Raw genomic sequence first — 144,179 nt, forward strand, 5'->3', positions numbered from 1 at the left:
CTGTAATGAGGAGGGGTGTTGTCTAATGACATCAACACCCTATATAAGGTGTGCTTAATTATTAGTCAACTTCCATTCGTTTGGCAAATTTGGTCAGAAGAGAGATTTGACGGGCTCTGAAAAGTCCAAAATTGTGAGATGTCTTGCAGAGGGATGCAGCAGTCTTGAAATTTCCAAACTTTTGAAGCGTGATCACCGAACAATCAAGCGTTTCATGGCAAATAGCCAACAGGGTCGCAAGAAGCGTGTTGGCCAAAAAAGGAGCAAAATAACTGCCCATGAATTGAGGAAAATCCAGCGTGAAGCTGCCAAGATGCCATTCGCCACCAGTTTTGCCATATATCAGAGCTGCAACGTTACTGGAGTATCAAAAAGCACAAGGTGTGCGATATTCAGGGACATGGCCAAGGTAAGGAAGGCTGAAAAACGACCACCTTTGAACAAGAAACATAAGATAAAATGTCAAGAATGGGCCAAGAAATATCTTAAGACTGATTTTTCAAAGGTTTTATGGACTGATGAAATGAGAGTGACTCTTGATGGGCCAGATGGATGGGCCAGAGGCTGGATCAATAAAGGGCAGAGAGTTCCACTCCGACTCAGACGCCAGCAAGGTGGAGGTGGGGTACTGGTATGGGCTGGTATCATCAAAGATGAACTTGTGGGACCTTTTCGGGTTGAGGATGGAGTGAAGCTCAACTCTCAGTCCTACTGCCAGTTTCTGGAAGACAACTTCTTCAAGCAGTGGTACAGGAAGAAGCCGGTATCGTTCAAGAAAAACATGATTTTCATGCAGGACAATGCTCCATCACATGCATCCAACTACTCCACAGCGTGGCTGGCCAGTAAAAGTCTAAAAGAAGAAAAAATAATGACATGGCCCCCTTGTTCACCTGATCTGAACCTCATAGAGAACCTGTGGTCCATCATAAACTGTGAGATCTACAGGGAGGAAAAACAGTACACCTCTCGGAACAGTGTCTGGGAGGCTGTGGTGGCTGCTGCACGCAATGTTGATCGAAAACAGATCAAGCAACTGACAGAATCTATGGATGTAAGGTTGTTGAGTGTCATCATAAAGAAAGGTGGCTTTACTAATCACTAATTTTTTTATTTTTTGTTTTTGCATGTCAGAAATGTTTATTTCAAAATTGTGTGCACTGATATTGGTTTACCTGGTGAAAATAAACAAGTGAGATGGGATTATATTTGGTTTTTCTTAAGTTGCCTAATAATTCTGCACAGTAATAGTTACCTGCACAAACAGATATCCTCCTAAGATAGCCAAATCTAAAAAAAAAACACTCCAACTTCCAAAAATATTAAGCTTGGATATTTATGAGTCTTTTGGGTTGATTGAGAACATAGTTGTTGATCAATAATAAAAATAATCCTCTAAAATACAACTTGCCTAATAATTCTGCACATAGTGTATGCTGGCAACAGGGCTCAACGGCAGCAGGTGGTGTTTACTTTGAAATGTCTGGGAAATGTGAGTCACACAGCTGAGGAGTTGTGGTCAGCTCTGGAGACCGAGTTTCATGAATGGTTGTCTTCACTGAACCTGCAGCCAGGGAAGGCCGTGTGTGACAATACTGCAAACCTGGGTGTGGCCCTTCGCCGTGGCAATGTCACACACGTGCCTTGTATGGCTCACGTGTTGAACCTGGTTGTCCAGCAATTTTTAGCCCACTATCCCGGACTAGATGGCCTTCTGCAGAGGGCACGGTCTCTGTGTGCTCACTTCCGCCGTTCGCATCCCGCAGCTCAACGACTTGCATCTCTACAGAAGTCTTTGGGCCTGCCAGTTCACCGGCTGAAATGTGATGTGCCGACACAATGGAATTCAACTCTGCACATGTTGCAACGACTGTGGCAGCACCAACGAGCCCTGGTGCAATATGTTATGACGTATAGCCTGGGCCAACGATATCCAGAGGTGGGGCAAATCACGCTGCAGGAGTGGTCTCAGATCAGGGACCTATGCACCCTTCTGCACAGTTTTGAAATGGCGACGAAGATGTTTAGTGCTGACGATGCCATTATCAGCATGACTATTCCGGTCATTTACATGCTGGAGCACACTTTAAACAGTATTCGGAGTCAGGTGGTGGGACAAGAGGAGGGGGAGGACGTACAGGAGGAGTCGTATGTGGAAGGGATAACATCTCCAAGGTCCAGACGGTCGGCAACACCAAGGCAGCAGGCATGGGAGGGTGTGGGAGAGGGATTAACGAGGGCGCATGGTAGCAGCCAAACTGTTGAGGAAGGTGCAGGAGCCGAGGAAGAAGTGGAGGACGAACTGGCGATGGGCATGGAAGACTCATCAGATGAGGGAGACCTTGATCACATTTCTGTTGTGCGAGGTTGGGGGGAGAGGGCAGAAGAAAGGAGCATGATTCTTACCTCACCACCAACACAACAAGGACTTGGTCCTCCTGGATGCGCAAGACACATGAGTGCCTTCTTGCTGCACTACCTGCAACATGACCCTCGGATTGTCAGAATTCAAAGTAATCCCGACTACTGGGTTGCCACACTGTTAGATCCCCGGTACAAAAGTAAATTTGCCGAAATAATTCCTGCCATAGAAAAGGATTCACGCATGCAGGAGTATCAGCAGAGGCTGTTACAGAATCTTACATCTGCTTTTCCACAAAACACCAGTGGTGCACGTAGTGAATCCCACAGTTCTAACTTGCCAACCGTGGGACTGTCGAGTCTTCATCGCTCAAACCGTAACAGTAACACCGTATCTGCTGGTACCAGCAATTTTGTGGAATCGTTTCACCAATTTTTTAGACCATCCTTTGCAAGGTCACAGGAGACAAGAAGTCTGACACATAGTCAACGCCTAGAGAGGATGGTACAGGAGTATCTCCAAGTGAACATCGAAGCCATGACTGTGTCACTGGACTCTTGCTCATTTTGGGCTTCCAATCTGGAAAAATGGTCTGAGCTCGCCACTCACGCCTTGGAGATCCTGTCGTGCCCCGCAGCCAGCGTTCTCTCTGAACGTGTGTTCAACGCTGCTGGTGGTGTGCTGACAGATAAGCTCACGCAGCTGTGCACTGAGAATGTAGACAGACTCACGTTCATAAAGATGAACAAATCATGGATCCGCAAGGACTTTTCTACCCCTGTGTCATCCTGGGGAGACTAAAAGCTTGAGGATTTTGGAAAATCACCTCACCAACCATTTTAAGCAACTCTGGGGCAATTGATGCCACTTAAGTGGAAAATCAGCTCAATTTGTTAGCGGACACCATGTCGCGTTTGGAGAGCCCCTGTGTGCCTAAACATTGGAGCTCCCCCACAAGTGACCCCATTTTGGAAACTAGACCCCCCAAGGCACCTATCTAGATGCCTAGAGAGGATGGTACAGGAGTATCTCCAGTGTACAGGAGTATCTCCAAGTGAAAAAGTATTTTTTTTCCACTTTTTCATTTTTACGAATCAATTATTGAAGCACCTGGGGGTTCCAAGTGCTCACTATGTATCTAGATAGGTGCCTTGGGGGGGTCTAGTTTCCAAAATGGGGTCACTTGTGGGGGAGCTCCAATGTTTAGGCACACAGGGGCTTTCCAAACGCAACATGGTGTCCGCTAACAATTTGAGCCGATTTTCCATTCAATTTGTTAGCGGACACCATGTCGCGTTTGGAGAGCCCCTGATGTGCCTAAACAGTGGAAACCCCCCACAAGTGACCCCATTTTGGAAACTAGACCCCTCAAGGATTTTATCAAGGGGTATAGTGAACATTTTGAACCCAGAGGTACGACACAGAATTTGATAACATTAGGTCATCATATTGAATAAGTTGTCATTAGTCTTGAGCACAAGTGCTCGCTACTTGAGTTTGCATCGGGTACTCAGGTATGCACCATGTACTGGTGTGCTCGAGTCCCTGCCCCGCATGTTTCACGGTTATTAGACACCCAAAAAAAACATGTGGGGATCACTCGTGCATGGCAGGCAATCCCCGCAAAGTTTTTTGGCTGCAAAGCATATGGGGCGGAGACTCGAGCATGTCACTCAAATACCCACGATACTCAATGCATACCAGAGCACCCGATGCAAACTCAAGTAGCGAGCTCTTGCGCTCAATACTAGTCGCCATATCGTCATCTTTTTTTCTTACTTTTGAAAAAAATCCCAACCCTAACCCCAACCCCTACCCCAGCCCTAGCCCTAACCCTAGCCCAACCCTAACCCTAGCACAAACCTATCCCGAGAGTTTATTTTTTACGCCGTTCCTCGTGCGGTATAAGTGATTAGACGACTTTATTCTTCGGGTCGGTGCGATTACAGCGATACCAGAATCATATCGGGTTTTTATGACTGACAGCTGTCACGCACTAAAAGACGCATTTTTTGTAAAATCTAGTTTTTGCATCGCCATATTTTGAGAGCTATAATTTTTCCAGATTTTGGCAGACAGAGTCATGTGATGGCTTGTTTTTTGCGGGATGAGTTGACGTTTTTATTGGTGCCATTTTCAGGCATGTGACGTTTTTTGATCGCTTTTTAGTCCGATTTTTGGGAGGCAGAATAAACAAAAACCAACAATTCAGGAATTGTTTTTTTTTTCTTTTATTCTGTTCCACGTGTGGTAAAATTGATAAGGCAGCTTTATTCTTTGGGTCAGTACTTTTACAGCGGTACCACATTTATATAGTTTTTCTATGTTTTGCACTTTTACATAATAAAAGCAATTTTATAGAAAAAATTATTTTTTAGCATCGCTTTATTCTGAGAGCTATAACTTTTTTACTTTTCAGCTGATGGAGCTGTATGGCAGTTTGTTTTTTGCGGGACGAGATGACGTTTACATCGGTACCATTTTTATTTATATTCGTCGTTTAGATCGTGTGTTATTCCATTTTTTGTTTGGCAGTATGGTGATAAAGCATTGTTTTTTGCTTTGTTTTTTTATTATCTTTTTTACCGTGTTCACTGAAGGGGTTAACTAGTGGGACAGTTCTATAGGTCAGGTTGTTCCGGACGCGGCGATACCAAATATATGTACTTTTATTGTTTTTTTTTTCATAATAATATTTATTGATGGGTACATTATATTTTTATTTTTGGTGGATTATTATTTTTATTTATTTTTTATATTTTTACAATTTTTTTTTTTTTTTTCACTTTCTGACCAGTTTTTTTACTTTTATACTTTGTCCCACTATGGGACTTTCACTTTTTTTTCTCTGATCGCCTGCATGGCACAGGAATGGAGCACCATCCCTGTGCCATGCAGGCTGTCAGCGCTGGAGAAGGAGAAGATAGTTTGGAAATGCACTGCGCATGTCCAAAAAATCTTCCTGCTGTCTGGTGACCCGGATGTTGTCATGACGACATCGGGTCGTTATGGCAACATCCTGGAAGCCGCAGCAGACACCGCTGGAGGCCGGAAGAGGAGGTGAGTATACGATCACCTCCCCTTAGCCACCGCAATGCTGCGATCGACTTCGATCGCAAAATTGCGGGGCTTAATGTGCCGGGAGCGGTGCGGGACCGCTCCCTGCACATAGTACCGGGTGTCAGCTGTGACAATCAGCTGACACCCGGCGGCGATCGCGCCTGCACAGTCTGTGTGCGCACGCGATCGCCATGACGTACTAATATGTCCCAGGCTCTTAAAGCCCAGGGCACAGACGCGTATTAGTACGTCATAGGTTGTAAAGGGGTTAAAGTGTACTCATTCAAATTACAGAGCCAATTTAAATTACAGAGCTTAGACCAGCCTCCACCGCGGGGGGTCTCGACCCACCAGCGGACAGGCACCAGTACTGGGAGAGGGGGGCTGGCCGTCAGGGTCCACAGCGGCTCTGGCACAAACCCGGCGACACGGAGGTCACACAGGCAGGAACCGCCTGGCCGTGTTGGCTTCACACTCCAGCGTAGTCCCTCTGCCCGCTCACGCCCGTAACCTCAAAGGGATGCGCAAGCGGCTTTTCTTCCCAGGGCTGTTCCCCGCCCAGCAAGAACGTGGGGGAGCTCAGGTCGGCCTTCCACCATGCTCTCTTACCTCCCTCGCCCTCTTTCCTTCTTCCATTCTCCATCTAACCCCTCGGCTCTGTGGTGTCCGCTCTCCCTCCAGCTCTCTCCTTCTCACAGGTGGACTACCGTGTGTATTCACACTGTGGCGAATCTTTTGGGCTCAGGCATAAAAAGTGGTTGAGGTAATGGATAATATTTGGGCCCCCTTAGAAACGTCCATGACGAGCCATTCGAGGAAGCCACTAAACGCCTCAAATAGTGAGCAGGATATGGAGCACCCCATGGGCAAACAGCGATCTATATAGTATGCTCCTTCCCAGAAGCAGCCCAATAGGCGGACACTATTTAGAGGCACAAGTAGTAAGTAACCAGAACGCCCCCTCAATGTCTGTTTTGGCCATTAGGGTGCCCCTTCCCAACTTCTTGACCCGCCTGATTGCCTTGTCAAAGGATGTACAGTATATACTACTGTACTAGGTTCCGCGTCGATGTTGTCATTTACTGACCTGCCCCTTGGATATGACAAATGGTGGAGTAGTCCGAATGTATTGGGTTCCGTTTTTGGCACGACTCCCAACGGGGATACCACTACGTCTTGTAAGGAAAGTGTTCTGAATGGAACCGCCATTCTACCTAAAGATATTTATTTTTTTTATTTTTTTGTCATGACGTCTGGGTGTTGGTAGGCTGATTTTAGATTTTTACTCCAGTCTTTCTTGATTTTAGAAGGGCATGACATGCCTATATCTGTGTCTCCTCCTCGTTTTACTCCTCCATCTCTTTTCTTTTCGCATGACTATATGTACTTGTCACTTTTCCATGTGTTAGTTGTGTCTTCTGAGCAGTTTGTCAGCTTTTGGACACCTTTGAAGGTGTTTTCTATGTGTTTTCTATGTGTTTTTGTTTGCCTGCCATTGGTTTTAACGGTGTTCGATGAACCGTTCTGCGAACATGTCGGTGTTCGATGAACCGAACCGAACCCGAACACTACGGGGGTTGCTCAACATTAACCGTGACTGTAGCGGACCTGCCGGGGCAGCACACTACACTGTCACGGGGTTCCAGAGAGCGGCAGCGTTCTGGGCATAGTTCACACACACTGGGCCGAAGCTCCTCTCTAGTTTATTAACTGCTTTTTGCCAGCAGTGCAGGAGTTAATCTGGGTTTTCCTGAGATTCTGGTCTCTCAGCTGATTTGGGTTAACTACTCTTTCCTTCTATATAGACTGGGCTCTGACTTCCTAGGGTGTCAGTGATCAGTTCTTCTGCCTGGCTTGGAGAGTGAAGGAGGAGCGTTGTGTATAGGAGCTTGGAGGTTTATTTAGCTATCCCGGTTGCTGTTTTGCTGCATGTTTACCTGCTTTCTCTCATTTTTGGTTTCCACTCCTTAATTCCCTTGTGTTTCCTCTGTGGCTGAGTGAGCATTTCGTGTGACTGCTATTTCTGTTTACCCTGTCTGTATTTCCCTGTCTTGTCACAGTTTCATTATTTTGTAGTTTTCCTCCCTGGAGGGAGAGGGGGTCACTGTCAGGCCTGCGCAGGAGATAAGGAGTAGTGTTGAGCCACCCCCGTAGTGTTCGAGTTCGGTTCGGTTCGTCGAACACCCGTGTGTTCGTCGAACTGTTCGTCGAACACCTTCGAACACCGTTAAAAACAATGGCAGGCAAACAAAAACACATAGAAACACATAGAAAACACCTTCAAAGGTGTCCAAAAGCTGACAAACTGCTCAGAAGACATAACTAACACATGGAAAAGTGACAAGTACATATAGTCATGCGAAAATAAAAGAGGTGGAGGAGTAAAAGGAGGGGGAGACACAGATATAGGCATGTCATGCCCTTCTAAAATCCAAAAAGTGAGAAGCCGACAAGGCCAGTCCGCTCCTGCCCGTGCCACCTCCGTGTCGCCGGGTTTGTGCCAGAGCCGCGGTGAACCCTGACGGCCAGCCCCCCTCTCCCAATACTGGTGCCTGTCCGCTGGTGGGTCGAGCGAGCCCCCCTGTGGTGGAGGCAGCTCTAAGCTTTTTAATTTAAATTGTCTCTCTAATTTGAATGAATACACTTTAAATCCATTTACAAGGATCTATTGGAGGGCAAGTCTCATGCCAGCAGCCGCGTAATTCCAGCTCCAGTAGCGTCCACTAAAGCTGCTGCAGTTAAACAGCTTTTATAAGGATCGAGCTCGGCTGTCCACCGCAAGGCATCCTACTGCCAGTCCCAGCCCCTATGCCTTGGGGTGCCTCCTGATGCTCTTCACTAAGTATCCCATGGTCCCGAATCATTTCCTTTGAAAAAATTAAGTGTCTAAACTACAGGTGGTGTAGCTTGCTTAACAGCCGGGATAATCCGCTGACTAGCAGACACTGCTACTAGGCACAAAGTATTTCCTGGGCTAGATGCAGTTAAAAATTTGTAATTAGATACTCTCGTTGGATGCTGAGAAAGCATTCCATAGAGTCTCCTGGCACGCCATATATGATTCTCTTAAAAAGCTTGGGGTAGGGGTCTAGGGGACCCTTTTATAGCCAAAATCACGGCCCTGTATCGCAATACGTCACCTAGGCTGAAGATAAATGGAACTGTAGCACCCTGAGGGCTCGGTTGCTACAGACGTATTGCACCTCACCCAGAGGTGTGATATCTCACTCTCAGATAAGGATGGAGTGTGGATCAGGACCCGACACCTGCATGCATTACACCACATTGCCGTGGGGCAGGGCGACCAATATGCCCCTGAGATGGGCACGACAGTCCCTGTCCCTGGCTGGAGTGGGGGGAGGGAACACTGAGGAAGGGGAACCCTGTAGTGCAGGAGCAGGGAGGAAGCAGTTCCTGGGTGCATTGAGAAGGGAGTATAAAAGGTGGGCACCATCTTAGTTCAGTGCAGAGAAGTCTGAGCAGAAGTGGCAGGGAGCAGGGGCTCTGCATGAGCTCTGCTCCGGAGGCGGGCCTAGTAACAGAGGCCCAGGCCTGGAAGAGGGAGAAGGAAGGAAGAGGAGCGGAGAAGGCTCCAGGAACGAGGAATGAAGGGATCCCAGGGGTGCGGACGGGCGAGTCGCCACCGCACGCCCGAATCCACCTGCGTGGAGGGGTCAGGCCAAAGGGGGAGACCGGTCCCCGAACTAGTGGAGGCAGGAAACGACCCTCAGCTAGAAACCGGAGGCTCTGACATTTTATGTGGCGCAGCCCCTCGCTACACCCGCTAGGAAGGCACCACATAGGGTCAGGGAAACTGCCGCCAAGTTTACCAAGAGGAGGCCCGAGTCAGCCGGACAGAAGTGTTGGTAAGAAAGGCCAGACAAAGGACACACAAAGGGGGTCCTGTGAAGTGCTCCAAAGTTATCTGGGAGTTGTCTGAGCCCCTCACCTGGTGAGCACAGTACGACGTGGGCAGCCGTTACCTGCAGACGTGGTCTGGATAATAAGAACTGTGAGTAAAGGCCCTGGACTGCATCACTGACTCCGTGTCGTTACTGCTGCTGCCCTGCACCATCACCCCCATCCTCCGCATACACTGCCCTGAGGCTATACTCCTCCCGTGGGGAGTTATGCTACGCTCTGCTGCACCCACAACACCAGCCTCAGCGGTCTGCCCTGGAGCGGCGGTTCACTCTGACCGCAATCCACGGGTGGCGTAGTCGGACATTTAAACATCAAAACCACATAAATAGTTCCGCCACTGGTTTGACCGCCCTGAGCCACGGAACCGGGTTGCCGCCACGGAGACTACAACCACCAGCATCCATCAAAAAGGGTCCGGCTCCGGGTGTCCCAAGGCCCAGGGGGCGCGTCAGAACATTTTCATCACCTTTCACAATCACCAATGGGACAAGGCAGGGATGTTCTCTGTCCCCTCTCTTATACATCCTAGTGACGGAGCACCTGCTCTCATCAATTCGCCATAACCCCAATATTAGGTGGATTGAGGTGGGAGGCACCGAGTACAAGTGCTCTCTATTTGCTGATGATGTCCTAGTATATATCACTCAATCACATATATCCATCCATGCTGTTATGGCTGAAATAGATCACTTTGTTACATGGTCAAATTTTAAAATCAATGCAGCGAAGTCTGAGGCCCTCGATGTCTCCCTCCCCAAATCCATATAGGATTCCATCCAGTCCAACTTTCCCTTTGCCTGTCCCTCACAGGGTATCAAATACTTAGGAATTCCTATTCATAGAGACCTCTCCCATCTATGTTATCTTAATTTTGGGCCCTTTATTGAACAACTCCATACAGACCACGGTTGGCAAGTTAGAACTGTAAGATTCACTACGTGAACCGCTGGTGTTTTGTGGAAAAGCACATGTACACTGCGTTCCAAATTATTATGCAAAAAGTGTTTAGGAGTGATAAGGGAAGAATTTGTTTGTTTGTCAGTTAAACTCATTGATGGTGATGTGTGTCAGGGCTCTTTATATCACTGTAAGCAATTGCAGACACCTGTGCTAATTAGTTTGGCAGGTGTGTCCAATGAAAGGCAAGACTACTTAAGAAGGCTCTCTCATATTATTAAGCAGCCTACATTTTCTGCCAAAATGGGAAAGAAAAAGGATGTGTCGGCTGCTGAGAAGCAACAAATTGTGGAGTGTTTAGGTCAAGGCATGACTACAATCAACATTGTGCGATGATCAGGATGAAGTGTCTTGGCAATCAAGAAGTATGTAGCTGATTCACAGTACACACGTGTGCGTGCTGATAAGGGCAAATTGAGGACTCTTTCCTACAGGCAATTACGTCAGGTTGAAAGAGCAGCGGCCAAAAAGCCTTGTCATAGCAGCAGACAAGTTTTTGAAGCTGCTTGTGCCTCCAACGTCCCCCGAACAACAAGATGCAGGGTCCTTCAGAGGTTTGCAGCTGTGCATACGCCATCCTGTCGACCTCCTCTATCCACTTCACACAAGCAGAAACGGCTCCAGTGGGCCAAACATTACATGAAGACTGATTTCAAAACAGTTTTGTTCACGGATGAGTGCCGTGCAGCGCTCGATGGTCCAGATGGATGGAGTGGAGGATGGCTGGTTGATGGACACCCCACGCAAACACGGCTACAGCGCCAACAAGGAGGAGGTGGAGTAATGTTTTGGGCTGGAATCATGGGGAGAGAGATTGTCGGCCCCTTTAGGATCCCTGAAGGCGCTAAAGATGAACTCCATAATGTATGTGGATTTTCTCAAACAGCACTTCCTGCCATGGTTCAAGAAGAAGAACCGTGTATTTCACAGCAAGATCATTTTTCTGCATGATAATGCACCATCTCATGCTGCACATAAAACATCTGCATCTCTGGCTGATATGGGCATAAAAGGGGACAAACTTATGGTGTGACCCCCATGCTCCCCTGACCTCTACCCCATTCAGAACCTTTGGAGCATCATTAAAAGGAGTGTCTATGATGGCGGGAGGCAGTTCACATCTAAGCAACAGCTCTGGGAGGGTATTCTGTCCTCATGCAAAACAATTGAAGCAGAAACCATCCAAAACCTGACAAATTCAATGGACGAGAGAGTTCAGAAGCTCCTTTCGAACAAGGGGTCCTATGTGAAAATGTAACATCACCTAGAATAAAGTTTTGAGTTGAAAACTGTTTGATTTCAGTTTCTAACAACCTGCTAATGCTTATAATTTCAAAAATGACCATTTTTTTGGTCTTTATTAAAATGAAAAGGTTGATCGAAAAGTTTGGGGGATCTAAGAGTGTGGCAACCCAGTAGTCATGATTACTTCGAATTCTGACAATATGAGGGTCATGCTGCAGGTAGTGCAGCAAGAAGGCACTTATGTGTCTTGCGCATCTCGGAGCCCCAAAATTATTTTCCGGGCTAGATGCAGCTAAAAATTATTTTTAATTTTAAATCTGGTGAAGCTTTAGTATAGATGGCCTAATAGGATCAGTGCTGCACACTGCTACAAAGCCCAAATTATTTTCCAGTCAAGATACAGATAAACATGATTAGTAATTTGAAAGCTTAAAACGGTTGGTAGGGTGATTTTAACCAATCATCAAGCTTTTACTCTCCCCAGGATGACACAGGGGTAGAAAAGTCGTTTCGGATCCATGATTTGTTCATCTTTATGAACGTGAGTCTGTCTACATTATCAGTGGAGAGCCGCGTGCGCTTATCTGTCAGCACACCACCAGCAGCGCTGAACACACGTTCAGACAGAACGCTGGCTGCGGGGCATGACAAGATCTCCAAGGCGTAAGTGGCTAGCTCCGGCCATTTATCCAGATTGGAAGCCCAAAAAGAGCAAGGGTCCAGTGACACAGTCGTGGCTTCAATGTTTACTTGGAGATACTCCTGTACCATCGTCTCTAGGCGTTGACTATGTGTCAGACTTCTTGTCTCCTGTGGCCTTGCAAAGGATGGGCTAAAAAAGTGGTGAAATGATTCCGCAAAATTGATGTTACCAGCAGATACTGTGGTTCTGTTACGGTTTGAGTGCTGAACACTTGACGGTCCCACGGTTGGCAAGTTGGAACTGTGAGATTCACTACGTGCACCACTGGTATTTTGTGGAAAAGCACATGTAAGATTCTGCAACAGTCTCTGCTGATACTCCTGCATGCGTGCATCCCTTTCTATGGCAGGAATAATTTCTGCAAATTTACTTTTGTACCGGGGATCTAACAGTGTGGCAACCCAGTAGTCAGGATTATTTCTAATTCTCACAATTCGAGGGTCATGTTGCAGGTAGTGCAGCAAGAAGGCACTCATGTGTGTTGCGCATCCAGGAGCACCAAGTCCCTGTTGTGTTGGTGGCGAGGTAACAATCATGCTTCCTTCCTCTGTCCTCTCCCCCCAACCTCGCACAACAGAAATGTGATCAAGGTCTCCCTCATCTGATGAGTCTTCCATCAGTTCGTCCTCCACTTCTTCCTGGGCTCCTGCACCTTCCTCACTAGTTTGGCTGCTACCATGCGCCCTGGTAAAACCATCTCCCCCACCCTCACATGCCTGCCGCCTTGGTGCTGCCGACCGTCTGGACCTTGCAGATGTTAGCCCTTCCGCATACAACTCCTCCTCCTCTACTTCCTCCACCTCCTCTTGTGCCACCACCTGACTCCGAATTCTGTTTAACATGTGCTCCAGCATGTAAATCACCGGAATAGTCATGCTGATAATGGCATCGTCAGCACTAAACATCTTCGTCGCCATTTCAAAACTGTGCAGAAGGGTGCATAGGTCCCTGATCTGAGACCACTCCTCCAGCGTGATTTGCCCCACCTCTGAATCTCGTTGGCCCAGGCTATACGTCAGAACGTATTGCACCAGGGCTTGTCGGTGCTGCCACAGTCGCTGCAACATGTGCAGAGTTGAATTCCACCGGGTAGGCACATCGCATTTTAGCCGGTGAAGTGGCAGGCCCAACGACTTCTGTAGAGATGTAAGTCGCTGAGCTGCGGGATGCGAACGGCGGAAGTGAGCACACAGCGACCGTGCCCTCTGCAGAAGGCCATCTAGTCTGGGATAGTGGGCTAAAAATTGCTGGACAACCAGGTTCAACACGTGAGCCATACAAGGCACGTGTGTGACATTGCCCCGGCGAAGGGCCGCACCCAGGTTTGCAGCATTGTCGCACACGGCCTTCCCTGGTTTCAGGTCCAGTGGAGACAACCATTCATGAAATTGGTTCTCCAGAGCTGACCACAACTCCTCAGCTGTGTGACTCACATTTCCCAGACATTTCAATGTAAAAACCGCCTGATGACGTTGAGCCCTACTGCCAGCATAGTAAGGAGGTGTGCAGGATCCCTTCTGCGCAGTTAGAAAGCTTGTGGCATGACCAGACAGGCTTTGGGTGCAGGTGGAAGACCGAGAGGAGGTTGAGGAGGCAGAAGCAGTGGAGGAACTTTGACATAAAGAGGATTGACGCACAACTCGTGGGGACGGCAAGACTTGGACAGCAGCCCCTTGTCCTGCTGTCACCATAGTTACCCAGTGCCCAGTCAGCGACATGTAACGCCCCTGTCCATGCCTACTCGTCCAAGTGTCTGTGGTGAAATGCACCCTGTCACACACAGAGTTTCTCAAAGAAGCCGTGATGTTGTGTGCGACATGCTGGTGGAGCGCAGGCACACCTTTCTTTGAGAAGTAGTGCCGACTGGGCATCTGGTACTGGGGCACTGCGACGGACATAAGGTCTCGAAAATCCTCTGTGTCCACCAGGCGGAAAGGCAGCATTTCTGTAGCCAAGAGCTTGCAGATGGTGAAATTCAACCTCTTAGCTTTCTCATGGCTAGGAGGAAATGGTCTTTTACTTGTCCACATCTGAGGGACCGAGGGCTGGCTATTGTGCTTAGACGGGGTTGATAAGGGTGTCCCCGGCAAACTGCCGGTCTGTGAGGAAGATGCAGGCGGACATGTTAGGTTGCCTTGATCCAAAGGTGGTGCTATCGATGTCGGACAGCGCTCAACACCAGCTGGTGTTCCCACCTCCAAAGAAAATGATGACCTGCCAATCACGCTGGCTGTTGCGGGTAAAGAGGTGGCAGGTCTGCGCCCCAAAACAGGTGTGACTGCTGTCCCCCCAGTCACAGAGGATGAAGAGGCCGCGGATGCACAAGATATGGCAGACGGTGGTTGGCCCGGCCGGCTAGGCCGCATTGTAGCACACTGAGCTTCCCACTGCAACTTATGCTTCATGTCCATGTGCCGGTTCATGCATGAAGTACTCAAACTATGTATTTTTTGGCCTCTACTTAGCTTTTGCTGACAAATGTTACAGATAACACGAGTTGGGTCATCTTTATCGATCTGAAAAAATGCCCAGGCTATGCAAGGTTTAGCACCCATGCGACCTGAAGAGCCACCACGACTTGTGGTGAGAGGCAGAGTTGTGTTTGAGGATGCAGTTGTTGACGTGCTTCCAGTACTACGTCTCTGTCCAGGAAGGCGCAACCTGACCTCGTCGTCACTAGCATCTTCCTCCACCTCCTCTGCTGACCTCATCTCTTGGCTGACTGTGGGTTGACAGTAAGTGGGATCTCCAACCTCATCATCATCACCCTGTGTGTTATCACACCCGTCGTCCTCAGAGCCAACCTGTTCCTGCCCTGACAAAAAACTAAAGTTGTCGCTCCAATCACGTATTTGAGTCTTATCATCGTCTTCCTCATTGTCTCCACCAACAGGAGTTACAGTTTGGGAATGAGGGTCTACATTATGGTCAGAACCTTCTGCGTCTGGTCCTGGATCCGACTCATAAAGATTCTGGGCATCAGTGCAGATCATTTCCTCGTCTGGATTCACAGAAGCGCTGGAGTCGACCTCTGATTCCCAGGCTATAGTATGAGTAAACAGCTCTGCAGACTCAACCATCTGTTCTACCTCATACTCAGACGGGCAGCTGGAGATTTGGGAGCTGTGAGGAAGCAAGTGCGATTTGGGTGACACCTTTGAGGACTGGAGTATTTGTGATGTTGAAGTTGATGTGGAGGAGAGCCCACTTAAAGGAGCACTTGATATCCGTTGAAGCACCTGCTGTTTTTGTGCCTCATCTGGAATTTGTAGCGATTGGCGTGGCCGTAAGAAAGGGATCTTATCACATTGTCCGCTAAAAGAAGTAGACATTTTAGTTTGGCTGGAAGATGGTCTTTCTTCTGCAGATGTTACTGTTGCTTTAACACCTACCCCACGGACACAACCTTTTTTCCCCTTCCCAACACGCCTATTCCCCTTTCCACCAGCAGCAGGCCTTTTTCCACTCATTTTGGTGGTTAACTAATTCACAACTCTGGAGTTGTTTGCACAAAAAAACAATGGATGGTAACCGAGCAGAGCTGAGTGGCCAAACTGTGGTATTAGGCCAAAACTATTGGCTGGGTTAGATGCAGAAAAAAATTATATTCAATTTGCAACCTGATGGAGGTCAGTATAGATGGACTAATACAACAAGTCCCAGACACAGCTAGAAGCCCAATATTTTTTCAGAGGTAGATGCAGAAAAAAATATATTCAGTTTGCAACCTGATGGAGGTCAGTATAGGTGGACTAATAGAACAAGTCCCACACACTGCTAGAAGGCCAAATATTTTTTCAGAGCTAGATGCAGAAAAAAATTATATTCAGTTTGCAACCTGATGGAGGTCAGTATAGATGGATTAATAGAACAAGACCCACACACAGCTAGAAGCCCAATATTTTTTCAGAGGTAGATGCAGAAAAAAATATATTCAGTTTGCAACCTGATGGAGGTCAGTATAGATGGATTAATAGAACAAGACCCACACACAGCTAGAAGCCCAATATTTTTTCAGAGGTAGATGCAGAAAAAAATATATTCAGTTTGCAACCTGATGGAGGTCAGTATAGATGGACTAATACAACAAGTCCCACACACAGCTAGAAGCCCAATATTTTTTCAGAGGTAGATGCAGAAAAAAATATATTCAGTTTGCAACCTGATGGAGGTCAGTATAGGTGGACTAATGGAACAAGTCCCACACACTGCTAGAAGGCCAAATATTTTTTCAGAGCTAGATGCAGAAAAAAATTATATTCAGTTTGCAACCTGATGGAGGTCAGTATAGATGGATTAATAGAACAAGACCCACACACAGCTAGAAGCCCAATATTTTTTCAGAGGTAGATGCAGAAAAAAATATATTCAGTTTGCAACCTGATGGAGGTCAGTATAGATGGACTAATACAACAAGTCCCACACACAGCTAGAAGCCCAATATTTTTTCAGAGGTAGATGCAGAAAAAAATATATTCAGTTTGCAACCTGATGGAGGTGAGTATAGATGGACTAATAGAACAAGTCCCACACACTGCTAGAAGGCCAAATATTTTTTCAGAGCTAGATGCAGAAAAAAATTATATTCAGTTTGCAACCTGATGGAGGTCAGTATAGATGGATTAATAGAACAAGACCCACACACAGCTAGAAGCCCAATATTTTTTCAGAGGTAGATGCAGAAAAAAATATATTCAGTTTGCAACCTGATGGAGGTCAGTATAGATGGACTAATAGAACAAGTCCCACACACTGCTAGAAGGCCAAATATTTTTTCAGAGCTAGATGCAGAAAAAAATTATATTCAGTTTGCAACCTGATGGAGGTCAGTATAGATGGATTAATAGAACAAGACCCACACACAGCTAGAAGCCCAATATTTTTTCAGAGGTAGATGCAGAAAAAAATATATTCAGTTTGCAACCTGATGGAGGTCAGTATAGATGGACTAATACAACAAGTCCCACACACAGCTAGAAGCCCAATATTTTTTCAGAGGTAGATGCAGAAAAAAATATATTCAGTTTGCAACCTGATGGAGGTCAGTATAGGTGGACTAATAGAACAAGTCCCACACACTGCTAGAAGGCCAAATATTTTTTCAGAGCTAGATGCAGAAAAAAATTATATTCAGTTTGCAACCTGATGGAGGTCAGTATAGATGGATTAATAGAACAAGACCCACACACAGCTAGAAGCCCAATATTTTTTCAGAGCTAGATGCAGAAAAAAATTATATTCAGTTTGCAACCTGATGGAGGTCAGTATAGATGGATTAATAGAACAAGACCCACACACAGCTAGAAGCCCAATATTTTTTCAGAGCTAGATGCAGAAAAAAATTATATTCAGTTTGCAACCTGATGGAGGTCAGTATAGATGGATTAATAGAACAAGACCCACACACAGCTAGAAGCCCAATATTTTTTCAGAGCTAGATGCAGAAAAAAATTAGATTCAGTTTGCAACCTGATGGAGGTCAGTATAGATGGACTAATAGAATGATGCTATGCCCAAAAGATTTTACTTCACTAGGTGCAGTAAAAAAATTGGTATTCTATACACAGGTGGTATATCTTGCAACACAGATAGGCTACTCCACTGACTAACACACTCTGCAATAGGCCAAAAAGGATTAGCTTTGCTAGATTCAGCCAAATGCTGTGAAAAAAACTTGCACAGCACTGGCACAGACCTGCCTGGCAAAAACTGATAGGAACTGATGTAACCTAGTCCTGAAAAGGACTCCAATTACAATTAGTCTTTACTCCCACAACCTATCTATTTAAGAGCACAGACCTGCCTGATAAAAGTCGTAGGAAATGCTGTAACCTAGTCCTTAAAAGGACTGCAATCACAACTATTCCCTACTCCCAAGCTATCTGTAGATTTGTGCGAAAATTGGCTTGAAATTAACAAGGTATAGCGCACACAGCAACAGCGGTGCCGTCTAACACGCAGCTGCAGCAGTGAGAAAATGGTGGCGACGGGGAAAATGGCTTGGTCTTATAGGGCAAGGACATGTGACATACACTGCCAATGACACATGCCCTTGCTTGTGTGAAAAAAAGCACTTCGCTCCGTGTGTGCGCTGCTGATAGGCTGACAGATTGCACCTCCCCACTGCAAATGCGGGAAAGAGAAAAAAAAATGGAGATCTTCATTGTTCCTGCAGAGATCCATCCCCTGCCCCTCCCCCCACCCCGCTGTACACTCAAACTGCGTATTAACATTAATTTTCATCATTACTGAGAAAAAATCCAGTTATGATTTTGGTGCACGAACAGTTATCGAACATAACCTCGAACAGCCAAATTTTTCTCAAATTGTTCGTGTTCGCCGAACGGCTCGAACACCGCCCAAAACAGCTCGAATTTGAGATTGGCGAACAGTTCGAGTAGAACAACGCTCATCTCTAATAAGGAGATGCTGGCAGCTCAGGCTTCCTCACCTTCGGTGGTACCCCTGAGATAAGGGACAGTCAGGGCCCCCCTAGTGTGGCAGGGACATGTGCTGGTCCCAACACTCAGCCATTTCCCGGTTTTGCCGTTAACGGTGTGACATACACCTTCTGTGATTGTCGGGACTTTGCATTATTTACCCTCCTCGTGCACCATCGCTTCAGTGGAGTTCACTATTATTTTGGAATTCTATAGAAATCAATGGACCTTTAATTTTACGCAAGGGCAAAGCGACATTGTTTAGGAACTTTGTGAGGATTTGCAATAAAAAAAAATCATAGCTGTCTCCATCACATGCTGTATTACTGCACTATTTTAAAGGAGTATATTCGACATACAGCAGCAGGGGCACTACAGAATATTTAAAGGCATTTCCAAGATTACTGGTGGTCTGTTAGTCAAATAGTAATAAGAATCACAGAAAAGTGGATTAAACCTGCTTGAAATCACAGAAAAAGGCCATACTGGTAGAGACTGGATGAAACAAGTTCAGCATGCAGATAAGACAATGGTGTATGGGGGAGGAGAAAAAAGCTGAGGAACAGACACTAGCACTAGTACTGTTCACGAGGGGGTGGCAATATGAGCTAAGCAGCTGAAGGAAATTCCACACAATTAACTCAAGGACCTTTCATGAAGGACCTTTCATTCAGCTGATCTGCAGCCTACATTCAGATCCCGATCAGGAACTGCAAGATGTGAGGAGGAAAGTCTACTCTGAAACCCGTTGCATGAATAGTTTAGTTTCATACTCACTGATTCCATCGTCCTGTCAGTGGCAGTGCCCAGGACTTACTGAATCCTCATTTTCTTTTTCAAAAGAATCCTCCTCTTGCCTTTACACAGTATTTCCATATAGTTACATGATAATATTCAGTAGACATGCAGTCATCACTAGAGGGAGCTGACTCACTGCATATGAATTTTTACAGATTTCTTTAAAAGAACACTAAACACAAAAAAAATACCCCAGCAATTCCTCCCTCAATCTTATCATCTTTGATCATATTCTCATATTTTAATTACATCTGAGAAATATATAAATAAGTCTGTTCCCATTTCTCATGAGCTCTGCCATGCCCCCATCCTCTTCATTGTTTTGTGTCTGGCTGTTAGACAACTGCTTGTTGTGCCCTGCAGGCAGTAAGATAATAGATTGCTAAGCCCTACCAAATTGCTAATGGACATAGAAGGGCAAAAGCAAAGATGGAACTGTTCAGCAGACCAAACCTTATGTGTAGGATTTCTGCAGGTTTCGAAGTCATGCAGAAAATGCTGCAGGCTACCAAACAATGCTGGCAACAATATTTTTTTAATATTAAATCCATCTGTAGTGAGTTCCTAAAATTTGTGACAGTAAGAATTTCATCATTTAAAGGGAATCTGCCACCAATTTTTTTGCTACTACATCTGAGAGTAGCATGCTATGGGGCGGAGACTTTATTTGAATGTAGAGTGAAACCAGCCCATCCTCACTATAGCCTCTACAGTTCTCGGCTTGGAGGAAGCCACTCCTGTCCGATATGGCACCAGAGACTTGATTCCAGCAGTATATCACTTACTGGGCTGCTTGCTATAGTTTTACTAAAATCACAGTTTTATCTGCTACAGATCTACTAGTTCTCAGAATTCTGACCTGTCACCAGGTTTTCCATATATAAACTAAAAGCATCCCCTTTAAGTCCACCTCTGTGTATAAGCCCCCCACTCCACCCTCAGATCCATGAAAATACCTTTATCACCTGCGGGGAGAGAGGAGGTGCCAAGTTCAGACCTGCAAGCAGGGGTCTTATACACAGAGGGCTTAAAGTGGTGGTTCAAAGTCCAAATTAATTTTCCTCCTAGATCCCTATCTATTTCATGCTATAACCTAAACTATTTTCTAATATAATTGAATTAAAATTGCCCTATCCTTTTCTAACAACACTATTTAACTGATTTTCTTTTTTTCCACTTACTTTTTGATGATGCTTCATTTAAGAAACACAGTGCATGCTGGAATACTCAAACGAAGTGTCATCAGTGATGCCCGTTCCAGGAGCTGAGCTAGTCCCTGCAACATGTGCACTGTGCTACGTGCACAATGACAGCGCACTTTCGGTTGCCAACTCAGATTAGCAGTAACGAGCAGGCAAAAGAACGCGTTGTCAGAATGCTCAGCGTTCAGAGATGAGCGCCACCCTTGCAAGTGGCGTCACTGGTCTCTGCACATCAGGTATTCTGACAACACGCTCTGTTGCCAATCCATTACAGCTGATCTGAGCGGGCAACAGAGAGCGCGCTGTCATTGCGTGCATCGCACAGTGCACTGGGATTCTCAAACAAATCGTCATCAAAAAAGTAGTTTAGATTATGGCATTATATAGATAGGGATTAAGTAGAACAGCTAATTTGGACTTCAAAGCACCCCTTTAAAGATGGTGCTATTAATTTATATGGGGAAAACCTAGTGGAATGTTTCCTATAAAAGATGAGCGCAACAACGTACCACTGTGTGTTGTGATAGTGTAAATACTGACATCACATTTATTTTCTTTGTGCGGCCCGTTCATCTGTTTCTCGTTGCATGGAATTTCTGAGGTCCAGTTTCACAATATTGGAAGAGAAGACGCTTGCAATGACACGGAGACTCGCTAGAGATCTTGGTTTGAACCTCATCATTGTGAACATGGACCGTTTGATAGCGATTCTCCACACATTGCTGCATTAAATTGTCAGCACTATATTGAAATCACACATAATGATGATAACAGCAGCAGATTAGTTCCAGTGTGGGGCACATGGTGAGCTGCACTTCATGCTTTGTTTTACAGGAAATCATTTAGGCAAATGAGCAACTGTTTTCTGCTTTCCATATGCTTAGAATTTACACAGACACAGCAGAAAGCTTCAGCATTACATCACTGACAGCCACATTAGAGTCACTAGAGTCGGGATCTGAGGAAATCCCTCATTTCCTTGAATTAGATTTTCTGGCAAAAAACTCACCATGTTTTAATGCACAGATAAATGGTAAACAAAACGTATCCAGCGTTGGACCCTTATATGAGCACATATGCAAAATAAAAAAATCACATAAAACCTCACAGCTAGGAATGCAATGAAAAGTAAAAGCATTCACAAAAGATGATGGATTGGTCACAGTCAGAATCATAGAATGTTAGAGTTGGAGGGGCTTCCGGGGTCATCGCGTCCAACCCCCTGCTCAATGCAGGATTCACTAAACCATCTCAGACAGATGTCTGTCCAGCCTCTGTTTGAAGACTTCCATTGAAGGAGAACTCACCACCTCTCGTGGCCGCCTGTTCCACTCATTGATCACCCTCACTGTCAAAAAGATTTTCTTAATATCTAATCTGTATCTTCTCCAATTCAGTTAAATCCCATTGCTTCTCGTGTTTCCATGTGCAAATGAGAATAAGGATAATCCCTCTACACTGTGACTTCAGATATTTGTACAGCTATTAAGTCTCCTCTTAACCTTCTTTTTTGCAAGCTAAACATTCCCAAATCCTGTAACCGTTCCTCATAGGACATACTTTGCAGTCCACTCACCATCATGGTAGCTCTTTTGTGAACTTGTGAGCTCCAACTTTTCAATGTCTTTTTTTTAAAATGTGGTGCCCAGAACTGGTCACAGTATTACAGATGAGGTCTGACCAAAGAGGAGTAGAGGGGGATTATTACTTAGTGTGATCTAGACTCTATGCTTCTCTTAATACATCCCAGAACTGTGTTTGGCTTTTCTGCTGCTGCATCACACTGTTGTGCAGTCTGTCATCTATTAGTATACCCACGTTTTTTTTTCACACGTGCTGTTGCATAGTTCTATTCCTTCCATTCTGTAGATGTAATTTTTGTTTTTCTTACCCAGTTGTAGAATCTTGCATTTCTCCCTGTTAAATAGAATTCTATTAGTCACTGCCCATTGTTCAGGCTTATCTAGATTCTTCTTAATCCTTTCTGTCTTCTCTAGTGTTAGGGCCCCGTCACACTTAGCGACGCTAAAGCGATCCCGACAACGATGCGACTTGTCAGGGATCGTTGCTGCGTCGCTATGTGGTCGCTGGTGAGATGTCAAACAGTCAGATCTTCCCAACGACGCAGCAACCCGTAGCGACCTGTATAACGATGCACGCATATATGTTTCTGTGTCTGAGTCGTCAACAAGGTCGTTGGTAAGGTGTCAAACAGACCGATGCATGCTATCCAGCGGGGCTTCAACGATCAAAAAAAGGTCCAGATCATTCCGACATGACCAGCGATGTCACAGCAGGGGCCTGGTCGCTGCTAAGTGTCAAACGTAGCGAAAACGCTACTGAGGTCGCTGTTGCGTCACAAAACTTGTGACTCAGCAGCGATCTCGCTAGCGATCTCGCTTAGTGTGACGGGGCCTTTAGCTATCCCTCCTATCTTTGCATCGTCTGCAAATTTGATTAGTTTACCTTCAGTTCCCTTATCTAGATAATTTCTAAAAATGTTGAATAACACTGGTGCCAGGACAGAGCTTTGTGGTACCCCACTTAAAACATTCTTCCAATTGGATGTGCAACCATTTATTACCACACTTGGAGTACGATCAATGAGCCAGTTATGAATCCACCTAACCGTAGCCTTGTCAATCCCATATTTGGTCATTTTTTCAATAAGGAATGGTATGAGATACTTTATCAAATGCTTTGCTGAAGTCGATATATAGTACAACCCCTGGCAAAAATTATGGAATCACCGGGCTCGGAGGATGTTCATTCAGTTGTTTAATGTTTTTGAAAAAAGGCAGATCAGACATGGCACAAAACTAAAGTCATTTCAAATGGCAACTTTAGGGCTTTAAGAAACACTAAAAGAAATCAAGATTAAAAATGTGGTACTCAGTAAGAGTAATTTTTTTCAGACCAAGCAGAGGGAAAAAAATATGGAATCACTCAATTCTGAGGAAAAAATTATGGAATCACCCTGTAAATTTTCACTTCCAAAACTAACACCTGCATCTAATTAGATCTGCTCGTTAGTCTGCATCTAAAAAGGAGTGATCACACCTTGGAGAGCTGTTGCACCAAGTGGACTGACATGAATCATGGCTCCAACACGAGAGATGTCAATTGAAACAAAGGAGAGGATTATCAAACTCTTAAAAGAAGGTAAATCATCATGCAATGTTGCAAAAGATGTTGGTTGTTCACAGTCAGCTGTGTCTAAAATCTGTACCAAATACAAACAACATGGGAAGGTTATTAAAGGCAAACAAACTGGTAGACCAAGGAAGACATCAAAGCGTCAAGACCGGAAACTTAAAGCAATATGTCTCCAAAACAGGAAATGCACAACAAAACAAATAAGGAAGAATGGGAGGAAACTGGAGTCAATGTCTGTGACCGAACTGTAAGAAACCGCCTAAAGTAAATGGGATTTACATACAGAAAAGCTAAACAAAAGCCATCATTAACACCTAAACAGAAAAAAACAAGGTTACAATGGGCTAAGAAAAAGCAATCGTGGACAGTGGATGACTGGATGAAAATCATATTCAGTGATGAATCGCGAATCTGCATTGGGCAAGATGATGATGCTGGAACTTTTGTTTGGTGACGTTCCAATGAGATTTATAAATATGACTGCATGAAGAGAACATAGAAATTTCCACAGTCATTGATGATATGGGGCTGCATGTCAGGTAAAGGCACTGGGGAGATGGCTGTCATTACATCTTCAATAAATGCCCAAGTTTACATTGATATTTTGGACAGTTTTCTTATCCCATCAATTGAAAGGATGTTTGGGGATGATGACATCATTTTTCAAGATGATAATGCATCCTGCCATAGAGCAAAAACTGTGAAAACATTCCTTGAAAGAAGACACATAAGGTCAATGTCATGGCCTGCAAATAGTCCGGATCTCAATCCAATTGAAAATCTTTGGTGGAAGTTGAAGAAAATGGTCCATGACAAGGGTCCTGTAACATCCCTGGCGGCGAGCTTGCATAGTGCACCACCTCCCACTATGCAAGACCGCAATCTTACCTGTCAGTCCAGCCTGCAAACCTTGCTCTAGTTCATGCTGTGTGCATGTCTCTTGTCTGATTGCTTAGGGCGGCGGCCCGGTTACTTCCTGATTCTTATAGCTGCTGTGGGCACACTCCTAATGTGTCCCCAGCCTATTGCTGTGAGTCACTGGATATTTAAACCCCCTCCACCCAGAAGGAGGTGCCTGAGCAACACTATCTATCAGTGTTCTCCTTGCCTCTGAGTTGCCAGGTCTTATCCTGTATCTTGTCTGTTTCTGCCACCCTGGGGGCTGCATACCCAGGCCTGTTATCTCTGTCTTCTAGTCTGTTTCCGCCACTCTGGGGGCTGTATACTCAGGCCTGTTATCTCTGACTTCTAGTCTGTTTCCGCCTCTCTGGGGGCTGTATACCCAGGCCTGTTATCTCTGACTTCTAGTCTGTTTCCGCCACTCTGGGGGCTGTATACCCAGGCTCGTTCTTGTATCTCATTGCAGTAGCAGTTCCTGTCTGAACTGTATCCTAGCCTGTTACCTGTTTGTCTCTATGTCCGTACCTTCCCTTTTCCTGCAGTATCAGAACCTGCACCTAACTCCAACTCGTTGTCTCTGTACTTCTGTTTGTGAGTTTTGTGTCCACTCGCTACTTCATAGTAAGTACCTTGTGTGTATCTGGTTCTGCTTGTCCCTTTTCCTTTCCTCCGTATCTACCTCCTGTGTTCTAGCCATCTTCCTGTGCTTTCCAGTCTGTTCCATGTGAACAGAGCCCTGTCCTCTCTGCCTGCACCTTCAGCCCTGTTCCGCTCTGCTTGCTCACTGCGGCAGTGGTTTCCCTCTACTCTGTCTTGCCCACCACTCCGGCGGTTCCTCTCTGCTCTGCCTTGTCCACTGCACCTGCGGTTTCGCTCCGCTCTGCTTGCTCACTGCGTCAGTGGTTTCCCTCTGCTCTGTCTTGCCCACCGCTCCGGAGGTTCCTCTCTGTTCTGCCTTGTCCACGGCACCTACGGTTTCGCTCCGCTCTGCTTGCTCACCGCGTCAGCGGTTTCCCTCTGCTCTGTCTTGCTCACCTCATCAGCGGTTTCCCTCTGCTCTGTCTTGCTCACCGCACTAGCGGTTTCTCTCGGCTCTGCCTTGTTTACCGCTCCATCGATTTCGCTCTGCTCCGCCTTGTCCACCGCACCAGCGGTTTCGCTCTGCTCTGCTTGCTCACCGCACCGGCGGTTCCTCTCTGCTCTGCCTTGTCCAAAGCTCCGGCGGTTCTGCTCTGCCTTGTCCTCCGCTCCGGCGGTTTCGCTTTACTCTGCTTGTCTACCGCATCCGCGGCTCTGTTCCTGTCTCCCAGGCTGTACTGGACCCTATCCAGCCTGCGCTCCAACCTGCTAGTACCTCCCTGTCTGCTCCCCAGCCGTGCTTGCCAGTATCTCCCTGTCTGCACTCCAGCCGTGCTTCCCTGTGCCCACCTGTCTGCATACCAGCCGTGCTTACCAGTACCCACCTGTCTGCATACCCGCGTGTGCTTACCAGTATCCAACTGTCTGCATACCAGCCGTGCCTGCCAATACCCACCTGTCTGTATGCCAGTCTAACCTGTCTGTTCCTGCATTCCCCGGTGTGGGCCAACAGCTGTGACCGGGGTCTGACCTGGAGTAGCACCTGGTCCCTCTGCTCGGTTCCTCCTTGGTCCACGGAGTCGACTGAGCCGCCGTGCGACCTTGGTCGGATCGGGTTGATAGTTACGCCCCTCCAGGCACTCCTCGGCTCATGGTACCGTGGGATCACTAATCACGCTCACGCCAGTCAGTCCAGGTGCGAGCGTAACGGCTCCAACCTGCAAAGCTGATCTGGCAACAGCAATCAGAGAAAGTTGGAGCCAGATTGATGAAGAGTACTGTTTGTCACTCATTAAGTCCATGCCTCAGAGACTGCAAGCTGTTATTAAAGCCAGAGGTGGTGCAACATAATACTAGTGATGTATTGGAGTGTTCTTTTGTGTGTGTTTTTTTTCATTATTCCATAATTTTTTTCCCTCTGCTTGGTCTGAAAAAAATTACCCTTACTGAGTACCACATTTTTATCTTGATTTCTAATAGTGTTTCTTAAAGCCCTAAAGTTGCCATTTTGAAAAGACTTTAGGGTTGTGCCATATCTGTGATCTGCTTTTTTTCAACAACATTAAACAACTGAAAGAACATCCTCTGAGCCCGGTGATTCCATAATTTTTGCCAGGAGTTGTATATCTACTGCATTTCCCTGATCCACCCAGTCAGTGATTCCATCATAGAAGGAAATTAGATTAGTCTGGCATGACTTATTTGCTACAAACCTATGCTGGCTCTGGTTAATTACTGTATTCTTATTCAAGTAATTACATAGATGCTGTATAATAATTTGTTCAAAGATCTTTCCTGGTATAAAAGTAATGCTCACTGGTCTGTAATTTCCTGGTTCCATCTTCTTTCCTTTTTTTGAAGATAGTGACATTTGCCATTCTCCATTCTTCTGGGACTTCTGTTCTTCAGGAATTTTTAAAGATTCGGGCTAGTGGTTCTGCAATTTCCTCTGCCATCTCTCTTTTTATTCCTTCGATAGCACAGTGAAGATCAGTTGATGTTACATTTGCTTTCTTGGAAAACACAGATGCAAAATAGGAATTTAAAAGTTCAGCCTTCTCAACATAATTTTTGACCAATTCACCATTATTATCCTATAAAAATCTTATAGCATCTTTGACTTTTCTGGTGCTCTTGACATACCCACCAAATACTTTTTTTATCGCTTTTGATCTTCCTTGCAAGTATCACTTCATTACTGGCTTTAGCTCTTATAACGCTTGCCCTCCATTCCCTGCAGAAAGCATTATATTCTTCTTTAGATATGCCTCCCTCTTTCCATTTGATATACATTTCCTTTTGCATATCGCATACCTGACCTCCATTCCTGAGGCGGAGAATGGCGAATCCTCGCAGCACAAAATGCGTGCACTAGGATTCACAAGTCTGCAGTCACATGGACTGAGGAAAGAGGACCTTTCACCAAAATTTTCATTCTGAACTGGACACAGTATCTAATAGCATCTGCATAGTGGAATAAAATGTTTGCTATTTTTTAATTTCACCTCTCCGTTGTGGAGATATTAGCAATGAAAGTATTTGGCACCTTGTGAGCTATCTTTTTTAAGTCCAAGTGGGTGTTATCAGACAGTTTTCATTTGAAGCATGTACTTCTCCCTATATGATGGTGATCTATCTTAAGCAGGCAGCAATTACAGGAAAGAACACGTCCACACCACAGCTTAGCGCAGGTTTCAATGTGTGTGAGATGTAATCACACTGTAACGGGTCCGGGAGGCGGAACCTCTGAGCTATTATACAAGGGGGCGGCCCTTGTAAGGGAGCGGGTGGCAGTCTCTGGGTGAACGGACAGGGAGTTACGGCAAGTGATCAGGGCAGTCTCTGGGTAAGGGGTAGGTACGACCTGTGATGGCAGAGCCTCCGGGTAGGCTAGCAGGCAGATGGTAGATGTGTGCTCCCAGGTGAGCAAGCGAGAGTCTCTGGAATAGCAGGTGGTCACGGCACGTGACGGCGGAACCTCCGGGCTGGCAGGCAGGTAGGTAACGGAGAAGCGCTCCCAGGTGAGCGGGCAAGAGTCTCTGGAATAGCTGGTGGTCACCGCACGTGACAACGGGACCTCCGGGCTGGCAAGTAGGCAGGTAACGGAGATGCGCTCCCAGGTGAGCGGGCAAGAGTCTCTGAGATAGCTGGTGGTCACAGCACGTGACAACGGAGCCTCCGGGCTGGCAAGCAGGCAGATAACGGAGAAGCGCTGTCACGGGTGTGTTGCCACGAAGATCGTCACGAGTACACAGCCTGACTTCTCGCAGCTGACTTGTTGGTGCTTTGTGTTTTCTCGGCAGTGTAGGAGTTAATTCTCTCTCTCTCTGGGCTAGCTGAGGTCCAGCCTCGCCCAGCTGCAATCAATGCTTCTTTAGTGAGACTCCTTTATATTCCTGCAGGTCTGTTTGGGAGGTGTCGGTGAAAGCTTTTCATTCAGACTTACAGAGCGGATCGTGGTGTTTGGAGTTGCTGAGATAAGTGTATTTGGAAGTGTTTTTTCCCTTTCCTCGCTTTATCATTTATCTCCTTTCCCGTTGGTGTTCCCTCTGTTGTAGTTGTGTAGAAGTTGTATGCAAGGTGGTTTTGGTTTTTCCCTTGTACTGTCTCGTTCGTCTAAATACTGTGTGTGGGCATATTATTTCTGGTTCCCTATTGTTGTGATCGGGGTCCTTCTCAGGACTAGATTACTTAGGTGCAGGGATCCTCAGGAGGTAGGGGTTACGCTGGCGGCCTGGACCTCTGTACTTTTAACAGTACCTCCAGGTTGAGGGGTTAGTCAGGGTCCCAGCTTAGGGTCAGCTTAGGCCCCCTACCTCCAGTATTCTGTGACAGTGTGACATTTTCACCGACCCACTTAGTTTTCTCCAGCTACCATGGATCCAGTAGCCGGTCTAGCTCGGCAGTTGCAGAGTTTGTCCATGGGGCTGGCGGACGTTAAGTCCAAGGTTTTGCATCCTCTGGAGCAAGCCGGACCAGAACCTAAAGTAGCTCTCCCTGACAAGTTCACTGGGGGGCGGGACAAGTTTTTTGTTTTCCGGGAGGCATGCAAATTGTACTTTCGGCTGCGGCCTCGGTCATCGGGCAGTGAAGAACAAAGGGTGGGAATTGTCATCTCGCTCCTACAAGGGGACCCTCAATCTTGGGCGTTCTCTCTTCCCCCAAGCTCCCCGGTTCTCCAGTCAGTGGATAGGTTTTTCGCTGCTCTGGGACTCGTATATGATGACCCAGATCGGATCTCCCTTGCTGAGTCTAAGTTACGTAGGATTCAGCAGGGAGATCGTCCGGCGGAGGAATTCTGTTCGGAGTTCCGTAGGTGGGCCACGGACACCCAGTGGAATGACCCGGCTCTTAGGAGCCAGTTTTGTCATGGTTTATCCGACAAATTACAGGATGTGTTGGCACAGTATGACTCTCCCGCGTCACTGGAAGCCGCTATGGCCCTTGCTATTCGTGTTGACAGACGGCTTCGGGAGAGGTGCGGGATAACTCTACCCCCTGTAATGTCTCCACCTCCTACAAGGTCCCCTCATATGGTGGTTCCCCTGGTCAGTCCGGAGGAGCCTATGCAATTAGGAGGGACATCATTTCGGGGAAGGGGACCGGTGGTGTGCCATAAGACAGGAAGGTGTTTCCTCTGCGGGAAAAAGGGACATTTTATTGGGGGGTGTCCATCCCGTCCCTTGCAGAGTAAAGAGTCGTCGAAAAAACTGTTGATCCCAGGTTGTGTGGTGGACGGCAATCTGGGAGTAGGTATTTCGTCCCTAGGTTCGTCTCAGTTTCTCGTACCGGCGGAGGTGGTGGTGGGTACGAGAACTGAGAGGATATCTGTTCTTCTGGATAGTGGGGCCGGGGCTAATCTGGTTGATGCTCGGTTTGCCCGGGTTCAAGGTATGCGATTGAGTGAGTTGGCTAAACCCATCCCCATATTCTCGATCGATGCCAGGCCTCTCGGTCAGGGAAGTTTTTTGCAAGCTGTGCATGGTGTAAAACTTCAAGTGGGGGCAATACATAAAGAACTGTTGTCTTGCTACGTGTTGGAGGGTCTTCCCACTCCTATAGTGTTGGGCCTTCCTTGGTTAGCTAAGCATAACCCGGTTATTAATTGGCAAACCAGAGAGATAAGCCAATGGAGTAAATTCTGTAATAAAAACTGCATGAACACGGTCATCGGTGCGGTTACTCCTTGGGTCTTACCTCCATTTCTGGCGGACTTTGAGGATGTATTCTCGGAGAATGGGTGTCAGGAACTACCTCCTCATCGCGAGTATGACTGTTCTGTAAAACTGCTCCCTGAGGCCAAGTTACCTAAAGCTAGGTTGTATAACCTTTCTGGTCCTGAGAGGCAGGCCATGAAGGATTATATTTCTGAAAGTCTGGCTAAGGGGCATATTAGACCTTCATCTTCACCGGTGGCCGCGGGGTTCTTCTTTGTTAAGAAGAAAGATGGAGGCCTACGCCCTTGCCTGGATTTCCGTGAACTTAATCGGATTACGGTCCGAGATCCGTATCCGCTCCCACTTATTCCCGATCTCTTTAATCAGATCGTGGGCGCCAAATGGTTCTCTAAGTTGGATCTCAGGGGGGCGTACAATCTGATTAGGATGAAGGAGGGGGATGAGTGGAAGACGGCGTTTAACACTCCGGAGGGGCATTATGAGAACCTTGTCATGCCATTCGGTCTGACTAATGCCCCGGCGGTGTTTCAACACTTTGTTAATGATATTTTTCGCCACCTGGTGGGACAGTTTGTTGTCATATATCTGGATGATATCTTAATTTACTCGCCGGATCTGGTGTCTCATCAGGAGCACGTTAGACAGGTGTTACAGATCTTGCGGGATAATAAACTGTATGCCAAGTGGGAAAAGTGTGTGTTCGCCGTACAGGAACTCCAGTTTTTAGGCTTCCTGGTTTCAGCGTCCGGTTTTCGTATGGACCCTGGGAAAGTGCGGGCAGTTCTTGAGTGGGATCGGCCGGAGAATCTTAAGGCACTACAACGTTTCCTGGGGTTTGCTAACTATTACCGGAAGTTCATTCGTAATTTCTCGTCCATGGTTAAGCCTCTCACAGACATGACTAAAAAGGGGACGGATTTTTCTAGGTGGTCTGACAAGGCTTGTCAAGCATTCTCCTCCTTGAAAAAATGTTTTGCCTCGGCACCCATACTCATTCAACCTGATGCGTCTCAGCCATTCTTTGTAGAGGTAGACGCTTCCGAGGTAGGGGTGGGAGCAGTATTGTCACAGGGTTCGTCCCCTGGTAAGTGGCATCCGTGCGCCTTTTTCTCTAAAAAGTTGTCGTCCGCTGAGAGGAATTACGATGTCGGCAATAGGGAACTCTTGGCCATTAAGTTAGCTTTTGAGGAGTGGCGCCATTTTTTGGAGGGGGCAGTTCATCCGGTCACCGTCATCACCGATCACAAGAACCTGCTATATCTGGAGTCCGCTAAACGTCTGAATCCCAGACAAGCTAGGTGGTCATTGTTTTTTACCAGGTTTAATTTCGTCGTTACATATCGTCCTGGGTCTAAAAATGTAAAGGCGGATGCCTTATCTCGCAGTTTCCCTGGGGCCGGGAATACGGACGACCCGATTCCTATTCTTCAGGAGGGGGTGGTGGTTTCGGCAGTATGCTCTGAGCTGGAGGAGGAGATATTGGAGGCTCAGGGGGACGCCCCTGTTGGACCTTCGGGGAGACTGTTCGTTCCAGATCAGTTGCGACAAAAGGTGATCGAGGCACACCATAACTCAGTTTTTGCAGGACACCCGGGGAGTAAAGCAACTGTGGATCTCCTCTCGCGTCGGTTTTGGTGGCCTAACTTACATAAAGAGGTGGTAACTTTTGTCGCGTCCTGTGGGGTTTGTGCGCGCTCTAAGACCTCACATACCCGTCCGTCTGGGGCCCTCTTACCTTTGAAGATCCCGGAGCGTCCTTGGACTCATCTGTCTATGGACTTTATTACGGACCTCCCTCCGTCTTCGGGTAAAACGGTCATACTCGTTGTAGTGGACAGGTTCAGCAAGATGGCACATTTTATCGCTCTTCCGGCTCTCCCTAATGCTAAAACTCTTGCGCAGGTGTTCATTGGGGAGATTGTGAGGCTTCACGGGGTACCCTCCGAGGTGGTGTCTGATCGGGGGTCTCAGTTTGTGTCCAAGTTCTGGAAGGCGTTTTGTGCTCGGCGGGGGATGCATTTGTCATTCTCGTCGGCTTTTCATCCTCAGACCAATGGTCAGACGGAACGTATGAACCAGAGCTTGGAGACATATCTTCGGTGTTTTGTGTCAGAGAACCAGGAGGACTGGGCTTCTTTCCTACCTCTGGCAGAGTTTGCTCTCAATAATAGGCGGAGCGAGTCCACTGGTAAGTCCCCGTTTTTTGGGGCATATGGTTTTCACCCCCAGTTTTGTACTTTCAGTAGGGGGGGCTCTTCGGGGGTTCCGGAGGAGGAACGATTTTCCTCATCTCTCGCTTCAGTATGGAGAGGGGTGCTGAAGAATCTGAATACTATGGGGAACCGATACAAACGTATGGCTGATAGGAGGAGAGTGTCTGGTCCGGACCTAAGTGTGAACGATCAGGTATGGTTGTCTACCAGGAATATTAAACTTAAGGTTCCCTCCTGGAAACTGGGTCCCAGGTTCATCGGGCCGTACAGAATCAGTTCTGTTATTAATCCGGTGGCATTCCGTCTTGACCTCCCCCCTACGTTTAAAATTCACAACGTGTTTCACAGATCATTGCTTAAGAGGTATGTGGCGCCGGTGGTACCGTCACCTTTACCTCCCCCTCCTGTGGTTGTCAATGGTAACTTGGAGTTCCAGGTATCGAGGGTCATTGATTCACGCTTTAATCGCCGGTCCCTTCAGTACTTGGTTCATTGGAAGGGGTATGGTCCTGAGGAGAGGATGTGGGTTCCTGCATCGGATATTAACGCAGACCGATTAGTTCGGGCCTTCCACTCGACTCACCCGGATAAACCTGGCCCTGAGGGTCCGGAGGCCCCTCGTAGAAGGGGGGGTACTGTCACGGGTGTGTTGCCACGAAGATCGTCACGAGTACACAGCCTGACTTCTCGCAGCTGACTTGTTGGTGCTTTGTGTTTTCTCGGCAGTGTAGGAGTTAATTCTCTCTCTCTCTGGGCTAGCTGAGGTCCAGCCTCGCCCAGCTGCAATCAATGCTTCTTTAGTGAGACTCCTTTATATTCCTGCAGGTCTGTTTGGGAGGTGTCGGTGAAAGCTTTTCATTCAGACTTACAGAGCGGATCGTGGTGTTTGGAGTTGCTGAGATAAGTGTATTTGGAAGTGTTTTTTCCCTTTCCTCGCTTTATCATTTATCTCCTTTCCCGTTGGTGTTCCCTCTGTTGTAGTTGTGTAGAAGTTGTATGCAAGGTGGTTTTGGTTTTTCCCTTGTACTGTCTCGTTCGTCTAAATACTGTGTGTGGGCATATTATTTCTGGTTCCCTATTGTTGTGATCGGGGTCCTTCTCAGGACTAGATTACTTAGGTGCAGGGATCCTCAGGAGGTAGGGGTTACGCTGGCGGCCTGGACCTCTGTACCTTTAACAGTACCTCCAGGTTGAGGGGTTAGTCAGGGTCCCAGCTTAGGGTCAGCTTAGGCCCCCTACCTCCAGTATTCTGTGACAGTGTGACAAGCGCTCCCAGGTGAGCGGGCAAGCTGGTCCATAGACAGACTGACCGGAGTAGTAAGGCAGACCGTCGGACCTCAGGCAAGCAGGCAGGTAGCTGATATGCGCTCCCAGGTGAGCGGGCAGGCTGGTCCTTTAGACAGACTGACAGGAGTAGTAAGGCAGACCGTCGGACCTCAGACTGGCAGACAGGTAACAAGTATTCAGGCAGGAATCAGGCAGGTAACTAGCAGGAAACTGGCAGGAAACTGGCAGGTAACTGGCAGGTAACTGGCAACGGGACCTGAGGGCTGAAGCACAGGTGAGACACAGGTGCAAACAACATTGCTCGGGCACCTCCATCTTGGAGGAGGTGCCTTATATATGATGAAGTCCTCCGGCCATTGGCCGGGGACTCCTTAGGACGGCGCGCGCGGTCCCTTTAAGAGGAGGGGAGCGCGCGCGCGCGCGCCCTAAGCACAGGGGCCGGGAAGGAGCGCGCGCTGAGAGCAGAGCGGGAGGAGGACGCCGGGAAGGAGCGCGCGCTGACAGCAGAGCAGGAGGAGGACGCCGGGACGGAGCGCGCGCTGACAGCAGAGCGGGGAGAGGACGCCGGGCACGGAGCAGAGCGGTGAGGGGAGCAGCGTCCCTGCCTAGCAGAGGGCAGGGACGCCAGCGCTACAGTACCCCCCCCTTTAGGCCCCCCCTTTTTTAGGCCAGACAGAAATTTAGCTAGGATGAGAGGGGCATGGATGTTCTCCCGGGGCTCCCACGTTCTCTCCTCAGGACCAAACCCCTTCCAATCTACCAGAAAAAAGGTCTTTCCTCTTACCCTTTTGGTGGCAAGAATGTTCTCTACCTCAAACTCGTCCTCAGCAGAAACCGGAGCAGGAGGTGTACCTGTAGACTTGGAAAAAGAGTTAAGCACTACAGGTTTGAGGAGAGACACATGGAAGGAGTTAGGGATCCGTAAGTTGGCCGGGAGTTTCAATTTATAGGCCACCGGGTTGATCTGACTGATGACCTCCAGTGGGCCGATGAACCGAGGCCCTAACTTATAGGAAGGGATCTTGAGCCGGACATATTTGGACGAGAGCCAGACTTTATCCCCAGGGCGGAATTGAGGAGGGTCCAGACGTTTTTTGTCAGCGTGTCTTTTCATACGCTCGGATGACAGAAGGAGTGCGGACCGGGTACTCTCCCATATGGAGGAAAATTTGTTAACAAGAGATTCCGCAGCCGGATTGTCCGCCGAGGTGGAGACGGGAAACGGGATCCGAGGATGCTGACCGTAGACTATAAAAAACGGGGATTTGGAGGAAGACTCGCTCTCGTGATTGTTGTACGAGAATTCGGCCCATGGCAGGAGATCCACCCAGTCAGAATGGTGGGCATTAACGAAGTGCCGAAGGTAACTGGTCAGGTTCTGATTGATCCGCTCCACTTGACCATTAGACTGTGGGTGGTAAGCGGAGGAGAAGTCCAGGGTGACGTCCAGCAATTTACAAGTGGCTCTCCAGAAACGGGAAGTGAACTGTACCCCACGATCCGACACGATGTGACGGGGCAGGCCATGAAGACGGAAGATGTGGTGGATAAAGTCTTTAGCCAGCTCGGGTGCAGACGGAAGACCTGGCAGTGGAATGAAGTGAGCCATCTTGGAGAAGCGGTCAGCGACCACCCAAATGACCGTACAACCGGCAGAGACGGGTAGATCAGTAATGAAGTCCATCGCTATATGCTGCCAGGGGGCAGCAGGTACTGGCAGAGGTAGGAGGCGGCCGGCCGGCAGGTGTCTCGGAACTTTGTTGCGGGCGCAGGACACACAGGCAGAAACAAAGTCTATTACATCCTTGTGCAGGTTAGGCCACCAGTAGTGCCGGGTAATAAGCTGGAGGGTCTTTTTCTGACCGGCGTGGCCAGCTAGTTTAGACGAATGACCCCAGTGTAGGATCTTCTCCCGATCAGGTACTGGTACGAACGTCTTACCAGGAGGAAGACGATTTAGACTCACGGGAGCCACCTGCATTACTCTGGCGGGATCGATGATATGTTTCGGATCCTCCTCGAGATCAGACACCAGAAAGGACCGAGACAAGGCGTCCGCCTTGACGTTTTTGTCAGCCGGGCGAAAATGAAGGACAAAATCAAAACGAGCAAAAAACAAGGACCACCGGGCTTGGCGCGGGTTAAGTCTCTGGGCATGCTGGAGGTAAGCCAAGTTCTTGTGGTCAGTGTAAATTATTACCGGGTGAAGAGCCCCCTCGAGCAGGTAACGCCACTCCTCCAATGCCAGTTTGATGGCCAATAACTCTCGGTCTCCTATGGAATAGTTGCGCTCAGAGGAGGAGAAGAGTTTAGAGAAGAAGCCACAAGTTACCATCCTCCCGGAAGATGATTTTTGAGTAAGTACCGCTCCGGCTCCAGAGGAGGAGGCGTCAACTTCCAGGAAGAACTGTTTGTTGCCATCTGGGCGATGCAGCACCGGGGCGGAAGAGAAGGCCTGTTTAAGGGAAAGAAAGGCCTCCTCTGCTTCGGGTGGCCACTCTTTGGGATTAGTACCTTTACGGGTGAGCGCAGAAATTGGGGCCGTCCGGGAAGAGAAGTGTGGTATGAAGAGGCGGTAGTAGTTGGCGAAGCCCAGGAATCGCTGAATGGCCTTCAACCCCTCCGGTCGGGGCCATTTCTCGATGGCAGACAGTTTCTCAGGATCCATTTGTAGGCCGGTCTGAGAGATAATGTAGCCCAGAAACGGAAGCGAGGTCTGCTCAAAGAGGCACTTCTCAAATTTAGCGTAGAGATGGTTCTGCCTTAGCCTGAGCAGGACCTGACGAACGTCCCTCCGGTGAGTCTGGAGATCCGGAGAGAAGACCAAGATGTCGTCCAGGTACACCACTACGCAGGAGTAGAGAAGGTCCCGGAAGATGTCATTGACCAACTCTTGAAAGACGGCAGGAGCGTTACAGAGACCAAAGGGCATTACCAGGTATTCATAGTGGCCGTCCCGGGTGTTGAATGCCGTCTTCCATTCATCCCCCTGACGAATACGAACCAGGTTGTACGCCCCACGAAGGTCCAGTTTGGTGAAGATCCTAGCCCCCCTCAGGCGATCAAATAATTCTGGAATGAGCGGAAGGGGGTACTTATTCTTCACCGTGATCAGGTTTAGGCCTCTATAGTCTATACAGGGACGGAGAGAGCCGTCCTTCTTTTTGACGAAAAAGAAGCCTGCTCCCGCCGGGGAGGTAGATTTCCGGATGAATCCTCTGGCCAGATTCTCCTCAATATATTCGGACATTGACCGGGTCTCAGCAGCGGATAAAGGATAGATACGCCCACGGGGAGGAGTAGTACCGGGTAGCAGATCGATGGGACAGTCGTATGGTCTATGTGGTGGTAATGTCTCTGCCTCCTTTTTATTAAAGACATCTGCATAAGACCAATAAGGAATCGGAAGTCCAGGTAGATTAGCTGGGGTAGGAGAGGGACGGACGGGATGGACGGGAACCAGGCAGGTTTTATGACAGTCTTGTCCCCAGCGAAGGACCTCTCCGGTTTGCCAGTCTAGCACGGGTGCATGTCTCTGGAGCCAGGGCAGACCTAGCAAGAGGGCGTGAGAGAGTCCAGGCAGAACATGAAAGGAGATACTTTCAGAATGCAGCATTCCCACCTGCAGGGTAATGGATTCGGTGATGAGTTGAATGGGGCGAGGTAAGAGGCCCCCATCCACGGCAGCGACAGACAAGGGTACAGCCAGAGGTTTGGTAGGGATGCGGTATTTCTCAACCAGGGACTGTGAAATAAGGTTCCCGGCTGCTCCAGAGTCAAGTTGGGCTAGTTCGAAATAACGGTTCTCCCCGTAGATGATCGAAACTGACAACAGCAGGGATGGAGAGGATTTATTCTTGTCTAGGTGGACCTCTCTGAGCGAACCTAGACACAGGCGTTTTCCGACCTCTCCGGGCAGGCACGGATCCGGTGCTCCTTACTGCCACAGTAGAAGCAGCTCCCCTCGGCACGGCGTGAGTCCTGACGGGTTTTGACCATCTTGGTCTGGTCGACCTGCATAGGCTCAGGAGAGTGTACCTGGGGAGAGATGGAGGGAATGACGGGTTTCTGGAAAGTAGGAGCTAAACGTGGAATCCTTCTCTCACGGGTGACCTCTTTGGCACGCTCCTGGAACCGTAGGTCAATCCGGGTGGCAAGGGTTATTAGATCATCGAGAGAGGTAGGAATGTCCCGACCAGCAAGTTCATCTTTAATACGACCGGACAGACCCTCCCAGAAGACAGATACCAGAGCGTCGTTATCCCAGGCCAGCTCCGAGGCAAGGGTGCGGAACCGTATGGCATATTGGCCCACGGTGAGACCCTCCTGACGGAGGCGTAGCAGAGAGGATGCGGATGAGGTCTTCCGTCCGGGTTCGTCGAAGACTTTCCGGAGAGCCGAGAGAAAAGCAGGCAAGTTGGACACCAGGGGGTCTCCTCTCTCCCATAGAGGATTTAGCCAGGCCAGGGCCTCCCCGGTGAGATGGGACATGATAAAGGCAATTTTGGCCCGGTCGGAATTAAACTGATGGGACAAAAGTTCAAAGTGCAGGGTGCACTGATTTATGAAGCCCCGAGCCTGGACGGGGTCGCCTCCGAAGCGAGGAGGTGCAGAAAGCCGGGGTCCGGGGTAGGATACCATAGTATTAGTGGGCAGCGGAGCTGCCGGATTGCAAGATATGGCACTGGCGGAGGTTGTTGGTGGATCAGACAGGGTGTTCAGGCGAGTATTAACATTCCGCAGATGACCCAGGATGGCCTCCTGTTGGGACTTCTGACGGGACAGTTCAAGACAGAGGTCCGAGAGCGAGGGAGCTTGGGTGCCACCGGGTTCCATGGCCCGAGCAAACTGTAACGGGTCCGGGAGGCGGAACCTCTGAGCTATTATACAAGGGGGCGGCCCTTGTAAGGGAGCGGGTGGCAGTCTCTGGGTGAACGGACAGGGAGTTACGGCAAGTGATCAGGGCAGTCTCTGGGTAAGGGGTAGGTACGACCTGTGATGGCAGAGCCTCTGGGTAGGCTAGCAGGCAGATGGTAGATGTGTGCTCCCAGGTGAGCAAGCGAGAGTCTCTGGAATAGCAGGTGGTCACGGCACGTGACGGCGGAACCTCCGGGCTGGCAGGCAGGTAGGTAACGGAGAAGCGCTCCCAGGTGAGCGGGCAAGAGTCTCTGGAATAGCTGGTGGTCACCGCACGTGACAACTGGACCTCCGGGCTGGCAAGTAGGCAGGTAACGGAGATGCGCTCCCAGGTGAGCGGGCAAGAGTCTCTGAGATAGCTGGTGGTCACAGCACGTGACAACGGAGCCTCCGGGCTGGCAAGCAGGCAGATAACGGAGAAGCGCTCCCAGGTGAGCGGGCAAGCTGGTCCATAGACAGACTGACCGGAGTAGTAAGGCAGACCGTCGGACCTCAGGCAAGCAGGCAGGTAGCTGATATGCGCTCCCAGGTGAGCGGGCAGGCTGGTCCTTTAGACAGACTGACAGGAGTAGTAAGGCAGACCGTCGGACCTCAGACTGGCAGACAGGTAACAAGTATTCAGGCAGGAATCAGGCAGGTAACTAGCAGGAAACTGGCAGGAAACTGGCAGGTAACTGGCAGGTAACTGGCAACGGGACCTGAGGGCTGAAGCACAGGTGAGACACAGGTGCAAACAACATTGCTCGGGCACCTCCATCTTGGAGGAGGTGCCTTATATATGATGAAGTCCTCCGGCCATTGGCCGGGGACTCCTTAGGACGGCGCGCGCGGTCCCTTTAAGAGGAGGGGAGCGCGCGCGCGCGCGCCCTAAGCACAGGGGCCGGGAAGGAGCGCGCGCTGAGAGCAGAGCGGGAGGAGGACGCCGGGAAGGAGCGCGCGCTGACAGCAGAGCAGGAGGAGGACGCCGGGACGGAGCGCGCGCTGACAGCAGAGCGGGGAGAGGACGCCGGGCACGGAGCAGAGCGGTGAGGGGAGCAGCGTCCCTGCCTAGCAGAGGGCAGGGACGCCAGCGCTACACACACTAATGTCTGCTGTGCTCAAGTAACTTATAATTGCCCTGCAGTGAGACCAAGGGTGACATTACATATCATACAGGAGCAATCTGTCCTGGGCTTCTCCTGTGTGAGATGTAATAAGACCCTGCTCTGATCTCACTGCAGAACAAGTACAAATTGCCTGAGCACAGCAGACATAAGTGTGATACTGACAGATCTCTAGACAGGCAGCATGGGAAGAGGGACAGTACAGCAGAGGTGACCATGCTATGAAAGGAGAGTTAATAAAGATATTTGTAATGTGACAGAGCTCAACTCAGATGTGCTGCGCCTCCCCCCACAGGGACTTTATCTGAAAGGTGTTAGTCATCTGTTACTAATCATGAAGGAGGTTAGACCAGGAGATCATCTCTGTCTGACATTACATCTCACACACTCCGAAACCTGCTCAATACTATGATGGGGTGCTTTTTTTCAGCGGTATTGCTGCCAGCTTATAATTGTTCAGCATCATCCAGGGAGAAGCAGTACAAGCCCTCAGTGAAAACTGTCTAACACCCATATGGCTTAAAAAAGTTGACTCATTAAGTGCCAAATACTTTGACTGCTACTAATATCTCCATACTGGAGAGGTGAAATAAAAAAAAAAAAAAAAAAGTTTTATTTTGCTCTGCAACCACTGTTACATTGTGTGTTCAGTTCAATATGAAAAACAATGAGAATCCTAGTAGACAGCAGCACTGACTTTGGTCTTGATAAAACACAGTGGACCTACACCAGCAGATAACATGGCTCCCCAAACCATCACTGATTGTGGAAACTTCACACTAGACCTCAAGCTGCTTGGATTGTGGCCTCTCCACTCTTCCTCCAGACTCTGGGACCTTGATTTCCAAATGAAAATTGGAACTCTGGGACCTTGTGGAGTGTCAATGACTGCCTTCTGGACATCTGTCAAGTTTCAATCTTGTGGAGGCTACTGAAACAGACTAAGGGACCTTTTTAAATGTGTAGGAAGCCTTTGCAGGTGTTTTTTGTTAATTATTCTAATTTACTGTGATAATGACTTTTGTGTTTTCATTGGTTGTAAGTCATAATCATCAACATTAACAGAAATAAACACTTGATATAGATCACTGTTTATAATGATTCTATATAATAAGAGTTTCACTTTTTGTATTGAAGAACTGAAATAAATTAACTTTTTGATGATATTCTAATTTAGTGAGATGCACCTGTATATTAAGTACTAAAGAAAAACACTTGTCTTGAAGGGATTGCATAATTTTGAATTTACAGTAGTAATTAAAGCGAATCTGTCAGCAGGATTGTGCTTAGTAAACCACATACACTGTCAGGTGGGCACCGTTACACTGAGTAAAATGATACATTTGTTGATGAAATCCGTCCAGTGGTTCTTTTATAATCTTTATTTTCTGTTCTACCATAATGATATGCTGGTGCTCTGGGTCGGGACTTTAGGGAGGGGCTGTAACTGGTGCTCTCATTATGTATGCCTATCTCTGGCCTCTGACAGGTCACTGTGCTTTCAGTGACCTGCCTACTATTTTAAATACTGCCAGTGTAATTTCTCCGCTAATGTGAAATTTACATATCCCAAAATGGCCACATGCGCAGTAGCATCTTTCGGCAACCGACAAATGCTACTGCGCAAGCGCGGGCGCCCATATTGCTGCAGGCAAATTTTTCCTCTAACAAAATGGCGCCCGAGCGTGCACAGTACCATCTCTCGGCAACCGAAAGATGCTACTGCGCATGTGTGGGCGGCGGCAGCCCTTTTGGGGATGTAAATTTCACATTGGCAGAGAAATTACAAAGGCAATATTTAAAATAGTAGGCAGTCACTGAAAGCACAGTGACCTGTCAGAGGCCAGAGATAGGCATACATAATGAGAGGACCAGTTACAACCCCTCCCTAAAGTCCCGACCCAAAGCACGAACATTTCATTATGGCAGAAATGAAAATAAAGATTATAAAAGAACCACAATCCTGCTGACAGGTGCGCTGTAAAAGTGGCACTTGGTGTTAACTTTGGAGAAGTCATTAGTTGCTTTAGTTGTGTGAGCTTTTTAAACTGTTCTTTTTCAGTTTATTGCAAACAACAGAAAGTGTACTAATAAATCTGATATGCAAAGGGGGGAGGGGTAGAATAATTTTGAGTGCAACTGTGTTTGCGTTATTTACAGGAATAAATGGACAGCACATAAATTGTCTCTGATTCAAGCTCTGTCCGACATTCATGGTCCTAACTTTAATGTCCGGGAGTCGCCTCACCCGAATTTAGCCTCCTAGGCATATATAAGGCTGTTGAGTTTGGGCCAGGAGACCCACTTCTAGTCCAGACATCAGAGTCTATACTCAATCAGATGTGATAAAAAACAGGCTCAGGCCATGTTCACATGTTCAGTCTTTGGTATTTTACATAAGTATTTGCAAGCCAAAACAAGGAGTGGAACAATCAGAGGAAAAGTATAAGGGCTCTTTCACACGTCCGTGTCTCCAGTACGCGTGGTGACAGTTTCCACACGTACCGGAAAAACTGATACACGCAGACCCATTAAAATCTATGGGTCTGTGCACGTCCGTGTGTTTTCACGGACAATGTGTCCGTGTGCTCCACCCACTGACGTTCATTTTTTTTACGGATCTACAGTCCGCAAAATGTACCACACGGATGACATCTGTGTGTCACGTTCCCGTGCCTCGGAATCAGTGATACAGTTATAGCGCTGTTCCCAAGCACCAGTGTTGAATGCTGTCCTCATCATGGCTCCCTGCCGGTGCTGTGATCAGAGTGGCTCATTCTCCCCGCCGTCATCGGTCGCATGGATACAGCAGGGGACATTTCCGCACAGGTGAGTATATGGATTTTATTTATTTTTATTTTTTTTACACAGGGACACTGCGGGAGCAGACTACTACCCTCATCATTGTCTTTGCTCGTGCTGATCGCAGCGCCGGCAGGAACCATGATGAGGGCAGTGTTCAGCACTAGCGCTTGGGAACAGCATTAACTGTAGCGCTGATTCCCAGGCGCCGGTACATGCAAACCTGATGTGGCACATGAATGCAACACGTAAAACACACACGGACATCTCCGGTACCGAAAACATACGGATGTGTGAAACTGGCCTAATAGAAACAAGTCACCACTTCTGTATTTTTCACCCACTCCTGGTTTTGGCTTACAGATACTGAGGTAAAAAACTGGCTAAATTTTAAATATGCATACAATTTAGTGATAACATTTGGTCATAGTACAAATTATGAACATTTTTCCGATAAATAGCGTGTATAAAACCTTTTTCTGTAAATTCATAGCTTTAAAAAAAAACGACACACCACACTGAACATGCTTATAAAATATTTTTAATAAAACTTTTTTTTATTAATAAAACTCTTACAAGATGCAGCAGAAATATGCAACAATCAAAAGACTTAGCAATTAAAAGTCTCCCTCTTCCAACATAGATTGTCTGTGGAGCTGGAATATGGATAAAGCCTCGCTGTATACTACACGCACATCTATGTATAGGTAGAGCCATACAGCATGGAGGACAGTGTTATTACAGCAATTAGACAGCAAGCATTTCTCCATCATGAAGGACTGTAGACTGAGGATTATATATAAAAGGAAGCCATCATCAGAAAATTATCTATGTATTAATTCAAGTTTTTGTGTTAAATGTATTTTTAAAATAAAATTAGTATTTTTTTTAATATCACAATCTGCATGACAAATTTAAAAATATCAATCTTGCAAGTTTTACACTACTGGGGCTTTTTTTTAGAGTCCCATCACCTGTGTCAGAAAATGGCACATATGGATTGCCACAATGGATGGATCACTGACCCATCGTTTGTACTTATTAGGGACTCAAAATGACTGTTCAAACCAAGTCCCGCTGCTCGGTGCTTCATGGTGGGGCCAATCATTCATATACACCTTCCCACCTGCTTGTTTCTATCACCACCCACCATCTTCTTTGATTGACAGCTCTGGCTTCACAGAGCCAGAGATAGAAGGGAAACCAACCAATTGAGTCCCTTTAAGTTCCTATGAAAAGGAGCGGGGTCAGCTGTGACATCTCTTATTGTGAAAGGTGGATCCTGTGTTTTCCAGCCATTTATAGAGGGCTTATCGGTCATCGTAAGGCCGGGTCCCACTAGCGTATGGCATGCAATGTAAGAGCATCGGATGCGATATGCTAATGACATTCGGCTCCTGCTCTGCTGCGAGTGGGAGCCGAATGTCAGTGCTCCGATCCGCTCGCACAGAGAGGATCGCAGAACAGCTGCGGAGGGGATGGAGAAATCAATTCTCCATCTCTTCTGTTGCTGGCATCGGCAGGTATCGCACTGCACTTGGGTGATATTTGAGTGAAGTGCGATGTTTCCACGCACCCATAGGCTTATATGGGTGCATGCGATCCGAATGCAGCATGCAATCGCAGCATGATACAATTTTCTTCCAGCCCGATAGCAATCCGATCAGAGCTGGAAAAAAAAAAAAAAAAGCCACTGAGCACAGAAACATAGGATTAAATTGGTTCGAATGCAATCCGCTTTTTTTATCGGATTGCATTCGTCCGATTTAATCGCAAGTGAGAGCGAGCCCTCTGTTGATCAGAAAATGCCTGTAAACTCTTCCTGGAAAGGAGAGGAGGTAAGAGTCTGAAAATGCTCTAGTGGCCAGTGTGAAAATTGCAAAACCACTTTATTTTGCTATAAATGTTGTAATATGAAAAAAAAAAAAAAAAATCACCCGAACATTGGCAATTTGAAAAAAAAAGGTAACTAAAACCTGATATTAACAATGGATCAATTTCTGGTGACAGCTTTGCATTAAAACAGGTCTCGCCGTTAGTTGATGCAGCACATGTTATCACGGAAATAGAAAAGTGGAGACCGGTGGTGGTGAAGAAGAAGACTGGTGCATAGTGACCATACCTGCATTGTGCACATTCAGATTAAATTATCCAGATAAGTGTGGGTATAAAGGCATAGCTACACCTTTGTGCCTAGCGACACTTCATCTAGAGTTTGCTGCCCACAGATCGCGCAGTATAAGGCTCTGATCACAGCTGCATTGTCAATTCCATTTTAGGACAGAAACCAAATTCATGTATAAACTAGTTACAAAACAGAAGTAAACTGAAGAAGGTCCCCACTGACCACAATGGGGTCCACCTGGCTACTGTTTTGTGAATGGAAGAAAAAAGTTCTCCATGCTGTGCGTCTTGTTCCATTTATATCACAAGACAAAACCGAAATATCCCATTATAGTTACAGGGGTCCTTCTGCATCAGTTTTGTATCAGATTCATTTTCCACATGAATTTTGTTTCTGCTCAAAGAGCGTTCGTTAAATAGTCATGTTATATGTTCAGAATCAAATACCCTACAGATATGTGTCACACAAAAAGCCCTCAATTTACTTTTACTAATTCAATACTCCGTTCTACAGTTTACGTGGTCCCTGAACAATGGATGACGTGGAATGTACAGGACTGCTGCAGTCACTGACCACTACTGCATCATAATAAGAGTCTATTCATACTGCATTTCTGACACATGCCTCAGATGGCACGGTATAGGCCTACAGTGGTAGCTGTCATCCATAAGGCTCCCACCAAGTTTACTGCGCAATATACTTATTTGCAAGGAGACTTTATAAAGGAATGGTGCAGAAGACTGCAATATTCTGTACAGCAGGAAACAAAGCATGCTACCATATACCAGCCCAACAGAAGCCATAAAGACACCTTTTGGTCTGTCAAGTTAATAGGGGCCCTATGGATACTTTCTTGCACAAGTAAAAAATGGACACCTGTGTGGCTGTACCCTAAAAATGCCATGTGCTCCTCCTTCACCAACCTACATTCATGAAGTCAAATGCAGAAATCTACATATAGTGTTAGAAAGAATAAGGCACATATGGGATCTTGCAGAAGGGAGCAAGAAGTGAAAAATCCAGTTTCTACAAGGAATGGGGACTCTGTTTTTACTACCAGGGCTCGGATCTGACTATACTTCACGTCATGAGCATAGACTAGTTGCTGTGCGTTGGAAAAACTTTGCATAAAATTCTTCAGATTGGGTGGACCTATCCTTACAGTGTGTTGCTCACACCTAAATGTTTGTGCTGTTATTTTTAGTTAGCAAAGATACCGTATGTTTCAGACTTAAAAGACGCACTATAAAATGCACCCCCCCGCACTTTCCTCCAAAATTTTGGAGGAAAAAAAGTGGTGTCTTATAGTCCAAAAAATACGGTATGTTATTCTCTGGAGTTTGTATTCAGGAAGTTGACTTACTATATATTGCAGAGATTTCCATATACAGTATTTTTCGGACTATAAGACGCACCGGACCAAAAGATGCACCCCAAATTTTTATGGTGGAAAATAGAAAAAAAATATTTATAGGATGGGGGTCCATCTTATAGTCTGAATAGTTATGGTGTCTTACCTGGGAAGCGGTGGAGCGAGGGTCACAGGAGGCTGGGTCCCTCAGGAAGCAAGACGCTGGTGCTCCAGCAGCGGAGGGAGGGTTGAGGCGGTGGTGGTGGAGCAGGATCGCAGGGCCCTTCATTCCCTCCCTCAGGAACCCGGTGGCGGCTGCAGAAGAGCTGAGATGCTGTGAAGCCTGTGCCTGGCTGGGGCCCTTCGCCAGGCCGGTTCCTGTGCTGACGCCGGGCTGGGACCTGTGGCTGATGCCGAAGTTTCTGGCTGGGGCTGATGCCGTTGCCGGGCTGTGAGCAGCGAAGCAGCGCGGCCTGCGCAGCTTTCCGGTGTGCACGGTCATCTTCCTAGAGCTGTGATCTACAGGAAAACGGCTGCTGGAGCTCCCAGTCTGTATGCGCCGGCTCGGGGGGTCGTTTTCCTGTAGATCACAGCCTCAGGAAGAGGGCGGCGCAGACTGGAAAATTGCGCAGACCGCCCGACGCCGCTCACAGCCCGACACCGGCCCCTGTATCGGCCCAGCACAGCTCCTGGCCCCAGCCGCTCTGCCTCACCTCTTCTTCTGCTGCCGCCGCTACCACCAATGCATTCCTGAAGGAGGGAGGGCCCTGCGATCCCGCTTCACCACCACCGCAAGTAACGTTCAGACCATAAGACGCACCCCCCATTTTCTTACCAAATTTGGGGGGGGGGGGAGAATGCATCTTATGGTCCGAAAAATACGGTATATCTATATATGATATGTGTAAGGGCTGTTGAAATTTCTAAAGCCAGGTAAGATTGGTCTGACTAAGGTATTAGTTAATTATAAGTAATGTGCAGATCTGAAGAATAAAGTTACTACAGACATGAATATTTTTGTTCACATGCTCCCATAAGTTTGCTATATTATATAAAGCAAAGAAGTGAGGATCATAAGGTAATATTCTACACTGAGAATCTCAGAAATGAAGATCAATATAGCTAGAATAAAAAACAAACAAAAAAAAAAAAAAACACACTAAGCAAAACAACTAGAATATGCATTACAATGCTTAACCAGCAGCGGAGTTAGTTAAAGGGAACCTGTCATGTCCTAGCTGCCCTCTACACTGCCCCCATAGCGTTGTTAGTGATGCAATGTGCATCACTAACAAGCTGTTTTCATGAAAATTGGTGCAGCTATAATGAATTTATAACGTTTAATATACTTAGATCCTACCTGCTTGTTCAGTCATAGGGTGTGATTCTCATATTCAGTCATGGGCGGTCGCAGCATTCAGTCACTGCTGGCACCGCCCATGTATTTCAATCCTGCTCCCGGCAAGCGCTATTATTGTGGGGCGCAGGCGCACTTGTATATGTCCGGCCACCTGCGCAGTGAGGCTGTGTGGTCACACAGCCTCACTGCGCATGCGTAGGAATAAAGCATCATAGTGCATGCGCAGTGCAGCTGCGAACTACACAGCTTCACTGCGCAAGCGCTATGATGCGCTATTTTCCCGGCGCATGCGCAATGAAGCTGGTAATAACACAGCCTCACTGCGCAAGCGGCCAGACATATACAAGTGCGCATGTGCCCCACAATAATACCGCTTGCTGGGAGCAGGATTCAAATACATGGGCGGAGCCAGCAGTGACTGAATGCCACGACCGCCCATGACTGAATATGAGAAACACACCCCTATGACTGAAAACGCAGGTAGGAGCTAAGTATATTAAACGTTATAAAATCATTATAGCTGCACCAATTTTCATGAAAACAGCTTGTTAGTGATGCACATTGCATCACTAAGAACGCTATGGGGGCAGTGTAGAGGGCAGCTAGGACGCTACAGGTTCCCTTTAACTTTGTGTTGCCGGGTTTTCCATTTTCTACAGCTCAAATCTGCAAGGTTGCAACCTAATGCCCTTCATATTAATGCAGGTGATTGAGCTAGATCTGAAGAAAAAAACAAAACAAAAAAACATCTGTGTAGATTCAGCAGTGATTAATATAAAAATTCTGTAAAGAAAAACAAAAAAAGGGACAGAAAAAAAATTTAAATCACAACAATATCAAAAATTATTCACCTGTAAGTACAAAATGGTACATTTAAACATGTTCTTTTTGGTATGAAAACAATGTTAAACTTTCTGGAGTTTCCTTTACAGGTGCATAGAATCCCAATGCAAAATAAAAAGATTAGACAAATTTAATTACATTTTATCAAAGTGAAACTTTAGAGTCCTTTTGGGTTTGAACTGCTTGATCCAAGTGATTATCGATTGCCTTCACAGATCATCCTAATGCTGGCAGCTGTGTAGGCAAAATTTAGTCCTTCTTGACACGACCCTTAAAATGATCCATGAAATGAAATGCCCCAAAGTAGTCCCCAAGTACAACTCCCAGTTTTGCAGATATGGTACTAAAAAGGCAAGAAAAGAAAGAAGGGGATTATTATAAAAAAAAAAATATTATATATTTTTTTTAATTATGCTCAGAATTTTCAGCATTATGTAAATGTATAACTCACTTTTTTAATGCAAATATGATGTAGAGACTTCGAGGCATCACCAAGTACACTTGCTCTTTTAGGATGGCATCAACAATCTTCTTGGTCGCATATTCTGGCTCTAATATTGGCATAAATCTAGGCCATCTTGAGGACAGAAAAAGAAAACTTCAATGAAAATGCTCCATGCATTAAGTTAATTTTTGCTACTTTATTCACTACAGGGAAATTCTGTAAAGATGATTTATTTAATGGATACAATAGTGCAGGTAAGAACTGGACAGGTTGCCCATGGCAAACAATCTGGTCACTGCTTTCATATTCAAACCTGCTGTAAAAATAGTAACCATCAGATTTTGGGTTTTCTATGAACGGTCAATACATGTTTGCAATGATCATCATTAACCCCTTTATGACACCTGCAGTAGATGCATAACTCTACTGAGAAGTACGTCATAAATGTGTAGCGTTAGGGACGCAGGAGCTCAGCCCATGCTATCTGATCGATAATCTACGAGAACTGAAGAGGATGTAGTCAACAGCAACTGAGACGTCCAAGTGCATGGCTCCCCATGTTGACCATCTTCGTACATCTATAGGAAGCTTGCCACCAACAGGCACTTAAAGGATTATTCCCAAAATCTCAATGTGGCCTTATCATGTACACCAATATCATTCATTGTTAAATCTGTTTTTCACATATCATTCCCCTAAGTATGCCCCATCAGTTGCCATTGGATCCATCATGCGGTCGTTCCGCTACTCCTCGTAGATCATGCGCAGTGACTGCAGTCTCTCAGCTGTTAGTCAGTGGAGGCACAGCAGACTATGCTGGGAGTGTATTCTATAGTTAGAATACACTATGCTCCTGTGCACTGAATGGTCCTAAACAGTACCCTTCTTGACAGATTTTACCTGCTACGTCAAAGTTACAGTGTGATTTTACATCACTGCTGTTACTGGTTTCCAGCAGAACTCCACTGTCCTGCTCTCTTCTTTGCCTGCATAAGGGAATTTGAAATGACTCGGTAGAGCCAAGCAAGGCTAAACTGTGTTTGATGCCTGCTACTGTCAGATAAATGATGCAAATCTGTAAATACTGTACTGTTGAAGATAAATCCTTTGCCATATGCATCAGAGGAGCATTTGCAGTTTCACATCACTGATCTGCCAGCAGAAGGCATCCAACACAGCTCGGCCTTAGCTGTGCCTAGTTATTTCAAGCTCCATGTTTGAGGCAGAACAGATAACGGGACAGCTGAGCTCTACTTGAAACCAGCAATGATGGAAAAACACCCACATGTAGCTATGATGATGTAGATTGAACATAAAATCCTTCAGGAAGACCATTCTTCTGTACACTGCATGATCCAGTACAATAGAGTATTGTAAACAGATTAGCTTGATGACTAGCCAAAATTTCTGTGGTGGAGGCTGCAGAGCAGAGTATAGCAGAGCTGTGCTGGAAGCCTGTGTGATTTTATTTTTGTCAGCCAGGTTCAAGCACAGTTTTGAGTCAACTTAGAGGTGGGTCTAATCAGGAGCAAACAAAAGAGGAATGGAAGGGTTTGAAGCACTAAGGAGAAGCAGTGTGCTGCTTAGAAATGCAGTGTAAGAATAGGACTAACCATTCAGCAATGTGAAACTGGATTCACAGTGGGGGCAGTTTGAGAAGGAAAAAAAGGGCACAAAAAGATACAAAAAAAGAATCTTTATGTTGGGCTTAGTCTTAGCAATAGGTATGCATTTACTGTACTTTGTGAAAAATAATGTAATTGTGGGAGTAAACCTTTAATACAGTGTGCTACAGAAAAGTATTTTTTTGTAGCTATGTTTTGGGATATCAGGCCATCACCATTCTCAGAACAACAGTCAGAAGTCCATGATCTGAATTGACTTGCGCCTTCTAATGTCAGGCTAAACATGTTTTAATTCGAGACTGTATTGGCCATAATAGGGTGGTGTGCATTCTGATAGGAAATTGGTGTGCTCTGCCATCATGAGGCAGATAATGAGATTTCATTAGCTTTACTAGCATTATTTGTCTGTCCTTCTTCATAAATCTGCTCTTTGTACCACTAATCCGCCTTGTCTTATTGATTAATCTCAAGCACTGCTTTGGGATTTTGAAGTTACTGACAATAGTTGCTTCCTTTCTGAATAAGACACTGAAAAAGTTATATATTAACATCAAATAATATACCAATACAAAGAGTACATACTTGGAAGTACATCCGTCAAACATGCCAGTGTTAATAAAATATGGGCATACAATTGTGGTCTTCACGCCAGTCTTTCCCAGAGCCAACATTTCTAGCCCAACAGATTCTGCAAAACCAACGGCTGCAAATTTACTAGCACAATAATCTGCAAGAGAACATATTTACATATAATTTAATACAAGGCAAACAGACATGAGGTGCGTGATCTAAAGTTAGAAGAAATGGACACAAGAGGACAAAAAAACAACAACAAACTTTGGCGCTGTACAAGTGTCTGTAGCTTGGAATCTTAGTCTGACCATATACCGCATATGGCAGTGATGCGAAAATGTGATGGAATGATGTGATGGAAAATAGCGTGCACAGTTGTGACCAGTTTTTTTTGCCTAGGTTGTTGAGAAATTTTCCTTTCTTACTCCATAGCTCACAACATGGATTATCATTAAGTACTATATATAATCAGTATACAGCAAGCTCCTAGGTTCCCTGTAAGGATGGATTGGGGGGTAACTTGGAGCTATGATTTACAAAGAAATGGAGGAACAACCACTACAAAAATATATCATTTAATCAACACTCGAGCCCAAAATACAAAATAGAAAGCTGTCTGAACAATCACAGAGTCCCCTATACACAGGAACGCTCAGCTTGAGAAAGTCAATGCCAGACTCCAATGGCTGTGGCTCATCTCCCAAAAAACAAAAGGATCAGCCATCTAAAATGGGGAGTTATGGATTATTCTCTCGCTCGACATCATACATAGCTGGGTAGGGTAGTAAAAGACCAGTTCAAACACTCACTCCTGGCCACAAATGTTCTGTTCCTGTGACAAACATTTATGTTAAGTTCACACGTAGCGTCTTTGCAGCGTTTTTCCGGCCGCGAAAACGCTTGGTAGTCGGTTTGCCATGCATAGCAATGCGAATTTGGATGTGCTGTGCACATGATGCGTTATTAACACGCCGAATTCGCATTGCGTTGCAAAACGCAGCAGGACCATTTCTAGACCGATCACGCCGCAAATTCGCGGCCATTGAGTTACATTGAAACGCAGCAAACCCGCAGGTAAATGTGGATTTGCTGCGTTTCAATTAAATTCAATGGCCGCGAATTTGAGGTGCAAACGTGCTGCGTGTGGTACCCGGGATGAAGAGGAGACTACAACTCCTCTCCTCCTCCTCCCTCTTTACTTTTTAAAAAAGTAAAAATATAAAAATAAACCTCTATACTCACCTGTCCGGCGGCCCCCGGCAGAAATCTTCTCCTCTCGGCGGTATACTACTGGGAGCGGGCTCTGCGGTGATGTCTGCGGTGATGTCAGTATCAGCTGATGGTCACCTGACCATCAGCTGATACTGACGGCACCGCTCAGCTGATCGTCAGCTCACTGGGGCTGATCAGCTGATCAACCTCAGTGACCTCCTGCAGCATGTATACTGATAGGGGGTGATTTTACACTCCTGTAAGTATACATTGCTGGTCTTCTACAGCAGTGACATCAGTGATGGCTGATGTCACGGCTGTAGAAGTGACACAAATAGTCGTGGGACACTCGGTGGTACGTTGATTGCGTTGTTGATGGTGGACAGGTGAGGAATATGGTTGTTTTTTATTTTACTTTTTTTTTTTTTTCAGGAGATTGACGGCTTTGCGGAGGCGTGTAATAAAAAAAAAAATTGTAGAACCGTGTGTTTTATTTCATTAAAATACTTTATTTTCGCCGTGTCTTTTATTGAAAAAGCGGCGACCATTTTACTACGCAGTTAGTAATGGGGGTGTCTTATAGACGCCCTCCATTACTAACCTGGGCTTCACGTCAGCCGCCAATACAAGGCTGACGTGAACCCCAACCCCATTACCCCACTTGCCACCGCTACAGGGCAGTGGGAAGACCGGAGGCTAATCTGGCGCATCTTATGGATGTGCCTTTTCTGGGACTGCTGTGGGCTGATATTAATAGCAAGGGAACATTGTTGGCTAATGGCCCCCTCCCTGGCTACTAATATCAGTCCCCAGCACTCGACTTTCCCTCTGCTGGTTATAAAAATTCCGTAGGAGCCCACGCCATTTCTTTTTAAATTTTCGGCTCTGTGCCCACGATCCGGACGTAGCAGCACTTTGGGCTTATATTTTTTGCTGCATCCAAAACATTGCATTCTATTGAACGCAGGTAAACCCACATGTGTTTACTGAACCATGCGAATTTACCGCATTCAATACATTCTAGTGGACAAATTTCTGTTGCGGAGACTAGAGACTCCACACGAGAATTTGACATGCTGCGGTCCTTAAAGACGCGCCGCATGTTATTTTCCACGGGTGATTCGCAGCCTCTGATGCACGCATAGTGGACATGGGATTTCTAGAGATCCCATCCACTATGCTGTAATATCTGGACGCTGCGGGATTGACGCTGTATAAACACGCAGCATCAGACCTGCAGCGGCTCCTGACTGTGGCCACGTACCCAAACTCACCCACAGCATGTAAATTTCTGTAGTGGACACGCCAGTCTTCGTTGCAGATTTTGACCGATTGAAGTGTCATTATATGCGGTAGATTCACATTTACAGACAACAAAAGTGCGGCATTAGAACACTGCGTTTTGGACACAGCAAAAATAAGCTGTGTCCAAAGTGCTGCTGAGTGCTGATTGGGGGGACATAGCGGCTAACGAACCAGCTGTGAGATGTTATTTCCTAGGATAAAACTAACAGCTCACAGCAGCCACATAAATTACGTGAATAGAAATGCTAATAAAGATTGGGTGAATGGGACTAGCTGACACCTAGCTCTTTTGTTTGGTTATGACAAGGTGTCAATCAGACCATTTCAGGACCACTTAATTAAAGTAAAGTAAAGAGTTAAATAAACACACAGACACAGAGCAAACACTTTATTTGAAATACAACAGACATATTCTTTCATCATTCAAATTAACCAATATACTCACCCCAGGTCTGATGGTAATCCAAGGTTTAAGCAATGTCCCACCAAATAACTTTATTTAGCTCCAAAAATCATTCATTGATGTACAAAAATGCTTCAAAAAACGCATGCGTTTTCCCAGCCAAGGAGAAGCAGAAACGCACAGAAACTTTCTGCTTCAAATACGTATTGTGCCCACATAGCCTAAGTCTTCATGTAAATGAGGCTTCAAGTGCAATCGGGGCCAGGCAAAATGCAATAGCCTGAAACTGTGCCAATCTCTGAGACTGCAAGTGCACATTTGTAAAAAAAAAAATCCTAGTAGCTTTTCTCAGCAATGGAGAATCCATTAGCGTCCAGAAATATATATTCAATTGAGCCTAATGTATTTAGTTAGACACGAAAACTCAAAACCCATGAGTCTCACTTAACTTCTTCATGACATACGAGTCAATCACATATTGGGTAATGGTGTATGTTCAGGTACTGAGCCCACTCCACACGGCAGCATGCTGGCTGTATTGTATAGCTGGCATTTACCTCCAATAGCAGCGGTTGAAGCCAACTCCGGTAGCTGCTGTTAATCCTTTAAATGCCACTGTCAACCTAAGGAGTGTAATAATGGAATTGTTCAGTTTCGGGTGGCCATGATTGTGGGGTACTAATAAGTTGTCACAGCAACCAGGTGCCTACTGAAGGCCCCCCTACGGCTACCATGTTGGTACTTTTGTGGGGGAAAAAAAAAAATCCCACACACAAAATACCATACATTCAAATGTACCAATACCAAATTGACTGTTACAACATAATAAAAAGATAAAATTAACCAGTAAATGCCATAAAACAAAAATCCATAAATTACAGACAAAATGAGAAAACAAATCCTGAAAATCACATTGTCTGATTTGGAAAGAATTTTTCAAATTTTGGTGGAAAATAAGTATTTGGTCAATTACAAACAAGCAAGATTTCTGGCTCTCACAGACATGGAACTTCTTCTTTAAGGCCGAGTGCCCACTATGCATTTTTCAAGCATTTTTTGCCGTGGAATTTCTGCAGCGAAAACGCTTAAAAACGCTTGGTAATACGTGCCCCATGGTCCCCAATGATAATTCATATGTGCTGCGTACATGCTGCGGAAATTTCCGCTGCGGATTATCATTGCGGACAAATACGCAGCATGTCCATTAATTTTGTTGACACGCAGCGTAATTGCCGCCATTGACTTGCATTGAATCGCTTAATATCCCCATCACTACATGTGCACATGCGGATATTAAGCGATTCAATGTGCAAATGGTACCCAGGTCTGGGGAAGAGGAGACTCTCCTCCAGACCCAGGAACCATGGTACCTGTAATAAAAAGAATTTAAAATAAAAAATAAAGATTATACTTACCTTCCGATGGCCCCAGACCTCCTCAGCGATGCGTCCGGTGTGTTGGGCGGCTCGCAATGGTCTAAAAGGACCTTCCATGACGTCATTTAGTCATGTGACAGGTCACGCGACCGTCATTTAGTCATGTGACTAAATGACATCGTGAAAGGTCCTTTCACACCACAGCGAGCAGTGCAAAAGACTGGACGCAGCGGAGAAAACACTGGGGGCCATCGGAAGCATGCCAGATGCATGGATTTATATAGTGTGACCACGTTGTCAAGCACTTTTCCAAGTGATGCTAAAATCGCTTGGAAAAGCGCTTCATAACCCGCATGCAGAAATGCATGCAAAAACGCTTGACAAACGCTTCTACCTGGCAGGAAAAATGTATGTAAAATCCGCATGCGTTTTTTCCTGCCAGGGAGATGCGGAAAAATGCATAGTGGGCACTTAGCCTTAGAGGCTCCTCTGTCCTCCACTCATTACCTGTAGTACTGGCACCTGTTTGAACTTGCTATCAGTATAAAAGACACCTGTCCGCAACCTCAAACAGTCACACTCCAAACTCCACTATGGTGAAGACCAAAGAGCTGTCGAAGGACACCAGAAACAAAAAATTGTAGCCCAGCACCAGGCTGGGAAGACTGAAACTGCAATAAGCAAGCAGCTTGGTGTGAAGAAATCAACTTTGGGAGCAATAATTAGAAAATGGAAGACATACAAGACCACTGATGTTGGGCTCCACACAAGATTTCACCCCGTGGGGTCAAAATGATCTCAAGAACGGTGAGCAAAAATCCCAGAACCACATGGGGGGACCTAATGAATGACCTGCAGAGAGCTGGGACCAATGCTACACAGGCTACCATCAGTAACACACTACGCCGCCAGGGACTCAGATCCTGCAGTGCCAGACGTGTCCCCCTGCTTAAGCCATTACATGTCCGGGCCCGTCTGAAGTTTGCTAGAGAGCATTTGGATGATCCAGAAGAGTATTGGGAGAATTTCATATGGTCAGATGAAACCAAAGTATAACTGTTTGGTAGAAACACAACTTAGCATATTTGGAGGAGAAAGAATGCCGAGTTGCATCCAAAGAACACCATACCTACTGTGAAGCATGGGGTTGGCAACATCATGCTTTGGGGCTGTTTCTCTGCCAAGGGACCAGGACGACTGATCCGTGTACAGGAAAGAATGAATGGGGCCATGTATCATGTGATTTTGAGTGCAAACCTCCTTCCATTAGCAAGGGCATTGAAGATGAAACATGGCTGGGTCTTTCAGCATGACAATGAGCCTAAGCACACCGCCAGGGCAACAAAGGAGTGGCTTCGTAAGAAGCATTTCAAGGTCCTGGAGTGGCCTAGCCAGTCTCCAGATCTAAACCCTATAGAAAGCCTTTGGAGGGAGTTGAAAGTCCGTGTTGCCCAGCGACAGCCCCAAAAATCACTGCTATAGAGGAAATCTGCATGAAGGAATGGGCCAACATACCAGCAACAGTGTGCACCAACCTTGTGAAGACTTACAGAAAACGTTTGACCTCTGTCATTGCCAACAAGAATATATAACAAAGTATTGAGATGAACTTTTGTAATTGACCAAATACTTATTTGCCACCAAAAATTTTAAAAAAATTCTTTCCAAATCAGACTGATTTTCAGGATTTGTTTTCTCATTTTGTCTCTCATAGTTGAGGTCTACCTATGATGTCAGTTACAGGTCTCTCTCATCTTTTTAAGTGGGAGAACTTGCACACTTGGTGGCTGACTAAATACTTTTTTGCCCCACTGAGGGGGGCTAGAATCTTCACCAAACTGGACCTCCGTGGGGCGTACAACCTGGTTCGTATCCGTCAGGGGGATGAATGGAAGACGGCATTCAACACCCGGGACGGCCACTATGAATATCTGGTAATGCCCTTTGGTCTCTGTAACGCTCCTGCCGTCTTTCAAGAGTTGGTCAATGACATCTTCCGGGACCTTCTCTACTCCTGCGTAGTGGTGTACCTGGACGACATCTTGGTCTTCTCTCCGGATCTCCAGACTCACCGGAGGGACGTTCGTCAGGTCCTGCTCAGGCTCAGGCAGAATCACCTCTTCGCTAAATACGAGAAGTGCCTCTTTGAGCAGACCTCGCTTCCGTTTTTGGGCTACATTATTTCTCAGACCGGCCTACGAATGGATCCAGAGAAACTGTCTGCCATCGAGAAATGGCCTCGACCGGAGGGGTTGAAGGCCATTCAGCGGTTCCTGGGCTTCGCCAACTACTACCGCCTCTTCATACCGCACTTCTCTTCCCGGACTGCCCCAATTTCCGCGCTCACCCGTAAGGGTACTAATCCCAAAGAGTGGCCGCCCGAAGCAGAGGAGGCCTTTCTTTCCTTAAAACAGGCCTTCTCTTCCGCCCCGGTGCTGCATCGCCCGGACGGCAACAAGCAGTTCTTCCTGGAAGTTGACGCCTCCTCCTCTGGAGCCGGAGCGGTACTTACTCAAAAATCATCTTCCGGGAGGATGGTAACTTGCGGCTTCTTCTCTAAACTCTTCTCCTCCTCAGAGCGCAATTATTCCATAGGAGACCGAGAGTTATTGGCCATCAAACTGGCATTGGAGGAGTGGCGTTACCTGCTCGAGGGGGCTCTTCACCCGGTAATAATTTACACTGACCACAAGAACTTGGCTTACCTCCAGCATGCCCAGAGACTTAACCCGCGCCAAGCCCGGTGGTCCTTGTTTTTTGCTCGCTTTGATTTTGTTCTTCATTTTCGCCCGGCTGACAAAAACGTCAAGGCAGACGCCTTGTCTCGATCCTTTCTGGTGTCTGATCTCGAGGAAGATCCGAAACACATCATCGATCCCGCCAGAGTAATGCAGGTGGCTCCCGTGAGTCTAAATCGTCTCCCTCCCGGAAAGACGTTCGTATCAGTACCTGATCGGGAGAAGATCCTTCACTGGGGTCACTCGTCTAAACTGGCTGGCCACGCCGGTCAGAAAAAGACCCTCCAGCTTATTACCCGGCACTACTGGTGGCCTACCCTGCACAAGGACGTAATAGACTTTGTTTCTGCCTGTGTGTCCTGCGCCCGCAACAAGGTTCCGAGACATCTGCCAGCCGGTCGCCTCCTTCCGCTTTCTGTACCTGCTGCCCCCTGGCAGCATATTGCAATGGACTTTATAACTGACCTCCCAGTCTCTGCCGGTTGTACGGTCATTTGGGTGGTCGCTGACCGCTTCTCCAAGATGGCTCATTTCGTTCCCCTGCCAGGCCTCCCGTCTGCACCCGAGCTAGCGAAAGACTTTATTCGTCACATCTTTCGTCTTCATGGCCTGCCCCTCCACATCGTGTCGGATCGTGGGGTACAGTTCACCTCACGCTTCTGGAGAGCCACTTGTAAACTGCTAGACGTCACCCTGGACTTCTCTTCCGCTTACCACCCACAGTCCAATGGTCAAGTGGAGCGGATCAATCAGAACCTGACCAGTTACCTCCGGCACTTCGTTAATGCCCATCATTCAGACTGGGTGGATCTCCTACCATGGGCAGAGTTCTCTTATAACAATCACGAGAGCGAATCCTCCTCCAAATCCCCGTTTTTTGTAGTCTTCGGTCAGCATCCTCGGATTCCTTTTCCTGTCTCCACCTCTGTGGACAACCCGGCTGCGGAATCTCTCGTTAGCAAATTTTCCTCCATTTGGGAGAGTACCCGATCCGCACTCCTTCAGTCGTCCGAACGGATGAAAAGACACGCTGACAAAAAACGCCTGGATCCTCCACAATTTCGTCCTGGAGATAAAGTCTGGCTCTCATCTAAATATGTCCGACTCAAGATACCTTCTTACAAGTTAGGGCCTCGGTTCATCGGTCCTCTGGAGGTCATCAGTCAGATCAACCCGGTGGCCTATAAATTGAAACTCCCGGCCAACTTACGGATCCCTAACTCCTTCCATGTATCTCTCCTCAAACCTGTGGTACTTAACTCTTTTTCCAAGTCTACAGGTACGCCTCCTGCTCCGGTTTCTGCTGAGGACGAGTTTGAGGTAGAGAACATTCTTGCCACCAAAATGGTAAGAGGAAAGACCTTTTTTCTAGTAGATTGGAAGGGGTTTGGTCCTGAGGAGAGAACGTGGGAGCCCCGGGAGAACATCCATGCCCCGCTCATCCTTGCTAAATTTCTGTCTGGCCTAAAAAAGGGGGGGCCTAAAGGGGGGGGGGTACTGTAGCGCCGGCGTCCCTGCCCTCTGCTAGGCAGGGACGCTGTTCCCCTCACCTCTCTGCTCCGTGCCCGGCGTCCTCCTCCCGCTCTGCTGGCAGCGCGCGCTCCTTCCCGGCCACTGTGCTTAGGGCGCGCGCGCTCTCCCTCCCTCTTAAAGGGGCCGCGCGCACCGTCCTAAGGAGTCCCCGGCCAATGGCCGGAGGACTTCACCATATATAAGGCACCTCCTCCAAAATGGAGGTGCCCGAGCAATGTTGTTGCACTGTTCACTACTCTGCTTCAGCCCTCAGGTCCCGTTGCCAGTTACCTGCCAAATACCTGCCAGATTCCTGCCAGCTTGCTGTCTTATTCCTGCCTGATATTCTGCTACCTGCCTGCTAGCCTGAGGTCCGACGGTGTGCCTTACTACTCCTGTCAGTCTGTCTAAGGACCAGCTTGCCCGCTCACCTGGGAGCGCACATCTGCTACCTGCCTGCTAGCCTACCTGGAGGCTCTGCCGTCACGTGCTGTGGCCACCTGCCTGTCCAGTGACTCCTGCCCGCTCACCTGGGAGCGCTCATCTGCTGCCTGTCTGCTAGCCTACCTGGAGGCTCTGCCGTCACGTGCTGTGACCACCCGCCTGTCCAGAGACTTCTGCCCGCTCACCTGGGAGCGCTCATCTGCCGCCTGTCTGTTGGTCTTCCTGGAGGCTCCGCCGTCACATGCTGTGACCACCCGTTTATCCAGAGACTCTCGCCTGCTCACCTGGGAGCTCACGTCTACCATCAGCCGCCACAGGTCGTACCAACCCTTTACCCAGAGACTGCCCCGGTCACTTGCCGTGACCATCTGCCCGTTCACCCAGAGACTGCCCCGGTCACTTGCCGTGACCATCTGCCCGTTCACCCAGAGACTGCCCCGGTCACTTGCCGTGACCATCTGCCCGTTCATCCAGAGACTGCCCCGGTCACTTGCCGTGACCTCCTGCCCGTTCTTCTAGAGACTGTCCCGGTCACCTGCTGTGACTGCCTGCCTGGTCGCCACCCGCTCCCTTACAAGGACCGCCCCCTTGTATAGTAGCTCAGAGGTTCCGCCTCCCAGACCCGTTACACCATATACCAATAAAAATGGTCGCCACGGACGTAGAAGGGGTTCAATAGCTAGTCTCTATATACACACACACACACACACACACACACACACACACACACACACACACACACACGTTATGGTTCTTAGAAGCGACGAAAATAAAAGCGCAAAAATGAAAGGTTTTTCTGCTGTCCACCTTCCTGACTGCAGCTTATTGAATCCTAAAAATGTGCAATACGCATGCGGCCAAGATTCTACTTTGTTTGCCTACTGGAGCGGTCGTTGAGCATATGAAGGCGGAAGAAAAGCAAATGGGAGGCCGAACTGCACTTGCTTTAATCTTTTTAAATGGTGTAGTTGAGATAAGTGGGGGTAAGGATAGAAAATATATATTTTTTCTGAAATACTTCTATATAGAGGAGCTCACTACTCTGGCTGAGGTGCCAGGTGTTGGCTATGACAATCTGCCGTTACCAGCTCTGTAAACAGTCAGACGTAAACTGTGTATGCAGCGGACAGCACAGCTCGGTCACACTGTTTAGTGGCCGTTCCTGGGTACTGCAGAGCAGCTCTTGTTCATCCAACTAATGATAATTAAATATAAGCTGATCTGTGCTACCCACTGAACAGTGACGGAGCTGTAGTGTTTTACTCCATATACTGTTTACATCCCGGCTTATAGCAGATGATCGCTGGGGGTGCCAGGTGTTGGAACCCCACCTTCTGATGTTAGAAAAGCACTCCCATGAAACTTATGCCTTAAACCTGTGTAAATGTTTATGTAATGAAGTGCAAATGTGTTAATATACGTTACTTACTGATCGCAGTCTTTTCCTGTTTACAGCACTGCTCTGCTCCTCTTCTCAGTCACGTGACCTATATTCTGACTATGTGTGAGCCGGATGTCACTTTTACAGTGTAAGCCTATGAAGTGTCAGAACGAAGCTCCATATGCTAAAATTGTAAAAGTGACTTCTGGGTCACACACAAACCCCATTGTAATCCAGCGAGTGAGAATTGCAGTTACTTGACCCAGAAAAGGATCGGAGCGAAGCTGGAAAAGGGGACGATTGCATCAGTAAGTATATTATTGCACTTATCACTATGTTACATACACATTTACACAGGTTTATGGTATGAAATTTTCATGGGAGTGCTTCTTTGATGACCTATTTTAAAGGATACGTCATCAGTATCATAGTAGTGGACAACCATGTTAAGCAAGTGACTAATCTATACATCTCTTTTGAATCTGATGAGGTTGGTGTACTTATATGAGAATAACTGTATACATCTAAAATTAAGAGGTGTATTCTGTGTCTCCAGCAAGAACAATAGAACAAGACTAAAATGTTCAGTTTAATGTTGGGCAGGGGAACTTTCAAAGGATTATGCAGATATGGATTTTCTAAATAATTATACGAGCCTCAGATATAAGGCTTCTGATAATGTATGCAGTTTGCATTGCCAAGTCTGATAACATTATTCGTTTAAGAGTCTAAGGGACAAGGACGAGTAAAACAACCAGTGACACAGGTTTTATAGGACAAGTCATCCTACACTTTGCTCTGCATTTGTGGCTTATGTACTTTAGCCTTGACATAACTTTGCATGATAAGATATTCGTTGCAATGATATCAAAGGTCACTTTTTTTTTTTTTTTTTTTTTTTACTAATCCCAGTCTGCAAGCAACACAATTTACTGATAAGGTCTTCCATGAAAATACAGAGATTCTCCTGAATCTCTAGGAAGGCAGATAAGAATTTTGATCCAGGCTACGACTGCACGAAGGAGCAGATGGGTAAGCCATACCTGTATTACATTATACAGTCCTAGGTTTTTGTAACCTACTAATAAAAACAGGCTTGTTGTTGATGAACACCCTAGTTAAAGCCGAGTGTAAACACTGAATTGAGGTGCAATGTGTATCTCCATTCAAAGTATAGTGACCACTGCCATGTGCTGCAGGACAGCTTCTATTCAAGACAATAGGAGCTGTTCTGCAGTAACTGGCAGCGGCCACTACGCATTGGAGATGCAAAGTATATAGGAGTGAATGAGCCGGCAGCAACATAGCTGGCTCCTTCAATAGAGGACACAGTCAACTGGGACACCTCCAGCCAACAAGAATGGTGGAGGTTATTGGTGCCATAAAAAAGTGAATAATAATAAAAATGATTAATATTTAATAAGTACCAATGATGAATCTACTGGTGGCGAGTGCTACCTTTTTCGATTGCTTGGAGCTGCGTAGTGCAGATCTGATCAATGTGCTTACATCCAGCCACTATGACTAATAAGCCCCAGGAGAGGTCATCACTATCTTGTGACCGGACAGCCCCTTGGAAGCATTTATAAAAGGTAATATGGAGTGGTTGTTGACAATTTATGGAAATACCAGCCTGGACAATTCTAAGGCCCAAGACTACGTCTAGAAAACAATAGGCCAAAATATTGAACAGTGGGGCAAGACACATCTCGTGAAGCAGTCATTGCTAAAAACTTTAAAAAAAAAAAACAAGAAAAAAAAACAAAAAACAAACATACAGTAGCAATGTAACCAAAAAATGTCTGGCTTCATAAACCACCCTAGTAGTCACATTAGAGCTCACCTTGTTAGTCACTGAGCAGGCACTTCACCCACTAGTCACAGAAGGCTTCAATTTCACCTCCCTATTAGTCACATTAGTCAGCCTTAAAGAGCAGCCAGACCAAAATCGGAACCCAGTGCACTGACTTGCCAGCTCTCCTGACCCCAGAGTAACAGCTTCATGTACTTCTATGCAGGTGTCATGCTCGAATCGGGAGAGCCACCAGCCAGTTCAAGAATTGCATTCCAATCTCCATCCGATTAATATGGCCATCTGACTGCGCCCTTAGTGATCATGGTATTGCCACCATTACAACTTCAGCAAGGAATCACAGTAGGACCTCCACCAGAAAATCCATTGCCTAGCAATGCATAGGGACCAGGTCTGTGATTATCAAAGTATATTTCAGGGGCTGTCCATACTTTAAAAGCTAGCTATCTATATGTACACACACACACACACACACACACACACACACACACACACTAAAGCCAGTCTTGTGGCATCAACATCTTGTGTGGGATAGTCATCGGTCAAGGGCATCACCGATCGACAGTAGTCTTCACATTCTGTCCGAACAGGAAGAAACATTTCTCCTCTTGTTTGAAAGAAAAGTGAAGGCTGCAGCAGATCAGTGGCAGCTGATCGGCTTCATGTGACCACTCCAACCATTTACCCTCTACTCCTTTTATTTTATGAAACTTATTGAGCCCAGAGTGATGTAACCCCCTTTAAAGATGAACAACCCCTTCAGACATTTCTCACCTGCTAGTCCATTGACTCCAATCAGTCCAGCAGAACTTGCAATGCTCACAAGATGGCCATGATTGGAGGCCATCATTGCAGGAAGGAAAGCTTTATAAGTCTAAAAGTAAAGAAACAGATATTTTTCCCACTAATATATAAAAAGATTATACCTGAAATCAAAAGCTTTTCAGACAAAAAAAAAATGCACATCTAGATATACCGTAAGTAGAGAAAGAAATTAGTAGACCAACTGAAGATCAAAGCATTAGATAATTATTAGTATCGGTAATAAAAAATAATATTATACCTATGGTGGTCTAGGCATTTGAGTGTCTATATTGTCAGAGGGAAAAAAAATCTCAACAATAAAAATATATGAATACAGTACAAGGAGCAGGATAAAAAGTAATGTCTGTGTAACACTTCTGACTAAGAAAATGTGTTCACTTGATCATTCCCAATGGCTGTTTCCATGGTACACAACATAAAATGTAATTTTGAAAATCCTGTAAATCTGAGCGGTTTTATTAAAAGAAATGAAAAACATAAAAGTCAGACAATGGCTCTTGAATACAAGATGTTATTGTGAAAAGGCAGAATAAGAACTTTTAAAAAAAACTTTGACCCCAAATCTGGTTTTCGTTGATGTGAGCTAGAAATGTGGCCTCAGTGGAGCATTTCTAACTCTGTATAGTCCAAAGGGAAAAAAAAAAAAAAAAAGAAGAAAAACCCAAATTGTTGGGTTTCTGAAATTTGTCACAAATATCCTACACATTAGAAAGATAAATACTTTAACACTGTGACCTTATTAACTGGGAAAAGGGGCAAACAACCTTTTCTGGTTTTGGGGCCACATTGTCTGACTGAACCAATGCGAGGAGCAGCAAGAGTATTAGCATCTGAGATATTTGTGGCATACTGAAAGTATATGTCAAATGTCAGATATAGTGCCACATCCAATTCCAGGTCTCCCACCGAAACAATGGGGTCCCCTTCCTCCCTGTCTGCTCTCAAAGGGGAAGACAATGGGGGTAAAGACACTTGCACATTGTCTTGTGTGACTTGTTAAAACTGCTAAGTGGTTCACTACACCCATAAAATACAATGATGATAACACCCCACATGCATGGCCAACTGGGAGTTCCAGAATCGCCACACCATTAGCACTCTCATCCCAGCCCCCGTACTACATGCCACTCATCTTCTCTCTGACATTAAAAATTCATCTTTAGGATCAGATGGCTGGGCAATATGTGGCCCTGGGAGCCACTAAATGTTCACCCCTAGCAAACGGTGAACAATGACCAAGTGAAAAGCTGTCCCGTCAAGTATGTTATGTGCCGATTTCTAACCTGCCTTTGTAGTAGCAATGCCCACGCCAGAAGGTGGAGCAAGTGACCCGGGCCACAATACAATAACACACTTATCCACAGCTTGTGTCTGGTCTGATTTCTAGTGGGCAGCACAGTTGCTCAGTAGTTAGCACTATTTCTTTGCAGCACTGGGGTCAAATCCCATCAAGAACAACATCTGCAAGGAGTTTGTATGTTCTCTCTACAGGGAAAATATTATTTCGTCTGATCACAGCAACAAAGATATGAAATTACTGGTATTAAAAGGTAACTTCAAATCTCAGAGACAGTAGAGTCTCGGAATATAAACTCATAATGACCTTTGACACCTTCAGAGCAGGAATGAATGTCACATGCATTTATGCCACTCTACATCAACTAAGGAATGTGCTCATCAGACCTGTGGGGTCATCACAACCCTGGACCAAGACACAGGACAATAAAACTTTCACACTCCTTATCTATGAACTGCTAAAATATTTATAGCCAGAACTGTTTCTCTCTCCCATAGTAATAGCTCTGCTTTCCGTCACCTGCCTCATCTATTGCATTATTTCTGTGTCCTACTGTGTATAAATATGTAACTCTTCAGATTTTGTGGTATATTATGCCTGATGAAGAGACCTGAGTAGTCTCGAAAGCTTGCAATTTGTTACCATCTTTTCAGTTAGCCATTAAATGGTATCAACCATTGAGGACTCTCAAATCTAAATATTTTTTTATGTTCTCTCTGTGTTTGAGCGGGTTTTCTCCAGTTTCCTCCCACACTCCAAAGACATACTGAGAGGAACTTTAGATTATGAGCCCCAATGGGGACAATATCTGTAAAACTCTGCGGAATATGATCGCACTATATAAGTAAGCATAATAAATAAATGGGCTTTATTGTGGTATTGTAGAGCTGAGCTGCCATGCCACAAACCACCTGAGGACATATGTACCACAAATCAATGGAATGGACTAGTCATGTTTCCTAAGTCAGGATAACACTTATAATTTTTATCTCTCTAGCGCCAACATATTCTGCAGCATTTTATTGCCTGTACAATTCCCTCTGTAATTTAAAGACATAACAGAGTAAACACACATAATTTAACGGATGCCAAGAGTGAGGGCCCTGCTCGCAAGCTTACAATCTATGAGGAAACAGGGGAGACATGAAAGGTAAATGTAAAAAGTGCTTGTATTGTATGGTCAAGTCATCAATATAATAAATTGGGTATTTACATAACGCTGCATGAACCGGTCACCAGCCAGTATATGTACAAGTACAGGTATAGAGGGCTATTAAGTGCATGGAGGGTGTAAACAAATGCTACGATGGACCAGATTTGGAAGAAAATTTTGTAAGGGCAGAACTGGAATAGTTACATAAGTGAGGTGAAGTGATAGGCCAGTCTAAAGGAATGCATTTTTAGGGCACTCTTAAAAATGTGGGTATTGGGAAATAGAAATGTCTGGGGTAGTGCATTCCAAAAAAGTGACGCAGCTCGTGAGAAGTCTTGGAGACAGGAGTGGGAGGTTTGGAATATTGAGGATGTTAGTCTTAGGTCATTAGCAGAACGGAGGGCACGGGTAGGGTGGTAGAAAGATGAGGAGGAGATGTAGGGTGGTGCTGAACAGTGGAGCGCTTTGTGGGTGAGTGTAATAAGTTTATATTGGACCCTGTAATGGATGGGCAACCAGTGCAATGACTGGCACAGGGTAGAGGCATGGGTGTAGCGGCTGGAAAGGAGTAAGATACTGGCCGCTTCATTCATAACAGATTGGAGAGGGGAGAGTTTAGTAAGAGGGAGACTGATCAGCAGAGAGTTGCAGTAGTCCAGACAAGAATGAATAAGAGCAACAGTAAGAGTTTTTGCAGAGTCAAAGGTAAGAAAAGGTCAAATTCTAGAAATGTATTTTATTTGAGGTGTAGGTGACATGAGCGAGCGAGTGATCGGATGTGGGGAGAGAAAGAAAGATCTGAGTCAAGTATAACCCCAAGACAGCGAGAATGTTGCTGTGGAGTAATGATGGAATCACATCCGGAAAATGGCAATATTGTGTTTAGGAAGGTTCGGAAAGGAAGGAAAAACAAGGAGTTCAGTTTTTGACAGATTCAGTTTTAGAATATGCTTACACTAGCATAGAACACAGCGGAGTGCTATGCGATATTTTATCAGATAGCACTCGGTCCAATGTTATACTATGGGGCAGTGCATATCTGCGATTGTCTTCTCATGCCAAATCTGCATGAGAAAACAATCGCAATATGCTGCAAGTGGCTCTGATAATCGGATTACAAGCATCCATACAAGCCTATGGGTAAGTGTGAAACATTGGACTGCTTTTGGATGTCATGCGAGTGCAGTCCGATGTAAGCTCAGAGACAATGGAGAACTTACCTTCAGCTTCTCCACACCTGCGAGAGAATCAGATCACTCGGATCAAACTCTGACAGAGTTTGAGAAGAGTCATTAGCATAGTGGCCTGATTCTCTAGCATGAGAGAATATATGCCAGTGAGAGAGTACCCTTAGATATTTTGGGCAATCACTGATATTTTGTAGTAATGCAGGAATGATGTCACGAGACAATGTGTATGATTGGGTGTCATCAGTATATACAGGTGCATCTCACTAAATTAGAATATCATCAAAAAGTGAATTTATTTCAGTTCGTCAATACAAAAAGTGAAACTCATATTATATAGTCATTACAAACAGAGTGATCTATTTCAAGTGTTTATTTCTGTTAATGTTGATGATTATGGCTTACAGTCAATGAAAACACAAAAGTCATTATCTCAGTAAATTAAAATAATTAACCAAAAACACCTGCAAAGGCTTCCTATGCATTTAAAAAGGTCCCTTAGTCTGTTTCAGTAGGCTCCACAATCATGGGGAAGACTGCTGAATTGACAGATGTCCAGAAGGCAGTCATCGACACTAAGTAAATGCAAAGTAAATTTTGCATTTCATTTGGAAATCAAGGTCCCAGAGTCTAGAGGAAGTGTGGAGAGGCCACAATCCAAGCTGCTTGAGGTCTAGTGTGAAGTCTCCACAATCAGTGATGGTTTGGGGAGCCATGTCATCTGCTGGTGTAGGCCCACTGTGTTTTATCAAGACCAAAGTCAGTGCAGCCGCCTACCAGGAAATTTTAGAGCACTTCATGCTTCCCACTGCTGATAAGCTTTTTGGAGATGGAAATTTCATTCTCCAGCAGGACTTGGCACCTGTCCACACGGCCAAAAGTACCAATACCTGGTTTACACACAACAGTATCACTGTGCTTGATTGGCCAGCAAACTCGCCTGACCTTAACTCCATAGAGAATCTATAGGGTATTGTCAAGAGGAAGATGAGAGACATCAGACCCAACAATGCAGACGAGCTGAAGGCTGCTATCAAAGCAACCTGGGCTTCCATAACACCTCAGCAGTGCCACAGGCTGATCGCCTCCATGCCACGCCGCATTGATGAGGTAATTGATGCAAAAGGAGCCCCGACCAAGTATTGAGTGCATTTACTGAACATACATTTCAGTAGGCCAACATTTCAGATTTTAAAAAAATTTTTCAAGCTGTTGTTATAAAGTATTCTAATTTACTGAGATAAAGACTTTTGTGTTTTCATTGGTTGTAAGCCATAATCATCAACATTAACAGAAATAAACACTTGAAATAGATCACTCTGTTTGTAATGACTCTAAAATATATGAGTTTCACTTTTTGTATTGAAGAACTGAAATAAATTAACTTTTTGATGATATTCTAATTTAGTGAGATGCACCTGTAGATGGTACTAATAACTGAATCTGCTGATGGTTATACAATAGGGGCAGTATATAGGTTAGAAGAGAAGAGGACATAGAACTAAAACCTTACAGTAAATGGTGGAGGAGTTAGCAAAAGATACAGTGAAGAAGCGGTCAGAGGTAGAAGGAGAACCAAGAGCGAGTAGTATCCTTGAAAATATGGGACTAAAAATACATACAAAACAAAAGTTGTAACTATGCCATATACGCATCTTTACATAACACGAACATGCTAAAACAAAAATTACCCAGAAATGTGCCATTGTGTTCACTTGCATTGTTTTCTCCACGAGGGCATCAGGAGAATCGATGAACTTCTTTCCAGTCACAATGCCTGCGTTATTAATTAAGATCGTGATATCTCCAACCTCTTTTTTCACCTGATGGATTGAGAAAAGAAACACTGATTATATCACACACACTACGTATACAGCAGTCAGTGAGAGTAAACTACGTATTACCTTTGAAGGCACAAGTGACATCCATGTAAGTTATCTATATATCTATATGCAGGTAGTGGAATGGTCTCTCTTCAGAAAGTCTTTAAAAAAGAAAAAGGGTTGACCATTACTTTTTTTTTTTTTTTTAGGCCCATAGGGAGAAAACAAAATCCTTTAAGGCTGCGTGCCCACGATGCGTTTTTTTGCTGCGGAATTTGCGCAGCGTAAACGCTTGCAAAACGCTTGGTAATCCGTCCCCCATGGTCCCCAATGTCAATCCGCATGTTTTATGCCCATGCTGCGGAATTTTTCGCAGCGTATTTTATGTGCGGAAAAATCCGCAGCATGTCCATTATTTATGTGTTTACGCATGTGGAATTGCCTACTCAATGCATTTGAAAAACGCATGGCAATTCCGAATGTCCAAAACCCTTCAAAAACGCACGAAAAACGCGTGTTAAATTCTGCAAGCGTTTTCCGGGCAAGGACATGCAGAAATGAAGTGGAAATTTTCCGCTTCATTTCTGCATCGTGGGCACATAGCCTAAGAAGAAGAAGGAAGAAGAAAGAAAAAGTCGACAACCTTGCTATATTCTTAAAGAATGAAGGGAAAGTAACAAATATGAAGTTCACTGCCCACTAATGAAGATGAAGGGAATATAATCCCACATAGGTGGAGTTAGGCCACCCATCCATTTATGCTACATTTTTGAAGCACATTGTGGTTTATAGACCGGAACAAGATGACCTAATGTGACCATATGGCAAACATCTTCAGAATTATTGCTAATCAAATGGGAACAAAACAGCAATATCTAGGAAAAAAAGATAAATATTTAGGATTGTAAGGCGTGTTAAGCATTAAGTGGCAGAATAATACAGATCGATCCTGGAGGTAAATTGGGACCATACAAGCTGGCAGGTTTATGCCATGGGGACTATATATGTGCGGTTTGATGAGCTTTTCCTTGACATGGGCAAAAAGAGTGATCAATTCTAAATATACTGTGTGTTAGACCGATTAGATTAGAATAACTGGCCAAATCCCCCCATAAATCACTCTGCACTGGCCAATTATCTGATTTTCCTATGTCATAGTTATATTAAGAGAGTCTGACTCAGATCTGTCTTTCTAGGAATCTGTACATTGTGCAATCAATAACATCACAGAGAAGAAACAGAGGAAAAAACACCAAGCCAAATGTGTCAGCTCGGCCAATTCTCTGCGCGTCTCTGGAGCTGCAGCCTGGATATATCGCTGCCAGGGATCTACATTGGGTTGGTCTAAAAATTACACTTTTAAAACAAAACCGCAGTTATGTAAGACACTTTTGGAAAATTCCAATTGAATCCAAGTCAAGGACAGTGTTAGCCAGCATACGTTGTTTTATTACATCCATGTAATTAATGCTAGGCCAAGTTCACATGTATTGCATAAGGTTATGTTCATGTTTTTGCAGCATTTTTTTTTCGGCAGCCAAAATCTGCTCTCTGAAGTAAAAATGTCTGTTTTTCAGCCTTACCTACACAGGTTTAATAAAGTTAATTTTATTCATCAAAAATACTGCGATAAACGTTGTGTTTTTGAACGCTTTGATTTCTATGGGTAAAAACGCTGAAAGAATAGATCATGCTGCAGATTACAAAAATGCTGCAGTCTTAAAATTCAGTCAGAAAAATTAAAAAAAAAAACAAACAAAAACCCAACAAGCATTCAAATGAGATTTCTAAAATCGCATTGGTTTTGCTGCTACTGTAAAAAGCAGCTTTTAATTTGCATGAAAAAAAATAAATAAATCCAAAACCACTAAAGCTTTTTTTTTTATTAATCCTTTAGAGCTTTCTGATGCCTGAAAAATAAGGGAGACCAAATAGTAAAATGAAAAAAAAACGTATGCCTCAATGATTACAAAAAACAAAAAACACAGATAGCAATGCACCGAGGTAGGGTGAGTACTGTCTCTCCATTCTCCATGTATTGGCTGCAGCGGTGCTGTCCACATTTGCTGATGTGGATGATATTAGTTGCTGCTCCCTGATTGACTGCACCCACGATCTGAGCTGTAGTTGTAACTTCACTGCTGCAGCCAATACATAGACACCTGAGCACTGGCAAAGAGCCAGCACTGGACCTGGGGAGGGTGAGAACTATCTGGATTTGTCATTTTACAAGTATGCAAATAATTTGAGCTCTAGTCTTTTTTGAAAGTGGAAAACCCCTGTACATTGTTGTATTTGGGTTTAGGGACAGTCAAGCCAAAGCTGCTGCTCCAAGATGCAAAATCCGTGAACTGCTGACGACAGCAGCCACATAACACAAGAAAGCAGTTAAAGGGGAAAGAGGAAAAAAAAACAACAAAAAAAACATTACTTTTTCAGGCACTTTTTGCAGCGTTTTAGAATTTTGAAAAGTGGCTACAAAAAGGTGATGAAGTCGAGAGGGGGTCCCCCCTTAGTGACCACCAATACAACTTTTTACTGACAAGAGAGAAGTGAATAGCATCCCCCTGACGGGTGAAAATGCAGCAGGTGTCAGCTGTACACTACAGCCGACACACTGCTGCATCAGCCAAGACTGTTGTTAGCACCGACCATGGCAGTTTAACCCCCTAGATGCTGCTGTCAATGATGACAACCGCCTCAGGATGGTAAACAGAGTATGGGGGCTCCCTCTTTAACCCCATCGCAACCCTGAGATCATGATTCGGTGGTCCTGATGGTTGCCATCATAACCCAAAGCCAAGTAAAGGCCAGTAGTGGCCTGTACAAATGTTAGCAACATTTTAGTGGTAAGAAAAACATTTTACATTACTGTCATTTTTTTTTTGCGTTAATTACTGAAAAGCACCAGAAAAGGTTAATAAACTACATGACAGCAGTTTTGAATATGTTGAGGGGTGTTGTTGTTTTTTTTTTTAAAGTTAATCACTTTTGGGTTTTTTCCAAGATATACAGTACAGACCAAAACTTTGGACACACCTTCTCATTTAAAGATTTTTCTGTATTTTCATGACTTTGAAAATTGTACATTCACACTGAAGGCATCAAAACTATGAATTAACACATGTGGAATTATATACTTAACAAAAAAGTGTGAAACAACGTCTTATATTCTAGGTTCTTCAAAGTAGCCAACTTTTGCTTTGATGACTGCTTTGCACACTCGTGGCATTGTCTTGATGAGCTTCAAGAGATAGTCACCGGAAATGGTCTTCCAACAATCTTGAAGGAGTTCCCAGAGATGCTTAGCACTTGTTGGCCCTTTTGCCTTCACTCTGCGGTCCAGCTCACCCCAAACCATCTCGATTGGGTTCAGGTCTGGTGACTGTGGAGGGCAGGTCATCTGGCGTAGCACCCCATCACTCTCCTTCTTGGTCAAATAGCCCTTACACAGCCTGGAGGTGTGTTTGGGGTCATTGTCCTGTTGAAAAATAAATGATGGTCCAACTAAACGCAAACCGGATGGAATAGCATGCCGCTGCAAGATGCTGTGGTAGCCATGCTGGTTCAGTATGCCTTCAATTTTGAATAAATCCCCAACAGTGTCACCAGCAAAGCACCCCCACACCATCACACCTCCTCCATGCTTCACGGTGGGAACCAGGCATGTAGAGTCCATCCGTTCACCTTTTCTGCGTCGCACAAAGACACGGTGGTTGGAACCAAAGATCTCAAATTTGAACTCATCAGACCAAAGCACAGATTTCCACTGGTCTAATGTCCATTCCTTGTGTTCTTTAGCCCAAACAAGTCTCTTCTGCTTGTTGCCTGTCCTTAGCAGTGGTTTCCTAGCAGCTATTTTACCAAGAAGGCCTGCTGCACAAAGTCTCCTCTTAACAGTTGTTGTAGAGATGTGTCTGCTGCTAGAACTCTGTGTGGCATTGACCTGGTCTCTAATCTGAGCTGCTGTTAACCTGCAATTTCTGAGGCTGGTGACTCGGATAAACTTATCCTCAGAAGCAGAGGTGACTCTTGGTGTTCCTTTCCTGGGGCGGTCCTCATGTGAGCCAGTTTCTTTGTAGCGCTTGATGGTTTTTGCAACTGCACTTGGGGACACTTTCAAAGTTTTCCCAATTTTTCGGACTCACTGACCTTCATTTCTTAAAGTAATGATGGCCACTCGTTTTTCTTTACTTAGCTGCTTTTTTCTTGCCATAATACAAATTCTAACAGTCTATTCAGTAGGACTATCAGCTGTGCATCCACCAGACTTCTGCACAACACAACTGATGGTCCCAACCCCATTTATAAGGCAAGAACTCCCACTTATTAAACCTGACAGGGCACACCTGTGAAGTGAAAACCATTTCCGGTGACTACCTCTTGAAGCTCATCAAGAGAATGCCAAGAGTGTGCAAAGCAGTCATCAAAGCAAAAGGTGGCTACTTTGAAGAACCTAGAATATAAGACATATTTTCAGTTGTTTCACACTTTTTTGTTAATTATATAATTCCACTTGTGTTAATTCATAGTTTTGATGCCTTCAGTGTGAATGTACAATTTTCGTAGTCATGAAAATACAGAAAAATCTTTAAATGAGAAGGTGTGTCCAAACTTTTGGTCTGTACTGTATGTTCCTCAAAGTCACTTCTAAATTGACTAGGTCCCAAAAAAAAAAAAAAAAAAGTTTTGTAAATTTCCAGAAGGAGGGGGAGAAATTGCTGCTAAATTTTTAAACCTTCCAACAAAATCAGAAGACATGATAATGTAAGTTAGATGTTATTAGCTATTTTGTGTGGTGTGTCGATCTGGATTAAAAAAGTATAAAACATTCAAGTTTAATAATTGCAATTTTTTTTTTTTTTTAATTTGTCAAATGTCTGATATTACGGTCTTATTTTGGGCATCTAATAACCCCTGACTTCCATGGAAGAATGCTGTCAGTGTGCCCTTGGACATATGTAGAAGTCACTGTGCAGTGATGATTTGACAGGGACAAGGTGGGGATTGAGCCGACCATTACTCCCCACTCCTTTAGTAATAAACAGTCCCACAGGATAAAACAGGGTTTCAGTTTTCATTTTTGATTTTTTTTTTTTTTTTCTAAACAATCAATTGCCAGGTATAAAATGGCAGAAAAATTACATATGTTTATGTGGGGAAATCACTCTTAAGGAAGAGTCAGATGGGCACACACCTTGGACGAGGATCGCAACACAGTGCATGGACTGGCCGGTGGCTCTCCTGACCCGAGCGTGACAGCTGCATAGAAATACATGCTGTCACACTTGGGTCGGAAAAGCTGAAGGCCAGTCCGTGCACTGCGTTGCGATCCTCAGAGTTATGCGGCCATGTGTGAAATTTCAGCCAGGGAAGGCACACTGATGAAAAAGCATAGACCCGACAAGTCAGAAACTAGAAGGCGGCCAGGGAAGTGCAACATCGAGCCCCGCTGCATCTGCTCCTTATTAGCATAAAACTTTGATTACAGAAGAACGAGAACATAGATTCCTTAAAAATAAATAAATATTTTAATCCGTTTCAAAAGCACCACTGCAAGCTATGTGTTTAGTTAAGAATCTAACATCCTGCAGAAAGGTCCTCGAACCTGAGAGAAATGAAATGATTCTTTCTTAGGTGTCATCCTAGTCGCTTCAGTTTTCCTCAATAAGGAGGCGTGCTTGTTCTCAAGCCAATAAAACCAAACCACCACACAAAACAAAACACACCTTGGAAGATCATCGGTCATTATTCAAGTTTGCTCACGATGCAACAGATCCCTCAGACATGGATGCAAAATAGAAGGAAACAAATCGCAAGCCTCCTGCTTTGCATCCGTGTCTCACGGATTCTCAGACTTGAATGGCCGAGGGTGGTCCACAAACTGAATCAGAACAGAACATGATGGGTCTCATGGAGCTCACTCTCCAATTTTAACAAATGTGTAAATACAGCCAATCTACTTTATGGGTCCAAATGCTGTCCAGAAAAAAAAAAAAAATTATAAAAATAATCAGGCAGCACTTGGACGTGTCACATGGATGTGTAAAGGTAGCTTTATTTGTAATCACTTATTATAATGCTACCTGTAATGATGAGATGACTGCTAACAAGTGATCGTCATTCATAATTGCATATCCTAAAAGGATGGCTATTTAGCCTTTAAAAGCTCCTGAATGTCCAATGTGCCCATTTATACAGCGGCACCTTCCCTGCTCTTGCATAGTGGCATAAAGAGGCTGGCACTGTCAATCAGGAGTCTAGAAATCCCAGAGACAATCCCTCCCCCATGTGATTGCCATTTTGTGCAACCATTAACCCTTCCTAGAAAAATATCTGATAAGAAACTTAAAACAGCTTGACAGAAGAGAATACGTGTTTTACATGCTTTTTGGACTAAAATCATGTTAAATTAGAAAAAAAAAAAAAAAAAAAACACAAAAAAAACCATACCTGATCTGCAACTCTGTAGACGTCTTCCCTCTTGCTGCAGTCACATGTATATGTATGCACCCGGACTGCGCCATTTTTCTTTGCTAATCTGCTTGTTTCCTTATTGCCCTCTTCATTGATATCCCACAACACCAGGGTAGCGCCAAGACGGGCAAACTGAAGTGCCATAAGACGGCCTATGCCACTTCCAGCTCCAGTAATAAGCACCAGTTCACCGGCAACATTCTTTCTTCTAGATGGGATGAACCATAAGATGATAGACTCAAAGAGCAAATAAATTGTAAGAAGCAAAACTTTCAGCGTCTCCAAGAAAAAGTTCATGATGGAAGAAGGTTTGTAGGAGTTTTATGAAGGGAAAATCTGCAGAAGAAAAGGGACAAAATTACCACAAAGGACAACACAAACATTAGCGCATTGCTTAGGACGGCTTCAACTATCCGTGAAACATGGACTGTGCATGGGTGACAATTCCCAGCCTGATGGCCGGCTCTCCAGACCGGTGTAGAGAATCATAAGTACATGAAGACGTGCGAAGCCGGACTGTCAGAAATACAGAAAATCCACCATGTTAGGCTTGGGTCTCATTTTTCAGGCAGGTTTGGGGTGTACTCTGTGGGTATTCCGCAAAGTATGCACTAACATATTTCATTGCATGGCATACAGTGGCATCTGATGGCCATTTACTCCCATTAAAAAATACAAATAAAAAAAACAAAAAAAAACACAATAAAATGGTATTTATGCCCCAATGTGGTACAGCAATATTTTCTATCCAGTTGTAAAATGTATGTCAATGTATACAGCCTTGGGGTATGCCAAAAAGGACACTCTTGGAATAAAGTGGTTTTATGGGGAGCAAATCGGAGTATAAATCGGGAAACACTGCTGGTGCATACCTCAACGCGCCTGAATAATGATGTGAACAGAGCCTTAGTACACAAGTAGTAGAGCTGCAGTAAAGGGTGAAATCTGCTATGAAAGTTTGCCATTTGTGCAAAAGAAAGGGCATTATTAGAATTATTTCCCCCGCACTAATTTTTACCCACATCTATGTGTGGATTGGGTTTTGCAAACTGTATAACAAACTGCAACAGGCCATGCACCAGAAATCCATGGTGAAATCCAATGCTGACAAATTAAACACTGCCTTTGGCCCCCTTCACACATCCATATAAAACCGGTACCAGAAAAAAAAACAACCCCAAAAAATAACAGTACTGGTGCCAGTGTTTTTCCAGTATGGCAAAAGGAAAAAAAAATGACAAAGAGTCTGCTATTCTTTGCAATGTTAAACACGTAGCACATATATGATACACTGATGCCACCCGTGTGCATTACGTGTTTTACATGGACCCATAGACTTGTATTGGCACTTGTCATCTCTGCTTTTGGTAAAAAACGATGTGATTTATACGACCACATGGTCTGCATAAAAACACGGACATGTGCACAGCAGCATAGGTTATAATGGGTACATGGGGTATCTGTGAAAACCCCCCCGGATACAACACGTTCTGCAATCACGGCCATGTGAAGGAGGCCTTACACTGGTACATCTTCAACAACGTTATGGCGGAGCTCAGGTCAGATCCCTGTACTGTAAAAGCACCATTATCTTCCATAATTCTGTACATTGTGAAACCTGAAAATGTATTACAGAAAGCCCTTCAATTTACAATACATACATAATGGGAAGATAGTGTATAGTATCATCAAGACGTGGTAAATACCATAGTTTACTGTTGTCATCAGCAAAAAAAGTCAGCTGAAACCCTAAAGATAATAATTAATACCCCCCTCAATTCTGATGAGCGAGGCTCCTGTCCAACAAATGCAAATTATATCAGGGATCTAATATTTGCAGATTTTTGCAGAGGAGGTCGAGCTTTTTTTGGGTAAGTTTAGATTAAAGTCAGTGAAGTACAGCTTCTCCATTTTCTTCCACTTCTGGGTTTTCACATTCAGTAGCTGATAAAATATTTGAGTCAAAATGACAAAACTAAGGGGCAATTAACCATCTCCTAGCCAGTATCCTAGTCCCCTGGCATACAAGAACAGTTTTTTTCCTGATGAGTGGGGAATAGTGCCAAACTTTCTCACTTATTTTAGAGGAAATAAATAGAAATGAGGAAACAAAGCCTGCTATCCATCCCCCAATCCACCCATTCCTGTAATCAGTTTATACATTATAGTAAAAGGAACTGTTTAGCTGACTGGGGTCATATTTGCAACCGTCATATCTATTTTAGAAAATTGCTGATGTGTAACACTATGAGAAGAAGTAATTCAGCACAATTAAATCTCCAGACCCCTCCTTATTAAAGGCCCCCATACACATTACACTAAAGCCAGCTGAACCCCCCCCGATATCGATGGATTTAACTGACAGTAACGTTGGTCGGGAGAGAGGACTGCATCGTTCTCCCTGAGATCATCCGCAGTCCAAGGTGTCAGTCGGCAGCTTTATTACTATATTAGTAAGGACAGAATGGTGTACTCCGGACCCTCAGGAGGGGAACAGATGGCATTATTGTGGCGCCCTGCTACGCACAGGTGCCACAGAACCCAGTAGGGTGCATGGATGGACTTCTCCACAAGAGGCCCTCACACATTCACACACCTCCGCCCTACCACCTCAGACCACCAGAGGGAGCCCGTTAGGGATATATATAGGTAGGTGGAGCCAGGCAGCTCAGGAGTTAGTCAGAGTTTAGTGTTCAGTCGGATTGAGAGATAGTTGGAGAGCGGGCTCACGCTGAGAGCAGTGAAGACTCAGCTCGTCTGCTGCCGCCATAGTGAGGGCCCTGAGTGTGGCCGAAGGCAGGGAGGAAGGGAGAGAGGAGTTGAGGGGGCAGAGGAGAGTACCAGGCTCGCCCCGAAATATACACCGGACGCTGGGTCCGCGCCTACAGGGTCCTTCACACCCAGTAGGGACCACCAGATACCTGGAGGACTACAAGTCCCAGGCCGACCAACGCTGACTATTGTACCAGGGCTAGGAGTCACGGAGGCCCCAGCATCCAGGGAGAGTGATCTCCAGGAGAAAGCCTTACCACCAGATCAGCAGATGCAAAAGAGAAAGAGAGACAGTAATAAAGCCAGGCCTAGCTCCAGGCAGGTCAGAAGCTTAGCAAGTGGAAGCAACGGATCAAGAGGCCCTACACCCGCTCACTGGGGAGAGTCCAGAAGTGCACCCTGCGTACCGAGTACCCTGGACCATACCTGCATCAAGACCAGTAAAGGTACCGAAGCGAACCCCCGTGTGAGTGTCCGTCATTTATTCCTGAACCGCCCTGGCCATCTCTCCCCTGCACCACTATCCATTACCCCACGCTGCCCTGAGGCCCGCTCCACCTGTGGGGAGCCGTTCCATCACAAGCTGCCCTACCATCTGCCTTAGAGGACTGCTCCACAGCGGCGGCCCCCTTTAGCCGCATTCCACAGGTGGCGTCACGAACTTTCCAAATCCCCTATAAATAATTCCCCTTTTGGGTGACCGCCCTGGGCCACGGACCGGGCCAGCCACCGTCATATCCCCCACCGGCACCCAGAGGCCCGGCTGCCGAGTACCCCACGGCCCTAGGGGGCAGCGTCAACTTCTGGCGTCACGAACAGGATTCCGTGCCCGTTGCCACTGGGTACTGTGCGCCTTAAAAGACTAACACTTACTGTGATGAAGGTTTCCCGCCATTATCTGCCATTTTCCTGTCGCCGCGCGGGAAGAAGAGGGGCGTAACCGCGGGAATCGGAGAGGCGTGACCGCTGGAAGCACGTGAAACCAAGGACACGCCCCACCCTTGACGTCGAACAAGGAAGCGTCAGGTCCTGGAAGGAGTCCAGTGGACGCTCTGACGTCAGACGCGAGCGACGAAAGGTCCTGGAAGAAGATGTACTGGACATGTATTCTGTGACTGGTAGGCAGAGAGCCGCTGTTGTGCTGGGACAATTGACTGGTGCCGCAGAGCGGGAAGTTGAAACCTGGCCAGCCGCAGACCAGGAATCAGTATCCACTATCTTTAAGAGACTGCAAACTGTGTTTGAAAACCGCACTGAGACAGAACTGAGGTTCTACCATTGTGTCCAGAAACCTGAGGACAGTATCCGGGACTATGCCTGGTGCTTACAGGAAGCCCTGTGGGCCCTGAAACAGGTTAGTCCAGCCAGCATACAAGATGAAAATAAAATGCTGACGGAACAGTTCATCCGGGGGTTGAGGTCCCAGGAGGAGAGCAGAACTGTACGGTGGTGGGCTTTAGATCATCCAGACGCCACCTTTGACACCCTGAAGGACATGGCTATTAAGGGTCTACAGCCCCTGGAAACATCAGGGACTGCTATCCAGCACTACCAGGGTGGGGCCACCCCAGTGCCTGCAGCTCCCACTGCTCCTTCATTAACGGCTGAAACAAAGATGCAAACAGTGCCCCCTAGCGAGCTGGACAGCCTGCGCTCTGAAGTGCATCAGCTAAGTAAAACCTTGACCACTGTCCTGAGCACCCTGCAGCTACAGACGGAACCCGAGCCGGAAGGAAGGATCCTACTCGCTGACAGCCTTGAGGATGTCCCATGGATGAGGAGAAGAAGGTGGACAACGCCACCCCGGAGGAGGACAACGCCATCCCGTGGGAGGACTAACGACCCGCGTCGACCTCCAGGAGACTTCATCTGCTACCGTTGCCACAAGGCAGGCCACACAGCGCGGAACTGTCCTTTAAACGAGCAAACCCTGGGGCCGGGGGCCGACACCCAGGAGTAAATCAAACAGGCCCATCAAGCTGGTACCATCGGATCGTAGGAGGGAGGCCTTTCCTGTCCATCGTGCTGGACGGCATTGCTACACCAGCGTTATTGGACACCGGCTCACAGGTAACCATCATACCTGATGTCCTCTATAAAAGGTACTCTCGGTGTATGCCTCTAACGGCCTTCCTCTTAACCTAGTAGGGGTTAAGGACGTGAAAGTGAAGGTGGGGAGAGTGGAGTTAAAGGACCAAGGACTAATTGTAGTAGAATCTAACCCTGGTGATACAGACTTGTATATAATACTTGGTACGAATATTGTTGGCAACTGGGAGAAGTGTTGTTTTTGCTCCAACAGATTGCTGACACTGCCAAACCAGGGCAGAGGAAGGTGCTCCAGAGAGAGTTTCGAGCCCTCCTGTACCAGCAACAGGTAAAGCTAACAGGTGGTGAGATTGGTAATGTACGGGTGACTGACCCGATACCCATTGTGATTCCGTCAATGAGTGAGATGCTGATTTGGTGTAGGGCAGCAATAGGTCTCAAGGGACAGAACTACCAGGCGGTAGTGGAGCCCATTAGCTCAGAGCACAGACCTACACTCTTAACTGCTAGAGAGGTAGTTGATGTATGCAATGGGAGGGTACCCATACGTCTCTTAAATTGTGGGGAGGAGGAAGTTAAATTAGCAAGATACGCCACTGTTGCCAGATTGTATACTGTGAATGATGACGCCATACACACAGTAGTGTCTTTAACCTCATCAGACACAGTGGAGGGTAATGACTCAGAAACCCACGTGGGGGATTGGTGTCAACAGCTCCATGTTGGGACTGACACCACTCCTGTCCATCAAAAACAAGGTGTACACAGGGAGGTCCAGGAATACGAACAGGTATTCCGGAAACACCCACTTGATTTTGGGAGGATTAAAGGGGTACAACACCATATACCCACAGGTGACCATCCATACCGTTACAGACCCATACCACCAGCACACTACCAGAAATAGAAGGAAATGTTGCATGACATGAAGAAAGCAGGGGTAATAACAGATAGCTGTAGCCCTTGGTCAGCTCCCCTGGTTCTGGTCAGGAAAAAGGATGGAAGCATGAGGATGTGTGTAGATTACAGACAGGTAAACCGCATAACACATAAAGATGCATACCCTTTGCCCCGTATAGAGGAATCCCTGGCTGCATTAAAGTCTGCAAATTACTTCTCTACCCTTGACCTCACTAGTGGGTACTGGCAAGTAACAGTTGCTGAGGAGGACCGTGAGAAGACGGCCTTCACTACCCCCATGGGGCTCCGAGAGTTCAACAGTATGCAGTTCGGACTCTGCAACGCCCCTGGAATGTTCCAGAGATTGATGGAGTGCTGTTTGGGACACCGTAACTTTGAGACCGTGCTGCTATACTTGGATGACGTGATAGTGTACTCCAAGACGTATGAGGACCATTTGAAGCATTGTCCCGGTATGGGATGAAATTGAAGCCTTCCAAGTGCCACCTGCTCAAACAGAAGGTTCAGTACCTGGGGCACATTGTCAGTCCAGAAGGAGTAGCACCAGACCCAGAGAAGGTCACTGCCATCCAGAAATGGCCGGAACCGAAGAATCTCAAGGAGGTACGTCAGTTCCTGGGACTGGTCGGGTATTACCGGAGGTTTGTAAAGGACTACACCAAGAAGGCAACGCCTTTGCAAGATCTCCTGGTAGGACAGTCCCACAGAGGCAAAACCCCCCCTTCCAGTGGGATAAAGAACAGGCTGAGTCCTTTGCAGTGATGAAAGATTCTCACTGGCGAAGAAATCCTGGCCTACCCTGACTACAGCCAACCATTCCTGCTGTACACTGATGCCAGCAATGAGGGACTAGGAGCTGTGTTAAGCCAGAAGCAGTATGGCAAAGAGAAGGTGATTGCCTATGCCAGCAGGAAGCTCCGTCCTACCAAGAGGAATCCAGAAAACTATAGCTCCTTCAAGTTGGAGCTCCTGGCCTTGATCTGGGCCATCACTGAACAATTCAAGCACTACCTGGCCTCCACCAAGTTCACGGCCTATAACGACAACAACCCCCTGACACATCTAGAGACAGCCAAGTTGGGAGAAATGGAACAGCGTTGGATGGCCTGACTGTCAAACTATCAGTTCACCATCAAGTACCGGGCAGGCCACAAGAACGGCAACGCCCTATCCAGAATGCCTCACCAGTCGGACACTGAAGAAGAAGTGCATGACCTGGAGGAAATTGAGCTACCTGCCTTCCATAGAAATGGGATGGTCCACGAGCAGCGTACCTCCAGGAGGTATCGTGGTAAGACAATAAACCCTTTACCTCACAGTTGAAAGGAGACCCATGACAGCGACCCGGTTGTCAGCCGTATCAAAGAACTGATAACCCAGGAAGGTTCCTCCCTGGAGAAGGACGCTCCTCCACAAGCCAAGTAACTGTGGAATGAGAGAAGCCGGCTGTTCATCTATAGAGAGAAGCTGTGCCGAAAGCATGTCAACCCTAGGAACCATGAGATGGTACGGAAGATCGTAGTGCCCAGGACAGACATCCAGATGGTGTTGGAGGCCTACCACGATCAAGCAGGGCACTTTGGCTGGAAGAAGCTGGAAACCCTCCTGAAGAGTCGGTTTTATTGGGTTGGAATGCGGAGTTCCATAGAGAGGTGGTGCCGGGATTGTGGACCCTGTAGCCTCAGAAAAAAAAGACTACAGCAGCCAGAAAGCACCCTTGCAGTCCATCAAGACAACCCAGCCCCCTGAGATCGTCGCTCTGGATCACATCAAGCTGTCACCCAGCAGGTCAGGCTACTCTTATGCTCTGACCATGGTGGATCACTACTCCCGGTTCCTGGTGGTAGCCCCCGTCAAGGATCTGACAGCAGAAACAGCAGCAAGGAAGTTCCAAGCATACTTCTGCAGGCCCCATGGATACCCGGATAAGGTGCTGACGGATCAAGGCCCTGCCTTTGTTCAAAGAGTTTTGCCATCTGTACGGGTGCAAGAAGATTCGGACTACGCCGCACCACCCACAAACCAATGGTCTATGTGAAAAGATGAACAATATCGTCATAGACCTGCTGAAGACCTTACCTCTAGAAGAAAGGAATCAGTGGAGAGACAAACTACCTGATCTGGTAGATCTCTACAATCACATACCTGTGAGTTCCACCAATTGTACTCCAGCGTACCTCATGAGAGCAAGACCTGGAAAGTTGCCCATGGACCTGGAGCTTGGAGTGGTAGAGCCAGAAGCAGACATGTCCACTGAAGACTGGGATACGACCCGACAGGAGCAGTACAAGAGAGTACAGGCCTGTGTCGAAGACAGTCTAAATAGGGTAGATAAGCAGGAAGCACAGTACAACAAGAGTGCACCCGCAGAACCCTTAACACCTGGAGAAGTTGTGCTGAAGCGAAAGAGAAGAAACCACAAGCTTGATGACCAGTGGGAAAGAGAGCCTTACACTGTGTTGGATTCCAGGTTCAACAATAGAAAAACCTGTCTAATCAGTAAAGATGGAGGTAAGACAGTTGCAGCAGTCTCAAGAGACCATTTGAAGTTGTGCCCAGGTCTATTGAAGCCACAGGAAGAAGTACCTCCTATCGTGACTGAAGAACCCAAAGAAGATGTACTCCATACAGTCTTAGGAGATTTCCCGGCAGATTTGCCTCAACTGGATGGAGCCGTAATAATACCTGTGATGCACTTCTACCAACAGCCAGAAGACCCTCCACTGCAAGTAAGACCTGTAAGTGCCCCAGAAGAGCCTGCTCAGGAAGAATCCCCGGAAGAAGGATCACCGGTAGAAGCAGAGCCAGTAGGCCCAGTAACCCATCAAGAGGTTAAGACAGTTTTACAATTTGCCCACACGTAGATCTGATCGGGTATCAGACAGTGCAAACACAGACATCAACAACACCCCAGTACTACGTAGGTCAACACGCAGTATAAAAGGCCAGATCCCTGCCAGGTACAAGGAATAAGTTAGAAATGCCTGCAGTGTAAATAGTTATCCAGTTGGGTATTGCCTACTACTGTTTATTGGATAAACTGAAATTAAATATATGTGTTTACTTAGTTACCCGTCAGGGTATAAAGACTTGTAGGCGGAGGACTGTGAGCAGCCAAAAACTGTCCCTGTGAATAGTTGCACTCATCAAAAGTGCCCCCCTTTTATTTGACCACAGAACAAAAACCCGTTTGGCGTGGCCGAAGACGTGGTCCAGCACCTGGATCACTTATGCCCTGTAGCCACGCCCAGGGCCTACGTTGAGGGTTTTCAGGCGGGTCTCTCATGTTCATTCATCGGTGAAATGGACACCAGGTTACGGGACATACTGTTGTCATACTTATTGTTATTATTATAATTGTTATTTGTTAACCTGTTACAAAATGCTTCAGTCCAGGAGTACTGAATTGTATTAGGGGGGAATGTGGCGCCCTGCTATGCACAGGTGCCACAGAACCCAGTAGGGTGCATGGATGGACTTCTCCACAAGAGGCCCTCACACATTCACACACCTCCACCCTACCACCTCAGACCACCAGATGGAGCCCGTTAGGGATATATATAGGGAGGGTGGAGCCAGTCAGCTCAAGAGTTAGTCAGAGTTTAGTGTTCAGTCGGACTGAGAGATAGTTGGAGCGCGTGCTGACGCTGAGAGCAGCGAAGACGCAGCTCGTCTGCTGCTGCCATAGTGATGGCCCTGAGTGTGGCCGAAGGCAGGGAGGAAGGGAGAGAGGAGTTGAGGGGGCAGAGGAGAGTACCAGGCTCGCCCCGAAATATACACCGGACGCTGGGTCCGCGCCTACAGGGTCCTTCACACCCAGTAGGGACCACCAGATACCTGGAGGACTACAAGTCCCAGGCCGACCAACGCTGACTATTGTACCAGGGCTAGGAGTCACGGAGGCCCCAGCATCCAGGGAGAGTGATCTCCAGGAGAAAGCCTTACCACCAGGTGCAAAAGAAAAAGAGAGACAGTAATAAAGCCAGGCCTAGCTCCAGGCAGGTCAGAAGCTTAGCAAGTGGAAGCAACGGATCAGGAGGCCCTATACCCGCTCACTGGGGAAGTCCAGAAGTGCACCCTGCGTACCGAGTACCCTGGACCATACCTGCATCAAGATCAGTAAAGGTACCGAAGCGAACCCCCGTGTGAGTGTCCGTCATTTATTCCTGAACCGCCCTGGCCGTCTCTCCCCTGCACCACTATCCATTACCCCACGCTGCCCTGAGGCCCGCTCCACCTGTGGGGAGCCGTTCCATCACAAGCTGCCCTACCATCTGCCTCAGAGGACTGCTCCGCAGTGGCGGCCCCCTTTAGCCGCATTCCACAGGTGGCGTCACAAACTTTCCAAATCCCCTATAAATAATTCCCCTTTTAGGTGACCGCCCTGGGCCACGGACCGGGCAAGCCACCGTGATATCCCCCACCGGCACCCAGAGGCCCGGCTGCCGAGTACCCCACGGCCCTGTGGGCGAGTCATTACCATTGTGCCTGGTGTTCCTCCCTTGAAGGGGATAAATGGCGGGAAAAGATGCCTTTTCTTGTCACTTATAGTCCTGCACGTCCACCAGATGCCTGGGCTGTGGACTGGAGGATAATGCTGGCCATCAGGTGGCCATCGCAGGGGAAGGTAAACTTCGCTGCCCCCGCGCCAGCCTGTGATTGGTGGCAGTATTGGTAAATAAAGAGTCTGAGGGATAAAAGGGTGGTGCCGCCGAGGGGTCTGAGTCTGACCCCCGGCGTCTCCTGGAGGAGCTGCCTCTCCCCCCCCTTCCTTGTTCATTGTCACAGCCTTGGGGTTAGTCATTCAGGTAACTGAATGGACAGAAAGTTTTTGTTTAACAGACTTGAGCTTTTGCTAAGCTGCGGTCATTGGTTGTAACCTGTTGGATAAGGGAAGTCTAGAAAGGTTGTTGGATATAAACATTAGATTTGTATGATTCTAAATTATAAATAAAGGCCGTGGCCAAATCCACCCAAGTCAACATGTCTAAACGTTTATCTGTGCGCTGTATAGGCAAGCTCTTAGGCTGTGTGCCCACGATGCGTTTTTTAAGCGTTTCCGCAGCGGCAAAAACGCTGCAGAAACGCTTAAAAAACGCATGGTAGAAGGTTTGCCATGTTCCCCAATGATAATCCGCATGTGCTGTGCACATGCTGCGGAAATTTCCGCTGCAGATTATCATTGCGGAAAAAAACGCAGCAGTACCAATTATTTTGCGGAAGTGCTGCGTTTTCGCCGCCATTGACTTGCATTAGAACGCATGGATTCCACATCACTGTATATGTAGATGCGCATTCTATGCGTTCTAATGTGCAGATTGTACCCAGGTCTAGAAGAGAGGAGACTCTCCTCCGGACCTGGGTACCATTTAAAACTGTAAAAAAAAGAATAAAATAAAAAATAAATATTATACTTACCTTCTGACGGCCCCCGATGCGCTCCTCCTTGCTTGGCAGCAGTTCGCGATGGAATGAAGGACCTGCGCTGACGTCAGAGTCATGTGACGGGTCACGCGACCCTGACGTCGGCAGGTCCTTCACTCTACCGCTGCCGGCAGCCGGGACGGAGGAGATCAAGACTGCGGGGGCCATCGGAAGGCAAGTATAGGTTTATTTTTTATTTTTTGACATTCTCTCGGGTCACACTATATAAATCCATGCTGGTTTTACAAAAAGTGATAAAAGATGATTTATCCACAACAAGGCGGCTGACACGAGGCATACAGGGAGGACTTTTTTCAGCAATCTATAACCTGTATGCCCATATTAACAGTTTAGATATGGTCAAATGTGACAAATTCCCTTTAAAAGGGAACCTGACATGTCCCCCATGCCCTTCAACATTAGACTGTTGCTAAATACCCTGCCCAACAAGTCCTCAATATAGTGTTTAACACATAGACCCATGTTTATAAAGCAGTGGATTTTTTTTTTTTTAACTTTGTATTTCATATGCCAATTAGGCCTTTGACTAGTCGATGGGGCATTATTTTCCCCAGACAAGTCGACCTACTCAGCATGTTATCACGGGCGTGAAAACATGATTTGCAAGAGCCAGCTTCATCACCAGCTCCCTGCAAATCTTGCGCATTGTTTTTTTTCAATTGCCCCTCTGAAGCTGGGTGCATGCTCCAAACTTCAGAGGGGCTCTGCACATGCACATAAATGTGGCTATAATCTTATTACTTTTACCTCACTGTGAATGGCTCAAAAAAAAAAAAATATATATAAAATATACAGTACAGACCAAAAGTTTGGACACACCTTCTCATTTAAAGATTTTTCTGTATTTTCATGACAATGAAAATTGTACAATCACACTGAAGGCATCAAAACTATGAATTAACACATGTGGAATTATATACTTAACAAAAAAGTGTGAAACAACTGAAAATATGTCTTATATTCTAGGCTCTTCAAAGTAGCCACCTTTTGCTTCGATGACTGCTCTTGGCATTCTCTTGATGAGCTTCAAGAGGTAGTCACCGGAAATGGTCTTCCAACAATCTTGAAGGAGTTCCCAGAGATGCTTAGCACTTGTTGGCCCTTTTGCCTTCACTCTGCGGTCCAGCTCACCCCAAACCATCTCGATTGGGTTCAGGTCTGGTGACTGTGGAGGGCAGGTCATCTGGCGTAGCACCCCATCACTCTCCTTCTTGGTCAAATAGCCCTTACACAGCCTGGAGGTGTGTTTGGTGTCATTGTACTGTTGAAAAATAAATTATGGTGCAACTAAACGTGAACCGGATGGAATAGCATGTCGCTGCAAGATGCTGTGGTAGCCATGCTGGTTCAGTATGCCTTCAATTTTGAATAAATCCCCAACAGTGTAACCAGCAAAGCACCCCTACACCATCATACCTCCTCCTCCATGCTTCACGGTGGGAACCAGGCATGTAGAGTCCATCCGTTCACCTTTTCTACGTCGCACAAAGACACGGTGGTTGGAACCAAAGATCTCAAATTTGAACTCATCAGACCAAAGCACAGATTTCCACTGGTCTAATGTCCATTCCTTGTGTTCTTTAGCCCAAACAAGTCTCTTCTGCTTGTTGCCTGTCCTTAGCAGTGGTTTCCTAGCAGCTATTTTACCATGAAGGCCTGCTGCACAAAGTCTCCTCTTAACAGTTGTTGAAGACATGTGTCTGCTGCTAGAACTCTGTGTGACATTGACCTGGTCTCTAATCTGAGCTGCTGTTAACCTGCGATTTCTGAGGCTGGTGACTCGGATAAACTTATCCTCAGAAGCAGAGGTGACTTTTGGTCTTCCTTTCCTGGGGCGGTCCTCATGTGAGCCAGTTAACTTGTAGCGCTTGATGGTTTTTTGCAACTGCACTTGGGGACACTTTCAAAGTTTGCCCAATTTTCCGGACTGACTGACCTTCATTTCTTAAAGTAATGATGGCTACTCGTTTTTCTTTACTTAGAATTTGTATTATGGCAAGAAAAAAGCAGCTAACAGTCTATTCAGTAGGACTATCAGCTGTGTATTCACCTGACTTCTGCACAACACAACTGATGGTCCCAACCCCATTTATAAGGCAAGAAATCCCACTTATTAAAACTGACATGGCACACCTGTGAAGTGAAAACCATTTCCGGTGACTACCTCTTGAAGCTCACCAAGAGAATGCCAAGAGTGTGCAAAGCAGTCATCAAAGCAAAAGGTGGCTACTTTGAAGAACCTAGAATATAAGACATATTTTCAGTTGTTGTTTCACACTTTTTTGTTAATTATATAATTCCACATGTGTTAATTCATAGTTTTGATGCCTTCAGTGTGAATGTACAATTTTCAAAGTCATGAAAATACAGAAAAATCTTTAAATGAGAAGGTGTGTCCAAACTTTTGGTCTGTACTGTATATATACACACTGCTCAAAAAAAAATAAAGGGAACACTTAAACAGACTATAACTCCAAGTATATCAAACTTCTGTGAAATCAAACTGTCCACTTAGGAAGCAACACTGATTGACAATCAATTCAATTTCACATGCTGTTGTGCAAATGAAATAAGACAGTAGATGGAAATTATTGGCAATTATCAAGACACACTCAATAAAAGGAGTGGTTCTGCAGGTGGGGACCACAGACCACATCTCAGTACCAATGCTTTCTGCCTGATGTTTTGGTCACTTTTGAATATTGGTTGTGCTTTCACGCTTGTGGTAGCATGAGACGGACTCTACAACCCATAGAAGTTGCTCAGATAGTGCAGCACATCCAGGATGGCACATCAATGCGAGCTGTGGCAAGAAGGATTGCCGAGTCTGTCAACGTAGTGTCCAGAGGCTGGATGCGCTACCAGGAGACAGGCCAGTACACCAGGAGACGTGGAGGGGGCTGTAGGAGGGCAACAACCCAGCAGCAGGACCGCTACCTCCGCCTTTGTGCAAGGAGGAACAGGAGGAGCACTGCCAGAGCCCTGCAAAATGACCTCCAGCAGGCCACAAATGTGCGTGTGTCTGCACAAACGGTTAGAAACCGACTCCATGAGGGTGGTATGAGGGCCCGACGTCCACAGATGGGGGTTGTGCTCACAGCCCAACACCGTGCAGGACGCTTGGCATTTGCCACAGAACACCAGGATTGGCAAAGTCACCAATGGCGCCCTGTGCTCTTCACAGATGAAAGCAGGTTCACACTGAGCACATGTGACAGACGTGACAGTCTGGAGACGCCGTGGAGAGCGATCTGCTGCCTGCAACAACCTTCAAAATGCAGCAGCAGGGGTTTTAGAAATAACTACACAAAAAGATAAATATAAACACAAGCAGGTGTAGTGCTATAGAAATATAAAACTTAACATTTATTACCACTAGATAAAATATATGCAATATACAAGGACCTAAAAAAACACAGATATACTGTCTGTGATATTAGATAGACAAAATACTTCCATGTATTGTTGCGTCCAAAGATATAAATATATGTCATATAAGCATATTGTATCTCCGACGCAACCAAGAAAGTGTGGCAAAAAGAAAATGATGGAGCCTATGGGACACTATGACAACTTATTGTGTCTCAATATATGATAACGCAGAAACATTAACCCTATCAATGGTAACCATTTAACTTTGCTATATATAGAAATGGAACATCCTCACCAATTTTGATATCCGTTCCTGCTCTCAGACTTCAAAGAGAGCTCCATATAATGGGGGCAGACCAAGTCTCATAGGGTCACCAGCCCATCACAAAATACCGCTCCCGACGCGTTTCTTTGCCTTAGCTAGTCATCAGGGGAAAAAAGAGAAGACATGCGGTATGCACGCTGCCCACAATCGCGCAGCTCATTCACCAGACAGCGCCATTTGACACTCTGATAAGTCCTCTTTTAAATCCTAGTCGCGCTATACTCGCGATCGTGTCACTTCCGGTTCCGGTCAGCTGACATCCGGTATGTGGAACGCAGGTGCCGGCCGTGACATGCAAGCGTCACATCCGGTGTGCGCATCACAAACAGGGAAAACCGCACACTACGGAGTGACGATTAAGGGGCACACAAGGTAACCAACTGACATCTTGTGTTGGATGGTGACATGAAGCCCTCCCATCCATAAGTACCCCAGGCCAGGGCAAATGTCCAAGTTATACAGTAACTGACACCCATCCAGGCACATACCGTATGTACCGCGGTATATACTAACCGCATATATTCTGCCCCAATGGTTTATGAGCTGGAAATACCTCATAGGTCAAAACCGCACAGTGGTGCCACGGCCCAAGGTCAAGAGCGCACTTAAAGCCCAAACAATAAATTATTATGAAAATAAAAATGGAAATCAAGGAAAAAAAAGGGGGATATGAAGAAATGTGGAGAAACATGAAGAGAAATGGGAGGGACCGCACCTCACAGAATTAGAGGGAGAGAAATGAAGGGGGCCAGGGGACCTATAAAAAGCCCTATTGAGCAACTAGAACAACATCACCCTACCTGGCAGTGGAGGTTGGCACCCTAAAACCTGCGCAAATGGCGCCCCCACTCCTCGACGGCTGTCCCTACACTCCTTTCCCTAATTTACCCTACACTTATAGGAAGGACCTATAAGACAGCTGTTCATTGAGGCCGTGAGGAGCCATTGTCCGCAGCCTAAAGATCCACTTCGTCTCCCTTTGCAGAATCAGTTTGTCCCAGTCACCCCCTCTTGGCGGGACCATTACTTTGTCAATTCCCATGAATCGTATCATATCCCTACTATTCGGGTGGGCGTTATTCACATGTTTTGCCAGGGGGGGGGGGTGTCTCTTTTCAGGATGATATCCCTTTGATGTTCCCCCACTCTTCTCCTCAATTCCCTCCTTGTTTTCCCCACATATTCCATTCCACAAACACATTTGGCCATATAAATGATTCCCTTGGATCTACAGTTGATAAAATGTTTGACAACAAATGTTTTCCCGGTGACATTACTTGTGAAGTCTTTTCCTTGTGTGATAACTTTACATGATACGCATCCGCTGCATCTAAAGCAGCCATTAATAGAACTTCTCAACCAGTTGTTCCCCAGATGGCCCATATAATGACTATGGACCAATCTGTCCCTAAGGGATCTACCCCTTTTGTAGGTAATCATGGGTCTTGAATCGACCACGTCACCAATGTCCTCATCCATTAGTAAAATAGGCCAATGTTTTTGTAGTATCCTACGGACTGTATATGACTGATTGGAGAAGGTAGTGATGAATCTGCAGAAAGTATTATCCTTATCCAAATTCGGGGATGGATGTAGCAAGGAGGAGCGGTCCCTGACCAAAATCTCTTCATAAGCCTCAACTACTACCTTCTTTGGATAACCCCTCTCATAAAATCTTTGACAGAGGTCGGTAGCCTGGGCTTTAAAAATGGCATCGTCCGAACAGTTCCTCCGGACCCTCATGAATTGCCCCTTCGGTATGCCCCTCTTGAGGGGGACTGGATGGTTGCTTTCCCATCTGAGGAAGGAATTCGAGGCAGTCGTTTTCCTATAGGTGCTAGTTCCTATTTCTCCATCCTTCCCTATCCGTATCAGAATGTCAAGGAAGGGCAACTCATGGGGGCCAAACTCAAAAGTAAAATGTAGGTTGAGGTCATTGTGATTAAGCTTTTCCACAAAGTCTCCAAAGGATGTTTTGTCCCCCTGCCACAGTACTAAGACATCGTCAATATAACGAACCCATAGCAAAATGTTTTCACCACCCTCAATGGGGATGTCTCCAAACACAACGGTTTCCTCCCACCAACCCAGGTATAGATTGGCATACGATGGGGCACATGGGCTCCCCATCGCAGTACCCCTGAGTTGGTGGAAGTATTTTCCACCAAAGAGGAACACATTTTTTGTCAAGCAAAACTGAAGAGCCTCCATTACAAAGCGATTGTGTCGCTCAAATTGTTTGCCTCTCCCCATAAGGAAAAAGCGTATCGCCTCCAAACCCCTATCATGAGGTATTGAGGAGTATAATGACTCGACATCGATGCTCGCTAGAGTCACGTCTTTATCGACCGTCATACCTTCCAGTTTACGGAGCAGGTCATTGGTATCCCCGATAAATGAGTTCAAGCTTAAGACAAAGGGTTTAAGTACCTTCTCCAAGTATATTCCCAAATTTTGGGTTAGATTGTTTACCCCCGATATAATGGGGCGTCCCTTAAGTGGATTCAGGCCCTTATGTACCTTTGGTAAACTATAGAAGGTAGACATAACTGGATGGACTGGACAAACAAAGTCTCTCTCCTGTTTGTTTAGGATGCCATCCCTCATAGCCCCATTCGCCAGTTCCTCCAGCTCTTGAGAAAATCTCCTCGTGGGGTCCGCATTTAAAGTGCTATAACACTCCTTGACGTTTAGTATTACACTGCACATCGAGTGATAATCACTGGTATCCATGATCACCACATTACCCCCTTTGTCCGATGGTTTTATGGTGATGTGTTGATCATTTTCCAGTGACCTCAGTGCTTGCATCTCACAACGGGTAAAATTATGTCTAGAGCGTCCGGGATCATTCTCCAGATCTCTCAAGTCCTTAGTTACTATGTTCAAGAATACGTCAATGGGACTCAAATCACTCTGTGGGGGTGGCATTTTAGTGCTCTTCAGTTTCAGATTGGTGAATGGACCATTACCCTCAAGGTTGGGATCGACATCACCAAGGTGAAAAAGGGTTCTAATATCGGGTAGGAGTTCTTCACGAACCCCCAATTCTGCACATGCCTGTTTATCAATCTTAATGAAGTGCTTGCGCCACTTCAACTTGCGCACAAATAAATTTACATCCTTTATGACCTCAAAAGGAGTTATAATCTGTTGTCGGTACAAAAGTCAGACCCCTACCCAAGACCTCCAACCCCAAGGAAGTGAGGCTCCTCGAGGATAGGTTTATGATTTGAGGATTCATAATGTCGGTGTGGGGTTGCTCAGATTGAGGCGATTGCGTAGTGGATAACCCTCCTCTAAAAAATGGGTCCTAGGGGGGGGGGATCTCCTGTTACTATTAATTCTACCACGGATCCTTCCACCTCCTCTTCCCCTCTGTCTACCACGATGTGCTTTAGATCTGACCTCTGACTCAGATAGATCAGTGTCAGTGGACGAAATGTCTGTGTCTGGGTATCTTGGACTCCTACTACAGAGAAAGTTGTAAGCCTTATTTTCCTTGAAATCTTGTAAATCTTTAATAAAGAATTTATGCTTCCGTTCCTTCAGGTGATATTGAAATCTTTCTATTGTATTCTGGAGTAGCGTTTCCTTAGCATTAAATTCAGGTTCCAAAGAGAATTTTTTTGTTAATTCCACTTGTGTTCTCAATGATTCATTCAAAGCGGCTAATGTAATTCTCTCCTCATCTAAAAGCAATTTCATAAACCTCAGGGAACTCGCGGTCGCCTCCTTTTCCCAGAGGCCCAGTAGGGTCTGACTCTTGTACCGAAATGAAGGAAACAATGTGATCCGAAGGTTCCTCGGGACGATGCCTGCCCTTAAGTAGTGAATGAGCTGCGCGATTGTGGGCAGCGTGCATACCGCATGTCTTCTCTTTTTTCCCCTGATGACTAGCTAAGACAAAGAAACGCGTCGGGAGCGGTATTTTGTGATGGGCTGGTGACCCTATGAGACTTGGTCTGCCCCCATTATATGGAGCTATCTTTGAAGTCTGAGAGCAGGAACGGATATCAAAATTGGTGAGGATGTTCCATTTCTATATATAGCAAAGTTAAATGGTTACCATTGATAGGGTTAATGTTTCTGCGTTATCATATATTGAGACACAATAAGTTGTCATAGTGTCCCATAGGCTCCATCATTTTCTTTTTGCCACGCTTTCTTGGTTGCGTCGGAGATATAAATATATGTCATATAAGCATATTGTATCTTTGGACGCAACAATACATGGAAGTATTTTGGCTATCTAATATCACAGACAGTATATCTGTGTTTTTTTAGGTCCTTGTATATTGCATATATTCTGCAACAACCTTCAGCATGAACGGTTTGGTAGTGGGTCAGTAATGGTGTTGGGTGGCATTTCTTTGGAGGGCCGCACAGCACTCCATGTTCTCGCCAGAGGTAGCTTGACTGCCATTAGGTACCGAGATGAGATCCTCAGACCCCTTGAGACCATATGCTGGTGCGGTTGACCCTGGGTTCCTCCTAATGCAGGACAATGCCAAACCTCATGTGGCTGGAGTGTGTCAGCAGTTCCTGCAAGATGAAGGCATTGAAACTATGGACTGGCCCGCCCGTTCCCCAGACCTGAATCCAATTGAGCACATCATGTCTCACCACAGACTGTCCAGGAGTTGGCGGATGGTTTAGTCCAGGTCTGGGAGGAGATCCCACAGGAGACCATCCGCAACCTCATCAGGAGCATGCCCAGGCGTTGTAGGGAGGTCATACAGGCACGTGGAGGCCACACACAATACTGAGACTCATTTTGACTTGTTTTAAAGGACATTACATCAAAGTTGGATCACTACAGCCTGTAGTGTTCTTTTCCACTTTCATTTTGAGGGTGACTCCAAATCCATGCCTCCATTGGTTAATAAATTTGATTTCCATTGATGATTTTTGTGTGATTTTGTTGTCAGCACATTCAACTTTGTACAGAACAAAGTATTCAATGAGAATATTTCATTCATTCAGATCTAGGATGTGTTATTTGAGTGTTCCCTTTATTTTTTTGAGCAGTATATATATTTATTTCTGTTAATGTTGATTATGGCTTACAGCAAATGAAAACACAAAAGTCATTATCTCAGTAAATTAGAATACTTTATAACAACAGCTTGAAGGGTTTTTGAAATCCGAAATGTTGGCCTACTGAAATGTATGTTCAGTAAATGAACTCAATACTTGGTCGGGGCTCCTTTTGCATCAATTACTAAATCAATGCGGCGTGGCATGGAGGCGATCAGCCTGTGGCACTGCTGAGGTGTTATGGAAGCCCAGTTTGCTTTGATAGCAGCCTTCAGCTCGTCCGCATTGTTGGGTGTGGTGTCTCTAATCTTCTTCTTGACAATACCCCATAGATTCTCTATGGGGTTAAGGTCAGGCGAGTTTGCTGGCCAATCAAGCACAGTGATATTGTTGTTTTTAAACCAGGTATTGGTACTTTTGGCAATGTGGACAGGTGCCAAGTCCTGCAGGAGAATGAAATTTCCATCTCCAAAAAGTTTGTCGGCAGAGGGAAGCATGAAGTGCTCTAAAATTTCCTGGTAGACGGCTGCGCTGACTTTGGTCTTGATAAAACACAGTGGACCTACACCAGCAGATGACATGACTCCCCAAACCATCACTGATTGTGGAAACTTCACACTAGACCTCAAGCAGCTTGGATTGTGGCCTCTCCACTCTTCCTTCAGACTCTGGGACCTTGATTTCGATATGAAATGCAAAATTTACTTTCATCTGAAAATAACACCTTTGACCACTGAGCAACAGTTCAGGTCTTTTTCTCCTTGGCCCAGTTAAGACGCTTCTGGCGTTGTCTATTGCTCATGAGTGACTTGACACAAGGAATGCGACACTTGTAGCCCATGTCCTGGATATGTCTGTGTGTGGTGGCTCTTGAAGCAATGACTCCAGCAGCAGTCCACTCTTTGTGAATCTCCCCCACGTTTGAATGACCTTTTCTTAACAATCCTTTCAAGGCTGCGGTTATCCCAGTTGCTTGTGCACCTTTTTCTACCACACTGTTTCCTTCCACTCAACTTTCCATTAATATGCTTGGATACAGCACTCTGAACAGCCAGCTTCTTTAGCAATGACCTTTTGCGGCTTACCCTCCTTGTGGAGTGTGTCAATGACTGCCTTCTGGACATCTGTCAAGTCAGCAGTCTTCCCCATGATTGTGGAGCATTCTGAAAGAGACTAATGGACCTTTTTAAACGCATTAGAAGCGTTTGCAGGTGTTTTTTGTTAATTATTCTAATTTAATGAGATAATGACTTGTGTTTTCATTGGCTGTAAGCCATAATCATCAACATTAACAGAAATAAACACACACATATACATACATACACATATATATATATACATACACACATACATACACACACTTCTCACAAAATTAGAATATCATCAAAACGTTAATTTATTTCAGTTCTTCAATACAAAAAGTGAAACTCCTATATTATATAGAGTCATTACAAACAGAGTGATCTATTTCAAGTGTTTATTTCTGTTAATGTTAAGGATTACGGCTTACAGCCAATTAAGTCTACACACACCTCCATACACAGAACCATGTGTCACAAACAGGTCCCATTTTTCAATGTGAACCACACCCAGGGGTGCAGGTATGACACGCCTTAACACTTCAGCTGCTGTCACGGGTGTGTTGCCACGAAGATCGTCACGAGTACACAGCCTGACTTCTCGCAGCTGACTTGTTGGTGCTTTGTGTTTTTTCGGCAGTGAAGGAGTTAATTCTCTCTCTCTCTGGGCTAGCTGAGGTCCAGCCTCGCCCAGCTGCAATCAATGCTTCTTTAGTGAGACTCCTTCATATCCCTGCAGGTCTGTTTGGGAGGTGTCGGTGAAAGCTTTTCATTCAGACTTACAGAGCGGATCGTGGTGTTTGGAGTTGCTGAGATAAGTGTATTTGGAAGTGTTTTTTCCCTTTCCTCGCTTTATCTCCTTTCCCGTTGGTGTTCCCTCTGTTGTAGTTGTGTAGAAGTTGTATGCAAGGTGGTTTTGGTTTTTCCCTTGTACTGTCTCGTTCGTCTAAATACTGTGTGTGGGCATATTATTTCTGGTTCCCAATTGTTGTGATCGGGGTCCTTCTCAGGACTAGATTACTGAGGTGCAGGGATCCTCAGGAGGTAGGGGTTACGCTGGCGGCCTGGACCTCTGTACCTTTAACAGTACCTCCAGGTTGAGGGATTAGTCAGGGCCCCAGCTTAGGGTCAGCTTAGGCCCCCTACCTCCAGTATTCTGTGACAGTGTGACAGCTGCTCACAATAAGACCTGACCATAACATGGACGATTAACCCCTTCTAGTACTATGCGTACTAAAGAATTACTCCAGGTTTTTATCACAGAGAACATGTACCTCTGTGATACATATCTCCCATCCACTATGTATCTGGCAGCCACCTTGCAGTATATACTGAATTGATGTTTTTTGTTCATTCTGGGTCTGAAAAATCTGAATAAAAAGCGATCGAAAAACATTATGTACTTTAAAATAATACCAAAATAATCTCCAACTCTTTGCACACAAAAATAAGCCCTCAGAATATAGCGACAAGACAATTTTTAAAAAAAACAACTTTTTTTTACTGTGAGATAGTAGCTAAACATAAAAAACCCTATATAAATATCGTATTGCTGTAATCGTACCTACTCAAAGAAGAAAGCCGTCTTATCACTTAAAAGCCTAAAAAGATGGCTACCATTGAAAAGACGCCAAATGGACTCCATCTCCTTTGGCTTCATTATGGTGGGTGGTTGCATCGGGTGCCTGAATTGTATTTTTTTGTGGAATTTACAAGGAAACCCTGACATAAGTGCTCAGCGTAGAACACAAGAATGTGATCCCAGCCTTATTCTGGGAGCATCAAAAAATATTATGTACCCAAAATGTTACCAATAAAAACCCCAACTTATCCTGCACAGAACCAGCTCCCATTCAGGTTCATATAGGGGGTTCCCACTTTACTGGTAGAACAAAGACTATGGAAAAGTGACATCAACACCCCCTCATAAAATCCAGTGAAATCTGCGCTCCCAAATCCAAAATGTCCCCCTCCTTCTGAGCCCCACTGTGCCTAAACCGAAGCAAGCAGGCACATGTTTGGCATTATTGTATTGGGGCGAGCGCAATTAATTCACAGGGTGCATGTCGCCAGAAGCAAAAACTGGCACAATGTATGGGGGCGCTACAATAAGTGGAAAAAAAGTAATTTTTTGTTTTCACATCTAAATGTTTTAAAGTTTTTTGAATCACATGTAGGCTAAAAAAAATGCTCAGTACACCCATAGATAAATTCCTTGAAGGGTCTAGTTTCCAAAATGGGGTCACTTGTATGGGGTTTCTCCTGTTTTGACACCTCAGGGCTTGACAAATGGAGCCCACAATCTGTTCAAACAGAATCTGTTTTCTAAGAGGCAAGTATCGCTGTGTGCAAACTGCATCAATTTGGGGTTTTGTTTTCACCTATTTTCCATTGTCAAAATTACAAATTTGGGGCAACAACATTTTAGTGGAAAAAAAAACAACCCAAAAACAAGGTAATTTTCACATCTACATTTTAAAAAGTTCTGTGAAGTACCTATGAGTTCAACATGCTCAACGCAGCCCTTGATGTTTCTAGTTTCCAAATGTCGCTTTTTCCCTTTCAAGCCATGCCATGCGTCCAAACAGTACTTTTTGACTACATGTGGGGTAAAGCTGGGCTCAGAAGAAAGTGTGTTAGAAACTGTAGGGTCCAATTTTTAGGTTTTTTACTCTTGAAAAAAAAAAAAAATTAATAATAAATAATAATAATAATAATGACCTAATGTTATCAAATTCTGTGTCGTACATGTGGGTTCAAAATGCTCATTATACCCCTGAAAAAAATCATAGAAGGGTGTAGTTTCGAAAATGGGGTCACTTGTTGGAGGCCTCTGCTGTTTAGGCACCTTAGGGGCTGTGCAAATGCAAAATGGTGCCCGCAATCTATTTCAGACAAATTTGTATTCCAAAATTCAAAATGGTGCGCCTTCCCTTCAGAGCGCTGCCGTTTGTCCAAATAGAGGTTTCTTACCACGTTTGATATCAGAGAGCTCAGAAGAATCTGGGTAACATATTTTGGGGTCCATTTTCCTCAGGGCTGTGGAGTGGACTGACTCCAACTCCTAAAATATATAATAAATTGGGTGCAGTAATTCAATGCAGCTTGCGGGGAATATTTTTTCATAAGAATTTGGGAAAGTTATGAAATGTCCTATAAATGTCTGTCTTATTCCTGATCTAACGGTCTAGACTTTTAGCTGAGATGAATCTGTGCTACAGTGAATTTATCAGTTAAACATGAGCCATGTATGAGGGAGTCGGAGGTTTGGCTTACCGACTCCACAGCCATGATTTTCCGTTGTCATTTTTTGTAAAAATTTAAAAAAAAAAAACCTAAAGAATCAGGTTTTGTAAATGTCTTGGGGGAGGGGGGGGGGGAGGAAATTGCTGCTAATCTTTTAACCCTTCTAACAAAATAAAATTACATTTGAAAAATGATGCAGATATAGACATGTGGGAAGTTATTTATTAATCATTTTGTACAGCATGACTAACTGGTTTAAGGATAAAAAAAATTGAAGCTTCAATATTGTGAATTTTTCAAGTTTGTCGCCAAAACGCCAATATTTTCAAAAATAAAACGCAAAACATATCGAGCTAAATTTACTAAGTACAAATGTGTCCCGGAAAAAAAAATATATGTTTCTTCCTTTCTAAGTGATGGACTCCTCTGCAACCCAGTTGGGTCTATCCTATGACAGATGGGGTAAGGAGTCACAATTTTGTCTCTTAGTAGGCCCAGCGTAACCTCTCATTGTGGCGTGACACATGGATGGTGTTGTGCATTGCCTACTAATCAGAAGAAGCTCCAGGAATGCTGGTGGATAGGAGCTCTGGTCTGGTGGCATGGACTGTGAATCTTTATTCAACTCCAATTATGAAGTGAAAAAGTCTAAAAGAAATAGATCAATCAATATATTGCAGAAGCCTGTGGCATCTAACAATTGCCACAAGAACTGTACATTGTGAGCTTTATAGAAGGAGTTTCCAGGAGGAGCAGTGGAACACAAATCTAAGCTCACCTTGTACAATGATAAGACTCAACTGGAGGGGGTGTAAAAAGTGCAGAAACTGGATTTTGGAGTAGTGAAAGTAGTGTTCTCTGGAGTGATGAATCACATTTCACTAGCTGGCAGTCAAAAGGATGAATCTGCGATAAGAAGATAAAAGGAGAACGCCAACCACAGTAATGAAATATGACGATATTTTGTGGAGGAAGGACATGGGCATGAATCTGGTTTCAAGTGATTAGGCAAGATCCCTTGTTTCCAGTGAAGGCTAATCTTAAAAGAGGTGGTCCACTACATTGTGTAATGCGCCCATTGATTTACACCTTTTAAATTAAGTATTTTTGTAATTATCTTCTGCTGCCATATGTGCCTGTTAGCAGTGCTGGGCTGCAGTGAAACGTTATCAGTCAGTCAATCAATGGGGGTGCGTGCAACTGAGTCACGCCTGGGTGAATCCAGGAAATCCGGAAGTCGACGTGACATCAGCAGCGGCTGCAGCTCGGGGTCACATGATGCAAACTGAGCGAGAAGCGATAGCGCCGCTCATAGGTACATATGGCAGCAAAAGGTATTTACAAAAATACTTTATTTAAAAGGTGTAAATCAATGTGCGCATTATACAATGTAATGGACCACCTCTTTAAGGAGATATTTGGGTTACCAAAAATGTTGTCTAAAAGCCACCAAAACAACCACTATTTACCTACTGAATACCTTAAGGAGCAGACTGACAGGAGGTTTGTTACGCACATGCCTCGGTCTGTTAAGATTTTCTTGTGCTCCACGTTTGGCTTTGTAAATAGCCCAGCGTGCTCCCATGTGTTGAGTCTCCTGGGCCTATTTAAGGCATCCCAAGATTTGGTATTGCTCAAAGACTTGCTAGTATCTCTTAGTTGTTGGTGCAAGGTTCCAGTCCCCAGTCATCAGAATATTTCCTGGCTGTCTCTGGATCCCCGTCCATAAGTTGCTTGTCTGCAGTTTCCAGTAACCTTGTTACCAGTCAATGGAGGACCTCACCTATTTACCGGTGGTTTCCAGTAAACTTGCTCATCTACCTGACTGCAGTTTTCAGTATCGCAACATGCCTGCCATTTCCAGGACATCTTCCTTGCTGCCTGCGACTTCCAAACTTTCTAGTTTCCCCGGCGTTCTGTCTACGTCTCTATGACGCCTCCTTTCTGCCCAAGGTCTTCAGCAACTGTTTGCCTGGGATCTCCTGCATGTTCCCTGAATGCCTGTAGTGTCCAGCATCCCGCCTGTGTGCCTTTGGCCTCCTGGATGTCTCCCGCCTGCTAGTGGTTTCCAGCATCCGGCCTGCATGCCTATGGTCTCCTGGATGACTTTCGCCTGCAAGCGGTTTCCAGCGTCCCGCCTGCTTCTCTATGGTTTTCAGGACTTTAAACTTTTAGTTTGTATTTTTCGTGTCCACCTGGCTGCTGCACCGACACCCATGTGCCCACCAAGACCTTGGGCTTAGAAAATCCACCTCACCGTGTGAGACCACTATGTGTAACAGGGTTAATCAAGAAAGTAAGGTGGATGTCATTTTATGGAATTTACTGCCTTAGCGACATTAGTTAATCCCAGTAAACTCTTCTACTGCTAAAGCATAAAAACACATTTTAGACAGTGGTCTATAATAGTAAATGGGGTCTACCAGCTGAGCCGAAGCCGAGTGCTACAATGTAGAGGAGTCAGAAGACAAACTTATGTTCTGTTCCATCTTAAGCTACCCCTCTCCCCCGTACATAATGGATATCTGTTGGCCTTATGATGTTATAGCTGACCGCTATCTACTGTGTGCAGGGGGCTTAAAATGGAGCAAATAAACCTAAATGATAAGCGAAGATGTGAACAAAGCTTTAGAAGCCTTATTGCAATCTATACTTTAGGTAAATATTCTGAGCCATGTGAACTACAAGAAAATACTACCCGTGTTAAGTCCAAGGCACCAAGATAAGAGTTCTACTATTTCTAAGTCTACGAAATAAGCAGCTTGAGATCTTATTACTCCTAAACCTCAATAAAGAATCTTGCATCCTGTTGTCTCCTTAATGCTGGACACACAAAGAACATCAATCTAAATCAAATCAGTATCACCTGGCGATCAATAAGGAAATGGAACTTACTTTAAACATTTTGGGCCTGATCCATCAAAGCTATTACACCAGTATTCGGTTGTAAAAAGATTTTAAAAGTCGCATAATTTTGGCTCAACTGAAAGCTCTGCTAAAATTATGTGACTTTTGGCGTTCTCACACAATTTTCGCCCAGCTCTGAGAAAGTGGCTAGAGCTGGGGCAGGACTGGGCAGGGTGACCACAGCTCGCCAAATTCATCATGACGAGTGGCGGCGTTTGATACACCACAAATCTTACTCCAGCAGAGACTGTAGTAGGATTTGTGGAGATGTGCACAGACTTGTACACCACATCTCCTTATCAAAACTAGTGTGAACAATGCCAGTCTTAATGAATCAGGTCCTTTGTCTCAAAAATTCAAAGTGGGATTGTGGTGCTTAGATCTTTATCTGAAAGACCTATAACCTACAGGGAATAGAACATTGAGCTGCCATTTACATTGCAACATTATTGTGAATGAGCATTTGCTCATTTCACAATAATCCTGCCAATCACCCAATAAATGAGCAAAATAAAATCGGATGAAATAATCTTTTGAGCAAAAGATATTTTGCACTGTTTGGTATAAACAGTACCTGTGCTGTTGAGGACAATGGCAACTAAAGTGCTGTCTGCCAGTGTAAACAGGATATTAAACGTCCACCGATCAGCAAATGTGTATATTCACCTTAAAATGTGCTCTTTAAATTTCTGCCATCTACGTTAGGCTACGCTGGCGCCATCCCACCAACTTTAATTTTTTCTTTTTTTAAACTGGAGCATGCTCAATTTATGGTGCTTTTCTGTAAACTGAAATTAGTTCATCCCTTCATTAATATATGGAACGTTAAACGAGTTGTCCAGTGTTATAACACTTATAATAACCAGTGGCGAAAAAAAAACAAAAACAATAAGCAAGAACACAGACGCGTACTCGTCTGCTGTCACCCACGTGGATCCATCACATGCCACTCCGGTGATCAGCGCCAGTTCTAGAAGCGACCAGAAAAAAAACCAAAAACCACTGCAGCCAATCTCAAATTCCAACAATCCAGAGGATGACCACTCGAACCGCTGATGCTGGAGTCACAGGAGATGACAGCAAGTGAGTATGCCTTCATTTGTTATTTTACAATGCCCCATGCCCAAGAAAAAAAACATTTTTTAATACCAGACAAGCCCTTTACATTTAGGGCTACACAGCGGCACTGGTCGAAATTATCAAACATTTCTGTGATTTTCTTGGGAGGGACTACTTTAGAGCTGTGAAAAAGATATTTGTATACATTTATTAGTTACATATTTGTTAGTTGTGCTATAGTTGCCATGTGACATCACTGAGAGTCATTAGAGCGGATGGTGCAATGCAATACATGCCATCGTGTAGGCCTAGCCTTGTCTATTGTTGCCATAGGGTACGTGGTCACACAAAATACCTGTTGCTGGTCAAAGTGCAAATGGTTAAAATCTCGAAAACCTTATAAAATAGAAGTTAAAACGGTTGTTGAGTACTTAAAGGGGTTTTCCCATGAACAAAAGTACATTTTAATCAATAGATCTTGTAATTATAATAATTTCCACAATTGGATGTGTTTAAATAAAATGTTCCTGTACTGAGATAATCTTATAAATGTGCCCCTGCTGTGTACTGTGTAATGGCTGTGTCTGACCGTGCAGGAACATGGTCTGATCATACCACAGCTCCGGGGCAGGGGAGGAAGCAAAAGAGTATTTTGTGAGTTAAAACATTTCACTGCCTGTTTTTCAGCACTGTTTTACCTCAGAGAAAGAATCAGCTGCAATCCCCTGCTGTAATGTCTGTATACTCTTTTCCTTCCTTCCCTACCCAGGAGCTGTGGTATGATCAGACCATGTTACTGTACGGTCAGACACAGCCATTACACAGTACACAGCAGGGGCACATTTATAAGATTATCTCAGCACAGGAGCATTTATTTTATTTAAACACTGATGTCATGAGTCTCCTGACACATGACATCAGGATCTTGCCTGAATTCCAGCAGCTGATCTTTTAGTTCCCGTGTGAGATAAGCTTCCACCAGAGAAGTATAAGGCTATGTGCCCATGATGCAGAAATGCTCTGGATTTTTCCTGAGCGTTTCTGCATCTCCCTGGCAGAAAAAACACATTTGGATTTTACATGCGTTTTTTTGGCCAGGGACAAGCGTTTATCATCCGTTTTGCACATGCGATTTCGCATGCAGGTTGTCAAGTGCTTCCCAAGTGATTTTAGCATCACTTGGAAAAGTGCTTGACAACTTGGTCACACTATATAAATCCATGGATTTTATATAGTGTGACCAAGTTAGTAAAAAAAAAAAAAAAAAAAAAAAAATAGAATAAAAATGGTAAAAAATAAACAAAAAAAAATTATACCTCCGATGGCCCCCGGTCTCCTTCTCCGATGCGTCCGGTCTCCCCGGTGTCGTAAAAGGACCTTCCATGACGTCATTTAGTCATGTGAGAGGTCATGCGACCGCCGACGTCACATGACTGAATAACGTCATGGATGGTCCTTTTACTCCATCGCGAGCCGCCGGGGAGCCAAAAGATGTATGGGATAGAAGACAGGGGCTATTAGAAGGTAACTATAATTTTTTTTTTTTTTTTTTTTTACAGATATCATGGTACCTGGGTCTGGAGGAGAGTCTCCTCTTCTCCAGACCCGGGTACCATCCGCGCATTGAATCGCTTAATATTCACATGTAGTCATGCGGATATTAAGCGATTCAATGCAAGTCAATGGTGGCAAAAACGCAGCGATTCCGCTAAATAATTGGTAGTGCTGCGGATTTTTCCGTAATGATAATCCGCAGAGGAGATTTCCGCAGCATGTGCACAGCACATGCGGATTATCATTGGGGAACATTGCAGACCTACGAACAAGCGTCTTTTTAAGTCTTTCATGCGGCGGAATTGCTATGTGCCCATGATGCAGAAATGAAGCAGAAATTTTCCGGAGCATTCTAGCATGTCCTTGGCAGAAAAAAACGCATGCGGATTTTACACGCGTTTTTGAAGCGTTTTTACTTGCAGATTTGCCATGCGTTTTTCCAATGCATTGTATAGGCAAATCCACATGCGGAATCGCACAAGAAATGGTCATGCTGCATTTTTTTTCCGCACCTAAAATCCACGCAGAAAAAATCCTGACCATGTGCACAGAACTTTCAAAATGTCATAGGAAGTCATGGGATAAGATGTGCAACGCGTTTCTGCTGCATTTCTACACGGAAAAAAAAACGCACAAAAAACGCACCAAATTCGCATCGTGTGCTCATAGCCTTACAGTGAGTGGTTCTAGAAGACCCAGGAGCACTCCGCTGTGCCGACCGCTCCTGTGTACAGGTGAGTCGGGAAGGACAGTCGTCAGCCAAATGATGGCTTATGGGGGCCTGTAGTAGAGGTCCTCACCAAGTAGCGGACAGCACATTTACACTCATGCTTGGTCACTATTAATCTTATCTGTGGGGCCCTGGCTGTTGCTCGCTGATATCTGTAGACACAAGTAAAGAGCAAAGTTCCTCTACATTCTTTCCTGGAGATACAATATGTTGCAATCTGTCTGATTGGGTAATCACTTTCTTCATCCTACAAGTAATAGACACTGAGGAAAATGCAAAAAAAAAACATGTTGAAATACAGACAAAATACGCTATTCACACATATCTTTCGAAGGACCGCACTTCTATACATGGTCATACTGGAGGTCGCTAACAAGGACTGGTGAGCAGCGCCTGCCCCAACTCATGAACAACTCCCGACATTATCTGGAGTAGAACTGCAACAGTTTTATCCTAGGGGAAAATAGGCACAAATGACAGCCTGCACCGATCATACAATAATCCATAGATATGGACGACCATAATCAATGTTTGATCTCCATATAGTAATAATGGATAAAGTGCTAAAATACCTAATGCCGGCTATACACAAGCCATCTGTGGAAAGCCAGTTTTTATATTAGTCTTACATGAAAGATAAGCAGCAACAGAGAATATGTGAATATGGTGGCTACTTGTCCATCAACATATAAAAAGAACAAGTCTCACGTGATCATGATGGATGGGGAAGGCAAATAAAGGAGTGACTCCCAGTTAAGCCTTCATACACAGACTACTGTGAGGCATTGAACGATTTGGCAGATACTATAATGTGTACATGGGCCTGTCAGATTTCAGACTGACAATCACTTTGCTCTCCCATTGTCTGGCGACGGCTCCCTCATAGAGAACGCAGGAAAGCTTGGCAAACTAAGTGCTCCCGCGTTTGTGATGGATGGCAGAGATAGCTGTTGGCCAAAAAACGGCCATGTGCATATTGTGTGTATGGGGGTCTTTAGGCTAATGGTGTATGTAGACAAATAAATCATCAACAAACGACTGCTTGTGGGTAACCGGGATTATCTACTTGTGTAGACATGCCATGCATTGTCCGACAAACTAAATGTTTGCTCGCTGGGTGATCTGAAAGTTTATAAATTGGGGAAAAATAAAAAATAAAAATCATCTTTATCCTGTATTTACATGAGCAAAATTTGACCAATCAATAAACCATAGACAATCCTATCACCAGATGAACAAGCATTTTGGTTTTCAGGGGATCGCCATAATGCTTACAATGGTGGATAATCGAGAATGGGGCTGTGCAGCCACACAGGTTGCACCAATGCGACATACTGCCAATACCATGTACTGTATGGGGACAGAACAATGGTATTAGCAATCATTCTGCAGCCAGTCTGTGTAAAGAGCCAGGTAAATGACCGGCAAACGATTGGTATCTAGTCAGAGCTCATTTAATACTCTGAAATCAGCCAAGTGTACACACAACATAAGGATACAAAGCAAATTTAGATGCAAAATAGAAAGTCTCATACAAGGTCTGTAATAAAAAAAAAAAATAAGAAAAAGGGGAATCATATATAGTCGTGGTCACAGATGACTTACTAAGCAGTATAACCAGTCAAAGTCGTATGATTTGCGACCAAAAATCCAACTGGAGTGTATTTTTTCAATATCCATCGCATGTTTTAATATGACCACACTGACAATCATTAGATGTGATGTCACATTGTGATCTTTATTTCACACGCAGCTGAGGTATTAAGGCTAAAGGTAAGGTGGCTAGTGACGCCTGGGCTAATAACACAGCTTCAACAGCACATCGATTTCCTAAGTGAACTTGTGATTATGGAAAAAGTCTGACAAGATGCGACAAGGGCACACAGCCACGCGTGACGAGCAGCGCGACAAGGGCACACAGCCACGCGTGACGAGCAGCGCGACAAGGGCACACAGCCACGCGGGACGAGCAGCGCGGCAAGGGCACACAGCCACGCGGGACGAGCAGCGCGGCAAGGGCACACAGCCACGCGGGACGAGCAGCGCGGCAAGGGCACACAGCCACGCGGGACGAGCAGCGCGGCAAGGGCACACAGCCACGCGGGACGAGCAGCGCGGCAAGGGCACACAGCCACGCGGGACGAGCAGCGCGGCAAGGGCACACAGCCACGCGGGACGAGCAGCGCGGCAAGGGCACACAGCCACGCGGGACGAGCAGCGCGACAAGGGCACACAGCCACGCGGGACGAGCAGCGCGACAAGGGCACACAGCCACGCGGGACGAGCAGTGTGATGAATTCACATACAGCTATAAGAGGAGCAAAATAACATATGCACAGACATAAGATGAGTGGGGTAATGAATGCACGCAGGTATTTATGATGAGCAGTGCGATATATGTCTATAAGATGAGCAGTGTGATAAGAGCATATAGAGCTATAAGATGAGCAGTGTGATAAGAGCATATAGAGCTATAAGATGAGCAGTGTGATAAGAGCATATAGAGCTATAAGATGAGCAGTGTGATAAGAGCATATAGAGCTATAAGATGAGCAGTGTGATAAGAGCATATAGAGCTATAAGATGAGCAGTGTGATAAGTGCATATAGAGCTATAAGATGAGCAGTGTGATAAGTGCACACAGGGCTATAAGATGAGCAGTGTGATAAGTGCACACAGGGCTATAAAATGAGCAGTGTGATAAGTGCACACAGGGCTATAAAATGAGCAGTGTGATAAGTGCATATAGAGCTATTAGATGAGCAGTGTGATAAGTGCATATAGAGCTATAAGATGAGCAGTGTGATAAGTGCACACAGGGCTATAAGATGAGCAGTGTGATAAGTGCACACAGGGCTATAAGATGAGCAGTGTGATAAGTGCACACAGGGCTATAAAATGAGCAGTGTGATAAGTGCATATAGAGCTATAAGATGAGCAGTGTGATAAGTGCACACAGGGCTATAAGATGAGCAGTGTGATAAGTGCACACAGGGCTATAAGATGAGCAGTGTGATAAGTGCACACAGGGCTATAAGATGAGCAGTGTGATAAGTGCATATAGAGCTATAAGATGAGCAGTGTGATAAGTGCATATAGAGCTATAAGATGAGCAGTGTGATAAGTGCACATAGAGCTATAAGATGAGCAGTGTGATAAGTGCACATAGAGCTATAAGATGAGCAGTGTGATAAGTGCACATAGAGCTATAAGATGAGCAGTGTGATAAGTGCATATCGAGCTATAAGATGAGCAGTGTGATAAGTGCATATCGAGCTATAAGATGAGCAGTGTGATAAGTGCATATCGAGCTATAAGATGAGCAGTGTGATAAGTGCACATAGAGCTATAAGATGAGCAGTGTGATAAGTGCACATAGAGCTATAAGATGAGCAGTGTGATAAGTGCATATTGAGCTATAAGATGAGCAGTGTGATAAGTGCATATCGAGCTATAAGATGAGCAGTGTGATAAGTGCATATCGAGCTATAAGATGAGCAGTGTGATAAGTGCACATAGAGCTATTAGATGAGCAGTGTGATAAGTGCATATAGAGCTATTAGATGAGCAGTGTGATAAGTGCATATAGAGCTATAAGATGAGCAGTGTGATTAGTACACACAGGGCTATAAGATGAGCAGTGTGATAACTGCACATAGAGCTATTAGATGAGCAGTGTGATAAGTGCACATAGAGCTATTAGATGAGCAGTGTGATAAGTGCACATAGAGCTATTAGATGAGCAGTGTGATAAGTGCACATAGAGCTATTAGATGAGCAGTGTGATAAGTACACACAGGGCTATAAGATGAGCAGTGTGATAAGTACACACAGGGCTATAAGATGAGCAGTGTGATAAGTACACACAGGGCTATAAGATGAGCAGTGTGATAAGTGCATATCGAGCTATAAGATGAGCAGTGTGATAAGTGCACATAGAGCTATAAGATGAGCAGTGTGATAAGTACACACAGGGCTATAAGATGAGCAGTGTGATAACTGCACATAGAGCTATTAGATGAGCAGTGTGATAAGTGCACATAGAGCTATTAGATGAGCAGTGTGATAAGTGCACATAGAGCTATTAGATGAGCAGTGTGATAAGTGCACATAGAGCTATTAGATGAGCAGTGTGATAAGTGCATATCGAGCTATAAAATGAGCAGTGTGATAAGTGCACATAGAGCTATAAGATGAGCAGTGTGATAAGTGCACATAGAGCTATTAGATGAGCAGTGTGATAAGTGCATATAGAGCTATTAGATGAGCAGTGTGATAAATACACACAGAGCTATTAGATGAGCAGTGTGATAAGTGCACATAGAGCTATTAGATGAGCAGTGTGATAAGTGCATATAGAGCTATTAGATGAGCAGTGTGATAAGTGCACACAGGGCTATAAGATGAGCAGTGTGATAAGGGCACACAGGGCTATAAGATGAGCAGTGTGATTAGTACACACAGGGCTATAAGATGAGCAGTGTGATAACTGCACATAGAGCTATTAGATGAGCAGTGTGATAAATACACACAGAGCTATAAGATGAGCAGTGTGATAACTGCACATGCATCCAGGACATTATCAATCCATGTCAGACAGCACAGAGTAAACTCCTGTAATCTCGCTGCTCTTAATCACACGCCTGCAGCTGTCCTGCACAGTAATGTTTCCTCCTTCATGTGTTACAGAGCAGCAGACTCACCAGACAGAGCACAGATGACACACACGGCTCCGGGCACGGTAGACACACACAGCTCCGGGCACGGTAGACACACACGGCTCCGGGCACGGTAGACACACACAGCTCCGGGCACAGTACAGCTGTGTAATGTCACTTATACAGGAAACTGTTCGCAGTGCGCAGGCGCAGGTGAGGCGCCACTTCCCTATCCCAGTTATCGGCACGGACTCCTCCAATCCTGTGCGGGGAGCGACGTGAGAGAGAGTGGAAGAGAAGGGGGCGGGGCTTTACAAGGAAGGAAAAGTGACCGAGAGCCAGAGATGACGGAGGGATGAGCAACTATAGCAGTAACTCACAGGAGGCACAGACTGGAGCAGGTGGCAAACATAACAATACTCACAGGTCCCGGAGTCACATACTGGAGCAGGGGGCAAACATAACAGTACTCACAGGAGGCACAGACTGGAGCAGGTGGCAAACATAACAATACTCACAGGTCCCGGAGTCACATACTGGAGCAGGGGGCAAACATAACAGTACTCACAGGAGGCACAGACTGGAGCAGGGGGCAAACATAATACTCACAGGTCCCGGAGTCACATACTGGAGCAAGGGGCAAACATAACAATACTCACAGGTCCCGGAGTCACATACTGGAGCAGGGGGCAAACATAACAATACTCACAGGAGACACACACTGGAGAAGGTAGCAAACATAACAGTACTCACAGGAGGCACAGACTGGAGTAGGGGGCAAACATAACAATACTCACAGGTCCCGGAGTCACATACTGGAGCAGGGGGCAAACATAACAGTACTCACAGGAGGCACAGACTGGAGTAGGGGGCAAACATAACAATACTCACAGGTCCCGGAGTCACATACTGGAGCAAGGGGCAAACATAACAGTACTCACAGGAGGCACAGACTGGAGTAGGGGGCAAACATAACAATACTCACAGGTCCCGGAGTCACATACTGGAGCAAGGGGCAAACATAACAATACTCACAGGTCCCGGAGTCACATACTGGAGCAGGGGGCAAACATAACAATACTCACAGGAGACACACACTGGAGAAGGTAGCAAACATAACAGTACTCACAGGAGGCACACACTGGAGAAGGGAGCAAACATAACAGTACTCACAGGAGGCACACACTGGAGAAGGGAGCAAACATAACAGTACTCACAGGAGGCACAGACTGGAGTAGGGGGCAAACATAACAATACTCACAGGTCCCGGAGTCACATACTGGAGCAAGGGGCAAACATAACAATACTCACAGGTCCCGGAGTCACATACTGGAGCAGGGGGCAAACATAACAGTACTCACAGGAGGCACAGACTGGAGTAGGGGGCAAACATAACAATACTCACAGGTCCCGGAGTCACATACTGGAGCAAGGGGCAAACATAACAATACTCACAGGTCCCGGAGTCACATACTGGAGCAAGGGGCAAACATAACAATACTCACAGGTCCCAGAGTCACATACTGGAGCAGGGGGCAAACATAACAGTACTCACAGGAGGCACAGACTGGAGTAGGGGGCAAACATAACAATACTCACAGGTCCCGGAGTCACATACTGGAGCAGGGGGCAAACATAACAGTACTCACAGGAGGCACAGACTGGAGTAGGGGGCAAACATAACAATACTCAGGTCCCGGAGTCACATACTGGAGCAAGGGGCAAACATAACAATACTCACAGGTCCCGGAGTCACATACTGGAGCAGGGGGCAAACATAACAGTACTCACAGGAGGCACAGACTGGAGTAGGGGGCAAACATAACAATACTCACAGGTCCCGGAGTCACATACTGGAGCAAGGGGCAAACATAACAATACTCACAGGTCCCGGAGTCACATACTGGAGCAGGGGGCAAACATAACAATACTCACAGGAGACACACACTGGAGAAGGTAGCAAACATAACAGTACTCACAGGAGGCACACACTGGAGAAGGGAGCAAACATAACAGTACTCACAGGAGGCACACACTGGAGAAGGAAGCAAACATAACAGTACTCACAGGAGGCACACACTGGAGAAGGGAGCAAACATAACAGTACTCACAGGAGGCACACACTGGAGAAGGGAGCAAACATAACAGTACTCACAGGAGGCACACACTGGAGAAGGGAGCAAACATAACAGTACTCACAGGAGGCACACACTGGAGAAGGGAGCAAACATAACAGTACTCACAGGAGGCACACACTGGAGAAGGGAGCAAACATAACAGTACTCACAGGAGGCACACACTGGAGAAGGGAGCAAACATAACAGACGGCGCCCTTGTCTGCAGGGCCTGTGGGAGCTGATGCGCAGGCTTTAAACAGTGACCCGGCTACAGACCTGCACTATCAGGTCCAAGAGCTAACTAAAAGCGTTGCCGCGCTAACCCGAACTGTGCAGTCTTTACAGGTTTCTACTGCAGGGAAGATCGAGCTGGCATCCGGACCGGAGGACATCCCGTGGCGCCGACCAAGGAGGACCCCACCGGCCAGGGGAAGACCCAGCGATCGATACAACGAGGACGGACGACCTATTTGCCGCCGCTGCAATCAACCCGGACATGTGGCAAGGTACTGTCATTTAAACGGGCACAACCTGGGGTAGAGGGCCAACCCCCAGGCATAAGACCATCAGGCCCATCAAACTGGCGTGATAAATACGTAGGGGGACGTCCAATCTTGCCTGTGGTACTGGATGGCATTCCTATGAGTGCCCTACTAGACACTGGGTCACAGGTCACCACCATCCCGTACGTGCTCTTCAAGCAGTACTGGAATGATTCGGACATAACCCGCTACCCAGACGACGACCTGAGTATCATCGCCAGCAATGGTCAGCCCGTGCCGCAGGTGGGATTCAAGGAGGTGACCATTAAAATCGGTAAAGTCGAACTGGCGGCACAAGGACTGATTATAGTGGACATAGACCGTCATGAGAGTCACCCTAGAATCACCCTGGGAACCAATGTAATTGAAAATTGTCTTGCAGAGGTGATTCTCATTTTACAGCAGGTTGCCAAGAACGCCAGTTCCGGCCAGCAGCGTGTGCTCCAAATAGAGATCCGGGCACTGATGAAGCGGCAACAGGTGGAACTATCTGGTGGTGAGATAGGTAGCGTGAGAATGTGTGACCCGTTCCCTATTGCCATGCCCCCAAAAAGTGAGATGATGATTTGGTGCCGGGCAGCTATTGGTCTAAGAGGTAGAGACTACCAAGCAATGGTAGAACCCGTCTACTCAGACAGTAGGCCCACCATTTTGACAGCACGGGGGGTGGTCGATGTACGCCATGGGAGGGTGCCCGTTCGCATCATAAATATCGGTGAGAGAGAAGTACACCTGCCCCGGTATGCCACGCTAGCTAAATTGTTCACCATAAACCAGAATTCTGTACAGGCCGTAGAACCCTTGCCTCCATCTCAACCAGAGGAAGGTAACGGCTCTAAGAAACCAGTGGAGGACTGGTGTCAGCAACTACATCTGGGTACTGACTCCACTCCCTCACACCAGAAACAAGGAGTCTATCGGGTGGTTCAAGAGTACGAGAGAGTGTTTAGTAAACACCCGTTAGACTTCGGGCGAGTAAAGGGGGTAGAACACCACATCCCCACGGGAGACCATCCTCCCATAAAGGAGAGATACCGACCCGTACCCCCTGCACACTACCAACACGCCAAGGGGATGCTTAGAGACATGAAGGAGGCTGGGGTAATCAGGGACAGCTGTAGCCCCTGGGCAGCTCCACTAGTCTTAGTGAAAAAGAAGGACAACACTATGAGAATGTGTGTAGACTACAGGAAGGTCAACCGTATCACACACAAAGATGCGTACCCGTTACCAAGGATAGAAGAGTCCTTAGCTGCATTAAAATCTGCTAATTTCTTCTCTACTTTGGATCTCACTAGCGGGTACTGGCAGGTTCCTGTAGCAGAGGCAGACCGAGAGAAGACCGCATTCACCACCCCGATGGGTCTCAGCGAATTTAACTGTATGCCGTTCGGGCTCTGCAACGCACCAGGAACCTTCCAACGGTTGATGGAATGCTGTCTGGGACACCGGAACTTCGAGACGGTCCTGTTATACCTGGACGATGTCATCGTCTATTCCAAGACCTACGAGGACCACCTGAAACACCTGGCAGAAGTGTTCGAAGCTCTGGCAAACTACGGCCTAAAGGTGAAACCCTCCAAGTGTCACCTCCTGAAACCAAAGGTGCAATACCTGGGACACGTGGTGAGTGCTGACGGAGTGGCTCCTGACCCTGATAAGATCACCGTGATTAAGGACTGGCCAAGACCCTCCAGCATAAAAGAAGTGCGGCAGTTCCTCGGGTTGGTAGGCTACTACCGAAGATTCATTCCCGGTTTCACCAAAATGGCAGCCCCTATGCAGGACCTCCTGATAGGTCAATCTCGAAAAGCCAAAAACCAGAAGCCGCCCTTCAGGTGGGAAAAGCTGGAAGAGGAGTCCTTTTGCCAGCTGAAGATGGCCCTCACGGGGGATGAAATCCTGGCATATCCAGACTACAGCCAGCCCTTTATCCTCCACACGGACGCAAGTAACATCGGGCTAGGAGCCGTGCTGTCCCAGATCCAGCAAGGAAAAGAACGAGTAATCGCTTACGCTAGCCGAAAGCTACGACCCACCGAGAGGAACCCTGATAATTATAGCTCATTCAAGCTGGAGTTCCTGGCAGTAGTGTGGGCAGTGACCGAACGTTTCAAGCATTACCTTGCCTCCTCCAAATTCATCGTGTACACGGATAACAACCCGTTGACACACCTGGACACTGCAAGGCTCGGTGCTCTGGAACAGAGATGGATGGCTCGCCTGTCCAACTTTGAATTCACCATCAAATACCGGGCAGGACGCTCAAATGCCAACGCGGATGCCCTGTCTAGAATGCCGAACTTACCGGACGTAGGGGAAGATCCAGAAGACCTGGAAGAAGTTGAGCTCCCTGCGTTCCACCATCATGGGATTACCCTGTATTCCCACCGTGTGAAGGACAGGCGCTCCGCGACGTTCAATCCCTTGCCCCACTACAACTGGGCGGAGACGCAAGACAGTGATCCTGCAGTCCGTCTGGTGAAGGAAATGCTGACCCAAGCCGATGCCAGTCTGGACCCAGACGCCCCAGAGGAGACTAAGCAACTGTGGAAGGAGAAAAGTAGGCTGTTCCTCTAAAGGGAGAAGTTGTGCCGGAGAATGGTTAACTCTCGAACACATGAGTTGACCTGGCAGGTAGTGGTCCCCAGACGAGACGCGGCTATGATTCTGGAGGCGTACCACAACGGAGCAGGACATTTCGGGTGGAAGAAGCTGGAGTTCTTGTTGCGTGAACGGTTCTACTGGGTAGGCATGAGAGGAGCCATCGAGAGGTGGTGCAGAGACTGTGGACCGTGCCACCTAAGAAGGAAGGACCGTGCCAGCCAGAAGACTCCCTTGCAGCCCATCATCACCCGACAGCCACTGGAACTGGTAGCCCTGGACCATGTGAAACTGGCTCCAAGCAGATCTGGGTATGTCTACGCCCTCACAATCGTAGATCATTACTCCCGGTTCCTGGTGGTGGTCCCGGTCAAGGACTTAACGGCTCAAACAGCAGCTAGAGCCTTCCAGCAGCACTTCTGCCATCCACACGGGTACCCGGACCAAGTGCTGACAGACCAAGGGCCAGCCTTCGAAGCGGAAGTCTTCCAGGAGTTCTGCAACCTGTATGGCTGCACGAAGATAAGAACAACGCCCTATCACCCACAAACTAATGGACTCTGCGAGAAGATGAACCAGGTGGTGATAGACCTCCTGAAAACATTGCCCCTGGAAGAACGCAGTCTGTGGCCTGAGAAGCTGCCTGATCTGGTGGACCTATACAACCACATCCCTGTAGGTTCTACCAACTGTACCCCGGCTTACCTAATGAGAGCGAGGCCTGGTAAGCTGCCTATCGACCTGGATATGGGAGTCCTGACGCCCGAGGACACCTCGCCAGAGGCAGACTGGGATACAGGACGGCAGCAGCAGTATCGGAAAGTGCAGGAGAGCGTGGAGCGAAGTCTGTCTCAAGCTAGAGAAAGGCAAGAGAAGGCTTATAATCAGTATGCTCCCGCTGTTCCCCTGGTACCTGGAGAGCAGGTCTTGAAGAGGAAAAGACGGCTCCACAAGTTGGACGACCAGTGGGAGAAGGACCCGTACACCGTACTGCCATCAAGCCATGAGAACCCAAAGATTTGCGTGATCAGTAAGGATGGAGGAGAAACCACAGCCGTTGTCTCCAGAGACCACCTGAAGAAGTGTCCCGCGCAGCTGCAAAACCCTGAAGAAGAAGATCAAGAAAACCCTCGACCCGTAGAGGAAAGGGAAGAAATGATCAGGACTGTACTCGGAGACTTCCCCCGGTCTTGGACACAAGTAAACGGTGCTGTCGTGGTACCCGTCCTCACCTTTCTCCAGCCAGCCCCGCAAGTGCCTACAGAGGAACCAGTAGAGCTGGAAAAGCAGCCGGCCCAAGAGGCAGAAGAGTCCACGCCAGCAGTACAGGAGGATCAACCCTCTGCTAGTAGTGAGCCTGCCGTGCCCCTAGTGAGCCAAAGAGTGCGCAGAAAGCTGCCCAGCCTGCCCATAACACCTCCTACACCCTGTAGTGCAGGACCAGTTAGTGAGCTCCGTAGGTCCACTAGGGTTACCAGACGCCAGATGCCCGTACGTTGGAGAATCTAAGTTGGCTAGTTGCTTTAACTATTTTATGTTTACCTGTTTTGTTGTAGCCGTTGCTAATTATGTTTTTCAGTTACAGATTTCTTTATATGGACTGACAGGTTATGGACAGTGAGTAACCGGAACTCTGTTGTAAATATGTTTGGAGCGTAACCCAGGAATGGACTAAAGACTGTTGAAGACTCGGGGCAGGACAGACCCCTACCTGGTTACGGCTCCCTGTTCTTTGGTGAAATGGACACCCTTATTGCTTCCCGGTTATGGACACGCCGTGACCATCTCATGTATTTAATTGTTATTGTTTATACCCTGTTATGTTTTGAAAAAAAAAAAAAAAATAGGTTTAGTCCGGGAGTACTAAATTTCACTAGGGGGGAATGTGGCACCCCAGGGGTCTGGTTTCCACAGTAATAGCAGTATTACGTCTGTGAGCAGGTGGGAGGTCTCCTGGGCAGGAATACTAAGCATGCCACACCTCCTGCCCAGTCCTGGGAGGGGAAGAACTTCCCCTACATAAACTGGGGCTGAGGCAGGGTTAGGAAGAGGAGTTCCAGACAGAGACGGAGTCTGGTCTGGACACGCAGAAACAGGGACAGAGAGACAGCAGGAGCTCTGTAGGAGCCAAGGAGAAGCGCCAGGGGCTGGAGCTGTGCAGAGCTCGCCCTGGGAGAAGGTACTAAAACCGGACACAGGAGTCCGAGGCTGTGGGGACTAAGATATACCCAGCAGCAGAATCCATCCGGCAGGGGATTCCAGGTCCTCTGGCCATAAAAGCCCGGAGGCTCAGTCACAACGAAGGGACCAGCACCGCCATCCCGGAGCGGAGGCTAACAGGAGGCCCCAGGTCACCAGCCATACGGGTGAGCACCACACGGTATACCCAGGGACGTGGGCTATTTGTAACCGCCGAAAGCAGGGTAGCCAGGAAGGGTACAGACTAACGGGAAGGCCTACAACTCCACCTGGCCAGGGGAACTCCGGCTTACTCGCAGAATAACCAGGCCCCAACTACTAGCCAGTACTCCCGGGGGAATTTGCCTTGTACCATCAGTAAAGGCCCTGAACTGTACCCTTGCGTCTCCGTGCTTCCTTGTCGCACCGTTAGTGCTGGGACATCCACACCATCGCTCCCAACATCACCCACATCTGCTGCCCTGAGACCATACCTCTCCCGTTGGGGGTTATATCAACATTGCTGCACACCTATACCACCGGCCTCAGCGGTCTGCCCTGCAGCGGCGGTTTCATAACCGCATTCAACGGGTGGCGTAGTCGGACACTAATACCATCATACCAATAACTGCCACTTAGTTTGACCACCCTGGGCGCGGACCAGGTCACCGCCACACGAAGACTACTACCCCCATCGGATCCGGCTCCGGGTATCCCCCGCGCGCACGCGCGCCGCACTACAGCACTGGCCCAGGGGGTGAGTCACGAGCTGTGGCAAGAAGGTTTGCTGTGTCTGTCAGCGTATTGTCCAGAGGCTGGAGGCGCTACCAGGAGACAGGCCAATACACCAGGAGACATGGAGGGGGCCATAGGAGGGCAACAACCCAGCAGCAGGACCGCTACCTTCGCCTTTGTGCAAGGAGGAGCACTGCCAGAGCCCTGCAAAATGACCTCCAGCAGGCCACAAATGTGCATGTGCCACAGATGGGGGTTGTGCTCAGCAGCACAGCATCATACGACCCATAAACCCGTACCCACTGCTGAATTGTCTAAAGGGAAATGTAAACAGTGAATAAAGGAAGAGGCAGGGCAAGCTTGAGTGAATAGGGAATGGACTGTGGGCTATATTCATATACGACTATAAGCATAAGTGTGCCACAACAAAATCATGAGCCCACAGTCAATATACAACATTAGCCTTACCATAGTTGGAACAGGGGAGTTGTAGGGTGCTGTGTGTAAAAGGATCAGTGGCAGTGAATGCCTCAACACGTGTTTTGTCTGAGGATGTCTGGCTTTCTCAAGAGGCTCTTGTCCTTGCAAAGATTATACTATTTATTATGATGTGTTATATTATCTGATGTAATAAAATTGCCTCTTTTCTACCATTTAAGCTCCCTTTGTTCTCCGTTTTTTGATTGCTTCTTAAATCTGGCATACGGACTTTTCCTCCTTAACCTCCATAGAACCTGGTGAACGTCCCTCCTGTATGTAGGCGGATCGGGAGAGAACACCAAGATGTCATCCAGGTAAACTACCCCAGACGTGTAGAGAAGGTCCTGGAAGATATCGTTTACCAGTTCTTGGAAGACTGCGGAAGCATTACAGAGTCCAAAGGGCATATTCGTAATGGCCGTCGCGGGTATTAAAGCCGTCTTTCATTAGTCTGCCTGGCGAATTCGAATCAGGTTATACTCTCGGAGATGAGAGATAGAGGATATTTATTTTTGATCGTGATTTGGTTGAGACCCCTATAATCAATGCAATGTCACAGAGAACTGTCCATTTTCTTCACAAAGAAGAAACCTGCTCCTGCCTGGGTGGGAGACTTCTGGATAAATCCCCTTGCAAGATTCTCTTCACTGTACTCTCACATGGCACGAGTCTCAGCCTGCGACAGGGGAAATGCTTGGCAGTAGGTCAATCGGGCAATCATACGGCCTATGTGGTGGTAAAGTCTCAGCCTCCTTTTTATCAAAGACGTCAGCATACATCCAATACACTGCAGGCAAGCCAGGCAAATTAGCTGGAGAAGCCGGAGATCAAGCAGGAGGAATGGGAAGTAAACATCTCTTGTGGCATTCTTGCCCCCACCAGAGTACTTCTCCAGACTTCCAATCCAAGACTGTTTCATGTTTTTTCAGCCAGGGCAAAGGGTGAGACAGATCCGACAGCACATAGAGAAAGATGTTCTACGAATGTAGCTTTCTTAATTGAAGTTCCGCTGGTTCGATAACGAATAGGATGGTCTCGGAAAGAGGCTTACCATCCACCAAAAAAAACGGCAACAGAATCGGAAGATGTTGGATCGGGATCGGATACCGCTACACAATGGCCTGTTGGATGAGATTACCTGTCGCACCGGAGTCCATGTAGGTACACTCGACAAAATGGGTGCTGCCGTACGATACGGACACTGACAGTGTCAGCGATGGAGAGGAATCATTCTCGCCCAGAGTGACCTCTCCAACAGGCCTTAGGGTCTGGTGTTTCCTGGTCTCTCAGGGCACAATAGAAGCAGCTTCCCTCGGCCCGACAGTCCTCCAGTCGTTGCTTGGACACCTTCACCTTGTCTACCTGTATGGTCTCTGGAGAGGGTGCCGGAGCTCAGTCTTGCTGATTGACTGGTCTTTGGAAGGTGGGGGCCAGGTGAATAGGTCTTCTCTTGCAGTTCACCTCACAGGAACACTCCTGAAATCTGATGTCTATGCGTGTTGCCAGCGACACCAGATCATCCAGTGAGGTGGGTATTTCACGATCGGCCAGCTCGTCTTTGATTCTCCCAGAAAGGCCTTCCCAGAAGTTTACCACCAGAGCCTCATTATTCCAGGCGAGTTCAGACAAGAGGGTGTGGAAACGTACAGCGTATTGGCCGACAGTGTAGTTTCCCTGGAGCAGTCGGATGAGAGAAGATGCTGCTGAGGACTAGAGTTGAGCCACCCCCGTAGTGTTCGGGTTCGGTTCGTCGAACACCGGTGTGTTCGCCGAACTGTTCGTCGAACACTGTCAAACACCGTTAAAACCAATGGCAGGCAAACAAAAACACATAGAAACACATAGAAAACACCTTCAAAGGTGTCCAAAAGCTGACAAACTGCTCAGAAGACACAACTAACATATGGAAAAGTGACAAGTACATATAGTCATGCGAAAAGAAAAGAGGTGGAGGAGTAAAAGGAGGGGGAGACACAGATATAGGCATGTAATGCCCTTCTAAAATCAAGAAAGGCTGGAGTAAAAATCTAAAATCAGCCTACCAACAGCCAGACGTTGTGGCAAGAAAATTAAAAAAAGAAATATCTTTAGGTAGAATGGTGGTTCCATTCAGAACACTTTCCTTACAAGATGTAGTGGTATCCCCATTGTGAGTTGTGCCAAAAACGGAACCCAATACATTCGGACTAATCCACCATTTGTCATATCCAAGGGGCAGGTCAGTAAGCGACAACATCGACGCGGAACCAAGTACAGTAGTATATACTGTACATCCTTTGACAAGGCAATCAGGCGGGTCAAGAAGTTGGGAAGGGTCACCCTAATGGCCAAAACAGACATTGATGCGGCGTTCCGGTTACTTACTACCTGTGCCTCCGAAGAGTGTCTGTAGCGCCTCGAGGGTTCGGCCGCTACAGGGGTATTGCACCTCAACCAGAGGTGTGATATTCCACTCCCGGGTAAGGATGGAGTGTGGACCATGGCTCGGTTAGCTGCATGCATCACACACACCCCATTTCCGGGGGACAGCTCAACGGTGCTCCCATTAGTACAGTAATGCAGGCACGACAGATCATGTCCCTGGCTGGAGTGGGGAGGGGGAAGGAAAACCCAGTGATGTAGGAGCAGAAGTGGACGGTCTCTGGGCATAGGTAGGAGCCCATTGGTTGCAAGTCACCTGGGCTCATACACAGAGAGGGAGGTATATAAGGTGGCACCATCTTAGGACAGCAGACAGTTGGGGGAGAGAAGGAGTTCAGCCAGGAGGGCTGACAGGGAGCTGTGGCTCAGTCTGGGCCCAGCTCCACGAGGCAGGCCTAGAGTGAAGGCCAGAGCCAGCAGAAAGAACAGACACAGAAAGGAACAGAAACAGAAAGGAACAGAAACAGAAAGGAACAGAACATCAAGAGAGGCCTAGAGACACAAAGGCAGAAGGAACCCTAAGGACCCAGGAGGTTGCGGGTGACGGGTTGGCAGAACAGGGTACCGGATCCCAAGTTGGTGGAGGTGACTAATCCTTAACCAAGAACCGGCGGTCGTGACCATTTACTGGTGCGACCCCTCACTACACCTACTAGAAAGGCACACCACACAGGGTCAGGGAAGTGGGCACCTGTTATGCACACGCCCGGGCTGAGCGGCGTGTGCGTGTGATTGTAGTGATTCCACTGGACCATGAACCGGAGAGTGCCTGGAGGGGCGTGACTAAGTATCTGGCCGATCCGACCAAGATGGCACGACGGCATACGACGCCAGTGCACCAGGGAGAAACCGGGCAGAGGGACCAGGTGCTACTCCAGGTCAAACTCCGGACACGGGGGTTGACCCACACAGGGATTACTGGATCAGGCTGGTTAGGCTGGCGCACAGACTGGAGGGTATAGGCAGGCACGACTGGTATGCAGGCGGGATAGGACCCAGTACACACTGGGACTCAGAACCGCAGATGCGGTAGACAACCACAGCAGAGAGGGAACGCCCGAAGCGGTGGGCAAGAACAGAGCAGGACAGGGCTGCAGGAGCAGCGAGCACAAGCAGGGCAGGACAGGACTGCCGGAGCAGCGGGCAGAAGCAGGGCAGGACAGGACGGCCGGAGCAGCGGACAGAAGCAGGGCAGGACAGGACGGCCGGAGCAGCGGGCAGAAGCAGGGCAGGACAGGACTGCCGGAGCAGCGGGCAGAAGCAGGGCAGGACAGGACTGCCGGAGCAGCGGGCAGAAGCAGGGCAGGACAGGACTGCCGGAGCAGCGGGCAGAAGCAGGGCAGGACAGGACTGCCGGAGCAGCGGGCAGGGCAGGACAGGACTGCCGGAGCAGCGGGCAGAAGCAGGGCAGGACAGGACTGCCGGAGCAGCGGGCAGAAGCAGGGCAGGACAGGACTGCCGGAGCAGCGGGCAGAAGCAGGGCAGGACAGGACTGCCGGAGCAGTGAGCAAGGAGTCAGAGCAGGCTAGAACCGCCGGAGCGGTAAGCAAAGGAGTCAGAGCAGACTAGAACCGCCGGAGCGGTAAGCAAAGGAGTCAGAGCAGGCTAGGCTGAGTAGGGGGGACAGGGCTCTGTTCACACGGAACAGACAGGAAGGGAAAGGCAGAGCCAGACACCCACAGGGTACTTGCAGTGAAGTAGCGAGTGGACCACAAACTCACAAACGGGAGTACAGAGACAACAAGCAGGAGTTAGGTACGAGTTCAGACTCTGAAGAAAAAGGAAGGGAACGGACATAGAGGCAAAACAGGTAAAGGATAGGAGAGAGTTCAGACTGGAACTGAGTGTACGGAGGAGACCGACACTGCAGCGGGATACAGGAGCGGGTCTGGGAATACGGCCCCCAGAGAGGCAGGACGAACAGGCAAGGAGCGTGTTCAGACAGGACAGACAAGATACAGGAGCGGGTCTAGGTAATCAGCCCCTAGAAGGCGAGAGGAACAGGCTAGGAGCGTGTTCAGACAGGTCAGACAAGATACAGGAACAGGTCTAGGTAATCGGCCCCTAGAAGGCAGGAGGAACAGGCTAGGAGCGTGTTCAGACAGGCCTGGAAATACAGCCTCCAGGATGGGCAGACAAGAGAACACAGAACGGGACCTGGCACCTTCAGAGTGCAAGCACACACTGAAAGAAACACTATGCTCAGGCAGGGATAGATGGCCGCAGCTGAGCTATATACCAGGTGACAGACAGCAATAGGCTGAGGACGCACAAGAGGTGTGACCCACAGCAGGTACAAAAAGCAGGAAGTGATCGGGCGCCGCCCTTAAGCAGCAGAAACAGACACAAACAGACAGCATGGAGGGAAGCCAGAGAGACATTCTGGACAGGAGATCAAGTGCGCGCTCTTGCACAGTGGGAGATGGACCACTATGCAAGGACGCCGCCAGGTATGTTACAGTACCCCCCCCCTTACGCCCCCTCTTCTTCAGGCCTGCCAGAATCTTCCGCAGGGAATTCGAGGGCCAATTCTTCACTTCGAAGAGATCACTTCCACTGTCCACCGGAAAAACTGGTCTCCTCTGGGTAGCTAGGATGCTACCTCCCATCCAGCCACCCTTAGCAACAGACGAAACGGGTGGAGTACCAGGAACAGCACACAAGGAAGTCTCTCTCCACATATTTTCAGGTGGCACCCCAGAGGGTACAGGAGACAACTGGAAGTCCTCCACCGGGTTGGAGGGGGACAGAGACTTGGGGGTAATCTCTGCTTCGAGGTACATCTTGTCAAGCTCACAGGAAGAAATAGACGGGTTATCAGGTACATAATGAGGAAAAGTCACTGTCTCTTTGTTTTCTGGTGGTACCCCGGAGGATTCAGGAAACAACTGGAGGTCCTCCGCCGGGTCAGAAGAGTGCAGAGGCTCAGAGAAAACATCTGCTTCAGAGTACACTAGGTCGGACTCACTGGACGAAGCAGGCGAGGTATCGGGTACTGAGTATAGGAAAGTCTCTGTCCATTCTCCACCAGGTGGCACCCCGAAGGGTTCTGGAGACAACTGGCGGTCCTCCGCCTGGTCAGAGGGGTGTAGAGACTCACGGGTAACCTCTGCTTCAGAGTACACTAGGTCGGACTCACTGGACGAAGCAAGCGAGGTATCAGATCCAGGATATAGGAAAGTCTCTGTCCATTTACCACCAGGTGGCACCCCGAAGGGTTCTGGAGACAACTGGAGGTCCTCCGCCTGGTCAGAGGAGTGTAGAGACTCGGGAGTAACCACTGCTTCAGAGTACACTAGATTGGACTCACTGGACGAAGCGAGCGAGGTATCAGGTACAGAGTATAGGAGAGTCTCTGTCCTTTCGCTACCAGGTAGCACCCCGAAGGGTTCAGGAGACAACTGGAGGTCCTCCGCCTGGTCGGAGGGGTGTAGAGACTCGGGAGTAACCTCTGCTTCGGAGTACACTAGGTTGGACTCACTGGACGAAGCGAGCGAGGTATCAGGTACAGAGTATAGGAGAGTCTCTGTCCTTTCGCTACCAGGTAGCACCCCGAAGGGTTCAGGAGACAACTGGAGGTCCTCCGCCTGGTCGGAGGGGTGTAGAGACTCGGGGGTAACTACCACTTTGGGGTACCCATTGTCAGGCTCACAGGACGAAGCGGACAAAGTATCGAGTACCGGGTGTAGAGAATTCTCTCTCCATTTGTCATCGAGTGGTATCCCGGAGGATTCAGGAGGCAACAGGGGGTCCTCCGCCAGGTAGTAGAGGTGCACAGACTCTGAGGTAACCACAGCTTTGGAGCATCCTTGGACATGCACACCGGTTAAAGTGGGTGAAGCATCTGATGCCGGGTGCAGGAAGTTCTCCTGTGTGGAGTCTGGATGGGCAGAAGTCTCTTCGGGCAGGAGAACTGGTGCACTACCCACGCACATTACCCGTTGGGGCTGCTCCGGGATACAGGGAGATGAAGCTTCAGTAGGGACTTCAAGGTTGGGGTCAGGAGGTCTCAGGGAGGACAGACCCTGGCGTGACGGCTTGCCTCTACGTCTAGCACGTCTGGACTGCCTCTTGAGGTTGGGAGAAGTATTCCGGAAAGCGTAGTCACCCTGTGAGGATTCTGGGTGGGCAGTAGTCTCATTGGGCTGGAGGACTATTGCGCTACCCACACACATTACCCATTGGGGCTGCTCCGGGATATTGGGAAGTGAAGCTTCAGCAGGAGCCTCCGGGTTAGGATCATCGAAGACCATTAGAAAGGCCACCAGGAAGGCCATTAGGTCCAGGAGGATCGGATCCTGTGTTTCATATAGGGGGTTGATCCATTCCAAGGCATCACCCGCCAGGTAAGACATAATGAATGCCACCTTAACCCGATCGGTGGGAAAACATAGAGGGTAGAACTTGAAGTGTAGCATGCATTGCTCCACAAATGCACGACTTTGTCTAGGATCCCCATAATAACGTAGCGGATCCGCGGGAACGAGAGCAGATAGATCCATCTGGACGGGTGCGTAATTCGCCTGGAACTCAGCTAAAGGGAAAAAAAAAATATTTATTTATTTATTTTAATGCATGTATTCGCTGGAAAACTTCTCAGAGAGCGAAGGCCGTGGGGCTCAACGGGAACCATGGCCTGAGCATGCTGTTATGCACACGCCCGGGCTGAGCGGCGTGTGCGTGTGATTGTAGTGATTCCACTGGACCATGAACCGGAGAGTGCCTGGAGGGGCGTGACTAAGTATCTGGCCGATCCGACCAAGATGGCACGACGGCATACGACGCCAGTGCACCAGGGAGAAACCGGGCAGAGGGACCAGGTGCTACTCCAGGTCAAACTCCGGACACGGGGGTTGACCCACACAGGGATTACTGGATCAGGCTGGTTAGGCTGGCGCACAGACTGGAGGGTATAGGCAGGCACGACTGGTATGCAGGCGGGATAGGACCCAGTACACACTGGGACTCAGAACCGCAGATGCGGTAGACAACCACAGCAGAGAGGGAACGCCCGAAGCGGTGGGCAAGAACAGAGCAGGACAGGGCTGCAGGAGCAGCGAGCACAAGCAGGGCAGGACAGGACTGCCGGAGCAGCGGGCAGAAGCAGGGCAGGACAGGACGGCCGGAGCAGCGGGCAGAAGCAGGGCAGGACAGGACGGCCGGAGCAGCGGGCAGAAGCAGGGCAGGACAGGACTGCCGGAGCAGCGGGCAGAAGCAGGGCAGGACAGGACTGCCGGAGCAGCGGGCAGAAGCAGGGCAGGACAGGACTGCCGGAGCAGCGGGCAGAAGCAGGGCAGGACAGGACTGCCGGAGCAGCGGGCAGAAGCAGGGCAGGACAGGACTGCCGGAGCAGCGGGCAGAAGCAGGGCAGGACAGGACTGCCGGAGCAGCGGGCAGAAGCAGGGCAGGACAGGACTGCCGGAGCAGTGAGCAAGGAGTCAGAGCAGGCTAGAACCGCCGGAGCGGTAAGCAAAGGAGTCAGAGCAGACTAGAACCGCCGGAGCGGTAAGCAAAGGAGTCAGAGCAGGCTAGGCTGAGTAGGGGGGACAGGGCTCTGTTCACACGGAACAGACAGGAAGGGAAAGGCAGAGCCAGACACCCACAGGGTACTTGCAGTGAAGTAGCGAGTGGACCACAAACTCACAAACGGGAGTACAGAGACAACAAGCAGGAGTTAGGTACGAGTTCAGACTCTGAAGAAAAAGGAAGGGAACGGACATAGAGGCAAAACAGGTAAAGGATAGGAGAGAGTTCAGACTGGAACTGAGTGTACGGAGGAGACCGACACTGCAGCGGGATACAGGAGCGGGTCTGGGAATACGGCCCCCAGAGAGGCAGGACGAACAGGCAAGGAGCGTGTTCAGACAGGACAGACAAGATACAGGAGCGGGTCTAGGTAATCAGCCCCTAGAAGGCGAGAGGAACAGGCTAGGAGCGTGTTCAGACAGGTCAGACAAGATACAGGAACAGGTCTAGGTAATCGGCCCCTAGAAGGCAGGAGGAACAGGCTAGGAGCGTGTTCAGACAGGCCTGGAAATACAGCCTCCAGGATGGGCAGACAAGAGAACACAGAACGGGACCTGGCACCTTCAGAGTGCAAGCACACACTGAAAGAAACACTATGCTCAGGCAGGGATAGATGGCCGCAGCTGAGCTATATACCAGGTGACAGACAGCAATAGGCTGAGGACGCACAAGAGGTGTGACCCACAGCAGGTACAAAAAGCAGGAAGTGATCGGGCGCCGCCCTTAAGCAGCAGAAACAGACACAAACAGACAGCATGGAGGGAAGCCAGAGAGACATTCTGGACAGGAGATCAAGTGCGCGCTCTTGCACAGTGGGAGATGGACCACTATGCAAGGACGCCGCCAGGTATGTTACAGCACCCAGCCCTCCCAGGAGAAGATCCGAGGCAGCTGGACAGAAGTAGTGTCACTGGTGGGGCACGGCTGACGAAAGGACAGAAGGGAGCCCTGTGCCACACTCTGGAATCACCTGGGGGTTGGCCGAGCCCCCTGCCTGGTGGACGCAGCACGGATCGGGCGGTCCTACCTGCGCACAAGTGACCTGGATGAGAACTGTGAGTAAAGAACCTGAACTGCAACACCTTGTCTTTGTGCTTTCTCACCGCATACAGCACTACTAGTGCTGGGACGCCCGTGCACCATCACCCCCACCATCTACTACACTGCCCTGGGGCTGCACTCTTCCCGTGGGGAGTCACACTACCTCAGCTGCATACACCATCAGCCCCAGCGGTCTGCCTTGCAGCGGCGGTCCGCACTGACCGCAATCCACGGGTGGCGTAGTCGGACATTAACCCATAAAAACCCTATAAAAGACTGCCACTGGTTTGACCCCCCTGAGCCACGGGACCGGGTTGCCGCCACGGAGACTACAACCCCCAGAGACCCGGCTCCGGGTAACCCACACACGTGCACACGCGGCCCAGGGGGCGAGTCATGTCCACCTATTGGGCTGCTTCTGGGAAGAAGCATACTATATAGATCGCTGTTTGCCCATGGGGTGGTCCAGATCCTGCTCACTATTTGAGGCGTTTAGTTGCTTCCTCGAATGGGTTGTAATGGACGTTTCTAAGGGGGCACATATTATCCATTACCTCGACAACTTCTTATGCCTGGGCCCAAAAGATTCGCTACAGTGTGAATACACGCGGTAGTCCACCTGTGAGAAGGAGAGAGCTGGAGGGAGAACGGACACCACAGAGTCAAGGGGTTAGATGGAGAACGGAAGAAGGAAAGAGGGCGAGGGAGGTAAGGGAGTACAGTGGAATGCCGACCTGAGCTCCCCCATGTTCCTGCTGGGCGGGGAACAGCCCTGGGAAGAAAAGCTGCTTGCGCATCTCTTTGAGGTTACGGGCGCGAGCGGGCAGAGGGACTACGCTGGAGTCTGAAGCCGACACGGCCAGTCCGTTCCTGCCCGTGCGACCTCTGTGTTGCCGGGTTTGTGCAAGAGCCGCGGTGGACCCTGACGGCCAGCCCCCCTCTCCCAATACTGGTGCCTGTCCGCTGGTGGGTCGAGCCCCCCCCGCGGTGGGGGGGGGGGGGAGTAACATCTGCAGAAGAAAGACCATCTTCCAGCGAAACTAAGATGTCTACTTCTTTTCGTGGACAATGTGATACGATCCCTTTCTTATGGACACGCTCATCGCTACAAATTCCAGATGAGGCACAAAAACAGCAGGTGCTTCAACGGATATCAAGTGTTCCTTCAAGTGGGCTCTCCTCCACCTCAACTTCAACATCACAAATGCTCCAGTCCTCAGAGGTGTCACCCCAATCGCGCTTGCTTCCTCACAGCTCCCAAGTCTCCAGCTGCCCATCTGAGTATGGGGTAACACAGATGTTTGAGTCTGCACAGCTGTTTACTCATACTATGGCCTGGGAAACGGAGGTCTGCTCCAGAGCTTCTGTTAATCCAGACGAGGAAATGATCTGCACTGATGCCCAGAATCTTTATGAGTCGGATCCAGGACCAGATGAAGAAGATTCTGAGCATAATGTAGACCCTCGTTCCCAAACTGTAACTCATGTTGGTGGAGACAATGATGAAGACGATGATGAGACTCAAATACCTGATTGGAGCGACAAGTTGACTTTTCGGTCAGGGCAGGAAGAGGTTGGCTCTGAGGACGACGGGTGTGAGAACACACAGGGTGATGATGACGAGGTTGGAGATCCCATTTACTGTCAACCCACAGTCAGCCAGTCGATGAGGTCAGCAGAGGAGGTGGAGGAGGATGCTATTGACGACGATGTTAGGTTGCGCCTTCCTGGATAGAGACGGAGTACTGGAAGCACGTCAACAACTGCGTCCTCAACCACAACTCTGCCTCTGACCACAAGTCGTGGTGGCTCTTCAGGTCGCATGGGCTCTAAGCCTTGCATAGCCTGGGCATTTTTTCAGATCGATAAGGATGACCCAACTCGTGTTATCTGTAATATATGTCAACAAAAGCTAAGTAGAGGCCAAAAAATCCATAGTTTGAGTACTTCATGCATGAACCGTCACATGGATATGAAGCATAAGTTGCAGTGGGAAGCTCACTGTGCTACAATGCGCCCTAGCGGGCCGGGCCAACCACCGTCTGCCCCATCTTGTGCATCCACGGCCTCTTCATCCTCTATGACTGGGGGGACACCAGTCACACATGTTTTTGGACACAGACCTGCCACCTCTTTATCCGCAACAGCCAGTGTGATTGGCAGGTCATCATTTCATTTGGAAGTGGAAACACCTGCTGGTGTTGAGCGCTCTCCGACATCGAGAGCACCACCTTTGGATCAAGGCAACCTAACTTTTCCGCCTGCATCTTCCTCACAGACCGGCAGTTTGCCGGGGACACCCTACTCAACCCTGTCTAAGCACAACAGCCCGCCCTCGGTCCCTCAGATGTGGACAAGAAAAAGACCATTTCCTCCTAGCCATGACCAAGCTAAGAGGTTTAATTTCACCATCTGCAAGCTGTTGACTACAGAAATGCTGCCTTTCCGCCTGGTGGACACAGAGGATTTTCGAGACCTTATGTCCGTCGCAGTGTCCCAGTACCAGATGCCCAGTCGGCACTACTTCTCAAAGAAAGGTGTGCCTGCACTACACCAGCATGTCGCACACAACATCACCGCTTCTTTGAGAAACTCTGTGTGTGACAGGGTGCATTTCACCACAGACAATTGGACGAGTAGGCATGGACAGGGGCGTTACATTTCACTGACTGGGCACTGGGTAACTATGGTGACAGCAGGACAAGGGGCTGCTGTCCAAGTTTTGCCGTCCCCACGAGTTGTGCGTCAATCCTCTTTATCTAGAAGTTCCTCCACTGCTTCTGCCTCCTCAACCTCCTCTCGGTCCTCCACCTGCACCCAAAGCCTGTCTGGTAATGCACACCTCCTTACTATGCTGGCAGCTGGGCTCAACGGCATCAGGCGGTGTTTACTTTGAAATGTCTGGGAAATGTGAGTCACACAGCTGAGGAGTTGTGGTCAGCTTTGGAGACCCAGTTTCATGAATGGTTGGCCCTTCGCCGGGGCAATGTCACACACGTGCCTTGTATGGCTCACGTGTTGAACCTGGTTGTCCAGCAATTTTTAGCCCACTATCCCGGACTAGATGGCCTTTTGCAGAGAGCACGGTCGCTGTGTGCTCACTTCCGCCGTTCGCTTCCCGCAGCTCAACGACTTACATCTCTATAGAAGTCGTTGGGCCTGCCAGTTCACCGGCTGAAATGCGATGTGCCGGCACGGTGGAATTCAACTCTGCACATGTTGCAGCAACTGTGGCAGCACCGACAAGCCCTGGTGCAATACGTTGTGATGTATAGCCTGGGCCAACGAGATCCAGAGGAGTGGTCTCAGATCAGGGACCTATGCACCCTTCTGCACAGTTTTGAAATGGCGACGAAGATGTTTAGTGCTGACGATGGCATTATCAGCATGAATATTTCGGTGATTTACATGCTGGAGCACACATTAAACAGAATTTGGAGTCAGGTGGTGGGACAAGAGGAGGTGGAGGAAGTAGAGGAGGAGTCGTATGCGGAAGGGATAACATCTCCAAGGTCTAGACGGTCGGCAGCACCAAGGCGGCAGGCATGGGAGGGTGGGGGAGAGGGATTAACGAGGGCGCATGGTAGCAGCCAAACTGTTGAGGAAGGTGCAGGAGCCGAGGAAGAAGTGGAGGACGAACTGGCGATGGGCATGGAAGACTCATCAGATGAGGGAGACCTTGATCACATTTCTGTTGTGCGAGGTTGGGGGGAGAGGGCAGAGGAAGAAAGCATGATTCTTACCTCGCTACCAACAAAAGGACTTGGTCCTCCTGGATGCGCAAGACACATGAGTGCCTTCTTGCTGCACTACCTGCAACATGACCCTCGGATTGTCAGAATTCGAAGTAATCCCGACTACTGGGTTGCCACACTCTTAGATCCCCGGTGCAAAAGTGAATTTGCCAAAATAATTCCAGCCATAGAAAGGGATTCACGCATGCAGGAGTATCAGCAGAGGCTGTTGCAGAATCTTACATGTGCTTTTCCACAAAACACCAGTGGTGCACGTAGTGAATCTCACAGTTCTAACTTGCCAACCATGGGACTGTCGAGTCTTCATCACTCAAACCGTAACAGTAACACCGTATCTGCTGGTAACAGCAATTTTGTGGAATCGTTTCACCACTTTTTTAGACCAGTACTCCGTCTCTGTCCAGGAAGGCGCAACCTAACCTCGTCGTCAATAGCATCCTCGCTCCCCCCCCCCCTTTTAACCGTAAGAAACCACATACACTATGGCTTGGGGTAACACAGATGGTTGAGTCTGAAGAGCTGTTTACTCAGAGGTCTGCTCCAAAGCTTCAGTGTCTGCTAGTCAGCGTAGAATTTTTAACTGCATCTAGCCTAGGCAATACTTTGGGCGTAGTAGCCCAGCTGTGAAGCAAGCTGCACCGCCTGTGTATCTAATAAGAATTTTTAACTGCATTTAGCCCAGGCAATACTTTGGGCGTAGTAGCCCAGCTGCGAAGCAAGCTGCACCACATGTGTATCTAATAAGAATTTTTAACTGCATCTAGCCTAGGCAGACTGTGGAGACTCCCAACCAAACCCAGACGCTCAGCCCCTCTACTGCCCCCCTTTCCTTGACAATACAATAATGTAACTCTTACAACTGAATGGGTGAGGATTGGTCACAGCTTTATTAACTCTTTATACTCATTCCATTAGAAAGGCATTTTATTTCTAAAATAATTCAGCTTGTTGCAGCATGCCCTGTGTCTCCACATCGGCAAGTTGGCCAACAATTTTAACTCTCCAACATGTCCTTTCTATTTCCAGGCCACGGAGGATCCTGCGCACTTGTATGCAGGACTCTGACCCCCCATCCATCACTCTTAACGCTTGTTCCACTCTGTCCTGTAGTCCTGACAGGAATATGTCAAGTCCAATATCCATTAAGTGAACACCGTCGGGCCGTATGAGGCCTGCTTTATCTCCTTCCAGTTGTCGGTGTGGTATCACTACACCGCCTCTGTCTCTTCTAAATTTTGCCATCCGAATATTTATTACCCGCCTTGTCCGTTCGATGGCTGTGATGTCTCGCGCACCTTGCCATACCCCATTGGCACAATCTCTGACCATACTATAGTTAGTTTTGTGAAAAATTCTCTGAAGCGCTAAGTGTCTAGTTTCATTATTTCCATTAGTTATGCGCTCTTGTGATGACCTAGGTCGTTTCCCCTGGCCTGTATAACTAAGATGACCGGACCTCTTGCCTCTCTCCCTACCTTGATTACCTCCATTAGTACCTGTGGCAATTGCAGGCCTCTAATAACTCTCCAGTTGAAATATGTGTTATGAAACTCTAATTTTCCCTCCTGGGTGGACTTTCGCTCTTTTTTCTGCCCAATATATATGCGAGTGGCCTATCACCCACACTGTTGGCCTAACGTCACCTGTAAAAGAAACAAACCACGTTAGGATAACAAGTCCGGTCTTATGTATCTCGCCAAACACATGGATCGCCATCTCCCTATCCTCTGAACTTCCGTTTCTGACAGTCCTGTTCTTGCTGCTTCCGTGGCCGCGCCTATGCGGAATGAGTGTGTCCCGTAATCTTTGGGGTGGTTCCCTGCCGATGTTAGGCATTTATTAAATATAGCTTGAAACTGGTATGTTGATAATGGCGTTCCATCAATGTGTGATAGGAAGAAATTACTTTGTGATCTGATTGTTATATATGTTTTTACTATTGTTACCCGACTCAGTGTACCGTTTGTGGGTTGTAGAAGTACCCAAGTGCCCCTGCCCACTGGAACCGTTTTCGATTTGCGTATGCGTAGACGTATTGCATTATTGGCTATTACTACGTCCTGGTGTAATAAGCCTCCACTGGTGGTAATTTTGGATTGAGGGACTAATTCGCTTATGCATAGCACCCCGAAGAAGGCGATCGCAAATGCAGTAGACAGTAGTGTTGCTTCAAATTGTGAGTGTCATGTTAATGGTGTAAGGGATATGATGTGAGAAATCAGTTTTAATGACACGGGACGGGATGTCTACACTCCTGGCTTGGCTGACCCCTTTTCCTCCCTTTTATGGATTGTCTGATGATGAATCTCTTTGTCACAGCTTCCCAATTCAGTAGTTGGAAGTGAAATGCTACTCCGGTCAGACACCGCTGCGCTGACGCCCCTGATATGCCCCTCATCATTAGCTGGTGGAGAAATTCTATGGTGACTTGTAATCTGGCTTGTTCACATTGGTCAACCCGTCTGCCTGCTATTAGTCGTGTCCACTCTTCCCATGCCTTACCGTATGCTTGCCACGTCGACGGGGCAACTGACGCTCTGATTAATGGCATCAACTATTCGCCACTAGATCCCATAGGGAGGGTGGGCAACTGTTGCCCAATGGGTGGGCGTTGGGGAGGAGCTCTGTGAAAATCTGCCAATTGAATTGTGATAAAGCGTTAGCAGCAGCGTTAGACCCCTCAGCATCGTGGGTAGCGGTGACCCATACATTGCGTTTTAGGCACAGGAAGGCTAGCCGGCGTAGTAGGCCTAGCACTGGGAGAGACGATGATGCCATCTTATTAATGCAGTGAGCTAGGCTGGTGTTTTTTGTTATGAAGCGTATATTTTTATTAGCCAGGCGCGCGCCCCATATTTCTATTGCTACCACTATTGGGAAGAGTTCCAAGAGTGTCTGTTTTTTTGTCAGCACTTGTTCTGCCCAATACGGAGGCCATAAGCTTGTGCACCATTGGTTATTTAGTATCGCTGCATATCCGTACAGATGGGCTACTCCAATGAGTAACAGACACTGCTACAGGCCCAAAAGGTTTTACTTGGCTAGATGCAGTCAAAAATTGTTATTAAATACAAAGGTGGTGTAGCTTGGTACAGACAGGCTACTACAATGACTAACAGACACTGCTACAGGCCTAAAAGGTTTTACTTGGCTAGATGCAGTAAAAAATTGTTATTAAATACAAAGGTGGTGTAGCTTGGTACAGATGGGCTACTACAATGAGTAACAGACACTGCTACAGGCCCAAAAGTATTTACTGGGCTAGATGCAGTAAAAAATTGTTATTAAATACAAAGATGGTGTAGCTTGGTACAGATGGGCTACTACAATGAGTAACAGACACTGCTAGAGGCCCAAAAGGATTGGCTTAGCTAGATTTAGCCAAATGCTGTGAAAAACACTTGCACAGCACTGGCACAGACCTGCCTGGAAAAAAGTGCTAGGAACTGCTGTAACCTAGCCCTCAAAAGGGCTGCAATTACAACTAGTCCCTACTCCCTAAACCTATCTGTCAATTTAAGAGCAAATTCGCTTGCAATTCACACAGTTACAAAGTATAGCGCCCACAGCAGCAGCAGCAGTGCCGTCTAACACTCAGCTGCAGCAGTGAGAAAATGGTGGCGACGGGGAAAATGGCTGGGTCTTATAGGGCAAGGACATGTGACATACACAGCCAATGACACATGCCCTTGCTTGTGTGAAAAAAAACACTTCGCTGTGTGTGTGCGCTGCTGATAGGCTGACAGACTGCACCTCCCCACTGTAAATGCGGGGGAAAAAAAAAATGGAGATTGGCATTATTTCTGCAGAGATCCATCCCCTGTCCCTCCCTCCGCCCACTCTACACTGAAACTGTCTATTAACATTGATTAACAGTATTACTGTGAAAAAATCCAGTTACGATTTTGGTGCACGAACAGTTATCGAACATAACCTCGAACAGCCGGATTTTTTGCAAATCGTTCGGGTTCGTCGAACGGCTCGAACACCGCCCAAAACAGCTCAAATTTGAGATTGGAGAACAGTTCGAGTCGAACACCGCTCATCTCTACTGAGGACGCCCGTTCGGGTTCATCAAAGACATTCCAAAGGCTTCTAAGAAGGACTGGAGGTTCGACACAAGAGGGTCCCCTCTCTCCCACAGGGGGTTGAGCCACGCCAAAGATTTGCCGGTGAGATGGGACATAATAAAGGCTATCTAGGACCGATCTGAAATGAAATGATGAGCCAAGAGCTCAAAGTGTACCGTGCATTGATTTATGAACCCCCGACATAGAGCGGGATCCCCGCCATAGTGTGTGTGTGTGTGTGGGGGGGGGGCGGACAGCCGGGGACTGAAGCTGGGTACAACAATGGCAGGCTGTTGAGGCACTACTGAGGTAGTTGCTGCTTGGGTAGTCGCGGGTGCGGCCAGAGATATCAGCAATTCCAGGCGGATGTTTACGGTCCACAGGTAGGACAGGATCATGTCTTGTTGGGTTTTCTGTGTGCAAATTGAAGTGGTCAGTGGGGCGCTAGAAACTGGATAAGGCGCTGGAAAAGGATAAAACAAACCTCTTTATTGAAGTTCTAATGCCCACAACGCGTTTCTGCAGCGGTCTGCTGCCTTCATCAGGTGGAGTTATGGGAAAATGGCAGAAACAGGCACTTTTATACATAAAGCAAAGGAACTCAATGGGAGGTACCGAGGAAGAATTTGGTACTTAACCCCTTAATCACCATTAAAAAAGACAATTACAATTTAATAACAAGGGGGACTTAAAAAAGCATTACGGGTCAATAACTACACATTATAAACTTACTATGAAGATACAAGATGCAGAATTAACGGCAGTGCTTTAAAAATACATACATATAAAAATGCATATATAAATGAGGGTAAATAAGCATATTACATAAAAATAAGTGAGGCATATCCTAAGTATACACCTCAACCAGTTTTTATCCCCCCAAAAATATATATATATTAATATTAATAATTCATCTGCACACATTATCAATCGCTAAATTCAAACCTTCCGGATATAATGTACCCAATTTAAAAATCCAAAAATTCTCTCTCTTCAAAAGATAATTAAGCCGATTTGTTACATTATCAGTGACTTGTTCTAAAATCGTGAGTTTCAAGCTAATGGGATCTATCTGGTGGGCAGTCAGAAAGTGCTTGGAAACACTATGCTGCACATACCCATTCTTAATATTAGAGCGATGTTTATTAAGGCGGGCCTGCATTCTTTGTATAGTTCGGCCCACGAGAACTGGATACAATTTCAGCTGCAGGACCTGTAGGACCTGCGATGATGTTATCACCCACGTGACCCCACCCGGAATCACATGATTGGAAGCTCCATCTGCTAACCCAGAGGAGACGCTGAAGGCATCGTGGCAGCGCTATCAGCGCCAGTAGCTGTTTAACCTGGGTTGTGAGGTCTGCACAACCCACTCAGGTGAGCAGACCACTGTATCTCCACGCATATTCCACTTCCATACAGGTTCACACAAGCACTGCGCTTTTCCACCGCACCCCCTTTTTGTCTTTGTTGGGTTTTCTGGCTGGAGACCTCCTGGTATAGGTCAGAGATAGAAGGAGCCTGGGAGCCAGCAGATTCCATGGCCTATGCAAACTGTTATGAACTGGGTGGTGGAACCACTGTGCCGTGATCCAGGGAGAGCCCGGAGGGGCGTGACTAGGGACCTCACCAAAACCAACCTGAGATGCTTGGCGGCTTGACGATACCATGATTCAGGGAGAGACGAGGGATGCCTGATGCTACTCTGGGACTGATAACGGGTGGATGGCAGCTAACCTCCAAGGGACAGGAGGCAGGAATGGCCAGGAATGGTAGATAGGCTGACACCGCTGGTAAAGTGACAAGTACATCAGACACACGAACAGGCAGGTACAGGCGGGCACATCTGGTGTATAGGCAGGCTGGTACAGGTGGTCACATCTGATAAACAGACAGGCATTGCGGGCACGGCAGATGGACCGGCAGGCGGGCATGGCAGATGGACAAGCAGACTGGCATGGCTGATGGACAGGCAGGCTGGCATGGCTGATAGAGAGGCAGGCGGGCACGACTGATAGACAGGCAGTTATGCAGGATACAAGCACTGGACCTGAGAACTAGCAAGCATGTTCATAACAAACAAACAACGTTGCACAGGCACCTCCCATCAGGTGGGGGTGCTTGAAATAATAAGTGTCTTCCAGTCATTGGCTGGGACACTTTAGGAGGGCGCACACTGTCCCTTTAAGAGGATGAAATCACGTGCACCCCCTATGCACAGTACCCGGGAATCTGCGCGCCATGCTCGCACCCTAGGCTGCAGCAGAACAGGAAGAGGAAGGAGGAGCCGAACATGCAGGACGGGAGCCGCGGCGGTGAGTGGATCGGCATCTCTGCCGGGGGAGAGAGGAAGAAGGCAGAGACACCAGCGCTACATCGCGGAAGTCAAGGCATCTGAGGTCAAAAGTCAGGAGGGTACGTCATAAACAGAGGGGTGAGACAAATGCGTAGTCAGGTCACAGTCCAGGATCAGAATTCCAAGAAGTCAGTGGATCAAGACAAAGGCTCTAGCAAACAGATGGTCAAAGGCTAATCCATGGTCGGGTAACAAAGGTCAGAATATAAGAACTCAGAGCACAGAGCAATAACACACCACTTGTGCAAAGCTACAACTGGCAATGTTCTAATCATTGCCAGCAAGGTAATCACCCAGAATGGGTGACACCTGGAGAAAACCTCACAGATATCGCCAGATTAGACAGCTTAGCTGTCATTCACAATACTGACAACTCAGCACGCCCTGGATCCTATAGAGCGGCTGAGCTGTCACTCACAGCAACCTTAGGACACTGTCAAAGGTGGAATCATGACATTGTGCAGTTCTAGATTTCCGTCACACATAGCGTTTTGCATTTAGCCCAATAAGTTCTACTTTGGTCTCATCTGACCACAGCACATTTTCCGCATTCTAGCTGTGTACCCTACATGGCTTTCTGCAAACTGCAAACAGGAATTTTTATGGCTTTCTTCTTGTCACTCTTCCATAAAGGCCAGATATGTGGATTATATGACTAATAGTTGTCCTGTGGACAGATTCTCGCTACTGAGCTGTGGATCTCTGCAGCGTCTTCAGTGTGGCCATGGGTCTCTTGGCTGCTTCTCTAATTAGTGCTTTTTTGCTTGGGATCTCAGTTTAGGGGGATGGTCATGTCTTGGTAGGTTTGCAGTTGTGACATACTCTTTTAATTTTTGGTTGATGGATTGAACAGTGCTCCATGAGATGTTCAGAGCTTGGGCTTTTTTTTTTAACCCAACCCTCCTTTACTCTTCTCTACAACTTTATTCCTGACCTGTCTGGTGTGTTCCTTGGTTTTCTTGATGCTGTTTGTTCCCTAATGTTCTCAGACAAACCTCTGAAGCCTTCACAGAACAGTTGTAATTATACTGAAAATAAACTGCACACAGGTGGACTGAATTTACTAATTATGTGACTTCTGGAGGCAATTGGTCATTAAGGATTTTTTTAGGGCTATCAGACTGCAGGGGGATGAATGCAAAAATGCACATCATAGTTTTCAGATTTATATTTTAAAATTATTTAGCAAGCCATGTATAATTTCCTTTACACTTCACAAATACTTGCTACTTTGTTGATATATCACATAAAATCGCAATATAATATTTTGCAGTTATTGTTATTTTCATGCACTATTGCTGTTTAATTATTTAATGCACGGTATTTGCTCATTTTGTTTTTAATGTTAGAAAAGAGATAAATGATTCTCGTCTCTACTAGTGATGGGCGAGCACTAAAATGCTTGGGTACTCGTTGCTCTGGTCGAACACATTGGAATACTCGGGTGCTCGACCCGAGCAACGAGCCCAATGTAAGTCTATGGGAAACTCGAGCATTTTTCAGGTGGCTCCCTCCGGCGGTCTGCAGAGGGCCTAAAAATTGCCCAAATCGATGGGAACAGTGCTCAAATTACATGGAAACAGCATGGGGAAGACCCCTGGAAGCATTTCTGACTCCCAGGTCACTGCTGTAAACAACGTTGTCAGAGATATTACGCCACTTTTACAGACTCACAATAAAACATACTAAAACGAAACCAAAATGGATTTTCCTGGGACATATGTTAAGGAACATCCTTTCCAGGGTAATGACTTGTATATAAGGCAAAATAAATAACCAAAACCAAAAATACTCCTCCACACCTTGGGCTATGTTCACACGTAGCGTTTTTGATGCGTTTTTGCACTTTTGCATTGCTTTCAACCGTGACAAATGCATTCACCGGGAAATGTCATTTTAACATTTTACAACCTTATCTGGCCATGTGGTGTGTGAGACATGATCAGACACATCCTGTTTTATTTCTGAAGGAAGAACTCTGAAAGTAACAATTCTTATTTTTATAGGGCCATCAGGCGGCTTTTACTATTCTTAAAGGGCCAGCAGTCGGCCCTCCCTATTCTTAGAGAGCCATCAGCCAGTATGCTTTGTTGTTCCCATTACTAAAGATTGGGTCTCCTATACTGTTATTGCGTATGCAGTGAGTGGCTGGTCTGCCCAAAATTTGGACGCACCCCAATACCCCTTTGAAAATTTGGAAGCACCCCAATACCCCTTTCAAAATTTGGATGCACCACAATATCCCTTTGAAGAGACTTAGAGGAGGGCCTCCTGAAAACAATGTTCCCATTATTAGGAAGTGGGTCTCCCATACTGTTTGCCTATGCAGTGAATTCAAGGGTTGCCAAAAATGTGGACCTACTCCAATGCCCCTTGGAAGAGACGTAGAGAAGGGCCTCCTGAAAAAAAATGTTCCCATTATTAGGAAGTGGGTCTCCCATTGTGTTTGCCATGCAGTGAATGCAAGGGTTGCCAAAAATTTGGAGGCACTCCAATGCCCCTTGGAAGAGACATGGAGGTCAGAGGGCCTCCTGAAAACAATGTTTCCATTATTAGGAAGTGGGTCTCCCATAGTGTTGGCCTATGCAGTGAATGCAAGGGTTGCCAAAAATTTGGAGGCACTGCAATGCCCCTTGGAAGAGATGTGGAGGTCAGAGGGCCTCATGAAAAAATGTTCCCGTTATTAGGAAGTGGGTCTCCCATAGTGTTGGCCTATGCAGTGAATGCAAGGGCTGCCAAAAATTTGGAGGCGCTCCAATGCCCCTTGGAAGAGACGTGGAGCAGGGCCTCATAAAAAAAGTGTTCCCATTATTAGGAAGTGGGTCTCCCATAGTGTTGGCCTATGCAGTGAATGCAAGGGCTGCCAAAAATTGGGAGGCACTCCAATGCCCTTTGGAAGAGACGTGGAGGAGGGCCTCATAAAAAAAATGTTCCCATTATTAGGAAGTGGGTCTCCCTTAGTGTTGGCCTATGCAGCGAATGCAAGGATTTCCAAAAATTGGAAGGCACTCCAATGCCCCTTGGAAGAGATGTAGAGGGCCTCATAAAAAATTGTTCCCATTATTAGGAAGTGGGTCTCCCATAGTGTTGGCCTATGCAGTGAATGCAAGGGTTGCCAAAAATTGGGAGGCACTCCAATGCCCCTTGGAAGAGACGTGGAGGAGGGCCTCATAAAAAAATGTTCCCATTATTAGGAAGTGGGTCTCCCATAGTGTTGGCCTATGCAGTGAATGCAAGGGTTTCCAAAAATTGGAAGGCACTCCAATGCCCCTTGGAAGAGACGTAGAGGGCCTCATGAAAAGATGTTCCTATTATTAGGAAATGGGTCTCCTATACTAGTAATGCCCATGCACTAAGTATACACCCTTTAAAAAAATTATGTGGGTGTTGCATCACGGACCACGGTCACACTGGTGATATGGTGGTGGAGGATGAGGATGAAGAGACGGAGGAGGACAAGGGCAAATAGCCAAAATCAGGAAGCGTGTACCCATGTCTGGGTGTGAAAAGGTGCATGGGAATACACCTCCCAATAAAAGACACTGGATTTGAGTTTATGTTACGCTGCTATCATTCGGTGGTGTTGAGAAGTCTGGCCCAATCCAGCCCTTGTTCATTTTTATAAGAGTCAGCCTGTCAGCATTTTCAGTTGACAGGCGAATGTGCTTATCAGTTATAATTCCACCAGTGGCACTAAAAACCCGCTCTGATAAAACGCTAGCGGCAGGGCAGGCCAGGACCTCCAAGGCATAGAGAGCCAGTTCATTCCATGTATCCTGCTTGGATACGCAATAATTATAAGGCACAGAGGAATCACGAAGGGCGTTGGTACGGTCGGCAAGGTACACCCTCAGCATCTTCCCAAACTTTGAACTCCTTGTGAGGCCTGTGCGATGGGAGGGGCTGAGAAAATTCTCCCAGAATTTTGACAGTGTTCCCCTGCCTCTGCTGGATTGGAGTTGTGTCTCTCTCGCCTGTAGTCCTTGGTTGTCCAACGAACTGTGACCTCTGCCGCCAGCGTTTTCAGATGGGAATTTTTTTAATAGTTACGCAACAAGGGCCTTCTGGTACTGCCCCGTTTTTGTAGACCTGTCCGCCTCAGGAATAAGAGATATAAAGTTCTCCTTGTATAGTGGGTCTAGAAGTGTCACCAACCAGTAATGACTGTCACCCAAAATTTTGAGATGGGTCATGGAAAAGGCAGCATAACATAAACTCCGCCATGCGTGCCAGACTGCTAACAGGCAAGACTTCCGTGTCCTCAACAAGAGGACGAGTGACCATGCTCTCCTCCTCCTCCTCTCTGTCCTCAGGCCATCCACGCTAAACAGACGGTATAACAGTTGTGCAGGTAGTACCGTCTATAGCGCAATAAACTAGCTCCTGTTCTTCCTCCTCCTCCTCTTCCTCACTGTCACCCAATCCTTGTTGGGATGAGATGAGGCTGGGCTGTGTGTAATCACCCTGTATGGTTCCTTTCTCCATCTCATCGTGCTCTGCCTGCAATGCATTCTCTTTGATTGTGAGCAGAGAGCGTTTCAGAAGACAGAGAAGCGGGATGGTGATGCTAATTATGGCGTCATCGCCGCTCACCATCTTGGTGGAGTCCTCAAAGTTTTGGAGGATGGTACATATGTCTGACGTCCATGTCCACTCCTGAGGTCTTATGTGTGGAGTCTGAACTGAATACTGACGGCCTTGTTGATGCTGGTACTCAACAACTGCCCTCTTCTGCTCACAAATCCTTCTCAACATCTGCATTGTAGAGTTCCAACGTGTGGGGACATCACACGCCAGTCTGTGAGCCGGAAGCTGCAAACGCTGCTGAAACACGGCAAGGGCGGCGGAAGCTGTAGGTTACTTTCTAAAATGGGCACACAGGCGGCATACTTTAACAAGCAGATCCGGCAGCTCCGTGTAGGATTTGAGAAACCCCTGAACCACAAGGTTAAGTACATAGGCCAGGCATGGTACGTGTGTGAGCTTGCCTCAGAGCCGCCACCAGGTTCCGGCCATTGTCACACACGACCATGCCTGGCTGTAGGTTCAGCAATGTGAGCCACAGATCTGCCTGCTCTTTCAGAGCTGTCCACAACTCTTCAGC

At 46.9% G+C, this 144,179-nt stretch overlaps 1 protein-coding gene across 2 annotated transcripts; it reads right to left on the reverse strand.

Moving 5' to 3' along the window:
- Positions 1 to 48,223: 48,223 nt before the first annotated feature.
- SDR16C5 (short chain dehydrogenase/reductase family 16C member 5) lies at positions 48,224 to 111,498 on the reverse strand. 2 transcript variants are annotated; one of them, XM_073679320.1, is made up of 8 exons: positions 111,362 to 111,498; positions 111,296 to 111,311; positions 76,070 to 76,429; positions 69,485 to 69,616; positions 64,106 to 64,205; positions 51,157 to 51,301; positions 48,956 to 49,081; positions 48,224 to 48,847 (listed from the first exon to the last, which is right to left on the reverse strand). In XM_073679320.1, exons 3-8 carry the CDS (start codon positions 76,388 to 76,390, stop codon positions 48,754 to 48,756), a joined length of 918 nt encoding a protein of 305 aa, XP_073535421.1. In that variant the 5' UTR covers positions 76,391 to 76,429; positions 111,296 to 111,311; positions 111,362 to 111,498; the 3' UTR covers positions 48,224 to 48,753. The 2 variants fall into 2 exon arrangements, with proteins under 2 accessions (XP_073535421.1, XP_073535420.1); XM_073679319.1 differs by having other exon boundaries at positions 111,296 to 111,469.
- Positions 111,499 to 144,179: the final 32,681 nt, after the last annotated feature.

The sequence above is a fragment of the Phyllobates terribilis genome, unplaced genomic scaffold, assembly GCF_046119375.1.
Source record: "Phyllobates terribilis strain yellow unplaced genomic scaffold, ASM4611937v1 Scaffold_4__5_contigs__length_816908805, whole genome shotgun sequence".
NCBI classification, from domain to species: domain Eukaryota; kingdom Metazoa; phylum Chordata; class Amphibia; order Anura; family Dendrobatidae; genus Phyllobates; species Phyllobates terribilis.

Excerpts from the sequence above, each read along its gene's own strand:
- SDR16C5 (XM_073679320.1), bottom strand. The coding sequence starts at position 76,390 with ATGAACTTTTTCTTGGAGACGCTGAAAGTTTTGCTTCTTACAATTTAT. Across the intron at positions 69,617-76,069 it reads TCTACAGAGTTGCAGATCAG|GTGAAAAAAGAGGTTGGAGA; the intron begins GTATGGTTTTTT and ends TCAATCCATCAG. Across the intron at positions 51,302-64,105 it reads TGGAGTCAATGGACTAGCAG|ATTATTGTGCTAGTAAATTT; the intron begins GTGAGAAATGTC and ends GTTCTCTTGCAG.